The sequence below is a fragment of the Monodelphis domestica genome, chromosome 2 (assembly GCF_027887165.1).
Source record: "Monodelphis domestica isolate mMonDom1 chromosome 2, mMonDom1.pri, whole genome shotgun sequence".
In the NCBI taxonomy this organism is placed as follows: Eukaryota; Metazoa; Chordata; class Mammalia; order Didelphimorphia; family Didelphidae; genus Monodelphis; species Monodelphis domestica.
This window is the reverse complement of record NC_077228.1, coordinates 162,450,524-162,594,702: the sequence shown is the minus strand read 5'-3', so window position 1 is coordinate 162,594,702 and position 144,179 is coordinate 162,450,524. Positions and strand designations below refer to the sequence as shown.

Below are 144,179 nucleotides of genomic sequence, written 5' to 3'. Positions count from 1 at the left end.
TAGCCCAAACTTCATAAACACCTTCCCTCTGAATGTCAGTTATAAAAAATATCACATGGCAAATAGAAAATAAGCCAATTCATCCAAGCTAATAGCAAACAGAAAAGCAAACAAGTTATACAGATGGGAATATATGAGACAATACAGAGAGAGAGAGAGAGAGAGAGAGAGAGAGAGAGAGAGAGAGAGAGAGAGAGAGAGAGAGAGAGAAGAGCATGAGCTCTTCCACTGGAAGCTTCCATATTTCAGCTCTTATAAGAGTATCCTAGATCTCACTCAAGGAGAATTTCCTAGTCTTTAGTACATAAGCTGGGGATAGGGATATAACTGAGGTTTTAGCTCCTTTCTATATAGGCTTCTTTTCTGAGTATTTCTCTACTTTCAGGGACCTCTCTCTGAAGAGAATTTGGAATCATGTGTCTTCTTTTTAGAATTTGGAAGCCAAGAAACCAGGAGCTCTCTTCTCCCAAATCCTCACCAATTCCACCCCTTGTGCAGGAATAGAATATTGAAGAGTTAGTCTCCACTAATGAGAAGAGTCTTGTGCAAATGGAATGAGAGCCCCTGGTTCCCATAGCAATATTATGATCTCAATTTTATAGACTAAGAAATTAAAACTGAAAGAAGTGAAATCCCTTCATGGTTATGTAATTAACAATAAATTGTTCTAGAATCCATCTCTCCTGGTCTAGTACCATTTCCTCTTTACCAAGCTACCTTTCTTCATCCATCTCCTGGTAGCCTCCTGCATTCCACAAGGCTGTTGACTTAATTTGGAAGGCCCTCCACAGAGTAAAGATTTGCAATTTGGCCCAAACCTTTAAGGACTGTCAGCAGAGAACATGAATAAAAATGACCATAAAGAATTTTTCAAGCATGAGCTATGTTTATATATAACATTTTTCCTTCCAAATGTTCAATGTGTTTTAAATTTTTACCACATCATTTTTCATAACAACCCTGTCCACCCCACAAAGGTTATAACTTTTATTCCCTCTGTTTTCCATCTAAAGGCACTGAGGAACACAGAAGTTGATGGTCTTGTCCCAAGTGAGCCAGCTAGCTAGTGACCAAGCCAGGGACAACTTCCAGGTCACCCCACTAGGAGCTTGATGGGTTGGGGTATAGAGTGGAAATGGGAGAAGGGATGATAAGAAAAAAATGAGTAGCTCTACCTCATATAACCTATGGTGCAGAGGACATGAACTAGGTTGGATAAACAGATTTTCAAGATATCTCTTCAGAAATACTTTTCCATAGATGTGTTACTGACATTTCTTCTTCTGAGAGGGATTTGTCTTTTAAAAACAAATCCATTGTAAACTTACCCTACTCCTGAGAATAGTCAGATGGACTTTGTATCTAGGCAAAGGTAAGATTGCTGTTTAGTGTCTTTGTGTATTGGTTTCTAGGCTTTCTTTTAAACTCATCTTTCAATTGAATTTAATGAGAGTGTCACCCATGAGTGCATTTTAAATGTCCTTTCCAGGTTATAAATTGTTTTTTGTGGCATGTTAGATTCATGAGCCATGACAGACGCAGGCTCAGAACACCCATCAATTTAGTCCAATGTTCCCTGGGTTTTGTCTGTATACCAGAGAATCCTGTCCACTGTATTGTCATTGGCTGACAGGGCAAAAAGAGCAATAAATGAGTCATGTTTTTAAAAAAATACAATGAAAGGGAGCCAATTACAAATCAATGTTGATGGATGTAAGGGAGATAAATGAACTCAAAGGATAAGCTGTCCAGTATAATGGACTAAATGATTCCAAGATCTCTGTACATATTGAATTTTAGAATTGTATCTTTGAGATCTTGGGCAAGTTACATCACCTCTTGGTACCTGCCTTTCCTTTTATGCTGGAATAATGGCTGTCAACTCTTGCAGACATGTATCTATTTTTTCAGTACTGACCCTACAAGATAACAGATACCTCCTTCCTGCCTTTCTACTTAGTTCCTTCCCTTCTCCCCCCACCCCTTCTATCTTAAAAAAAAGAAGCTGGGACACAACAGAAAGGGATAAGCAAGAGATGGGAACTTCTTAAACTGACCCTAAAAATACCTGAGGTTCACATATGTCAAATCATCTCCTTCAAGCAAAAGTGGCTAGGATAGTCCCTCTCCTCTTTTGCATATACTCTTTCAGCCACATTTTGCCTTTTTGTTGCTTGTTTTCTCCTAAAGGCTGCCCTTCATGTTGCCAGACTTAGAACCTCAGAAGTCATCTAGTATATCCCCTACTTAAATGATCATTCCCAACAACTCCTTCTCTCTCATCTCTAACACCACCAGGAACCAGTAACTCCGGTAACCCTAAAGCAGTCCATTGCACTCTTACAAAGCTTTAATTGTTAGGAGGTTCTCCCTTGAGTGAAGTCTAAAATCTTCCTTGCTTCTTTCTTTTGGTCCTATTTCTGTACTCGAGTCAAGGAAATCTTTCAAATATTGGAAAGTAGCTACCATGTCCACCTCCTCCTGCAGTCTTCTCATCTTCAGGCTAACTGTCCTCATTTTTTTATTTGCTCTTTGAATGATATGGCCTTCAGGCCCTCTGCCCACCACTGTCTAGATCTTGGGAATATACTCTAGCATATTAATATCACAACTAATAAATGGTACTCAGAACTGAACACAGTGCTTTAAATGTAAACTAAGACTGAGGCCCTATGGACCCTTGCTCTACATATTATATTTTTATTTCATTTTAACTCAATTTCACCTGAACACAATGTTTGGGGTAGGAGAAGAAATACAGTATGATTTTCCTTGGCTCCTAGTTTATATGCCCCCAGAGGTGGCTCTGAGTCATTATAGAGTAGTAGATTGACAAGCTTGGCCTCTGGAAAAGAGATGAGAAAATGCACTTTCCTCCATTCATCAGAGAGATGGGGCATTATGGATGTGGAATGTTGAAGATGTTGTCAGACATCTTGGTTTGGTTTATCTGAACCATTAAAAAAAAATCTACTTACATGGGAAAGTGCTATGGAGCTTGGGGGGAGGTAGCAGGAAGGGAGAGAAGAGGAAGAGGAGGAAGAATAGGATGTTAAATTCGAAAGACAAATAATGCTAAAGACTAAAGTGCTTAGTTGATTAGCCTTATGAATATGGAAACATCAGAAACTTTAAAATAGGTTTTGCTCATCAGTTTTCTCGTTATCCCAGAATATGTTCCAATACTAAGCAGGACAGGAGAGTGGTTTGGTTCTTCAGTTGTGTTTAACTCTTCATGAATATCCCCACCAATGAGATAATAGATCTTTCAAAATATTCAAGGAATAATACCTCAACAAGGTTCTAGGTCAATAGCAGATAAAAGAGAATAAAGAATGTTGGTTGTGTATTCTTCCCAATTGGAGGAGAGGGTTCTTAGAGATTGAGAAGTCCTATTTGTTCCCAAGAGGCACAACTTGTATATTCCTTGTGTCTGATCCTTCACTGGATGGTAACCATCCACTAGGAAACAGACCATCCATAAGAGTCTACCACCTTAGCATCTGCCATATCACTACTATTCTTCTCCTCATTTGGAATAGCTGTCCTTCAGTCCTGATTTCCAGAGACCATGACTGACTCTTCCTCCATCTCTGGGGCAAAGAACTACACTTTGCAACCCTTCATTAAGACTGAATTTTTCTGTTTGGTAAATGAGTGAGTAAAAACTCACAACCCATCATACCTGGATGGCTCCAAATCAAGTTTTGAATCCCATTTGTTCATATATCAAGAAACCAGTGCATCTTCCCACCTTCCTAGCCTTGACTCCATGCTTCTGTCCCCTCAACCTTTATCTGCCTCTAGCTCTGGGAACAGTAATAAAATCAGTGCTATTATTATTTCTAAAAATTGCATGAGGGTAAACTACCCTTTTAAAAAACCTTACCTTCTGTCTTAGAATTAATACTAAATATCTGTTCCAAGGCAGAAGAGAAGTAAGAGTTAGACAATTAGGGTTAAGTGACTTGTCCAGGGTCATACAGCTAGGACCTCCAATGTGTAGACCTGGCTCTCTATCTACTGAGACATATAGTGTCCCTAGTCAATTGCTGTTTGACCCCACTTGCCAAGACTGAAGCTACCTTCCCTGGCCACTACCATCTTATATGCTTTTTAAAAGAAACTTACCTTCTGCCTTAGAATTAATATTCTGTATTGGTTCCAAGGCAGAAGAGTGGTAGGGGCTTAGTAGTTTGGGGTTAAGTGATTTTCTTAGGGTCACAGTGAGGTCAAATTTGAACCCAGGACCTTCCATCTCTGAGTCTGACTCTTAATCCGTTGAGCCAACTAGCTGCTCTGATCCTATATGCTTTTATCTCCATACAGTAGAATGTAAACTGGTTGGTGGTAGGAAGAGTTACTTTTATATTTATATTCCTAATGTTTATTACCTAGTAAGTGCTTAATAAAGGATTTTTTTCATTTTTTCATTCTTTTAAATTAAAAGAAACTTTAAAAGTCACTTAATTCTACCCCCCCCCACTTCTATTTTACAGATGAGGGAACCAAGGATCAGAGAAACTAAGTGATTTATTCGTTTGCATAGCTAGAAAGATTCAAACCAGGTACTTTGACTTCAAGTTTCTTCCATTGACTATGTCATGCTGACTTTTTCAATTAACCCTCTCACTCTAGAGCCTGGATCCATAATTGTTCCTTGGAATGCCTCTATTTCACTGTATTACTATTAAGTTTCTGAGTCTAGTTAGGAAACAAGTATAGCGAAAGAAGAGGGGAGTAGCTGAATTCTACTAAAGGATCTCATCTGCTTCTGTAAACCTTAAATAGATGAAAAAAGTGCTATTTAAATTTAAGGGATAAACCTGCCTAACACAATAGGATCAAATAGGATTTAGAGCTAGACAGGACATGACATTGCAATCTCAGAGGTACAGATCACTATCTTCCTGTGGCCAGTGGCAATCTCAGTGGCTTCCTGATCCTGCATTTTGGACCTCAAATTAGAGGAAGATGGAAAAGTAAAATAACTTTGTTCCTAACTTTATATTGGATAACCTTCTCTTACCTAGCTGGTATTTCCACTGCCTGCCTAAAGAGCAGTTGTAACTCATAATTTGCTCTAGGAAGGAAACTTAAAGTCCCTAATCAACACTCCCTTAGAAAACCACAGAGGACTTGTATTTACAAGAATAAGTCAAAGTCCCAGAAGTTTTATAGAATTCATAGCTTTCATAATTGTTCTTTGTTTAATTCTAGTGCACTCACAGTCAAACTTTCCTACGATCTGGCCTTGGATACTAGCTGGATGACTTTGGGCAAGTCACTTAGCTCTGTTTGCATTAGTTTCCTCATCTGTAAAATGAGCTGGAGAAGGAAATAGCAAGCCATTCCAGTATCTTTGCCAAGAAAACCCTAAATGGGGTCATGAAGAACTGGACATCAGTGAGCAACATCAATAACAGGTAACATTTAAGTAAGCTCAGTAAACCTATCCTTCCCCCAACAAGTAGCTAACATAAGCGTTCTTATTTCTATATTCTCGTGATTTAGCATTGACATGTGATTCTACTGCAGCAGTCTCCTGCCACTATAATGAGGGAACCATTCCATTGAGCCACATTTCTTTCATCTCCAACCTTCTTCTGGAAGAAGAGAAACCATTCCATAGAGCACCAGACTCCTCCTTTCCAGGCAAGAGGAGAAATGTCATTCCATTATGACCTCGTTAATCTTCCTCCTTAATAGAGATGTCAAGGGAGGGCTGAATAATGAGCTTCCAAAATTGTATTTAATGGCTCAAGATGCTGAATGTTTTTATCTTTGATTGCTGAAAGAATTCACTGACCAATTAATTCATTGGTTATTGAGAGTCTGATCAATAAATTGATTTTCTTCCCTGGAGCCCAGTCTCTTGGAATTTTTAATCATTAGAGCAGCCTGGTATACTACTCAGGGAAAGGTGAATTCCTTCCAACACTAAATGGAAGCAACCATTCATTCATTTTCAAGTATTTGATTCTTTACCTGAATTGCTTAAGGTTCTGAAAGGATTCTACTCTGAAATCAAAACCCTATGGACATTGAAAATCTATCAGATTTTCCCTTATTAATCAGAAAACTTCACTCTGGTCATACTGTCCCATCCCAATGATTCTGAATCTCTATTGGTCATTATTCAGACTCCATTCTCCATCTCCTACTTCCCACTTCATATTCCTAATTCCCTTCAATCCTCCTCCCTATAACTCCCCAAAGCTATGTACCTACCCCTTCTCTCTGGAATACCTGATCCATAGTAAAAAAAGGTGATTTCATCTTAAATCTATTCCTTCCCCATTCCTTACAACATCGGGATCTCACTGAGACTTGGTTCTTTCCTGATAATACAATCTCTTTGGCCATCTTTTCCAGTAATTATTACACTTTCATTCTTTCCCTGCCTCTCCTCCCATAGGCAAGTTAGAATACACTATGGTCCTCACTGCCATCTCCAGGATCTTCCTCTACCACTATCATGCAGTAACTGCTCCACCTTTGAAGTTCCCTCAATCCATATCAATCACTCAATCAAAATTCTAGTAGCTGATGTCCACCAACTTCTAAGTCACTCCCCTTCTTTTCTCAATGAGTTCAGCATTTTTCTCACAGTCTTTCTCTTCTCTCCCACTCCTGCCTTCCTATCAGAGTATTTCAACATATTTGTTTATGCTTCCTAAAACACTCTGCCTTAATAAGTCCTCAAATTTCTCATTTATATCACTTATTTCTCTACTTCACCACAGCCATACATCAAGCTGATCATACCCTTGATCTTACCATGATAAAAAAAAAACCACTTACATATTCATGAGATCTGAAATTCCCTTATTTGATCACAGTCTGTTGTTATTCCACCTTCCCCTCTATCTTGCAACTATTCTTTATCCACACAGTGACCTCTAGTTCACTCAATTTTCTTCCAGATCATCACCCCTGCACTAGCCACTCTTTCCTCCTTTCTTCATCTTGATCCCTTAGTGAACCAGTTTAATTCTACATTATTTTCTTCTTTAGAGTCTCTTGCCATCATGAGTCCCATGATCTCATCATGCCAGCCTTAACCTTGGATCACTCTCACGACCTACTACCTTTGCTTCCACACACTTAAAGCTGAAAAAAGGAAGGGAAAAAAAAGGTAGGGCATTTGTAGTCCATTACAAATTTATGTTACATAATCTCAGCTGGGCCTTCACTAAATTGCCCTAATTAACTCACTATCTTACTCATCACAGTGGCTTTTCCAAAACTTTTCATCTTTCCTTAAATTTCACATAACTCTCCTTTCCTTCCTTCTCAGCCAAGAACCTTATCTAATTTTTATTGAAAAGAAAAATATAGTCACTTTCTGAGAAGTCTCTCTTCTCTCTGTTTACTTATCTTATATCACCCAGATGCCTTTTGCCCCCATCTCTACCTCACCCTAGTCTCATATGAAAAGGTAACCTTTCTCTTTACCAAGGCTAACACCTGTTGTGGTGATCTAATTCCTTCTTGTTCCTCTAACAGATTATTCTATCAACTCCTCTTTGCCATTTGTCTTTTTTTTCTGGCAATTGGTTGTTACCTTGTTCTCTAAAAACATGTCCATATTTTTACCATCCTCAAAAAACCTCACTTCATCCATCCATCCCCACTAAATATTGTCTCATATCTCTTCCCTTTTGAGGCTAAACTTTGTGAGAAGTTCATATGCCAGAGATCATTTCAAAAGGCATTTCTACTTTCCTTCCTTTTACTCTCATATTAATTCAATACAGTTTGGCCTCTGACTTCATCATTCAGAGATAACTTCCTTCTAAAGTTACTAATGATCTCTTAGTTGCCAAATCTAATGCTCTTTTTCTTGATACTCATTTTTTTACCTCTCTATAGCCTTTGACCCCATTAATTACTTTTTCTCCTTGATACACACTTTTCTTTAGATTTAATGACACTCTTTTAGTTTTCTTCATACCTATCTGACTAATTCTCAGTCTCCTTTGCTGCATCTGTCTCCAGGTCATACATAACCCTGGATATCCTACATGATTCTGTCCTGGAACTTCTTCCCCACTTCTGTAATACTGTTGTCATGGGAATTTTGTTACATGCCCAGGATCACCCTACATGGAGAAACCCTGCCTCTGAAAGAAGATAACCTATGTCCCCTACCATGTGGCTGATAATAGCCTCTTTCCATTGGCTGCATAGCTGGAAGAGGCTGTATCTTTAAAATTATGAGTCTATGACAGGCTCTCTTTTCTCTTACAATGTACAGAAAGAGTAAAAGTCCTTATTTATCCACAATGAACAGGATACAGAAGGAAAATCTTTCCTCTTCAACTTTTAGGTTCTGGAGCTTTGAGAAATGGTCTTGTGGTTTGGGATTGTTTTGTTTTATTTGTTCTTTCCAGTTCTAGGGTCAGGTAGGGGGGTCTTTATGAGACCTGAGATGTCCAGAGATGGCAAAGTTAGAAGCAGAATCCAAGACTTGATTTTGTAGTCAGCCCAATCAGGGGAATTTAGGGTCCCTGGATCTCAAGCCTTAGGGGCACTTCGGCCTTGGATCTTGGTAGGATTGTACTATGAATTGTTATTTGATCATTTCAATGGTGTCCAACTCTTCATAATCCCATTTGGGAATTTCTTGGCAAAGATATTGGAGTGGTTTGTCATTTTTTTCCAGCTCATTTTACAGATGAAAAAACTGAGACAAACACGGTTTAGAGCCTTGCCTAGGATCTCTCAGCTAGAAAGACTCTGAGGTAAGATTTAAATTCAGGAAAATGATTTTCTTTACTCCAGGACCAGGGCTCTGTCCCCTATACCACCTAGCTGCCCTGCTGTAATATGTAGAAATTACATAAACTAAATTGTAAACCTAATTCTGTTTCCTTCCCTCCCCAGAGAATGAGATGATATGGGGAAGAATTATATTCCTAGATGGAGGAGGAATATATCTATCTTTATTCTTCTTATATCTTTGAAGCAAATATTCCTTTTGCAAAAGCTAAAAAAAATGTTAAGTGGCTAAATGGAACTAGACTTCAGGTAATCTACAATTGGGGGAGCATCTTTGGAGGGGTATAGAGCCAATGGAAGAGAACCTAACACTCCCAGTATCCTTAAGATTACCTGAAAATCTGGGGGGACCGGCAGGGAGGATGAAATGTAATGTCCTAGGCCTCAGGCAGTGGAGGTCAGGCTAGTTACTGTTATGTATTTTACTTGATGATCTCATCAGTTTTCATAGCCTTAATTATCATCTCTATGCTGATGATTCTTAAATCTACTTATCCAGCCCTACCTCTCTGCTGACCTCCAGTCTTACATCTCAATCTGCTTAGTAGATAACTTGAACCGGATCCCTGTAGACATTTTAAACCCCAATATCCACAGCTGAACTCATTCTCTTTCCTCCAAAATCCTTCCCACTTCCAAATTTCCATATTACTATCAAGGGTACCACCATGCTTCTAGTTGCCCAGGATTGCAACCTAGGTGTCATTCTTGATGCCTCATTTTCTTTTCTTCCTCCCAACCCACCACCACTCCAATCAATTTATTGTTTATCTTACCTTTGCAATATCTCTTGCATATGCCCTTATCTCTTCTCTGACATTGCAACCAGCCTGGTATAGATCCTTCTCACTTGAAACCTGGTATATTGCAACAGGCTGTTGCTTTGTTTCCTTGCAGCAAGTTTCTCCCTACTTTAGTCCCACTGAGTTGTCAAAAGGTGTGGATATGACCATGTAACCCCCTGCTCCAGCAACTCCCTATCATCTCCAGGATCAAATACAAAATCTTCATATGGTATTCAAAGCCCTACATAATCTGACTTCTTCATCCCTCTTTGGTCCAGTGATACTGACCTCCTGGATGTTCCTTAAACAAGATATCTTATCTTTTGACTGGGTGGTTGTCCTCATACCTGGAATGCTCTCCCTCCTGGCTGTCTTCAGATCTCAGCTAAAATCCTACCTTTTAGAAGTAGCTTTTCTCAACCTCTCATAAGTCTAGTGTCTTTTTCTGATTTATTATTTCCCATTTATCTTGTATAGCTTATTTGTATATAGCCACTTGCATGTTGTCTCCTCATTAGATTTTAAATTCCTAGAGGAAAGGGATTCTTTTCCACTTTTCTTTTTATTCCCAGCACTTAGCATAGTTCTTGGCCAATAGTAGGTGATTAATAAATGTTTATTGACTGATTGATTCAGATTCCAACATTATAGTCCTTGGTGTATAATGACATACTGTATGAGGAGCAGAAATAGTATTAAGAAAATTAAGGTAATTACAGTAGCCTGACCAGATCAAAAATGTACAGAAATGGTTCTTCTTGGAAGTAATATAATTTTAAGTGTGTCAAGAATTGCATCTGAAGATATCTGAAAGAATAGAACTTGACAAATACCTGGAAAAATTGTAGATATTAGGATGACTGAAAAAATCAATCAAGAAAATACCAGTAATTACTCACCTATATGACTATTTTCCCATCTCTATAAAATATTTATGAGATTAATTTATACACAGATTGGAGGTATTCTTGACAAAGTTATGAGAAAGGAACAAGAAAGCTTTTGCTAACAATATCTAGAGAGATTATCTTTACAGTTACACAATTGATTGAAAGGTACATGGGATACAAGGTCCCACTATGCTCAGATTTTGTTGATTTAAAACATTTTTTTGGTTGAGAAAAGGATTCTTTAAAATGTCTTTTCCAATAAAGTATCTTACATGTATATGGTAAAAACTTACAAGATTCTCTGAAAGACACAACATTATAATGTAATGGAAACAACACCATCTTTGAAGTAAAAAAGATCTGGATTCAAATTCTACTTCAAACTTACTAGCTATTGTGACCCTAGGCAAGTTACTTGATCTTCTTGTGCTTCAGTTTCTTCATGTATAAAACAAGAAGATTGCATTTGATGGCCTCTAAGGTCCCATCTAGCTCTAAATCCATGATCCTATAATGCCTTTCTGATCATTAAAAATAAGGCATATTAATTAAGGCATTAAAAACAGAGAAATGTATGCTTCCCAAAGGTGGTTTTCATTGTCATAGATGATGTCCAACATAGAAGTCTCTATAGATGCCAAAGTTTTCCAGATGCTTCTGTTAATGGACAACATTGTGCTCATTCCATTAAGCCCCCAAACAGTGCAGAACTCCAAAACAGGATCCATAATCAATCAAAGGAGTTTGGGCCAACCAGATATTCAAGAAAAATGCAAATGGATGAAGAATGTCTATTGTCTAATCTATGAAATTCAGATGAACAACTCCAAGAACTGGTCCATCAGTCCATATATCTGCCCATATATGGACAGACACTGATGAAAGACAATGAACTGAAGAGGGAGAAAAGTTTAGACTGGATTACATTTGGAAAATTAAGCTGCATTTTTAATGGCTTCAAGCTTCTTCCTGGGACAAATGCCCATTTTTAAAATACTAATATTCTTTTGCAGCTATGTAACTCATGGAATACCATAGTCTATCAACTTTATGGGTCATTCAAGGGGCAAATGAAGAGGCTCAGGGAAAGTTTGAATGAGTTATAGTCCATTACCAAGGAAGACTTACCAAAAACAGCATGAAGGAAATGAATGATCAGAAGCGTAGGTGGCCTAATCATATAGCCAGTTTGAAGGATAACAGATGGACAGACCGTGTGTTGCATTAGTATCCACAAAATATCAAGAGAATTAGAGGGAAGCTTCCAGTACATTGGGTGGATCTACTGTGAGAGATTTATGGGTATAGAAGTACTTATAATAAAGAATAGAATGTAATCTATCTGCCAAGACAAACACAGGAACTATATGAACACAACTACAAAACACTCTCCACAAAATTAAAACTAGATCTAAACAATTAGAAAAACATTGATTGCTCATGGGTGGGATGAGCTAACATAATAAAAAGGACCATCCTACCCAAATTAATTTACTTATTTAGTGCCATATCCATTGAACTACCAAAAAACTTTTTTACTGAATTAGAAAAAAAGCATAACAAAGTTCATTTGGAAGAACAAAAGATCAAGGATATCCAGGGAAATCATGCAAAAAAAAATGCAAAGGAAGGAGGACTTGCAGTCCCAGATCTCAAACTATACTATAAAGCATTGGTTATCAAAACAATTTGGTACTAGCTAAGAGACAGAAAGGAGGATCAGTGGAATAGACTTGGGGTAAATGACCTCAGCAAGACAGTCTATGATAAACCCAAAGATCCCAGCTTTGGGGATCAAAACCCACTATTTGATAAAAACTGCTGGGAAAATTGGAAGACAGTATGGGAGAGATTAGGTTTGGATCAACATCTCACACCCTACACCAAGATAAACTCAGAATGAGTGAATGACCTGGATATAAAGAAGGAAAGTATAAGCAAATTAGGCGAACACAGAATAGTATACTTGTCAGATCTTTGGGAAAGGAAAGACTTTAAAAACAAACAAGAGCTAGAAAAAAATCACAAAATGTAAAATCAATAATTTTGATTACATTAAATTAAAAAGCTTTTGTACAAACAAAACAAATGTAACTAAAATCAGAAGGGAAGCAACAAATTGGGAAACAATATTCATTACAAAAACCTCTGACAAAGGTCTAATTACTCAAATTTATAAAGAGCTAAACCAATTGTACAAAAAATCAAGTCATTCTCCAATTGATAAATGGGCAAGGGACATGAATAGGCAATTTTCAGATAAAGAAATCAAAACTATTAATAAGCACATGAAAAAGTGTTCTAAATCTCTTATAATCAGAGAAATGCAAATCAAAACAACTCTGAGGTATCACTTAACACCTAGCAGATTGGCTAACATGACAGCAATGGAGAGTAATGATTGCTGGAGGGGATGTGGCAAAGTTGGTATACTAATGCATTGCTGGTGGAGTTGTGAATTGATCCAACCATTCTGGAGGGCAATTTGGAACTATGTCCAAAGGGCACTAAAAGACTGTCTGCCCTTTGATCCAGCATAATAGCATTGCTGGGTTTGTACCCCAAAGAGATAATAAGGAAAAAAAGACTTCTACAAGAATATTCATAGCTGCGCTCTTTGTGGTGGCCAAAAATTGGAAAATGAGGGGATGCCCTTCAATTGGGGAATGGCTGAACAAATTGTGGTATATATTGGTGATGGAATACTATTGTGCAAAAAAGAATAATAAAGTGGAGGAATTCCATGGGGAGTGGAACAACCTCCAGGAAGTGATGCAGAGTGAAAGGAGTAGAACCAGGAGAACACTGTACACAGAGACTGATACACTGTGGTACAATGGAATGTAATGGACTTCTCCAATGGTGGTAATGCAGTGATCCTGAACAACCTGGAGAGACTTATGAGAAAGAACACTATCCACATTCAGAGGAAAAACTGTGGGAGGAAAAACACCAAAGAAAATAACTGCTTGAATACATGGGTCGAAGAGATATGGTTGAGGATGTAGACTCTAAGTGAACATCCTAGTGCAAGCAACATCATTGAAATAGGTTCTGATCAAGGACACAAGTAATACCCAATGAAATTGCGTATTGGCTGCAGGAAGGGTGGGTAGAGGGGAGGGAGGGAAATAATGTGATTATTGTAACCAAGGAATAATATTCTAAATTGACTAAATAAAGTAATTCAAATGGAAAAAAATAAAAATTTGCTGCAATCATAGATAAACAATAAAAACATTGTAAATAAAAAAAGAAAAGATTTCCTAGGGGGAAAATAAAGAATAGAATGTTTTAGGTATAAAGGAGAAGTCTAAAATTATCCCTTGAGCAAATTATATCACTTCTCTGGTGGTTAGTTTTATCACCTATAAAATTGAACTAGATGATCCCTGCATCCCAGCTCCAAATCCCATGATCCTAAGTTTTCTATGCTTTGTAACTTCTGGTTAGGCAATGGGGTGAACGTCAGGAAAGGCCTTACAGAAGTGATTTTTGAGTTGAGCCATGAGGGGTGTATAGAACTTCAGTAAGTTAAGATAAGAAGTGTGAAACAAGACAAAGGACAAGGAGTCATGAATTAGAGTTGGGCCTTAGAAATAAGAGACACATTCAGAAGACAGTGAACAAACCAGTTTTACTAGGGCAGCCAAGACCTCATATTTATGGCAAATCAAAACACTTACTATTTGTATTTTATGCCCTGCTTTTGAATCCCAGCTCACACTGTTTTATTTGTACTAATATAAAGCCTTATCCTATTTTCTGCTTCATTATTCTGGTATTTAATTATATATAAATACCCAAATAGTTACTGAATTGAGACCAAATCACTGAATCACTGAACATTTAAAAAAATATATTTTTTTAAACCCTTACCTTCCATCTTGGAGTCAATACTGTGTATTGGCTACAAGGCAGAAGAATGGTAAGGGCTAGACAATGGGGGTCAAGTGACTTGCCCAGGGTCACACAGCTAGGAAGTGTCAGGCCAGATTTGGACCCAGGACCTCCTGTCTCTAGGCCTGGCTCTCAATCCACTGAGCCACCCAGCTGCACCCTGAACATTTTTTTTTAAATAGTGGTAACTCACAAAGCTCTTGCCTTATTATGATCACTATTTTATGGATGGAGAAACTGAGGTTCAAGATAGGTGTAGTGGCTTATTTAAGATGACAAAGCTGGCAATTCAACATACATTTATTAAGCATATATTATGTACCAGGAACTACCCTAGGACTGAGGATACAAAGGCAGGAGTGAAACAGAGGAATTTACATTCTATTTCATTCATACCTAGGTTTTTAATTTCAATGTCCAATATTCTTTCCAATATATCCAACTACCTCTATCAACATGACATTCTCAATTCTGCATTTTTCAATATTATCATATCCTTTTCTTTTTTGCTTGAAAAGAACATTTTCAAATGATGGGCACCTGATAGTGGGAAGAGCCCTTCAGTGAAAAAGATCTGATTTCAAATATGGGATGTACCACAAACTAGCTATGTGACATTAAGAGAGTCACTTCCCATCATTGAGACTTAGTTTCATTATCTATAAAATAAGGGCCATGGATTAGACAATTTCCAAGGTCTCTAACATCTTTAACAATCTGAATTATGAAAATAAAAATCAAATTAAGAGTAATAACAAAATATTTCTGTAGTGCTTTGTAATTTGCAGAGTATTTTCTTCACAACTCTAGGAGGCAGGTAGCTTAAGGATTATTATTCTCATTAGGAAACTGAGGCAGAAATGCAACAGGATGCTGTAGGAAGAATAATCAATTTGCATTGAGAAGACTTGAATCTGAATACTGGTTCTATCCACTTGTTTGACCTTGGGCAAGTAATTTAACCACTTTGGAATCAGTTTCCTTATTTGTAAAATAGTTGGATAAGATGGTCTTCAATTTAATATTTAATAGACATTTATTAGGCACATACTAAGTACCAAATAAACACAGTCCTTGCCATCAAGGAGTTTATAATCTAACAGAAGAAGACAATATACAAATAGAAATTCCAAGTAGAGCTGCAGATAGAAAGTGGACAGAGCTGGAAATCCCAAGTCCTCAAAATTCTCAAGTGCATAGTAAATGGCAGAGTGGGGACCAGATGCTCTCCTTCCAGATCTAGTGCTCCCTTTCCACTGCATCATGCATAGATGCTTCCTCTTTAAGACTTCCTTTTCCTATTTAATCTGAAATAGCATCTCATATCTATCTTGAGACAAATGACTTGAGCCAAGTCATTTTACCTATTTGGGTAGCAGAGTTATTTTTTATTCAGTAAGAGATTTGATTTTTGTTGTTATTTAATCATTTTCTGTTTTGTCCAATTTCATTTTGGGATTTTCTTGACAAAGATACTAGAGTGGTTAAGTGACTTGCTCAGGGTCACAAATCTAGGAAATGCCTGAGATCAGACTTGAACTCAAGTCATCCTGACTCCAGATGGGGCTCTCTATACACTACACCACCTAGCTGTCCTAGAGATTTGATTAGATGATATCTAAGATCTCTTCCAGCTCTGTCATTTTTTTTTTCTCGATTATAGATCCATGATGTCCTAAATCATCTCAAGGAGGGCTGTGAGTTGGACTCAGAGGGTGGAATCATTAAAAGGATCTTTGGATCCTTTTGTGTAACATGGATATTTTAAATCCTTTGCCAGTCCCTGACATTTTGATATTGTACCATCCACCTTTCTGGACTGATGTGGAGAGAAGGTTAGACAGGGATGTGCAGACTTTAAAGGGGAAAAGATGCAGGGATCAAGAGGGATGTAGTCAGAACTGCAGTCTCTGTCCATGTAGCTCTGCCTATATAGCTCTGTCTCTACTGCTTTATTATAGTCAAGAGGTATTGTGGGATGTTTGCTTATGAAGTAGCACCTCATTTCAGTTTGAGCTGAACTGGGAAGGGAGCTGAATATTGCAAGACAAAGAGGTGAAGAGAACATGTGAGCAATCCAAGCAGTTGGAGGGACAGACAGGGTTTGAGAAGAATTGGGAATGGAGTTCCAGGACCATAAGCAGAGCAGAGTTCCTGCAGTCTTGGAGGGAGGACCCTGTTTGCCCGTATAGCTTTGAGCATGAGAATCACAGAAGCTTCTACAGGACTCTCAGAATAATCTAATCAAGAGCTAACTTCAGGACCTAGGTCCTTTCTTGGGGGGGGGGAGGGGGAGAATGAGGTTTTTAATTAAAAAAAAAAGCAGAAGAACTTTCAGTTAGTTCTCTCTCTGCCATTTTTGTTGTATTTGATTGCAATGAGAGGGATTTCAGTTGTGTCTGACTTTTCATGACACCATTTGGAGTTTTCTTAGCAAAGCTACTGGAGCGGTTTACCATTTCCTTCTCCAGCTCATTTTACAGATGAGGAAACTGAGGTAAACAGGGTTAAGTGACTTGCCCAGAGTCACACTAATAAGTGTCTGCTGCCAGATTTGAGTTCAGATATGAACCTCACTTCAGGTTTGGCACTTGAGATAAGCTGTAACCTAAAGAGAGGTTTTGCTTCTAAGAGGCTGAACCCAGTGAGCTTATAGGATATGTAGTTTCTATTTCAAGCAACTAATACTGCTTTTTATGATATATTTACTAAAGAAGTTACGTTGTGTGTTTAAATTTTGCCCTTGAATAAAAACAGATAAATAAACAAACAAGAAGGGACAGTAAATGAGGGGGCCTCCATAAGGAGGGGGGCTGAGCCAGAGGTTGCATGAGTCATTCTATTAGATGAGGCTGCAGGATGTTACGGTGACATGGCAGTGGGGACAGAGTGCTTGCTGGTTATTTGAAAGTCATATGCCCTGGGGTCCTGACTGTTGACAAGAACCAGACTGCTATCTTTATTACATTTGGATCCCTGGAGTCAGGAAGAGGTGATGCTCGACCAGTGGGAATATTTGCTGAGTAACCCCAATAACTTAATGAAAGCATTATGTACCAGAGAGGCCATCTAGCAAGGTTACTGTTTCTAGGGCTACAGCTGCCTCGATATCAGGCTGACAGGATGGTTTTCAGATTCTGGCAATTCTGGTCTCCAAAATGGCTCTTGCATGGTCTCCCCCCAATCTCTCAAATTATATGATAATCATCTTAATTCAGACTCTCACCTGATCTATAGTGAAAGATTCCTAACTGCTCTCCTAGCGTTCTTAACTGGCCTCCTCTGTTGTTTTCAGTTGATCCTTCTCCCAGCTACAAAGTAATATTCCTAAACCATAGTTCTGACCAGGTCACCCCTATCCTCATGGAGCCCCAGTGGCTCTCTGTTTTTTTCTAGGATAAAATGCAAATTTCCAGGTTTGTCATGAAGAGAAGATGAGCTAGTATTTGTGAAGTGCTTTACAAACTTCAAAGCACTATTATTCAGTTTATATATTATATATATATATATAATACATATATATTACATATACATATATATTATATATAATACATATATATAATACATATGCATATTATATATATTATACACTATTATACAAACACAAAAGGTATCAGTAAAAATAAGAAAAACAGTTTTAAGAGACTTGAATGGGTATATGAGTACCAGAGGTATCTGAAAAGGAAACATTGCTGTGAAAAATCAAAAGCTTGTTACTAAACTGATATACTTTGGTGCCATTGGCCCTCTCCATCTAATTCCAGCCCTGGCTGTACTGCCCTTTATAGTGATCTCTCTAGCACAAGTCCAAACTTTTGGGTGCCTTCGTATTGATGTAGCTGAGCCTGGCTAGCCTATCAAGATGGGGAGACATTTAAATATGTTTGTTTATGTTATGTGTATATGCTTGCACTCTTAAGGCAGGTGCTGGGGGAAAGTCTTTAGTGAGAACATTTCCCTGGACCCCCCAGTCCAGGCAGCTCTTTCCCATCTATTATCCAACACTATTTGGCTGAGTCCAGATCGAATTATTACAATTTTAGGAGGAGAGGCAAAGAGGTATTATGGATAGTGAGTTGGATTTGGAGTCAGGATAGACCTGGGTTCAAATTTTGCCACTAATAAATACCTACTAATTCTGTTACCATGGATAAATCACTTAATATCTCCATGGGCCAGGCAACTCTCCCAGAGAATGTTCCAGAGAAGGTGCCACTCTGCATTCATTGTCTAAGTGTGCTAGCTATATGACACAGCAGGAAGATGGTGAAGTCAGGTTAGACAAAGAGAGCTCTTACCCATCGTCATGACCCCATATTGAGGTGAAGATCCATTTGGGAAGGCTCAGGGATATGGCGGGAAGAGGCAGAATGTCTTCAGTCTTTCCCTCAACAGGCATTTTCTCAGTGAAGGAAGGGGCTTCATCACTGAAAGGTGTTTCTTAGAATCCAGTCCTCTCTTATTTGGTTAGAAAAGGGTGACCAGTTCGTGCTTAAGAGCAAATCACCTTTTCTTAGGATCTGTGTTTCTAACAAACACTCACCATATATCTTTTACCCCTGTTCTTTCTGCTTTTCCTAAACAGGCTGTGTCAAGTTAAGAATCCTTTTGGCAGAAGAAATAGGAAATTTTATCTTCCCCCTGGAGTGTCTCATCAGGCACCATGCTGGAATAGTTAATACCCAACCCGGGTGGTCTTATTAGCCAACAGTGAACACAGCTCTTATTGTAGACAGAGTCAATATTTTCACTGGACAAAACAACCAAAAGTACTTTTCCAGTGAAATCAGAGCCTCAGAGCACCATGCCTTAAAACTATTCCCTACCCCCCCCCCTTTCTCTTAGTGCCCCCTCTCTGATACTGGCATTTCTATTGGCCATTGCTTGGCTAAGAACCAGAAAACTGATGGAGGATAATCCTTTTTTTTTAAACCCTTACCTTCCGTCTTGGAGTCAATACTGTGTATTGGCTCCAAGACAGAAGAATGGTAAGGGCTAGGCAAGGGGGGTCAAGTGACTTGCCCAGGGTCACACAACTGGGAAATGTCCAAGGCCAGATTTGAACCCCCCATCTCTAGGCCTGGCTCTCAATCCACTGAGCTACCCAGCTGCTCCCGAGGATAATCCTTTTGAGGAAACAAGTAGAGTTAATCCTTCCTCATTGATTGTAATTGGATTAATCTTTATATGTTTCACTTCTTCCTCACAAGTTTTTGTACTTTTTTAATGTTGTGATTCTTGAAATTAGCTCAGAGAGAAATCTACTGGATATACTTTGATTTAACTTTGCTGACTAGCTTAATAAGCACATGGTGGGGAAGAAATGGTAGAAAGCAGTATGCGTGAAAAAGATTTGGTTGTTTTAGTGGACTGGGAGCTCTTTAGGAGTAAAAAAAATGTAATGTCAAAAGCTAACTCTATCCATACTACACTGGGCAGCGTGTCCAAAGTGTCCAGAATCAGGAAAGTTACCCTAAAACTTGCCTTGGTTGAACTAAATCTAGATTTTTTAAACCTTTAACCTTAGAATTGATACTAAGCATCTGTTCTGAAGCAGAAGAGCATTAACAGCTAGGCAATTGGAATTAAGTGACTTGCCAAACGTCACAAAGCCAGGAATATCTGGGACCATATTTAAACCCATGACCTCTTGACTTTAGGTCCGGTACTCTGTCCACTGAACCACCTAGCTCTCCCTTGATCACTACATTTTAGGAAAGAGAGATATAAACTGGAGTATATCCAGGAGAGGAAAACCAAAATAGTGAGAGGACTGGTTAAAGGAACTGAGGATGTTTAGTCTGATGATGAGAAGGCTTGGTTGGGGGGGGAGGGTGGGGATATGATAATTATATTCAAGCATTTGAAGGATTTGTATGTGGGGGAGATTAAACATGTTCTGATTGGCCTCAGAGTGCAGTATAAGGAACAATAGGTAGAAGTTACAGAGGCATATTTAGTTTGGAATCTATGGAAACCTTCCATATAATATTAGAGCTATCTATAAATTGAATGGGCCACATTGGAGATAGTGAGTACACTTTCATTGGTTGTCTTCAAGAAGATACTAGATAATTGCTTTTTGAAGATATTGCAGAAAGAATTCATTGTCAGATATAGGTTGGACTAGATGGTCTAGGGCCGTGTTGACAAGCCTATGGCATGTATGCTGGAGGGGGCTGCTCCCATCTCCCTTTCCATGTGTATCTTAAGGACATTTCTCACATGACCCACTCCTCTGCCTAGCATCCAATGGGAGCATTTCCTCCCTCTCCCATCTGGTGTAAGACCAGTGGTTCACATGTGGTGTGAGGGTTGCAGTTTGAGCACTTGGTCTTTAAAAGGATCATCATCACTGGTCTAGGGTATCAGGGGATGGGGCTCCATTCTAGTTCTGAGATTCTTATTCTGTGATTGCTATGAAGAGGTTGTGCAAAATAGTGAAAGGTCCCCTGAACTGGGAGTCAGTAGACTTGGGTTCTAGATCTAGTTCTGTTAATAAGTGGTTGTGTGTGATTTTTGGCAAAATCATTTAATGAGTTGGACTGGATGGCCTGATTCATCCATTCTATTTTCTCATTTTCAATCTAATAATCTCAGTCTTTGTTATCTTCTTTAGAATGTACTGTGTAAACATGAATTCTGGATTTAGATTTTCTCCTCCCTCCTCCTACTCTCTGATTACTTTGTTCCCGTTCTCTGGCTGTTGAATTCTACTGGAAAAAAATGAAGAACCACAAAGAGTTGACCCATTATAAATGAATGTGATCTTCAAATTAGCTTCTTCAATGCTCAACAATCCTTATATTTGCCTCTTATGTCCTTCCAGACTCACTCCCCAATAGCAACTACTTCACATTTTCTCCACTTCCAACTTTTCCAATGTTCTAATTCCATTGCATGCCCAGCCCCAACAGATGGTCCACTCATTGATCTGTATTATGCTTGGAAATTAAGACCAAGGACATCTTGTCTGATACTGCTTGCCAGTCGTCTTCACCTTAACATATTTCTCCTCTTCCCCATTTCCCTCCTCTATTCCTTCCCTGTAGTCTCAGAGAAATAGGTGTTCCACCTAAGCTAACTCCTCACTTATGGTCTCAAACTTTCCCTTTCCCATTTCCAAAGGTACCTTCCTGTCCACTTTAGCATATTCAATCACTCCCCCTCATCTAAATTCTTCCAATCTATCATTAGATATATTTACATCTTACCTATTTTTAAAAAAAGAAAGGCAAAACTTGTTCCAGCTGCCCCTTCTAACTCCTGTTTTTTAAAAAAATCAATTTCATCTTATTATTTCTACTGTTAAACAACTACCCGTGGCTCCTAATTCCCTTATTATCCATCTCTTACTTAACCTCTTCGAATCTGACTTTTGCTCTTCCTTTCACTATAATGATAACTTCAAAGTTTTTTAGTGTTCTCCTTCTGGCTAAACAGGTTCAAAAAACTGTCTGCAACTTTTTTGGCCTTTCAACAGCAAAGGACATTTTGATTCTTTACTAAATAGCTATGATAATGTACTACTTTGATTCTCCTTTTCTCCCTTTCATAAGTCTTTTGTCACTAATACTTCTTCCCTGTTTTCTCTTCTCTCTAGGAGTTTTGTGACCTTTCTGCTTGTCTCTCTACTTACTCCCAAAGAAAAATTCAGATTTTATTTATACTAATAACTACTGAATCTATCCCTCCAGGCACACATTTTCACCCAGTTTCAAGTTACAGATTTCTAACAGCATACAGTGACACAATGGAAAGAATTTTGACTATGCAAGCAGCACTAAAATTTAGGTTTAAAGCTTGCCTCTCCTACTTAGGGGAGCCATTTCTTATTTATCCTCCTAGGCCTCAGTTTCTTCATCTGCAAAATAAGGACTAGATGATGTCTGACGTCTCAGTCCCAAGTCTATTATATGAATGTAGATTTTCCATTGTCATTTAAAATTTAACATGATGCAAAATCATAATGAAGAAAAGAAGGTCTGGAATGGCTACCGATAGGGATGACCTTGCAAAGGAGACTGAGGAGTAGTCAGATAAGTAGGAGCAGAATCAAGAGAGAGCAGGGGAAGATGAGGGGGTGAACAATGTAAAAAGCTTCCAATATATCTAGAGGAATGAGGACTGAAAAAAGACTATTCAATTCACCATTCAATAGAATCTATTGAATAGATGATTGCTAATCTTGAAGGAAGCAGTTTTAGTTAAGTAGTGAGGTCAGAAGTTAGTTTGTGGTACCACCTCATACCTAGCAGATTGGCCAAAATGACAGTAAAGGAAAGTAATGAATGCTGGAGGGAATGTGGCAAAATTGGGATACTAATGCATTGCTGGTGGAGTTGTGAATTGATCCATCCAGTCTGGAGGGCAATTTGGAACTATGCCCAAAGGGCACTAAAAGACTGTCTGCCCTTTGATCCAGCCAAAGCACTGCTGGGTTTGTACCCCAAAGAGATAATAGGGAAAATATGTATACAAAAATATTTATAACCACGCTCTTTGTGGTCGCAAAAAAATTGGAAAAGGAGGGGATGCTCTTCAATTGGGGAATGGCTGAACAAATTGTGGTATATGTTGGTGATGGAATACTATTGAGCTCAAAGGAATAATAAATTGTAGGAATTCCATGTGAACTGAAAAAACCTGCAGGAATTGATACAGAGTGAAAGGAGCAGAACCAGGAAAACCTTATACACAGAGACAGATACACTGTGGCACAATCGAATGTAATGGACTTCTCTACTAGCAGCAATGCAATGATGCAGGACAATTCTGAAGGACTTATGAGAAGGGATGCTATCCAAATCCAGAAAAAGAACTGTGGAAATAGGTTTTGAATAGTGATACATGTAAAACCCAGTGGAATTGCTTGTTGGTTCCAGGAGGAGTGAGGGAAAGAACATGAATAATGTAATCATGGGAAAATATTCTAAATTAATTAATTAAATAAACAAAATAAAATAACTCTAGACAATAAACAAACAAACAAAAATAAGTTGGTTTGAGGAGGCAGCTGGGTGGCTCAGTGGCTTGAGAGCCAGGACCAGAGATAGGAGGTCCTGGGTTCAAATATGACCTCAGACACTTCTTAGCTATATGATCCCAGGCAAATCATTTATCCCCCATTGCCTAGTTCTTACCACTCTTCTGCCTTAGAACCAATTGGTTCTAAGAAAGAAGGTAAGAGTTAAAAAAAGTTAGTTTGAAAGAAACTAAGGAGTGGGAAGCAAGGAGATGGAGGGAGACATGGCATGTGACCAACCTCTCTCTCTTTTTCTTTCTCTCTATCCTTCTTTTCCTCTTCCTTTTTCTTCTCTTTTTCCTTTTACTCTTTCTTCCTCTTTTTCTCTCTCTCCCTTTCACTTCTCTTTCTCTCTCCTCCTTTTATTCTTGGTTTTTTGACATCACAAATCAGATCTACCTGATAAGCGGTGACCTATCTCTAACTTATGGTGTGAAACTCAGGTCTGACTTTTTGTCAGGCATGATCTCAGCAGTCCTTAATCTTCCCATAATCCCCAAATAGTTGTTTGTTTTAAAATGTCTTGACTATAGCCTTCCAATTTCTTAGAATAATCACATACAGATAATCAGATAGAGTGCAATGTCTTGTAGCCATTGGTATCTCAACTGCTCTGCACTGAAACAAATTCTCTCAGCACATTTCTCTGAGGATCAGTTTTCTCTCTGTGTTTCAGAACAGTCTGTGTTCTCACCATTTTATCTGATAAATTAGTTCTTCTCAAGTTGATCTTATAAGTTTTCCTTACATTAACTTTTTTCTGTCCTTTATAAAATGTCCTATATGAATGTCCACATATGAAAAAGGCACTAGTTTACAGGTAGCCAACTGTTTCTAGGAGTTTGGCTATTAATTGGAGAAGATAAATACCATTATTTTAGGATGGTGGTAGGGTCAAGAAAAGGATTTTTAAAGGTTGTGGCAATATGAGCATGTTTTTAGGTAACAGAGAAGAAAGCAGTGGAAAAAAATGAAGATGATCTAGATAGAAAATGAAATATCAAGGGATTGAGTTCCTCAGGGATATGGAAGGAGATGGATTTTAGGGCAGAAGCATTAGAGTTAACTTTGGAATAGTGTAGGACTATATCTTCCTTGAAGATATTGACAAAGAAATATTTTTATTATAAAAAAATAAGATGCCCCTGTGGCTTTTTGATAGTGAATATCATCCACTATCCTTGGAATTTACTTCAGACGGTACACCAAAACTCTGATGCATCTGTGATCTCATAATGTGAGCATTTCCTCTACATTTCCTCCAATGATGCAGAACTCAGTCCATCTATACCTGTTCCCCACTTGCAACTCTTATTCAGATCCTCCCATAAACTTGCAACAGGGAGTCTACTCAATATACTGGGGATTTTCCTTGAGATCTCTTGACATCATGGAGATACCAATAGAGAAGCAAGCTTTTCCCTTGTTCTTACAACAAGACCAATCCATCTTTTCTAAAAATCATATATTTCCTTGATAACATAATTTATACTATTTCTCCTGGGTAATTCATTGTTTAAAAAGTCTTGCAGGGAGCAATTAAGTGGCTCAGTGGATTGAAAGCCAGGTCTAAAGATGGGAGGCCCTGGGTTCAAATCTAGCTTCAGATACTTTCTAGTTGTATAATCCTGGGAAAAATCACTAAAGCCCCATTGTCTATAGAATATTGATTCTAAGATGGAAGGTGAAGGTTTAAAAAAAGTGTTATGGGGGGAAGCTAGGTCACTCAGTGGATTGAGAGCCAGGTCTAGAGATTGAAGTTTCTGGGTTCAAATCTGAACCCAGACACTGTAGTGATCCTAGGCAAGTCACTTAATCCTCATATCAATTCTAAGATAGAAGGTAAGGGTTTAACAAGTGTTGCAGATTGTTCACCTCACTATATCTTCTTGATTGCCATTTGAATCATCCTCAGCTTTAGTTCTTCAGAGACTGTGCTGTTCCTTTCATCATCATCTCCTCCTCCCTGTATGGATATACTCCTGGGCTCTACCTAGGGCTTTCTCTTTTTTTCCTTACACTTTCTTAGTGATCTCATCAGCACTATTTTGTTTCAGAATATACTTAGTCTCTTCTCTCTCAAGAGGTCCTGTCCCAAATCTCTAGTGATCTCCTAAACATCTCTACAGGAATATCTCCTAGGCATCTGGAAATTGATATATCCAAAACTAAGCTAAAACTAAACTTTCTCCCTTAATGGACTCCTCTTCCCAACTTTCCTATTTCCACAGAGGGCACCACCATTCTTCCAGTCATCCAGATTAGCCTTTTGTCCTCCTTCATTCCTCACATTCAAACAATTTCGATTTTGTGTATTTTGCCTTCTCAATATCTCCATCCCAAATATTCATATGAGTTATTTGTGTTCTACTTGTGGTAGAGCCTTCTGAACTCATATTGATCTGATCAGGCAGTCAGACACATTATATACTGACCCAATCCACAGTGATGTCATACTGGTCCTCTTTGAATATGAAAGACAGTAACCAACAGCCAACCAACATTCTCAACATGTGTTATGACCATTTTCTTTTCCTCACCCATTCTACAAACTACCTTAATTTTGGCCTACCTCTTTTCTTCTTCTCCTCCTCCTCCTCCTCCTCCTCTTCCTCCTCCTCCTCCTCCTCCTCCTCCTCCTCCTCCTCCTCCTCCTCCTCCTCCTCCTCCTCCTCCTCCTCCTCCTCCTCCTCCTCCTCCTCCTCCTCCTCCTCCTCCTCCTCCTCCTCCTCCTCCTCCTCCTCCTCCTCCTCCTCCTCCTCCTCCTCCTTCTTCTTCTTCTTCTTCTTCTTCTTCTTCTTCTTCTTCTTCTTCTTCTTCTTCTTCTTCTTCTTCTTCTTCTTCTTCTTCTTCTTCTTCTTCTTCTTCTTCTTCTTCTTCTTCTTCTTCTTCTTCTTCTTCTTCTTCTTCTTCTTCTTCTTCTTCTTCTTCTTCTTCTTCTTCTTCTTCTTCTTCTTCTTCTTCTTCTTCTTCTTCTTCTTCTTCTTCTTCTTCTTCTTCTTCTTCTTCCTTTCCTCCTATCTTAGTATCAATACTGTATATTGGTTCCAAGGCAGAACAGTGTTACCACTAATTAAGAGCTGATTAGGAACACAATCATTAATGTGTGACTATGAAAATATATGAGTTCTTCTATAATAGGGGACATGGCATCTTGGAAGCCTAATTGTATAGGTTAAGGTATATAAAATATATTGGTTTTAAACCTATGATTTAACCATGGCAAAGTTATTTGATGATTTTACTGATATGAGAAAGCCATAAAGGTTATGGGGTTGAATTGAAATCAGTCTTAGGTGGTTCAATTCTTCCCTTTCCTTAATTAAGATTGAATGAAAATTGATTTCAAAGGTGTGATAAGGTTGTGGACAACCATAGAGACATTCAATGTTGGTTATTGTTAATTCTACATTGAAAACTTCCCATTTGGATGCAAAGGCTTCTCAGATAATAAATACTATTAGAATTACAGCTGTTAGCAAAATAAATGAGCCAATTGGTGATAATATATTTCATATTGTGTAAATCCCTGGATAGTGAGTATTGTCCACACATGTCGATAGGCCTAGAAAATATTGGGGAAAGAATGTACCCCTATGGATATAATAAAAAAGTGGATTTTTGCTCATTATCATTAAGTAAATAACCTGCAAATAAGAGGAATCAGTGGACAAAGTCTCCTATAATTGTGAATAAGGCTCCCATTGATAATACGTAGTGAAAATGGGCCACTACATAGTATGTAATATAGGATATCTAATGATGAATACAATACCTGTTAGGGTTAGGCAATGGAGGCTAAGTGACTTGCCCATGGTCACATAGCTGGGAAGTGTCTGAATCCAGATTTGAACCTAGGACTTCCCATCTCTAGATCCGACTCTCAATTCACAAGCTTTAGTTGTTTGCCTTCCCACTCTTCTCACTACTTCTTGATTGGCAAAAACCTCTTCTTGGATCTATCTTCACCTCTCTTCAATCTATCTTCCACACAGCTCTCAAATTTATTTTCCTACAAGCACAATTTTGATCATGTCACCCCCTTGCTCAAGAAGTTCCAGTGATTTTCTCCTTCTAAGATAAAATACAAATTCCTATGATTGATATTTACAGCTTATCACAATTTGCCTCCAGCCTATTTTTCCAGGTAGATTATACATTAGTCCTCCTCACACACTCTACATTCTAGACAAACTGGTTTAATTTCTCCACCCTGTACATGACATTTCATCTCCTTCCTCCTTTGCACAGGATGTCCTCTTATGGCTGACATTCTCTCCCTCTTCACATCTCTCTCAGGGCCCCTAGCTCCTTCAAGGCTCAGTTCAAATGTCACCAACTGACCTTTCCTGATCTTCCAAATTATTATTTCTTTTTCTTCCCCACCCACCCCCCTAATTACTTTGCAATTCTTTTTATGTATATTTATATAAAGTTCACACACAAATGCACATATATAAAGTTTTTACTCATCTGTATAAGAAGACTAGAAAAGTAGGAAGGAGTTAGGTTATGGAAGGTTTTAAAAGCCAGACAGATGGGACAACTAGGTGGCTCAGTGGAGATGAGACTTCTTGGTTTCAATCTAGTCACAGACATTTTCTAGCTATGTGACCCTGGGAAAGTCATTTAATCCCAATTGCCTAGCCCTTATCTCTCTTCTGCCTTAGAATCAATACTAAGCATCCTTCTAAGACAGAAGTGAAGGGTTTAAAAAAAAAAAGCCAGACAGATAATCTTATATTTGATCCTCTGAGGAGTTTATTTTCTACTGGGGGAATACTTCCTGTACAAGAACAACAATAACAATGTACGTGTAATATTTCCTCAGTGAATATAAACTCCTTGAAGATCAAAAAATAAGATCATCTGTTTGGTTTTTAAAGTCCTTTATAACCCAACTCCTTGCTACTTTATCTGTCTTCTTACCCCTTCTTACCCAATTTTTCCCCTCTATGTACTCTCTGGTCCAGTGACCCTGACTTCTGGGTTATTCCTTGCACCTAATATTCACATTTTGTTTGTTGGTTTTATTTTATTTTAAAATATTTCCCCATGTTTACATGATTTATTTTCTTTCCCTCCTCTCTTCCTCCACCCTCCCAGAGCTGACAAGCAATTCCACTGGGTTGTTATCACTTGATACCTATGTCTGTTTGCTTTAAACTCTTACCTTCTGTCTTAGAATTGTTACTAAGTATTGGTTTCAAGGCAGAAGAATGGTAAGGGTTAGGCAACTGGGATTAAGTGACTTGCCCAGGGTCACAGAGTTGGAAAGTATCTTCAATTCAGATTTGAACCTCGAACCTCCCATCTCCAGGTCTGGCTCTCTATTCACTGAGCCAACTAGTTGTCCCTCAAATGTTTTCACTGGCTTTCCCTGAAACATTCTTTTTCCCTCCTCATCTCTACTTCTAGCTGCCTTAGATTTCTCCAAATCTCAGCTAAAATGTTTTTTATATCTCCCTTCCTAGTCTTCCTTAATCATAGTACCTTCTCTCTGAGACTGCTTCCAGTTTATCGTATGTATATGTTATTTGGATATAGCTGTTTATATGTCATCTCCCTCATTAGACTGTGGGAAGGACTGTTTGTTTTATATATATATATGTATATATACTTATTTATTTATTGCCATATCTTTAGTATTTGGTACAGTGCCTTGCACATAATAGACAATAAATGTTAGGTGACTAACTGGCTGACTAAAGGCAGAGTGCTTCTCACCTTCATCTAGCACTTAATAAATGCTTATTGAATTGAAGAGAACCTGAAGTTGTATGATAGTGCTAATCTAATACATTCCAGTTCAGCATCCTAAAAGACTAGATGGATGGACCAAATTTTATAAATCAACAATGAGACATGGTAGTCAGCAAGGCTGACGGGAACTTTGAATAAATGAATAGATGTCTCATATCCAGGACATGGGAGTGGATGACCTCACTGTGTTTTGCCCTTATCAAGTAAGTCATATCTGGAGTATTTTGTTCTGTTCTGGATGCCCCATTTTGGAAGGATATTGAGAAGTTGGAACAAGTAGAGAAAAAGATGACCAAAATGATAGAGGAAATAGAGACTATGTTGTGCCTGGTGTGATTGAAAGAATCTAAGGTATTAAGTCTGGAGAGGGAACTTAGTGGTGTGTGTTTGGGAAGGGGGTGGAGTAGAGCATGATAGTTGTTTTCAAGGATTTGAAAGGCTTTCATGAAGAAGAAGAAGAACAAGAATTATCCTGTTTGGTTCCAGAGTACAAAGGAGCATGGGATAGAACTTACAAAGAGTTGAATTTCATTTCTCTATAAGAGAAAACAAAAAAGTAAACTTCTTAACTTGAGCTGAACAAATGTAAAAATTGTCTTAGCGACAGCAAGTAACACTCATTAGAGATCATCAAACAGAAGCTAGGAGATTATTGTAGAGCATGGGTGATTAACCTTTTTTTGTGTGTCATGGATTTCTTGGGCAGATAAAATAATGTTTTAAAATGCATAAAATGAAATACTTGAGACTAGAAATGGGCAAGTAGGTGGCACAGTAGATCGAGTGCCAGATCTAAAGTCAGGATGGCCTGGGTTCAAATCTGACCTCAGACATTCCCTAGGGCAAGTCACTCAACCCTACTTGCTTTAATTTCCTCATCTGTAAAATGAGTTGAAGAAGGAAATGGCAACGTATTCTAATATCCTTGCCAAGAAAACTCATAAAACACAATCACTGAACAACAGGATTATAAAGGAAGTCAATTATATTAAAACACACATTAAAATATTTTTCAAAAAATTCATGGATCCCATCAGGGTTAAGAACTCTTATTGTAAAGAGCTCAGGTGGAGTTGGACTGGGTTAGACATAGAGCCCAAGGCAATCTTAGAAGTGATCTAGTCTAACCCCTTCATCTTAGCAATAAGAAACTGAGGCTGAGAGAGTTTTTTATCTGCCTAAGATCATACCATATTTGGTAAGTGACAGAGCCTGGATATGAACATAACTCCAATGTAGGGTGCTATCCACTCCCCATCAGGATCTACAAACTTGCTTTCAACTCTTATTCTTTGAAATTAAAAGTATGAAGTAAATGACATCTAAGATGTTTTCCTACTTGAAATTCTTTGATCATGAGTATGCCATCAAATATTATAGTTCAGAGGTATCTCTCACTTCAAGATCCAGCAACCTAATCCTTTCAGAAGAAATCTTGTTCTTTTGGCCTATTTGTGCCTGACCTGTGGTAGAGCCATTCAAGCTCATCTCGGTCTGATTAGCCAAAGGTCGGATATACTGTACACTGACTTCAATATAGTGATGTCATTTTGATCCTCTTTGAGCAGAAAGGACAACCAACTTTTTTTTAATTAAAAAAAATTAAATTTTATTTATTTTATTTTGTTTTTTATTTTTTTAACCCGATTGTTGGATAGATTTTATTTTATTTTTATTTAATTAATTAATTTAGAATATTTTTCCATGGTTACATGATTCATGTTCTTTCCCTCCCCTCCTCCTCCTCCTCCCCATAGTGGACGTGTAATTCAACTGGATTTTACAAATAGGACCTATTTCCATATTATTAATATTTACACTAGAGTGATCATTTAGAGTCTACATTTCCAATTGTATCCCCATCAACCCATGTGATCAAGGAAATGTCTTTCTTCTGTTTTTCTACTCCCACAGTTCTTTCTCTGAATGTGGATAGTGTTCTCTCTCATAAGTCCCTCAGAATTGTCCTGGATCATTGCATGTCTACCAGTAGAGAAGTCCATTACCTAGATTGTACCACAGTGTATCAGTCTCTGTGTACAATGTTCTCCTAGTTCTGCTCCTCTCGCTCTGCATCAATTATTGGAAGTCATTCCAGTTTCCATGGAATTCCTCTACTTTATTATTCCTTTGAGCACAATAGTATTCCATCACCAACAGATACCACAATTTGTTCAGCCATTCCCCCCAATCAAAGGGTATCCCCTCATTTTCCAGTTTTTTGCCACCACAAAGAATACAGCTAATCTTATAAGCATTTTTTTCGATATGACCTCTTTAGGGTACAAACCCAGCAGTGCTATGGCTGAATCAAAGGGCAAGCAGTCATTTAAAACCCTTTGGGCATAATTCCAAATTGCCTTCCAGAATGAACAACCAACTTTCTTTTCTTTTTCTTTTTTTTAAACATTATTTTATTTGGTCATTTCCGAGCATTATTCATTAGAGACAAAGATCATTTTCTCTCTCCCCACCCCATCCCATAGCCAACGCGCGATTTCACTGGGTATCACAAGTGTTCTTGAGTCGAACCCATTGCCATGTTGTTGGTGTTTGCCCCAGAGTGTTCATTTAGAGTCTCTCCTCAGTCATATCCCCTCCACCCCTGTAGTCAAGCAGTTGGTTTTTCTCAGTGTTTTTACTTCCACAGTTTGTCCTCTGCTTGTGGATAGTGTTTTTTTCTCCCAGATCCCTGCAGATTGTTCAGGGACATTGCATTGACACTAATGGAACCAACTTTCTTAAAAAATATTTTTTCTAAATCTTTTACCTTCTATCTTAGTATCCATTCTAAGAGATAAGAGCAGTCAGGGTTAGGCAATCAGGGTCAAGTGGCTTGCCTGGGGTCACATAGCTAGGATGTAGGTTCTGACACCAATTTTTAAACCTAGGACCTCCCTTCTCTAGGCCTGGCTCTCAATATACTGAGCCATCTAGCTACCCTGCTGCAACACTTTTTAAACAATGAATTACCCAGGAACAGTGTAAAGGATGTTATCAAGGGAAGGTATAATAAAAAAAAGATGGGTTGGTTTTGTGGTAAGAGCAATGGAAAAGCCTACTTCTCCAAAAATCAGACATTTCTTTTGGAAGTTGGATGTTGGAGTAGGGAGGACCTGGGTCCAAATTTGGCCTCAGACAGATTTGAGAGATTTCTAGAAAATTCCAATTGACACATATGATGACAATACTTTTGTGGGGATCTCAACAAGATTTTTGGCTTTTCAAGATCTCTTTGTTGCCTCAATGTTGCCTTGAAATTGTTATAATGTATGTGTATATATATAATATTTCTCTCTCTATATTTTTTTTTTTGCATTAGCTAAGTTCCACATGGGGCGTTCATGAATTGTACTGTAACTCTTTTGTTCAGAAGACCAGCCGTGCACCTGTTTTCTATCAAGGACTTTTACCACAGTGCTTATTGGCTCAATGAAGCCTTTTCTATATGCCTGAAATTTATTGTAGTAGAAAAGAATATCCTCTAGCAGAACTGACAAAGGGCCAAATGCTATCAAGCCTGCGTCCAGTGAGCGACCCATTGCCTATTCCCTCTCTGAGCCCACCCACAAACCAGAAGACTAATCTGGTTTTGGGCTATCCTGGGTTTTCAGTCTTGACCCCAGATTTTCCCTTTGGACACAGCATTCCCTAGAAACTAGTATCAGGTCCAGACATCACCCAGATGGAGCTCTAATCCTCCTGGTCCAATCCTAGAGAAATCTCGAGCTGAGCCAAGGAGTTCGCTGGTTTCCCAGGGGCCAGCTGGACCAGGTAGGGCAGCCACAAACGAATCCCCCAGGTTCAGGCTTTGAGCAGGCTGAGTGAGAACTCACTCTGGCCTGGGCTGAGTCAGGACTGGCCTCCTGCTGTGGAGGGTTAGACAAAAATGCATAGAATGCTGGAGCTGGAAGGGCTGCTAAGAGATATTATGTCCAGATGCCTCATTTTACCGAGGGGGTGACTGAGACCCTGAGAAATGAGGAGATGTGCTCCTGGTTACACAAACATGGTAGTGGTAGGACTAAAACTTACTTCTGGGCAGATCTCTCCCATTTTTCCTGGTTGGAGAGGGACTTTCCCTGGGCAGGTAAGTTCTTTCCACTGTATATGAACCATTTGGGTCACGAGTTCCGATGCACCATCACTGGAACACTTTTAGCCTATTCCATCATGCTATTAAGAGAACATTTTGGGTTTTGGAGTTTTTTTTTTTTTTTGATCCCTGTTTCATTTCAGAGAGGAATTCTAGAGCTGAGGAAAGGGTCCAGACAGATATCAGTAGCAAGCTTTCTCTGTTGGCTGTTTATTCACAACTCAGCCACAGCCGCCTAGAGAGTAAAGCTGCCAACAGCCTTCACACTCTCCTTTGCCAGGGGCTCTCAGCTCCAGCTCACAAAGATCAGCTCTCAGGCAGAAGGCAGCTTTGTTTTCTCTGGTGATCAAGCCCTCATTCCCCTTTTTGAGCTGACATGGGGCTTGGAACCACAGAAAGCCTCTGGGTCACATGGTGGAGTTAAGCCTTCCTCTGGCATCTGCCGCTCTGCCAGCCATGCCTCCCTACAGGACAAAGCCACGCAGACAGGGAAGCAGAACGAGAACTGGCAAACAACCTAGGCTGATGCTGTTTGAATCTTAGGAGATCGGAGGATTCTGAGGAAGAGGAATGGCTCCATGAATTAGGAGGGGCAGAATCTGGCCACCCATTGCTAAACCAGACCCTCCTTTGGGATTATCTCTGTCTGATGGGGAAATAATTTTTATATAGGCCATTGTGGTCAGAATTTCTTGAGACTGAGTAGGTTAATACTTGTAGTCACGTTAAAGAGGAATTATACTTGTTCTGTTTGGCTTCAGAACTATAAGCAAAGGATGGAACGTGTCAATAAGGTAGATTAGAGCTTACCGAAATTCAAAACTTCCAGATGAAGGGATTTAAGCCATCTAAAAGTGGAATGTGTGTGTGTGGGGAGGCAGCTGGGTATCTCCGTGGATTGAGAGCCAGGTCTAGAGATGGGAGGTTCTGGGATCAAATCTGGCCTCAGACACTTTCCCAGCTGGGTAACCCTGGGCAAGTCACTTGACCCTCTGCCTAGCCCTTACCACTCTTCTGCCTTGGAACCAATACACAGTATTGATTCCAAGATGGAAGGTAGGAGTTTAAAAAAAAATAAAAGTGGAATGGGCTTCCTTTGAAGTTAGTGGATTCTCCCTCACTAAACGTCATTTAGCAAAGGCTAGATGATCATTAGTTCATGGAGACTACTAGTTCTTGGCAGCTGAATGGTACAGTGAATAGTACATTAGTCCAGGCCTTTCCTGTGTGACCTTGGGCATGTCACATAACCATATCTGCCTCAGTTTCCTCAAATATAAGAATGAAGATAATAGCACTTACCTCCCAAGATTATTGTGAAGATAAAACGAGATAATATTTGTAAAATACTTTGCAAACCTTCAAGTGCTATTAGACAGGCTTCTTGTTCAGGTGTGTGTATGGCTAGCCAGGCTCTCATGTGCCTTCCCAACCTGAGATCCGAGGATTCCGTGATGCTCTCCAGCATGTTTCTATTTGTTTCAGTCAAATTAGACGTATTCCTTTCACATCAGCACTCTTTGCTCACTCCCATTTCTGTGCTTTGAAGCGTACCATTCTTCCCACCTCAAATGACCTGCCCTCCCCTCTTCATCAGTCTCTTTTCAGCGCCTCCATGAAAACCAGTGTCGGATCCTAAAACTCATCTCATCGAGGGCCCATGTGGTGTATGAACAGTATTTGACTGGGGATTTGGAAGCTCTGGTTTGAATTCTGCTTCAGATACTTCCTGGCCACATGGACAAATCACAACTTTTGGAATGACCATTTCTGACTCTCTCAAGAGGGAGGTCATGTTAATAGCACCTCCCCTTCAGGGTTGAGAGGATCACATTAGATAACATGTATAAAACAATCTGTCACCCTTAAAATATTTTCTAAATATAAGTATTTTTAAAAATCCTTAAAATCCTTTCCTTCTATCTTAGAATCAATACTAAGTATCCATTTCAAGGCAGAGGAGTGTTTGTAAAAGCTAGGCAAGAGGGAGGGAGGGGTTCAAGTGACTTGCCCAGAGTCACACAGCTAGGAAGTATCTAAGGTAAGATTTGAACCCAGGACCTCCTGTCTTCAGGCTTGGCTCTCAATCCATTAAGTCACCTGGCTGTCCCTTTAACAAATGCAGTTATGTCTTTCATTTCTGGGATATTAGTCATACTTATACTGCTGCCTAGGACTTTCTTCCCCAGTTGAAATGGTGGAAGGGAAAAGGACACATGCCATGCCTAAGACATTCCCCTCTGAAAAGTCCTTTGCTACACAATCCCTCTTAGACTTTGGAGGGTGGTTTAAATTAAATCATGCTGAAGCTCATCTATTGTTTTGTAATGGATCCTCAGTCATTTCATATGTGTGTTTCTACCAGACTGTTGTTCCCTTCTTCTACATATCCTCTTACACCATATTTCCTAGGGCTCTACACAAAGTGAATGCCCAATAAATTGTTATTGAGGAAGTGAAAGAATAAATGAAGAGCCTTTTTGCCCTTCTAAAGAGGACACTAGTGGGCTTACTTAGGCTGTATAGAATCGCCAAGAGATAAATTCTAGCCTTATAGGAGAATTCCCTCAGTTTTTTATTAATAGGGGCTCAGACATAGCTGTGGATGGAATATGTAAGGGTTATGTAAATTGAAGAATGCCCGCACTCAAGGAACTGATATGCTGTAGGGGAAGATACACACATAATTTAGGGCTAAATACATACACTCATATATGTGTATTTACATGTGTGTTTGTGTGTGGTATGATGATACATCATGTTCATATGATACAATGAAAAGTACTAGGGTAGGATGACATCTCACATATCATTTAAAAGTGGCAGAGCACACGTATCATTAAGTTTCACATACTAACAAATGATATGTTATACTGTGGCCAGTGAATATACTTCACCATTGACAGAGATGAAAAACCATGGTTGTCCTCTGGATGTCAGTATTGGGACAGAAAATTCAGGCTGAGAGTAAGCTCTGAGTTTGGTCTCCTAGGATAAAGGATATCCCTTGGCTCTGGCTTCATAGTCTAAATGGAACCAGTGCTCTGCCAGTGGTCATAGATTTAGAGTTGGAAATCTGTGTTGGTGAACCTATGGCATGTGTGCCGGAGGGGGCTGCTTCCCTCCCCCTCTCCAATCCACCTGAGGACATTTCTCATTTCCCCCACCCTTCTGACCAGCAGCCCAAAAGAAGTGCTTTCTCACTCCTCTGTCTGGGGTAAGGGGGCTGCTCACATGAGACATGAGGGTGAAGTTTGGGCATTCAGTCTCTAAAAGGTTCACCATCACTGACTTAGGGGATCATCTAAACCAATTACCTCCTCATTTTGCAGATGAGCAAATTGGGGTAAAGAGAGGCTAGATGACATCCAGGAGCTCAGTATATCTAAGGTAGGATTTGAGGTCCTTCTAATTCCAAACTTAGTGACTTTTCTACTACACAACATTGTCTCCTTCAGAGGGCATGAAATAGTTCTTTTAAATGTCTATCGCTTAAAGAACAAAGATATTAGAACAAAACACTTAATAGTTCTTTGAGAGGGGCTTCAGAAATCCCTTTTCTCCTAGTAAGGAAAAAAAAAGCCAAAACCTTATATGGTCCTAATTTTAGCATCATTTTTCTCAAATGCTCAGCACATTGGGTCTTGGTGAAAGATGAAGGATTGAGAACATTCAAGAGAAATTGTTTTGGGAGAAAGTGACTAAGTGGTTTGGATCCTTGTTCCCAGCTTTGCCTGGGAACCTCAGTCTTGAGCTGTACTTCCTAGACCTACTTATTCCCATCCTAATGAGGCTGCTAGTCTCAGTGGGTCACATAATATTTGACTAAGAGGTTAAGTAAGGAACCATATAGCTAGGTTAAAGAATTTCCTGAGAAAGAATTTATGCTCGTGTCTTTAGTTGCAGTCCAAACTTTTGGTTTGAGGTTTCATCCAAAATAGTACCTGCCCCTTCATGGGATCTAGGGTTCATGTGTATGAAGAATTTTGAGCAGGGGTTTCTAGGAGGAAGAGTCATACAAAATATAGACAGAGTGTCTGGATTAAGGTTTTGACAAAGGCAATAGTTACTTAATGAGTCCTAAATGAATTCCTGTAGCATGCTGGGAGTTGTAGGACTTGGGATGATTATACCAGGAGATAGTCCCTAAACTTGGACAACAGAAAATTGAGAGAGTGATTTGGAATTAGGATAGAATTAATAGAAACCAGAAAAATGAAGCACATACCCTAAGGAGAACAAGGGAAGCTGATTGTAGGAGGGCAACCTGGACAAGGTTCTTTAATAACAATGCACAGGCAGGGACTTGAGTAGTGGTTGCTGTGGGTGTAAAAGGACTGAGGAGAAAGGCAAAAGCATGAACTAGAAGAAAAACAAGTGCTTGATCACATGGTTTGATGGGGATATGATTGGAGATGTAGACTCTAAAGGATCACCCTAGTGCAAATACCAATAATATGGAAATAGGTCTTGATCAACGATACATGTAAAACCCAGAGGAATTGTTTGTCTGCTATGGGAGGGGAGTGGGAGGAGGAGAAGGAAAGAACATGAATCATGTAACTTTGGAAAAACATTCTAAATTAATTAATTAAATAAGTAAACTTAAAAAAAGCATGAACTAGGTACAAGTACCTTCTCTGTTTTGTATACCTTTGAGTAAACCTTTTGTATGTTTAAATGTTTATTAGCTTGATGCTTTAGGAGGAACTAAAGCTCTCTAGTGAGAAGCCAAATTCAGATGTTCCCAGGGATAGGGAGAAATTAAGTCAGAGAAATTAGTGAGTTATTGAGAAACACTGAAGACAGTACTGTGTAACTGGAAAATCTTGGACCTTTGGACTCCATTTCTCAGAATTCTTTTCTTGTCCCAAGAATCCTTTTCCCTTCATTCACATTAGTGATATTACCTTAGTTATTGTTTTTAAGCTGTGGGTAACGCCTCCCTCATTCTCTTTTTTTCAGGTGCATGGGGGGCATTACTCCAAAACTTACATACAAACATAACATGAACGAAGGGAAAAGAATTCTTGGGACAAGAAAAGCATTCTGGGAGATGGAGTCCAAAGGATACAAAATTTCTGCTTACACAGTACCCAATCTTTATGTTCCCAGAGCTGTGGTTCTAAGCTATTAGGTACAAATTTATACCATCTGATTTTGTGGAATAAGCAATGGACAATTATAAATGTCCTAATTTTTAACCCGGTGAAGGAAGTACATTTATAAGGGCACACCTAATTTTGGTCACACAATCATGTCTAGACACATTGTTGGATGATTTTATTTTTTAGTCATATTTTATTTTTTCCCCAATTACTTGGAAAAACAACTTTGAACATCCTTTTTTAAAAATTTTATGTTCTAAATTCTCCCTCTCCTTCCCAGTCTCCCTTCTCTCTTTTCTCCCTGAGTTGGTAAGCAATTTGATATAGATTTTACATGTGAAATCATGTAAAACTGTCAGATGACTTTCAATATCTTGCAGGCAATGCCAAAGTGGCAGGGTTGGCAGGGGTCAGGGCAATAATGAAGAATCTGGTGAAGCCAAAGTTTATCTGAGTTAAAACTCTGAGTCATCATTAACAAAGGGGATGTGATTTCTAGAGAAGGCTTACTTGGCAATCCATTACCTCCACCCTACTACCACATATTTCCATGTGGTAATACTTCATCTCTAAACAAGATGGATACCTGAACCTATGAACCTACGATAGCCATTTTTGATCAAGCTGAAGCGAGTCATCAGGTTGGGGAGTAGGATTTTTAAATAAGGAATCTTCATTCACATTCTTGGATACATGGGCACCACCTAGGAAAAGCTCCTTGGTTCATGGACCAAAGGGCATGCCATGGTGGGAGTTCACATTCAGATCAGAGACTGCTTCAAATATTCATCGCTAAACAGATGAACTGAGAATAAAAGGAGAGACACAGAATTAGAAAGGCTTGTGTTTTACTCCAACTTTTCTGCCAGTATTGGGACTGCCCCTGTTTTGTCTTAATCACTCACTAGGTCACTGAGATAGAAACTACACTTCCTTGGTTCCCTTTATGTTTTACTGAGTGATTTTGGACAGCTTGTTTTATGGGTCTCAGGCATGAGAGAATAAGCAACTGACGGAGTGAGAAATTATAATGGAGAGAGACAGCAGGGTTATAGATGACAGGAAGAAGTCCAATACAAGGTAAAGGAAAACGGGACAAGAAAACAGATTTCTGCATGGGTACTTTGGCTATAGTCATACCTCATTTATATTGAGATGAATACATTCTTTGTCCTTTGCTTTGAGAACCTGGAACACCCCTAAAGAGAGACATTAGGAAAGCTTGATTATGGAGAAGATTCCTAATCATTTTCAAGTACATAAATCAGCTATGACATATTGCAAGAAGACTCTGTGGAAACTATACCATCTAGTGACAGATGATCAAACCTTCCAAATAGACCAACAAATTTTGAAGGAGAGTGCAATGAGAAAAATGCTGAAGGATTCTTTTGAACCAATGCAATCCCATTGAACCTCAAAACTAGCACCATATGATGCAGCCTTATAAGGACATGAATCAAGTGGTCACCTAAGCGGTATGAGATGAGGCATGCTAGTCAGATTCAATTTTGCTCCAAGTATCAGGCAAGGCCTGAAATCCCACCATCTATGACTTATTCCTTTACTTCTTAAAGGTTTTCAGCCTTCAAGTTGTACCAGTGAAAAGACAAATACCATAGGGAGGGTTTTTGACCATGACAGAGTATTAAATGACATGAGAGTTTCTGAAAGCAATAATAATAGTCTGTTAATTATGTCCAGTTTATTCTCTTTATATCTTATTTGTACATAGTTATTTGCTTCTCCCATTAGACTGTGAGCTCCTTGAAGGCAGGGAATGTTCTCTCTCTCTCTCTCTCTCTCTCTCTCTCTCTCTCTGTCCTCCTCTTCCTCTTCCTCTTTCTCTTTCTCTCTCTCTGTATTACTCTGGCTTAGCACAGCTCCTGACACATAAGAAGTGTTCAGTAAATGTTTGTTGACTGAAATGGGAGACAAGAAAAGCACTTGAGGAGAGGATGAAGAAAAGAGCTACCAAAAAGATGGCAGACTGCCCAAGCCAAACTTTGCCAGTTTCACAATTTTTCTGTGGGTACATCTGGTCACATAATAAACAGAATGTGACATATTTATCTCTGCACTATGTGAATGGACAATTTTTCTTTTGTTTCCTTTGGAAAGAAATTGTGAGAACATGAGGGGACTGGGGGAGTGAGGGTGGGAAAACAGGGAGTGGGAACAGCTTTTCAAAACAACATTGACACCTAACATAGATTTGGCAACTTTTCAGGATAAATTTGATGCTTGGTAGACAATTGAATCTATAGTCTACTTTCTTTCCCCTGAAGGTTAAGCTCATTTAATTTATTAGTAGAGATGTCTAAACCTTAGCATGAATATAGGGAAAGATAAGTCTCATGAAGGGTAGAAAGAGGTCCCCATCTGTGTGGCCCATAAGAATATGCATGCTGTGAATGAACTTGGATGCAATTCAGACAGGGATCAGTTGACTACTGAGAATGTTTCCTAAGGCAAATGGGAACCAGGTCATTGGCATGATACAGGAAGGGAAACTACCCTGAGCTATAGTTATTGTAAAGGTCTTCCAATGACATAGAAATGTGGGAATCATTAAATCTGGGTCCACATGAAACCCAGCAAAAGGAGAATGTGTCCAATTCAGAATTTGTCACAGTGTCTCCATGAAAGTCCTCTAGTGATGGTGTGCTGAATTTAGATGGCCAACTTCAGCTATGAGGGCTGAAATAGATCTACTGAAATAGAGTGGAGAAGGGAAATACTACAGGTCTCTGGAAATATACTTTAAGAACATCCAGAAGTTCCTTTCTTTGATTTCATGCTCACCAAGCAATCCTCTGTTCAATAATTTGGTTTCTTGAAGGGGCCTACTCCTTGGTCCAGGCATGTCTCCCATTAGGAGATTACCTAACATTTTGCTTTAGAGATCCTATCTGTCTCCTGTGAGGTTGGTGGTCATGAAACCATTCACCAGAATCTGATCATCTCCAGATTAATGGATAAAGCTGAAATCAGAGACAACCACACCTTAGTGTCTTTGAAGATCTCTTAAAATAGCTCTTTTAACATCACTACACATCATCTTACTTGGGATGTAATTTTATTCTACAGATTTTAATAAATATTTTCAGATTTCATAGGGATCCATATTTTGGTCCAATTCTTGGAAAATCGCACCAGGCTAAGTTATGGAACTCCAGATCTTGGGTTTCTGAGAAACTTTTCATTTGAAATAACTGGGGATGAGAAGAGGACATCAAAAACAGTGACCCAGTTTCTTCTTACTTTCTTACATGAATGTTTATATTGTAAATTGGAGATGAGTTCATTTTGGTTTTGGAAGTTACCCAGATAGCAGCTAACATTCCAGAACAAGAGAACATGGAAAGCAAGAAAGTTTCATTAATAGGAAATGATGCTTTGATATGATGTTTTCTTGAAGAATCAAGGAGAAAATTATAGGTATGTCCTTGGACTTCCAAAGAGACCCCCGAGGAGTGGCAAGGGTATTTTTATTAGTCCTTATCAGAGATCACTAGATAACTAAGAAAAAAAATCAAACAAGTTTCCCCCATGAAAGTAGAATAATAATGTAAATACATGGCATAGTAGAAAGGATGTGCTGGATTTGGGCATACTTGAGCTCATATCCTGATCCTTCCCTTACTGGGTAGCTAGATGCCACAGTGAATAGAGTGTCTGGTCAAAAAGACTCACTTTTCTGAGTTCAACTCCAGCTTCAGACATTTACTAGCTCTGTGGTCCTAAGCAAGTCACTTAACTTTGCTTATCTTAGTTTCTTCATCTATAAAATGAGTTACAGAAGGAAATGGCAAATTGTTCCAGGATCTCTACCAAGAAAACCCCAAATGGGGTCATAAAGGATTACACTTTTAAAAAAGGACTGAAAAATTCCTTATTGTCTGTTAGCCTTGGTCAAGTGATTTAATATATCTTGGCCCCATTTCCTTATCTGCAAACTGAGATATTTGAATTAGATGGCCTCTGTGTCTTCTTCCAGCTTTAAATCTATGGTCCTATGAAACCACTTTACTGAGATGAAGTAGAGCTATAAAACTGTCAGGAATTTTATAGGCCATAGAAGAAAATGCTTAATGTAAATTCTGGGTAAAGTTAAAATATATGTGATATTGCTCTTTGGATTGACTCAGTAGCATTTACAAATCTGAAGTCACTTTAGTTAGGAATATAAAAATGCATTAAGACTTGGTTTGTTTGGGGAAATATATATTTGGTAAACTAGAGAATTATAATTTTTTTTAATTTGGAAAGTAACTCTAGAAAGTCACCAAGAGAAATTTTTTTCTTGAAATTTTATGCTTTACTATCCTTCCCCCAGTCATCATCTCAAAACTGAGGTCTTTTTAAGCCAGAAATCCAAATGGATCCCAAAGGAACATTTTGTTGGAGGGCAGGGTTGCCCCCCTTCATATCAATCTTAGAGGTCAGGAACATCATTGAACATTATTGTTTCTCCTAATAAGCCATTATGAATCTGTCATCTATGTATTTATTTAAAACTATAAAAACTTTTTTTTCTTTATCTGAAACTTAAATCTATTTCTTTTTATATCCTGCCTCAGTTCTTTAGACTGAAATAGATCTAGAGCAGAAAACAGCAATACTGTAGGCAGATGGAGATATACATGAAGAACAATCAATTTCCCTTCTCTACTTCTATGCTCACAAGGATGCTTCTCAGTAATTCACTTTCTTGAATAGGTTGGGAAAATGAGTTCTAGAAGATTAACCCTGGTTAGAGAAGATTCTATTTCTTCCTATTTGTCTTAAAACTCTCTCTGAAGCTTTAAGAGATATTCCTCCTATTCTCTTATTTGAGGAATTGGCAAAAAGAAGGTGTGTTCACTTTAACCCCATCCTCCATTATTTTGTAACTTCAGCTTTTATCATACCAGAATGGAGAATCCTTTCCTTACGGAAAAGACACTCCATTCCTTTATTAATTTTAGCTGTTGTTTTCTGAATCATTTCCTGCTCCATTGTGTCTTTCTTTGTGTGTGGTAATCAGAATGTTTTGCAGTATTCCATGTGCAGATGTTAATGGATTTTCACATGGGCAGGAAGACATCCTCTTCTTTGTTTTCAAGACCCTTCCTAATGATGGTCAGCATTTTTTTTTTTTGCTTTTTTGGGCTAAAGAAGTTCACTGGGTCGAGGTCTTTGGGGTACCATTTATGACTCCTAGATCCTTTTCCTGGGTTACATAGTATTAATTAGCCTCCCAGCACAGGCAGTGTTTTTTATTAAATAGCCCACATTCTCAAAATGGTGGAGAGCGTGTTGGAGTAGAAAGGAAAGTGGCTTTTTTAGTTCAAAAACTGTGGTTCATACTCTAGCTCTGCTACTTGTAGGTGTAAACTGGTAAATGTTAATTGGGTCAAGTGACTTCAGCTCTTTGGGCCTTGGTTTCCTTTTCTGTTAAATAAGGACATTGGACTAGATTACCTTTAAGGTTCCTTCCAACTCTATAATTCTAAGTCATAGTCATGAAAGCCATTATGAGAGATTCAATTCTAACCTTTGCTGGAAATCAATATTTAATTATTAGCAATAAATATTTGTCAAGAACATATTGTATATGTAGCATTCCAAGACAAGCAAGTCTTCAACTATGGCCTAGGAATCATTTTATAAAAATTAATTTTTGTCTTAATGGTATTAGTTGCAATGAACTTTGACCTAAAACATGACATTCTCTTAAGATTTGCACAGTTTACACAAATATAAAATCTTTCAAATCCAGTTGCATTAGTATAAATGAATCAGGTGAGGAGCCAGAGGCCCTGAAAGGTTGACATCCCCAAGGTCATTTAAGATATGAGTCAGAGGTGAGATTTGAACTCAGATCCCTAAATCCAGCACTGCTTCCCACTGTACCACGTAGCCTCCTACCAAACTATACCTTTAAAAAAAGAATCAGCTACCAGCTCTTACAATGGGGACATTATGACTACTTATTTGAAGAGTTTCTATCTCTTACTGGTTAATGCAGTATGTCTCAGCAGGTGAGAACGGGGTTGGATGCAGCCTGGATTAGATCATGCCTTATGTATTACTAAGGACATTGACCAAGGGGATACTCACGGGTTGCATTCTCTAACCGGATCATGCAGTTGAGGAAATCATCAAAATCAAGTTGGTATAGCTCATCAGCATATCTTAGGACAATTAACTGCAAAAGGTAATTGCCTAGCTGGAAGCCTGGAAAAAAAAAACAGAAGAAACTGTAAGTAAGATAGGGGTGATCTCTGATACAGGAATAAAGAAGAAAATTGGGGGTGTCTCAGAAGGTGCTGTCAGGGATGGTGCTATTTATTAATTGCCCTTGTAACAGGGTCTCATTTTCCCTTTAGCTTTAGACTGACCCAGCACATAAAATTTTCCCAGTTTTTCAATCATTTTTCAAGTGTGTCTGACTATTCATAACCCCATTTAGGGCTTTCATGGCAAAGATTCTGGAACTGGTTTGCCATTTCCTTCTCCTGCTCATTTAACAGATGAGGAAACTGAGGCAAAGAGGATAAGGTGACTTGCTCAGAGTCACACAGCTAGAAAGTGTCTGAGGTTAGATTTGAACTCAGGAAGATGAGTCTTTCAGACTTCAAGCCCAGTACTCTATCCATTGTGCCATCCATCTGCCCAGATTTCCCCAAGAATATGATAATTATAGGGACAGAGATTAAGTTGTCTGATTTCATTAAGATAGGGATTCTCTCTACACTTTCTCTACAACTTAGAGCAGTGGTGTCAAGCTCAAACAGAAGTGGGGACCACCAACTCCTACATAAAGATTCCTGCTGCCTCATATGAACTTGGAAAAATCACATTCTGTTCTGTTGTTCTGTTGTGTTCCATTGTATTTGGGGGCAGCTATGTGGCACATGGAGTAGAGACCTGCACCTGAAGACAGGAAGACTCATGTTTTTGAATTAAATCTGGCCTCATTCACTTCCCAGCTGTGTGACCCTGGGCAAGTCACTTATACCTATTTGTCTTAGTTTCCTCATTTATAAAATGAGCTGGAGAAGGAAAAGGGAAACCACTCCAGTATCTTTGCCAAGAAAACCCCAAATGAGGTCATGAATAGTCCAACATAACTGAAAAATGGCTGAACAACAGTAATCATTATGTTTGTATATATTTTGCTAAATACTTCCTAATTTTTTTTTGTCAGAGTCAGTACTGTGTATTGGCCCCAAGGCAGAAGAGTAGTAAAGGCTACGTAATGGGGGTCAAGTGACTTGCCCAGGGTCACACAGCTGGGAAGTGTCTGAGGCCAGATTTGAACCCAGGACCTCCCATCTCTAGGCCTGACTCTCAATCCACTGAGCCACCCAACTGCTCTTGGTAATTTCTTTTTTTTTTAATCTTTTACCTTCTGTCTTAGAATTGTGTGAATTTTAGATTTACTCCACCCTGCTTAGTCTTTAGAATTCTAGCAACCAGGAATGTATACACCCCCACTTAAGGATTAACTGTAGGGGAGGATGGCCTATGATCAACATGTGCCAACAAGTGACAAATCAGAAACAACTGACAGATCCCCCCTGGGCTGTCCTAAGCCAAGCTTAAGCTACCATTGGTACATGTGAGATGCAGGAAGTGATGTAAAGAACTGCCTATATATTTTGCATCACTTCCTCTTCTGTCTCTCTTTGGCGGTGTTGGTCTCTCGGTGGTGCTGGGAGCTCACTTGGTGATGTCGGAGCTCTGGGCAGCATTTCGGTGTGCTTGTGCGTTTTGGTTCTGTAGTGTGGTTTAGGTGAGGCGTCTTCCCTGAGTGACCTTGGTGAGTGCCTAGGCTGATTCCTCCTTTCCTTGACCTCCTAAAAAGCTCTATCTTCTGAAGAGGCCCCTCATCTTGGAGGAGACCTCATGGCTGGAAGCTGAGCTAGATTTAGTCTTCTGAGAAGACCCCTTGGCCAAGGCCTATGAACTTCCCTTGGCTTAGATTGGGGTGGAGAAAATCTTACACCCCTTTCCCTCTTCTTCTTAATTTCTTCCTACTATTGTAATTAAACCACTATAAAAATCCCAAACTGATTTGAGTATTTTATTGGGAATGAATTTAAATCCCTGGTGATCACTAATATAATATATTCAGTTAACAACCATAATTTTACCTTAACAGTTGATACCAAGTATGAGTTCCAAGGCAATAGAGCAGTAAGGATTAAAAAATTAGGGTTAAGTGACTTGTCCAGGGTCACACAGGTGGGAAGTGCCCATTTTTAAAAATCTGGTTCAGAAATACTTAGGAATGTTTGGTACGCATGATGAAGGGAGCTACCTAGACCTGAGAAGTTAGATGACTTTTCCAGGGTCATGCAGCTAGTATTTGTCAGAGATAGGACTAGAATTTAGTTTCTCTTGGTTTCAAGGCCAGCACTCTGCCCAGCTTACCATATTGCCTCTCATCTTAATATAACTGACATTTATATAGTGATTTAAGATTTGCAAAACATTTGATATATATTTTCTCATTTGGTCCTCACAATGACTGTGCAAGGTTGATGCAATTATTTCCATTTTTCAGATGAGAAAACTGAGGCTCAGATAGTAAACTACTTGTCCATGAATCCTCATCTAGTTAAGTGTCAGAGGTGTAATTCAAACTTAGACCTCTCCTAACTTCAGGTTCAGCGATCTTTCCATTACTCTTATGAATTCAGGGTTGTTATATTGAGGTTATGATGCCAGTATCCACCCTTAGAGACTTCTTGACTTTCCAGGAAGTATCATCCCAGGGCATTTCAGTGTGTCTGTGGCCATATCAAACTTGGCCCCATTCGTTACCAACGTCCTGACCCCTGACATCCAGGGCTGCAGCTCAGGTTAGCCATCCCTAGTTCTGTCCCTGCTCCTATTTCAGCATCCAGAATTAAGCAACATTCCTGGTATTCCAGCTGTGAACACCTGCAAAGTAAGCAGATGTTCCCAGGGACATTGGTGTCAGATGCTGTCAGAGGCTCCTGCAAGCTAGACATTTCCTAGGAGGATCTCTGCTGGGGCACATTTACCAGCCTTCACAAATGAGTAATGTGCATGAAACGTGCCCTGCAAGCTATGCATGCTAAAGCAGGTTGCTTGTCTCCTTCTGTCTCTGCCACTTTCTCAGCTTTCAACAAATTGTTGGAAAGGTCACAAATGGGTAAACAAGAATATTATATGCAAGTAATCACTGGGATCTTTTTGCCTGCTTGGTTACTGTTAAGGAGGAAGGAAGGAAGAGATGTATCTGTTTTTATAAAGTTCAAGTCTGAGAGGCTGGCCATGAGCAACATAGTTTACTCCTTCCTCTCTGTGGGATTCAAGATCCAGCAGCCCACTGCCCTTAGGAGGGAATCTCCAGAGATGAAAGGGTAATAGGACCTTGGGATAGATGAATATCTCCCTTACTAAGGGCAAGAACTGCTGACCACATTCTGGAGAGCTTCTACCTTCCTTTAGTTTCATCTTTAAGGTATCTGAGCAGCAAGCCAGCTCTTAAACTCTCTCTCTCTCTCTCTCTCTCTCTCTCTCTCTCTCTCTCTCTCTCTCTCTCTCTCTCTCTCTCTCTCTCTCTCTCTCTCTCTCTCCCTTCCTCTGTTTATATGTTTCTCTCCTTCTGTCTTAGAATTGATATTAAGTATAGGTTCCAAGGCAGAAGAGCAATAAAGGCTAGGCAATTTGGGATTTGGGGTTAAGTGACTTGCACAGGGTCACACAGCTAGGAAGTATCTAAGGCAAAATTTGAACCCATGATCTCCCATCTCTAGGTCTGGCTCTCTATCCACTGATGCCCCAGCTTTAGCTAAACACTCTACCCAGATGATGCTTGAGAAATCCTTTAGAATAGAGGATGCTTAATCACCACCTTCATTAATGGTAAAAATAACATATTATATTATTATAGTTATATAGTAATAACTTGTATGTAAAACAAAATTTTATACATTTAAAACCATTATTCTAAGAAAGGGACCACAGGCTCCTCTAGACTGCCATGGGGTTCAAAGGTACAGAACAAGATAAAGACTTCTGATTTAATGAAAGTTGACTTAAGGGAAGTTAAGAAGAACTAGCCTATTTGCCCTCTCCACCCCTAAAAAAAAAATTCCCACTTGCCTGCCATGGTATCTGAAATTTCACTAATAATATAATGTAAATATAGTTTCTACTGTATAGATGTGGTTCCTACTCTATGCTAGGCACTGTGATAAGAGCTTTACAAATATTATTTGACCATGCCTTAAGAGCAAAGATCTAGAATTGGAAGCGACTTTTGAAGACATCTAGTCAGGGGGCAGCTGAGTGACTCAGTGGTTCATTGGATAGAAAGCCAACCCTAGAGATGGGAGGTTCTGGGTTCAAATCTGGCCTCAGACACTCCTTAGCTATGTGACTCTGGACAAGTCACTCAACCCCCATTGCCTAGCCCTTACCACTCCTCTGCCTTGGAACCAATGCATGGTATGGATCCTAAGACAGAAGGTAAGGGTTTAAAAAACAAAGTCATCTAGTTGATTTCTTTCATTTTACAGGTAAGGAAAATTAGGCCTATAGAATTTGGGTGTCAGAAATAGGGTTTAAAGCCAGGTCTGCTGCTTCTAGAGCTCATTCTATTGCCGCTATGCCACCTGAGGAAAGTAAAACATGAAGGGGAAAAATGGCATCCTAAATTAAATTACCTGTTTAGTGGCAGGAGCCATAGACATCACAATCTTCTGATGTCAAAGATGGTGGGACAGCCTCAGTGACCACAGAGCCATGCAGTTGTGCTATCCCAGAACTACCTTTGTGATCACCATTAATGGAACCCAAAAGGCCACATGACCTTGGGGTGCGCTAAAGTTGATTAATGAATGTAAATATCTTAATATGAAAATTCGAGGCTTGGAGGAGCCACAAACTGCATTGCAGTCTCTTAAGTCCCATTCAGCATGAGAGCTACAGTCAGAAGTGTGTGTGGGTGACACTCCTTTGGTTCAGAGCAAGTTCATTCTTATTGCATCATTATTTTGTTCTGCATTTCCCCAACACAGGCCAGATTCCTGCCCACGTGCCATCTTCTTGGCGCCCTTTATTAAAAGCCAAAGTGTTTCTATTTACCTGCAGCTTTCAAGGCTAACCGCAGCTCGTAGGAGGACATAGTGCCAGATTTGTCAGCATCAAACTGAAGGAAGATATTCTAGGCAGGAAGGAATTGTAGACGGTGAGACGTGGAAGGGATCAGGGTTCTTAGGATCATGGTTCTAGAGCTAGAAGAGCCCTTGGAATGCATCTAGTCCAACACCTCCATTTTAAGGATGAGATTTTAAAGACCCCAAAGAGCTTTATGATTTGTCCAAGGTTCCCTCAGGTCAGAAGTTACAGAGCAGGAATTTGAGCTCAGCCTTTGCCTCCAAATTCTGGTTGCTTTTCTATTGTACCACATCTCCCCCCTTTACTTAAAGGCTAGTAAAGGAAAAGCCAATGCTTTCTGAGATCTCCCATTCCATTTTGAGATTGTTCTAATTGTTAGGAAATGCTGCTTTTGTTTATTTGTTTCAGTCATGTCTGATGCTTTGTGACTCCATTTGGGTTTTCTTGGCAAAGATACTGGAGTCGTTTGCCATTTCTTTTCCATTTCATTTGACAGATGAAGAAACTGAGGCAAACAGGGTTAAGTGATTTGCCTAGGGTCACTCAGCTAGAAAGTGTCAGACCAGATTTGAAATCAGGAAGGCAAGTCTTCCTGACTCCAGGCCTGGTGTTCTATCCAATGTTCCACCCACTTACCAAGAGTGCTTATATTGAATCAAAATCCTCCTGTCTACAACAGAAGCTAACCTCTTGTCTCTTTCAGAAGTGGAGCTAACAGGTACCATTTTTCATATCACCTACGTGACTGTCAGCTTTTCCTTTCACTTGATGTTCCCTAGATGTAGGCACCACTTTAGGTAGGGATCAGGAAGAGAAAATTTTCTGTTAAGGTGTGTTGGTACCCTCAGAGAATTAATGACAACAATTTTCTTTAAGAGACGATTCTCATGGCTCAGTGGATTGAGAGCCAGCCTAGAGACAAGAGGTCTTGGGTTCAAATCAGTTTCAGATTCTTCTTAGATCGATGACCATGGGCAAGTCACTTAACCCCCATTGCCAAGCCTTTACTGCTCTTCCACCATGGGAACAATCTATCTTGGACCCAATACAGACTATTAATTCTTTTTTCTTTAAACCCTTACCTTCCACCTTAGGATCAATACTATGTATCGGCTGCCCCGTCATTATTAATTCCAAGATAGAAGGTAAGGTTTTTTTTTTTAAGAGAGATTCTACACTCTGATAACTAGAATTTCTTCATAATAATTGAATTTTATTATAATTTCTTCTCTATAACAACCCAAATCTAGATAGGCACCAGGCTGCTGAGCTCTTTTAAATTTACTGTTTGCTTAAAGCACCTGCGCAAGCATAGCCAATGAGTTACTGTACAACCATACAGCAATGGGCATTACGTACTATCCACTGCTTCAGCCTGATCCAGAACATTTTGAATTCATTGAACTCCATTTTCCCACTGCCATTGGTCTGGGTGTAACATGTGTCAAAGAAAGAATACGAGTAGAGGTTAAGTAAGAGGGTTCTTGTGGGATTTCAGGTCTGGGGTCTGTTTAGAAAGAATGGCATCTTGGGAAGGAAGGACATTCCTCTATGCAAACCCAGGGAGAAGAAAATGAAGAGTCCTTGATTTTATCATTAAAGCTCCTGGTATCAGAAGAGAGAAAAGAGAAGAAGGGTTTTACACATTTTAAGAAATGAAAAAGAAAAGACCTTGGACCCTATTATGGGTAATATAAAAATAGTGTCATTAAATTTTTATTTTAAAATTTATTTTAAAATATCCCCCTATTCTCTGAACATGTCCATGATCTTTCTGTCTTCTTCCAAGTATTTTTTTTATTTTTAAGAACAGAGAAGGGGCAATTGGGTGGCTCAGTGGATTGAGAGCCAGGCCTGGAGACAGGAAGTCCTAAGTTCAAATCTGGCCTCAGATACTTCCTAGCTGTCTGGTCCTGGGCAAGTCACTTGACCCTCTGCCTAGTCCTTACCACTCTTCTGCCTTGGAACACATACAGAGTATTGATTCTAAGATGGAAGGTAAGGTTTTTTTTTTTTTTTTAAGAGAAATAGCCTTTACTGGCCCATGTATTTGACATGACCTTTTTTGAGGACATTCCCCAGCTGGAATCTTCTGTCAAACTTTTTTTTTTTCACTCCATAAGTATTTCTGTTTATCCAAGAATATGAAACTCTTATAAGTGGCCCTGGAATATGATCTTTGATGGATCATAGATGGGGTTTGCTTATGTTATCTTTTGCACAGAATTCAGAATAGGAGAAAAAAAGGTCTTCAGAGGATCTGGAGTTGAAATAGACTTTAGAGATCATTTAGTCACTTTACAGATAAGGAAACCATGTTGTAAAGAGGCCAACTAGGTTTCCTATGTTTATATGGATAGTAAGTCTGAGGCCCACAGTTCTGAACAAAAGGTCTTCTGGCTCCAAATGTTCTACTTTTCTCATTACTTAGCATTCTCCCTTATTCCTCTTTGCATCTGTAGAGCTAGGAAATGGCTTAAGGATAAAAACTCTGGTTTCTACCCATGCATTTAAAAGGATACATCCATTAGAGAAATGATGTTTTTGCAGGAAATGAGGCTTAGCTTCTTGAATTTAATATTCTTTTCTGCAAACACACAAAAGAAAAATGACAGCAAAATCCACCACTTAATTCTGAGATAACAAAAGAGCAAATAGGTATCAGGGCATCTCAAAAATCTGTGTAAAATATCAGTTCAGAGCTAAGAATATAGTAAGAGCAAAGATGAAATTTTTTAAAAGGCAGAGTAGAAAATGTGATACAGTAATAAATATTCCTCTGCTAATTGCATCCTACAATCAGAGAGACTGGTTTGGACATTTACCTTTTTGCAGCATGGTATTCAAAACATGCCTCAGTTCCTCTGCTGTCACTTCCATGTCCTGTGGAAAATAGAGACAATTAATTTTTCCAGGCCTCAACTTCTTTGTTTAAAGAGATCCAGATGTCTTTGGCCCAAGGATGTCAAATTACTGAGCCAACTTCTACTTACTCCTATGGAAGGATTAGGCCCTTTAGCACTTTGTACTTTCCTAGCCTCTTCATTCTGTGGAATATTAAATCTCTTTGAAAGAGGACCAGCCCAAGGCAAAATTGAATAATGTTTGTTAGAATTCATAGGAATACCAGAAGGTCATCTAATCCAACCCACTTATTTTTTTACTTTATTCCACTTTATTTTCACTTTATTTTTTTTATGTGGAAACTTAGCCTTAGAGAGCATATGACTAGATAAACTTTGGCCATGAAATAAAACTTTTTTAGTGACTGTATTTTCATTCTTAATTCTATGTATTTTATACCTTTTAAAATATTATTCTGTAGAGGGAACTGTAGGTTTCACTGGGTGGCCAATGTGTAATTGGAAATCTTGTGCCTTTGAACTACATTTCCCAAGAGCCCAATGACTTCCTGTTGTTACGTGCTGACATAGATGGGGGATAAATAGGTTGGTCTTCTGTGGCTAGCACTCTTTGCTTCTTGGGTTGAGACTTTGGTGGAGTGAGCTGTTTAAACAAGTAGATTAGCTATGGGCACATGGTTTTATTTTGTTACTTCTAATGATTATTAATAAATTTTATAAAATATAAAATTTTAAATTATTGTATATTAATTTTAATTTTTATACCAAGGGAATCAAAGATATAGAAGATGTTAAGAACTCCTGATTTAATGGAAATTGTTTTATCTTCTAAACCTGCAAAAATCCCAACTTGAAACATTCTCATCTGCCTTCCAGGGTATCTGAAATTCTACTATATGTGATTCTTCCCTTTGCATTATCCTTTCCAGGTAGATCTTCCATTTTTATTTATTTATTTAACTAGTTTTTAAGCTCTTAAAAATCAATACTAAGTATCGGTTCCAAGGCAGAAGCATGGTAAGGGCTAGGCAGTTGGGGGTTAAGTGACTTGTCCATTGTCACACAACTAAGAAGTTTGTGAAGGCAGATTTGAACCCAGGTCCCCCCAACCCCAGGTTTGGCACTCTATCTGTTGAACCACATAGCTGCCCCCTATCTTTCACTTTTAGAAGGCTCTACAGTTGTAAAAGTGCTTTTACATATTTATCTCATTTGGTTTGAAGGGATTATTTCCCCTGTTTTACAAATGGGGAGACAGATTAAGGTCTATTTGAAATCATAAAGATAAATGATGGAACTAGGACTAGAATCTGGGTCATTTGATTCTAATTTCATGGTTATTTCTGTTATACCATAGCTATATATACACCAATCTCCCTTAAGAGGTAATATTAAGTAGTTACTAGTCATTAACATCTGGCATAAATTGTTCAGCTGGTCATTAGCACTCTGACCATAGCTAATCTCAATGGAGAAACTGGGAGAGAAGACAATCATGATTTGGAGATCAGAGCACGGGACATTACACTTTGAGGAGTGGATTTCTCACAAAAGTAGCATATATGGACAAATAGGTAGGGTATGAGCAGCCAATGCCCATTCTGAGGGCATAAAGCAACTGGCAGGGGCAGTGGCAACAGAATGAGAAAAAGCAGAAAGGGAGACAAAAGGGCAAATAATAATTGCTCTTCATTCTGATGACGTTTTAGGCTTACAAGATTCTGAAGTGCTTACTGGGCTTTAAAAAAAAGGACTAAATTCTAAGTACATTTGAATAGTTTATGTTGTCATTGTTTTGTTAATTCTTATAAACTTGGCAATACCAAAGAGCTCTTTGTTTTGAAGCTAAGTGATTAATTCATACTGATGGAAATAGAATGAGTTATAACATTTTCGGGGTCTCCTGATGAAACAATGCCATAACCTAAAGGAATTATACTTAGGTTGGGAACTTCATCAGAAATTTTGGTATTAAATAATTGCAAGAAATAATTTTAGGTTGATGAGTCTAAAAGCAGAGGGATAAAATATGCAACTTATAGCCTATCTGCAGCCACCAACACTCCAGAATACAACCAAAACCACATTAAAATGTCATTAGGAAGAGCAGCAATGTGACTCAGTGGACTGAATCCATGTGGGCAGGAGGGGAGGTCCTGGGTTCAAATATGCCTGAAATCCTTCCTAGTTATACAACCTTGGGCAAGTAACTTAACCCTAATTGCCTGGTTCTTACCACTTTTCTGCCTTGGAACCCATACATAGTATCAATTCTAAGACAAAAGGTAAGGATTTCTAAAAATATAATTAGGAAATATTTAAAAAATAAATAAATATACAACAAAATGCAGATAACATTTCATTTTAAAACTAAGTCAACTAGTGACCACCATAGCAATTCTTATGTGCAAATTAGTGGCCCCCATTTCTATTTGATCTTAACACTACTGATTTAGGGTTTCTCAAATTATAGCACCATACAGATGGCTACTTGGTCATCTATTTCAGTGCCCACTTTTACAGATTCATTAAACTCCATAATCTTCTTGTTGAGGTGCAGGCTGACAAATTGCAACGTTGTCACTGAACTTCCTAAGACTGGGAAAGAAAGGCAAAATACTCTGCTCCTCAAAATTCTTCCACATTAAAGGCAAGGTAAGAAATAAGCATGACCTAATCCTATGATAGCTCTTCCCAGGTTAGAGATCTAAAGATGTTATTTTGCCTTCAATTAAAATATATTTGTTCTTTTTTACCTCTCCTGAAACCTGTTCAAACAGTGACCGCAATTCTTTATCTTCCTTGGTTTCTTGGCTGGGTGAAGTTGGTTTAGATGGCTAGAGAAAAAACAAAGATATACCCTGAGATTTAGGAAAAAATAAATTTGAAATATTTTGCAATGAAAGAGTTCATTTTGAGTTGCCCAATGTGAACTGCTGGTATATAGTGTTCTTACTGAATGAACCAGTTGACGTTCCAATATGTCCCAGTTGCTTTCAGATGTACCCATGGTAGGGGAGGGGGTGGTGGTGTTAGGGTGGAGGCCAAAAAAGTCAACTTGGAATAAGGTTTCAGGTGTATCACTAAGACAGTTAGAAAGTATTGGAGAAGTGGTATAATAGAACTTCTCTGAGAACCCAATGATCTCTCTTCTGAATCTGGTTACTAAATGTATTAGAGTCAGAAGAAAAGCACAAAACGTGAAGGCAGTGGAGGCCTGATATGTCCTCTCTTCAACTCCAGTAAGGAGCTTGAAAACATTAAAAACAAGCAAACAACTGGATAAAGGTAGAAAGGAAGAAGCAGACTGATGAAATGGGGGGAAAAGGCAGGCAGAGTGGGGTACAGATGCAGAAATGAAGCTCAGAATGAGTGTGTGATTTGCTAGTGGACACATAGCTAATAAACATCAGAGGGGAGATTGATATCCAAGTATTCCAGATATAGTTCACTATCCATGACACTATCTCAAATATTAAAATATTAGCCAGTCACATGATTACAAGTTACATGATTAATCTCCCATTCATCCCAATCATTAGATGATTTCTAGAACTCCTTAAAAACACATTACTTTAAAGATTTACCTCTGGCAGGGCAATATCCACTGTTTCATCCATATCCCTGTGGGGTTAGAAAACACTGATTCAATTATAACCCATTACAGCACTTGCCTCCACTCCATCACACTCCCTTCAGCTTTATGACCCATTGAGGAAATCCCTCTTCCTTTCAAACATTTGTCACATTATTCAGTGTCTTTGGATACTCCGATGGGGAAGAGACTGAGAGTTCTTCAGATTGTCTTTAGGACAGCCAACAAGCTCCTGCTCATATAAATGTCTTTCCTTTGTATAATCCTTTATAAAGCACTTTTACATCTCTGTTCTCATTTAATTTTTATGATTGCTGCTGCAAAGCTATCAAAACAGGTCTAATAAACCTCGTTTTTCTCATGAGGAAAGAGAACTGGAGAGATGAGGTAATTTGCCCAGTATAATATTTTAATTATTGAGGTTACTTTTACTTTTTACAACAGCTAGTTGAAATTGGACTAATCCCCGGGTCACTGAGTCCTTCAGTGATATTTCCACTATACCATGGTCATGGAACATGGCTATGGCCTAAATAATCTTTGGAAGATTTTGGATTCTAGGGACAAATGAACTAGCCAGAATAACATCTCCTTCCTATTTGAGATTTCTGCCACTTCAAGAAGGGAAACATTATATTAAACTGCTAAGGTTTCAGAAGAATTTCTATGTGGGATTGTGAAATGGGCTTTGAGCTTGGGTTGGAAGGCTTCAAGTTATGCTATGAGACTGTGTCCTTGTGACTATCAATATTTATCTGAGTCTCAATTTCCTCATCTGCCGAAATGGGTATACATATACTTCTACCATTGATGAGTCATGTTGAAGAAAGTTTCTTTGTAAAATATAAAGAGATATGTAAATATGCCAATAAAAAGGCTGAACAAGTAGTGGTATATGGTTGTAATAAAATACTTTGGTGTCATAAGAAATGACAAATAAGAAGATTTCAGAAAAACCTGGAAAGACTTATATGAACTGATGCAAAATATAAATATAGTGGAACCAGGAGAATATTGTACATAGTTAACTTCACTATTGTATGTTGACCAACTGTGAAGGATTAAACTATTATCAGAAATGGAAGGATCCTAGATAAAACCAAGAATCACAGGATGAAAAATGCTATCCACAGCCATAAAGGAACTCATGGAGTTTGAAGGTAAATCAAAGCATCCCATCTTTCACTTCCTTCATGAGTTTTTTCTTATATATGTAATATTTATCTTCTTTCATTGTATGAGAAATATGTAAATATGTATTGAATGCTAGCACTGGTATAACATATATCAGATTATTTGCCATCTCAGGGAGGGAGGAGGAATTGACAGGAAGGAGAGAATCTGGATTGAAAAATATCAGAAAACAATTATTAAAAATTGTTTCTATATATAATTGAAAAAGATTTTAAAGATATATAAATATGTCATAATTATTCACATCACAAGCAACACAGTACAGTAGAGAGCATTGATTCTGGAGTACAAATACATGGGTTCAAATTTTATCTCTGTCATTTACCACCAGGATGACCACTGGTAAGTCACTTCATCTGCTTCAGTTTCCTTACTTGTAAATAAAAAGTTTGGACTGCATGGTCTCTGAGATCTCTTCTGGCTAGAAACCTATGCTTTGCTTTACTTTAGCTTATTTATGGAGGACTAACTACCTATTTGCTTGCAGTCTACTTGAAGAAAGCATAAAAGGCAATGGATAACCAAGAGTTCAAGCAAAGGATACACAGATTCATATTTCCATGCATCCCTCTGTCTGTTCTCTGTCTCTGACTGAGTCTCTGTCTCTCTTTCTGACTCTGTTTCTCTGTTTCTCTGTCTCTGTCTCTCTCTAAACCATTTCATAGAGATAGAGATAAGTATTTGTCTCTCTACTGCTGGGGAAACAGGAGGACAGAAGACTAGAGATAAGTTTATTTTTCAATTTCAATTAATTAATTAAGAGGATCCTTTCCAAATTTTTGGCTTAGTACTCTCAAATTTCTAAATAAATCAGTAGAGGCAGATAGCAATACAGATCTCTTATCCACAGGCAATGGAACTGATTCTGAGGTTGGACCTTATAATAGGCTAAGCTGAATTAATTGACAACATGACTGAAGGTGGAATTGGCTTTGCCAAATCTAAACATCTCAAGAATTGGAGAACAGTGAGCAAAGGAACTTTTCTCTTTACATTCCTGAGCACTTGCTGACCTCACTCCAGACATAGGATTAAAGAAAGCTGTGAAGCTCTTGCATGAATTTAGTGTTTCCTTGTGAACATAGCCAGAAATTTTAATAATCACTAAGCATAATATAGGGGGAAAGAATAGAACATAATTCACTAGATATTTTGTAGCCATTTAAAAATGAGGTCATGTGTGCTCTCTTTTACCTTAAATATACAAGAGACCGTCCTGAGTGACAATTTCAAATATTCATAAGAGATTCAAGTGCTGACAGGTATTTTGTTGTACTCATGGATCTCCGGAATGTAGCCAACTAAGGCTGAGACTGACTCCTCTATACTAAGCTGTTTGTTTGCTTATAATATTGGAATGATGGCTTTTGCATAGGATCATAGAATTTAACACAGGAAATGGCCTTGCATATAATGAAAGATGAAATTCATAGAGCAATTAGCATACCTTACCCAATCTGATCCTTCAAACAACTCTGTAATGTAGCTACAAAAGACATCGTTATACCTACTTTACAGATGGAGAAATTGAGATTCAGAGAAGTTAAATAATCTGTCCATGGTTATTTAGTGAGTGAGAGGCAGATGGGGTAGTAGATAATGGAGTGAGAATGACCTGGGTTCAAGGTTTACCTCTTACACATGATGGCAGTGAGACTCTAGGCAGGTCAGCCAGTCTCTCATTCCTCTAGGCATTCTTCTAAAACTAAGTTTCAGATAAAGTGCTAACCTGCATTCCTAGAGGAAATTTTCATATCTTATAGTTTCCTATACCATTGAATCATAGATTCAGTTCTTATCTGCTGTTGCTCAGTCAGTATGTGTTAGAGGCAGGATTCAAAACCAGGTCTTCCTCTACTCTGAAGTCCAAACTTGTTTTTATCACACTACAATACAACTCAAGTTACTGAGGAGGCAACTGAGACCCAGACTTTCTCCAAGGTCACATGGGATTTAGAAGACCTAGTTTCAACTACTAATTCAAAAAATTTATTAGCTTTTGGGGCAAGTTATTTTCTTTCTCTGAACATCAGGTCCCACATCTATAAAATAGGGATAAGATTCATGCCTAATTTATCTCATAGGGCTGTTTGTGAGGTTCAAATGAGATAAAATATACTAAGTGCCTTGTATACTACAAATATCGGTTATTATCATTATCAGTGCAGGTCACAGTGGCAAGTGGTAAAAACATGAAGCTCCTCCATGACCAACAACTGATACAAAACAAACTTGCTAAGACCAGAACAATTGATGTCAGCAAGCATTATCTGTAATGGGGACAAGCTAGAAGCCTTCCCAATAAGATCAGGAGTAAAACAAGGATACCCATTATAACCACTATTTTTCATTATTGTACTAGAAATGCTAGTTATCACAATAAGAGAAGAAAAAAGTTAAAGAAAATGGAATGGGTGATTAAGAAACAAAATGATCACTAATCATAGATGATATGATATACTTGAAGAATCCTAGAGAATCTGCTAAAAATAGTTGAAATAATTAACAACTTTAGCAAAGTTTCAGGATATAAAATAAACCCATATAAATCATTAGCATTTCTATATGTTACCAACAAAGTCCTGCAGCAGGAAATAGAAAAAAATTCCATTTAAATGAATGGTAGGTAATATGAAATATTTTGGAGTATACGTACCAAACCAAACCCAGGAACTAAAAGAACTCAATTACAAAACACTTCACACAAATGAAGATAGATCTAAACAATTGGAAAAATATTAAGTGCTCTTGGGTAGGCTGAACAAATATAATAAAAAATGAAAATTTTACCTAAATTAATCTATTTATTCAGCACCATACCAATCAAACTGCTCCCAAATTATTTTATAGAGCTAGGAAAAAAAACAAAATGAAGAGATGATGATACAATATGGATGTGAAATATCAGATAGACTTTGGTAGTCTGAGGGTAATTGTAGGGAGAACCCACAGGAAAATTGCTCTGGGACCTCCTGACCCCATGATTATATACCATGAGTCATTCAAGGCATTCTTCCTCCTCAGGGCATGTGGTGAAGGTACTTCTTAATATATTTTAGAGAGACTCTTCCTGAAATTTGTTGGGATAAGATTCAGGTGGGAGGATTAAGAGGGAGGCACAATTTGAACTTTTATTTCTACATGTCACTGTTTCCACCTCTGGTGAATCACTACCAAGTGACAGTAACAGGATACCATTTGAAATGACTAAGGGTAAGTCTACATGCTAATCGTGAGAAAGAAATGATGGCTGCTCTTTATATCTGTGAAATTAAGATGATTTCCATAGAAATGAATCATAAAAAGTGGATTTAGAGTCAGAGGACTTAGTTTCTGAGGCTTACCCTGTCACCAACTAGCACAGAGTTGCTGTCAGGGCTAACCGAGCTAAAAGAGGGATTAGAAAACCTTAACAAGGTTTATAAATGCTATCTTTGCCCCAGCACCCTGAAATTTGGATTTTTTTCACCTTTTCATTCTGTTGCCAGGAACAACTGAATTTAGCATCTAATTGGATGATGATAACAATGATAATGATGTCCAAATCTGTGATTTCTTTGGTATAACTCCAATACAGTGGAAAGAGCATCGGTTCTATCCCCAAATGGCAATAAAACCGTGCATACTCTTTAATCTAGCAATACCACTACTAGGTCTGTATCCTAAAAAGATTTTTTAAAAAGTGGTGGGAGAAGACCTATTTGAACAGAAATATTATAGGTGCTCTTTTGGTGGTGGCAAAGAATTAGAAATTGAGGGAATGTCAATCAATTGGGAAATGGTTGACCAAATTGTGGTATATGATGGTAGTGGAGTAATACTGTTGTGAGAGTTTAGTTTTTGCATACTGTATTATTTCTTAGTTCAGGGCCCTAGAGTAAAAAGACCCTAATTCCTGTATATTAGGGAGAATTGCTATGTGTTCTTGGCTCTAGGGTCTGGGTCTAAGATTCCACCCAGTCTAGTGCTTTTTGCTTTTTCTTTGTCTTTTGGAATCCCCCCAAATGTCTTCTTTTAAATGAATCTGGGGACAAGGGTTCTTTTCCTGTGTACATTTTCTCTATGACATCTGGATGGGGAGGGATGGATAGTTGGACAGACTGCTTCTTAATTAGCCGGTTATCAGTTGGAGATATCTTGGGATGCCCAAGAGAAGGACTGAAATAATGAGCTCTTAAAACACTATTTATTGAGCTTCCTGACCAAATTTCAAGGTCTGGCCATTTGAGAGGGCCATTGACCTTTATTACTTTGTGAGTTATGATGCTGGCCTAACCAAGGAACTGATATAATCAATAAACGGATATTTCTTACTCCAAATCAGTCTCTTGAAATAATTTTAATTGTAATATCATGCTGTAAGAAATGATGAGCAGGATGATTTCAGAAAGATCTGGAAAGGCCTACATGCAGAGTGAAGTGAGTAGAAGCAGAAGATAGTTGTACATAGTAATAGAAATATTGTATGATGATCAATTGTGAGAGACTTTGTTATTCTCAGCAATACAATGATCCAAGGCAATTCTGCAAGATTTATGATGAAAAATGGTATCCACCTCCAGAGAAAGAACTAATGGAGTCTGAATGGGGATCGAAACATTCCATTTTTCACTTTATTATATTTGTATGTGCTTTTATGTTGGGGTTTTGGCTTTATGTAAGTATTCTTTCCCAACATGACCAATACGAGAATATGTTTTGCATGATCATACATAGAAATCCTATATTAAATTGCTTACCATCTCAGGAAAGGGGGAGAGAAGAGAGAGAAGGAGAGAGAATGTGGATCTTATCATTTCAGAAAATATAGTTAAAATTGTTATTATGCACCATTGGTAAAAATAAAAAATTATTAAAAAACAAAAGAATAAAGGATCTTATTCTTGCTAATTAAATAGTAATTAAAAAATGAGTGCTTATTATGAAGTCAATGGTCTTGGATTCAAATCTTGTTCTTTTATTTACTTTGGGCAAGTCACTTGGGTCTCAGTTTCCTTATATGTAAAATGAAGGGGTAATATAATAATTATATGGTACCTTAAGGTTTATAAAGCACTACACAAAGTAATAACTATCATTTACACAGTGCTTTAATTATGTTGTCTCATGTAATTCAGTATGTATTAGAGAAGGATTTGAACTTTGTCACTTCCTGACTCCAAGATCAGCTTTTTGTCCATTATAGAGGCTGACTTCCCAATAATTGTTTCAAATTGGGAGTTCTGAGAAAGTTATTAATCCATCTCTCAAATGGATCATCCTTAAAAGTTGATTCAAGTTTCTTTTTCATACCTGCTTGCCCCAGACATGTTTTGTACTTCTTGCTCTCAGGACATAAGCTGATAATTATGATTTGGATTTACTATTATTATCATTATCATTATTTTTGTCCAGTTGTTTCAGTCATGTCCACTTCTTCATGAATTGGGGTTTGGGAGTTTTCTTGGCAAAGATACTGTTGGGGTTTACCATTTCCCTTTCCAGCTCATTTTACAGATAAGGAAAATAAAGCAAGCAGGGTTAAGTGACTCACCTAGGGTCAAACAGCTAAGAAGTATCTGAATCTGGATTTGAACTCATGAAGATGAATCTTCCTGATTCCATCCCCAGCCTTCTATCCTTTTTACCCCTTAGCTGCCCTCTTATCATTATTACTCTAACAATGACTTGTAACTCACTGGTATTTAGTCTTCTTCTCTGAAAAGATTCGAAGGCAGAAATTGGCTTCCTCATGTGGTTCAAAAGTTGAAGGAATCAAGATATATTCTCCAGGGGGCAGCTTGAATCTGTTAGAGACTTCTCTTAGGTTAATGTATTCTTTGCTCCTGGCCTGAGAACTATGAAATTTAAAAAAATCCTTGTTGAGGTGTTCATTTTCGGCAGGGCTCTAAAATGGAAGCCAAAAAGAGAGTTTACTTAAAGGATAGCACTAGATTTCACTTGGAATATTCACACGATTTGGGGACCGGTTCTTCTGAATCTCTCCCACTCAAAACCTCCCCACAAAAATCTCTTTTTAAAGTGCTTTGGAACCCTATAAAGCATGATTCCCACTCATCTGTCCCCACATATCAGCTCCTTCTTGCTTAGGGCTATTTCCATATACAATTTGTGGTTTCTTAGCCTTTTTCATTATTTCCACTTTACTGGAGCAAAAGATACCTCAGGACTCTTACCTACCTTCTAAATCTTGTCTATCACTTAGTCAATAATCATCAATATTTCTTAAACTCTTGCTTTGTGCCAGACATTGTGCAAGGTTCAAAAAAGGGTAGTAAAATAAAAGGTCCCTGCTCAAGGAACTCACATTCTAATGGACTTGTCAGGTTTAATGAGAATGTGGGAGGGGGGGTTCTGCTTCTGATGAGAATAGACACCTCTGATGAGGTGTCTAGCTTTTGTGAAATAGCCCAGGTAAATCACTACTCTTCATCAGAAACCAAAACAAAGTCACTGAAAAATAAGAATCATGGCTACTCCAATGAATCTACAAGGAAGCCCTTGCAGAATAAGTGGGGATCTGACACTTATGTTTTGAGAATTACAGCTCCAAAAGTTGTTCCATCTCATTTATCTTCATCAAGGGACATATTTCTGTCATCTTACTTCATTACCTTGGTTAATTACTATATTGTCCCAAATATAGTCCACCACAAAATATAGGCTACCCCTTTAAAATGATTTTTAAATTCAGTTAAAATTCTTTAAATTAAATTTATTTTTATTATTTAAATTTAAATTATTTTTCAAAGGAAAAAGAATGCAGGTGTACTCTAGGAAAATGTGTTAAAACAATTAAACTTGTAGGTGAGAAAAAAGCAACTTATTTATCTTTTATGAGATGCTTTCTCCAATAATGAAATGCTAGGTGGTGATTCTTTGGAGTTGGCTATTAAGACATATATTAGGGGAAGACTAAGAAAAAGCTATAGTAAAAGACCCAAATTATTGGTCCCTTTCAAGAATTGTACAAATAAGATTTCAGAAAGCAGGATCCAAAAGAGTATGTAATGAATTAAATTCATGTCAAACTTTTCCTAAGGAATTTAAGGCAATTTTGTCAGGTCCTTTTCTGTCTACCCACTGCTCCGGTGACACATTTAGGTCATAGTGCTGTTTGTTGGACAACGTGTACTTAGGCAATGGACAGTCATTTGTAAAGGACAGTTTGGTTAAAATTTTAGTTTTTCAAACTAAATCAATTCAGATTGATTGTACCCTCAAAGCCCAAGAAGACAGTTTAATGGGTTGTCTTAACAACAGCAGCAAATCATTCCCATTGGTCAACCTTTGGAACCTGGATAGAACATGCCTGGTAAATAGCATATCCAATTGTCAGCAAATTGGCTCCAAATTTCTTGAGTTTCCTTCTGTCCTTTTGCATAAGGGCAACAATAAAAGTGCATTCTTCTTGGCCATCATCTTTCTCAGTCAGAGATAATTTGATCTGGGGGTTGGTCCAGAAGGTGTCTGCCATTTGAAAGATATAAAAATTGTTTTCTCCTTAATCAAAATAAAAGAACAAAAAATCCTAATGATATCATTTGATCTAGATCTGACTCCATCTCCACTCCATTTTATCTTGGTCTCACTATTTTCAGTACCTTCTGTTTTGTCCTCTAGTCTTACTTCCTATGCTTTCTCCCAACACTCCATTTTGTTGATTGTTTCATTTCCTTACCCTCCTGGGGACCACCTTCTAAGTGCTAGTCTATGTTCCAAATATTTTCTGTTTCTAGTGTATTAAATACTCTTTCCCCCTCTCTTCCTTTAGGTCTCTCTCCAAGGCAATCAACCAATGAATCAACAAGGTTTATTAATCACTTGCTATGTACCAAGCCCTGGTCCAAGTGCTAAGGATGCAGACAAAAATGAAAAGATCTCTATCCTTAAAGAGTTTACATTCTGTTTGGGGAAATAACAGCATACATATAAGTAAATATAAAATTAATGCAAAATATTTGGGAAGGGGTAGGGAGGGTATTAGTATTTAAGAGAGGATTTGGAAAAGTTTCATAAAGATAGGAGCAGTTAAGCTGGGCTTTAGAGGAAACCATGCTTTCTTAGGGACAGCCAGGTGGCAAAGCAGCTAGAGTGTCAGGTGTCAGGAAGACTCATTTTTGTGAGTTCAAAGCTGGCCTCAGAAGCTATTTTGTTGTGTAATCCTGGGCAACATTCTTAATTCTGTTTGCTTCAGTTTTCTCTTCTTTAAAATGAGCTGGAGAAGAAAAATGACAAACCACTCCAGCATATTTGCAAGAAAACCCCAAATAGGGTCACAAAGAATCAGACATAACTGAACAACAACAACAAAAATAAGGGTTTCTAAAAGAGTAAAGAGGGAATATGTTCCAACAATGACAGATGGCTGATCCAGACTTAAAGACAGGGGATAGAATGTCCTATGTGAAGAAGAATATTTAGGTCAGTTTGTCTGGAACCTAGTGCGCAAATGAAAATGATGGGTAACACTCCTACAAAGGCATGGTAGAATTAGATTATGAAGAACTTTAAATATTGAATAGAGGACTTTGCATTTCATTCTTTGAAGAAGCCCTAACAGAGTTGCTGCAATTGGTGGGGGGTGGGGGGGCAGGAAAGTAACATGGTCAGTCTTGTGCTTTGAGAATATCAATTTGGCAGGTGGACATTGGAAAAAGGAGATAGTAGAGGCATAAGACCAATTTGGCAGCCATTACAATAGTCCTAGTTAAAAGTGATTTAGTCAACTAAACTGGTCTTGGTGTTAAAAGGATAAGGGCAGCTAAGTGGCTCAGTGGATAGAGTCAGAACTAGAGATAGGAGGTCCTGGTTTCAAATTTGGCCTCAGTATGACCCTGGGCAAATCACTTGACCCCAAACTGCCCAGGTCTTACTACTTTTCTGCCTTGGAGCCAATATATAGTAGTGATTATAGGATAGAAGGTAAGGGTTAATAATTTTAAAAGAAAGGGGGAGGGGGAGAGAGGAAAGGAAGGAAGGAAGAAAGAAAGAAATAGAAAAGAGGAAGAAATAGAAGAGAGGAAGAAAAAGAGATAGAGAGAAAAAGAAAGAGAAAAAAGAAAGAAAAAAAGAAAAAAGAGAGAAAAAGAGAAAGGAAGAGAGAAAGAAAAAAGTAAAAGAAAGAAGGAAAGAAAGAAAGGAGTGAGTGAGTGAGTGAGGGAGGAAGGAAGGAAGGAAGGAAGGAAGGAAGGAAGGAAGGAAGGAAGGAAGAATGAAAGGGACTTTACTCTTGTCAGGAAGCTTCTATATACATGTACATCTCTTCCTAATTATTCACCCAGTCTCAGACTACTGCCATTTAATAATGGCCTCCTTCATGATACAGCCTTGGTCCTGCCTTGTAGATAATCCTTTATGGATCTCAGATGCCTTTGACTCTGACACTGTATTGAAGGACTGAATCCCCAAAGGTCAAGAAAGAAGAGCAGGCAAGCAGATCACTGACCAATATAATTACGGCATCCTCCTGCAGTGGATCCTCGGACCCAACTCCCTTGATAAATTGTTACTTCCCATTTGTGAAGGGTGTCTTCCTCCAGGGCATCAGGTGTGAGGTTGCAGATCTCTACTTTGTCAAAGTGGACTTTGAAATCCTTGAAAGTCATCCTGAAAAGAAAAGATTACCAGTGCCCAGATCTCTTGTCTTATCAGTGGCAGAACCCCTAGACAATAATAATTCATCTATGGGATGCAATATCCTATTTTTTGTCTTTCTGTATCATCTGGGACCTCTGCCACTCACTATGCTCACCAAGGGCAATGTGGAGTGCTCATCAGGCATCCTGGAGTGAGAACCTCAAACTGACCTTTCACAAGGAGTGACACCCAAAGGAGTGATGTGATGGGGGATTATATTGGACTTTTTGTAACCACTTAAATAGAAAGGAGACAAGAAAAAAGGAAGTGTTGCAACAACATAAAACCAGTGGAACTTGTTTTAAATACCTTAGACTCACATGTCACCATAGGGAAGGAAAGCCCTTGGTTAAAAAAAAAAAAGAGTCTCATTTTTCTTGATTGAGATGTCTTATTCTATTTGTTTTCTCATTGTTTTCAACTTTCTGAAATGTATACCTAGTATCCCAGTGACTTCTGGACACACAAGATTTTAATTAACTTTCTTGGATCTTTTTTGATTAGTGTTGCAAGAATAGTGCTGCCCTTAAAATATGAAAATTATACAGATCTGACACCTAGTGGCAAGACATAAATATTTGTGTGATAGTGGGGATGTATTTTTTTGATCAATCTCTCTCTCATCAAAGTGACCTACCTTTGCCAGAAGGTTGGGAAAGTTGGGGGCTGGGGGAAGGGCATACTTGTGGAATTAAATGTTTCTTTGTGAAATACTAATCAAACTGTATAGGGAATGGACCCAAATCCTTGATTCTAATAACTATGGAGTCTTTTAAAAAATGTTTTATTTTTTTAGTTACATGTAAAAACAGTTTTTGACAATTGTTTTCTGACATTTTAAAATTAAGATTTTCTCCCTCCCTACCCACCCTCTGTCCCTGAGGTGGTGAATAGTTATGATAAAGGTTATGCCCATACTTTCATGTAATATATTTTTCCATATTGCTCATGTCGTGATAGAAGATATATATCACATATACATTAGAAATCTCATGAAGGGGGCAGCTGGGTCGCTCAGTGGATTGAGAACCAGACCTAGAGATGGGAGGTCCTGGGTTCAAATTTGGCCTCAGACACTTCCCAGCTGTGTGATCCTGGGCAAGTCACTTAACCCCCATTGCCTAGCCCTTACCACTCTTCTGCCTTAGAATCAATACACAGTATTGATTCCAAGATGGAAGGTAAGGGCTAAAAAAAAAAAGAAAGAAATCTCATGACAAATATATAGTGAAAGATAGCATGTTTTGATCTGCACTCAGATTCCAATAACTCATACTTTGGATCAATAGCATTTGTTTTATGACTTTTTTGTGGTTATCTTGGTTTTTGCTGATAATGGTTTAGTCCTTCACAGTTTATCATTAGGTGTATGATCATATTGTCTGAAAAGAGTGATAATTTTCTTTCTTCATTGCTTCTAATTCCTTCAATTTCTTTTTCTCTTCTTATTGCTATAGTGAACATTTCTAGTAAAATGTGATTCTGATAATGAGCATTCTTCCTTTACCCCTGATCTTATTGGGAAGGGTCTTAGTTTGTCCCCATTACAGATAATGCTTGCTGATGGTTTTAGATAGATGCCATTTATTAAAAAAGGTTCCCTTTATTCCAATGCTTTTTTTTAAAATAAAGAATGGGTGTTGAATAGATACCTTTTCTTTATCTATTAAAATAATCATGTAATTTATGCTGGTTTTGTCATTGATATGGTCAAATATGCTGATGGTTTTCCTAATATTGAACCATCCCTGCATTTCTGGTATAAGCCCATCTGATTGTGGTATATTGTTGTCATAAAATGTAATTTCCCTGCTAGTATTTTTTTTTTATAATTTTTGCATCAATGCTCATTAGGGAGATTGGTCTATCATTCTTTCTCTGTATTCTCTTCCTGGTTTAGGTGTCACTATCATATTTGTTTCACAAAAAATTTGGAAGGATTTCCTCTTCTATTTTTCTAAATAGTTTATGTGGTATTGGAGTTAGTTATTGTTTAACTGTTTGGTAAAATTCATTTGTAGATCAATCTGGCCCTAAGGCCTTTTTCTTAGGGAGTTCTTTGATAGTTTGTTCAATTTCTTTTTTTCTGTGATGAGATTGTTTAAGTATTTCCTCTTTTGTTGATCTGGGTAGTTTATGTTTTGGTAAGAACTCACTTTTTTGCTTAGATTGTCAGATTTATTGACAGATAGTTGGGCAAAATAACTTTGAATAATTGCTTTACTTTCTTCTTCTTTAGTTGTGATTTCATCTTTTTCATTTTTGATACTAGAAAAGTGTTTTTTTTTTAATCAAATTAACTATTGGTTTATCTACCCCCTCCCATAAAACCAACTCCTTGTCTATTTATTAGTTCAATGTTTTTCTTACTTTCAATTTTATTGATCTCTCTCTTGATTTTTCAGGATTTCTAATTTGGTGTTTAATTAGGGGTTTTCAATTTATTATTTTTATAGTTTTTTTAGTTGTATGCAGGCTCCTTAGTCTGCTCTTTCTCTAATTTATTGATGTGAGCATTAAGAGATGTGAATTTCACCTTAAGTACTGCCTTTGCTGCATCTCATAAATATTGATATATTGCCTATTCATTGTCATTTTCTTTAATGACATTGTTGATTGTTTTATGCTTTGACTCACTCATTCTTTGGGATGAGAGTTTTTAGTTTTCAACTAATTTGAGCCTTTCTGCTGCCCTTTATTAATTCTAATTTTTATTGCATTATGATATGAAAATTATGTATTTACTATTTCCACTTTCCTATATTTGGATGTGAGGTTTTTATGCCCAATTATGTGTCCAGTTTTTATGAAGATGCCATGTACTGCTGAGAAAAGTGTATTCCTTTCTATTCCTATTCCATTTTCTCCAAAGTTCTAACATATCCAGCTTTTCTATTTATTCTATTTATCTCCTTAACTTCTTTCTTGTTTATTTTCTAGTTATGTTTATCTACTTTTAAGAGTGGAAAGTTGAGGTCCACTAGTAACATTTTACTATTTCTTCCTGTAATTCCTATAACTTTTCCTTTAGGAATCTGTAATCTATACCATTTGGTGCAGACATGTTTAATATCGTTATTTCATTGTCTATGATGCCTTTTATCATGATGTAATCTCCTTCCTTATCTCTTTTGAGTAGGTCAGTTTTTACTTTTGCAATTGTGATTGCTACCTATGCTTTCCTTGTTTGTTTGTTCATTTAGCTAAGTCATAGTAGATTCTTACTCTTATTGTTACTCTGTGCATGTCTCCTTGTTTTAAAAGTACTTCTTGTAGATAGCATATTGTGGGGTTCTGGTATTTAATTGACTTTGCTACCCTTTTCCATTTTATGAGTGAGTTCATCCCATTCCCATTCATAGTTAAGATTACTAATTGTGTGTTTTCCTTCATAATATTTTCCCTCTGTAAATTCTTCTCTCTCTTTCCTTTTAGCCTTTCCCTATTCACAGATGTTCTGTTTTTGATGACTGCCTCCCCCAATTCACTGTCCTTTTTTGTTCATCCCCCCCATCTCTTATTCCCCCTACCTTCCTACTTCCCTAAAGGGTAAGATAGATTTCTATAGCTGAGTGTGGGTGTTATTCCCACTTTGAGCTAGTTCTGATGAGAGTATGATTCAATCATGGCCAGTCCCCATCTTCTCCTTTACTGTATTTGCCATTTATGTGCTCTTAATTCTCGCTTTCCTTTTCTCTTCTCCCCATGTGTTCCTCTTTCCTATCCCTCTATTTAGTATCAGTCCATCTTATTTAGCTTCCTTTCTTCTTTCTATGTATATTCCTTTTCATTGCTTTAATAGTGATAAAGTTCTTAAGTATCTTAGGTATTCTATGTATCTTGCCTACTTTAAGAACCTTGCCTTTCTCAGGTATCATAGATATCTTAATTATTTCAATTATCACCTTCCCAGGTATGAATATACTCCATTCAACCTTATAAAACACCCTTAAGTTTTCATTTTATCTTTTTATGCTTCTCTTGAATGTTGAATTTACTTATCAATTTTTTTCAGATCTGTTTTTTTTTTTTGGTCAGGAAATTCTCGGATTCTGCTATTTCATTAAACCTCAATTCCCCCCCCCCCCCCTTGGAGGATTATTCTCAGTTTTGCTGATTATGTAATGGTAGATTGCAGTCCTAGATCCTTTGGCTTTTAGAATATCATATCTTTGCCTTTTGGTCATTTAATGTAGAAGCTGCTAGGTTCTGTAAAATCTATGCATGGCTCTTTGATATTTGAATTGTTTCCTTCTGGCAGCTTATAGCACTTCTTCCTTCACCTGGAAGTTCTAGAATTTGGCTATAACAGTTCTGGGATATTTTAATTTGTGATTTCTTTAAGGAGTTGACTGGTGAATTCTCTTTATTTTTATTTTCCCCCTTATTTGAAGACATCAGGGCAGTTTTCCCTGATGATTTCTTAAAATATGACATCCAGGTCCTTTTTTTGTTCATGACTTTCAGGTATTCTAACAATTGTTAGATTATCTCTTCTGGTTGTTTTCCAGGCTTTTTGCTTTTTCAGTGAGATATTTTTACATTTTCTATTTTTTCACTTTTTAAAATTGTGTTTTATTGCTTCCTGCTGGTTTATGGTTTCATAAGCTTCTATTTGTTCAATTCTAATTTCAAGGGTTTTTTTTTTTCTTTCTTGAGTTTTTGTGTATCCTTTTCCATTTGGCTAATCCTACTTTTCAAAGAGTTGTTTTTTCTCTTTTCTTTTTTGGCCTCCATTTTCATTTGGTCAATTTTATTCCATAGGGATTTGTTTTCTTCAGTGAATTTCACTCCCTCTCCCCAATTGTTGAGTTTTTCTGTCAATTCTCTTTTATTTGTTTTTTAAACTTTTTTTCAAGTTCTTCCAGGGATTCTTTTGAGGCCTGACATTCTTTCACATTTTCCTTTGAGGCTTCACATGTTTCTTTTTTGGCATTGTTATTCTCTTCTGAATTCATATTTTGGTCTTCCCTGTGACTAAAGTAACTTTATAAGATCAGGTTGTTGGTTTTCCCCCCCTTTTGTACATTTTCGATCTCCCCACTCCCCTCCTATTAGTTTATCTCTGTTGAGGTCCTTCTCTGTTCCTGGGGTAGAGGTACTTGGGTTAGGATTGGCTGCCCTTATACCTCATGGTGTGTGGCCCTGTTGGCTTTCTTTGAGGAGGTTTCTAGCTCTTTTGTCCATCTATACTCAGTACCCTGTGCTACCAGTTCTGCCAGCTGGTCCCCACTCCACTGCTTCCCTGCTTCTATCCAGTGGCCTGGGCTTTTGGCTCTGCCACCCCAGGTGTTCTGTTGTCATGTGGGATCAAGTAGATCTCTGTGGTTCCAGTTCCCCATCAATGCTTCCCTGTGGCTCCAGGACTCTGATGCCACGTGAGAGTTTATAGGTTTCCTGCCTTTTCAACCTCTGTGGATTAACTCCAGCTGGGCTCATTTCCATTTTGTAGCTTTGTTGCCTCTGGCAGAGTCACAGGCTGCTCCAAGATCTGCAAGTTCTTTCAGATGTGTTCTGCCTGGGCTGTTCTCTGCTCTCAGCCCAGTGAAACATGTTCCTCCAGCTTTGCTTCGTTTCAAGGTGATTTATTTTCTTTTTGTATGTGTGCTTGGAGGGGAGGGATCAGGAGAGTGGAGCATCCTTTACTTTGCTATCTTAGCTCCCAGCATGCAACTCCATTGCTATTGAGTCTTAAACCAAGGTGGTTTTCTTGTAGGTGACAAGACCCTACAAGTAATGAAATAATTAAAAACTCTCCTCCCAAGGAAGGGAATAGCCATTTCAATTTTTGGTTTCATTTTAAGGCAGTTATAAATCTCTCCTGATATTTGCCCCGAACTCCCCAGAATACAAAGCAGGATGACTTTCAAGTTTTTGCTCAGATGGTCAGCAGAACCATCTGCACCACCTGGCCCCCCACCCCACCCACCCCTGCCCCTGCAAAGAACCATAGGGAACGAAAGTGCTTTTTTTAGAAGAAAAACACAGCAGCAAATAAAATAATATAGCACTATAAGGGACATTAGAGATGATCTAGACTGACCTTAATTGCAATTAAAATAACAAATAATTAAGTGCTCAGTATATGCAAAGAAGAACATATTCACTTAAAGTATTACAAAGAATAGGCAGTGAGAAGAGACCAGGATTTGGAAGCAGAGGGCCTGAGTTTGAAACTCAACAGTGTCACTCATCCATGTGACCTCAGGGTAGTCACTGAAGGTTTTTTAAGCTTCAGTTTCCTCATTTGTAAAACGAGGGGAACTGGGTTAGAAGATCTATCCTCAAAGAGACTAGAGTTTAGTAATTTTAGGGGCAATTAGATGTGTTAGTGGCTAGAGTATTGGACCTAGAGTCAGGAAGGTCTGAGTTCAAATCCAGCCTCAGACACTTACTAACTGTATGATTCTGCAAAAGTCATGTATCATCTACCTACTACAGTTTTCTCAACTGTAAAACGGGGGCAATCAATGATAATGCCTGTTTCCCAGGGGTGTTGAGAATAAAATGAGATATTTGTAAACATTATTAACATAATGCCTGGTAAACACTTAATATTTGTTTCCTTCTCATCTAGAAAGACATGTACACAAGTAACTATTATAAGTAGCTAGTGAATGAATGTTACAAAAGAAATTATGATGCATTCAGGGGAGATATATAAGCAATAGCACCTTCCTTTATAATAGAAGGGATTATTTAATAGTTTATACACAGGTACTATACCAGAATTCTCCATCATCAAGAGCAGAATGGCAGAGGCGTTTTTGCTCAGATGAGTTGACAAAATTCCACTCAGGAGAACTGCAAGAAAATAAAGCCAGTCTTTAGGATAAAGCCAGACCTTTACCAAAAGCTAAAATAACATAGAATCATAAACACTAGAGTTGGACAGAGAGGATCATGTGGTCCACCTCCCCCATTTGACAGGTGAGGAAAGTGAGACCCACTGAGTCAATAACTCTTTCAAGGCAACAGAACTTAGGAACAGCCTACAAGCCTGAATCTACGGTGAGGAAAATCTCTTCCAGAAGTAGGTCGTTGTGATGATTATGCAGTTAATAGATTTCAAATCAGTGTTACTATAGGTTGATTTCAATGAACACTAAAAATGCACCACATTCTTTTCAGAGAGCACCCAGACACCCATCAGCCAACTGGTCAGAGAAAAGCTCCTCTAAGAAAGCCACAAGAAGTGGATGAAAGAAAATACTTGGGAACCATTTGAATTGCCTTCATCCAGTGCCAACAGACAAAAGCTAGACATTATGGCTATCCAGAGAAGTGGCCTGGTATATTGGTTAGAGTGGCAGCTTCAGGGACAGGAAGGCTTGAATACAAGTTTTTCCTTAGAAACCCAATAGTTACATCTTTAAAGTGGAAAAGGTTGGCTCAAATCAGGAAAAAAAAGTTCTTTCTTATCCTGAATTGAACATCCAAGAGCATCTGTGAGCTGGTCATTAATCTAAATGCCTCACTGCACTATTGACTATATGAGCCTGATTTTGAAAAATACCCAGTGGTCATTTGGTCTGATAATCTGAATGTGAGCCAGTCACACCACTTGGTTAAAATAGTGGACATTAAGTCACTTAGGTGGATAGAGTGCTGGTCCTAGAGGCAGGAAGACTCATCTTCCTGAGCTCAAATATGGCCTCAGACACTTAACTAGCTGTGTGACCCTGAGCAAGTCACTTTGCCCTGTTTGCCTCAATAGCCTCATCCATCAAATGAGCTATCAAAAGATACTCCAGTATCTTTGCTAAGAAAACCCCAAATGAGATCACAAAGGGTCAGACATGATACAACAACAACAAACCACAAATCTTTTTGCCAAATAAAAATGGAATTCAGTTTTTAAAGGATTTGTAGTGATCTAAGTTTATTTTCTTCTGAAACTTTTTGAATTTCACCCAACAAAGATGACTTCTCTCCTATTCTGAACTAAACCAGATCCCTGGTTTAGTATTTGGTTACTGAGGAGCCTATAGTCATGAAAAAGGTTAGATAAATAGAAAAATTGCCTAAAATATAGAGATGGCAAAGTGCTTGGGAAAGGGGGATTATATATGTCATTGCTTGTAATTATTTACTTTGCCTTAACAATTTTTTTTTCTGATCCTACATTTTTTAGCACCATAATGGCAGTGGATGGAGGGATGGGGTTGGCCATATTATAAAGAAATACCTTCCCACCACACATTGGCTAGAATGAATGGAATGAATATTCCCCTAATAAGTGGCTAGTGAAATAATTAATTCCTGTTATCCATCTCTCTAATGTAGTTATTTAGAATATTTGTTCCATTCCTCATTTTTTTTAAATGATGATTTCTGGGTGTTCTTTCCTCTTATCAAATCAGGTCAGGCTGTAGGAGGTTTTGTTACTATCTTTCTTTCTTTTTTTTTTTTAATGTCAGCCCAGTCATAAACTTTTGCCTTAACAAGAGTGAAGAAAAACCAAGGACGTTTGGAAAAGGACCTTGGTTCCAGTAATTATAATAATAGAGGAGGTCTTAGATGCAAATGCCTTTGGGAGGGGTTGTTGACTTAAGCTAATTCATGCTAAAGTATAAAAAAATTGTTATTAGATTCTTTCCTGGAATCAGTTTTGATAGTGGAAAGTAGAAAGGAAATCCTAAGTGGCAGTGGAGAGGAAATCACAAAAAAAAGAGAAGACATCAAACTGGTAGTCTACAAGCATTGCATGCATCATAATTTCATAAAGGGAAGATTTTGCTGCTATTCATTCTAGACCTACTGCTATTCACCCTGATATGTAACTGCTCTATTTTCTGTCTACTCAAATGTTATTTGAAGATGTAAATGAAAGAAAGGGTACTGACTTGTCACTCCAAGGACCATTCCATTCTACCTGGCCCCAAGGATTCCGGACTCTGATGAGCTCAACCTTTTGGCCTTTGTAATTCACCTAAAGGGAGACATAGTAAAGAGATGTCAAATTATAAAAGAATTTGAAAGCTTGGACATGTCACATTTATTCCCAAACCTCATCCCTTTCCCATTGCTCTAACTATTGGCAGTGATGACAAACCTATTAGAGATTGTGTGCTGTGCCCAGCCCCACCCTAAAAACCAAGTGCTGACCCCCACCCCCACCTCCACCTTACTCTAGACAGGAGAGAGGGTAAACACTCCCATTGGACTACTGGGCAGAGGGGCAGGTGAAGTAAGGAATGTCCTCAGGCTTGATGGAGAGGGGGAAGTGAGGAGCTCAGCCTAAGTGTCTCTGATTTTCTAGTAATGAATTCTGGCAGGTGATGGTGTGTATGCCCATAGAGAGGGCTCTGTATGCCCTCTTTGGCACATGTGCCATAGGTTTGCCACCATAGTTGTAGGAGGTCAGGAGGAAGGGATAGGTGCTCTCCTCCAATCACTGCCCTCTGAAAGTAATCCAGCATAGATAAAAAGAAATGACTCAAAGAGAGCTTGCAGATGGAAATGATATTGATGTCGTAATTAAAGGGGTGGTGGTGGTGGCAGCAAAGGATTTTCCAGAGAGAATAATCATAGGAGAATAGTAGAGTACAAAAGAGAATAGAAAAGATTAGTCATAATAGAGCCAGAGAGGAGAGTATCTGCTCTGACTTTGTGACTTTATGAGACCATTAGTCCCTTGAGCAAGGGCTGATTTATTAGGTATGGGGGGAAGCACCAGAAGTGAGAGGCCTATTCCAAGAAGAATAGGAGACAGGAGGAAAAGACGAGAGAAATTTCATTTGAAACCAGGACTTTTCCCAAGTTGCCTTCCCCATGCCATGAAGAGGACTTCATTTGCTCCAAATGAGATCCCCTAATGTACAATAGTCTTTCCTTAAGGTAGTGAGTAGAACAGCATTTGGTAACTCTAGTCTAGTGGGTGAAGCTCTTTGTTTTCTCTCAGAGTGTGTGTATGTGTGGGGAAGAAGGATTAAATAATGGAAATAGTCCTTTGCTAAAATTTCTGGGTGGTCAGAGTCTGGGAGAAGCTGTGGGTATAGCTGGACACCAATGGATGAATATATTTTCATATAATTTCTTTTGTTGATTTTATGTTTATAAGCATAGAAACTATTGAGTTGGAATTCTTCTCTGGTCCTTTGGGTGGTGGCCTCTGCTCACTTTTGGCTGAAATTACTAGACTTAGGGAGACTAAGGGAGAGTTTCCTTGTAGAAAAGGATTTGAGGGCTATTCAAATTGGTTTAAAAATATACTTTCCCACCTTTGAGACTAGCAAAATGAACAGCTTCATCCAGATAGGAGCTGAGTTAGGGGATAAAGGTCACCAGTTCCCTGGTAGAGATAGAATCTCCTTTGGCATTTGCTAAAAACTCATATTAGCATGGGTATGCACAACTGCTAGGGTGAACATAGGACTGCTCAGCACCTGGATCCTACTGTACATAGAATTAGGTTAGTGGCTAACAGTGGTCCCTAGTAGTTCAATGTACATAGGCATCAAGGCCATTCACCTCCATGAACAAGGCCTGGATAAAAAACTTGCTTTCTCATTAAGCTTGTGCAGTTTCCCATTTAACTACCAAAGAGAACAAAGAGCCACTCTTAAACCCTTTGGGTACCAAAGCTAAGTCACTGAAAAACTCATCAACTGCTAAATAGCCCTTGAAATCTTCTAACCCCTAGTTGAGGGATTGATTCACATTTTGAATAATATTGCTTAAATCATCCCAGAGTGGCAATTGGGAACTACAAAACAACCTCTATTAACTAAAATGCAACAAACTGAAACCCTCAATTTTTGCCCTTTTTTTTTCCTTCTTAGCAAAAGTGAAATTGCTCATAGGAGAATAATAGCAAATAGCAAATGAACAAGCTGTTATGGAGTATTCATTTGAAAAGCTAGCTTCTAGGAGATTCATTGATTCAATACAAATTCAGTCCAGTATCACATTCTTTCTAAAGCTACATCTCTATTACTAGAGCCATAACTACCGATTATTTAAAATGATAGCCCTGAAGCATTCTATGGTCCTGAATTATTAAAGAAATATCCAATTATATTCACCATCCTACAAAATAGAAATACAGACATTTTGAAACATTTTCAACAATGTTTAGAAAGAAAAAGGGTTTTATGTCATATCTTTGGGTAGATGATTCAATTGACCAAAATGTGCAATTCCCTAAATGGTCCAATTAGTTGAAACTCATAATAATACGTAGCATTTAGATAGTTTTAAAGTTTGTAGAGCATTTCATGTATGTTCTGATTTGGTCTCTGCAAGCATCCTGGGAAGTAGGTGCTATTATTATTTCCATTTTATAGATGAGGAAATTGAGGCTGAGAGAGGTTAAGAAATTTATCCAGCATCACAGAGCTAGTAAGTATTTAAAGGAGAATTTTAATTCACCTATTCTGGATTCCGAGTCCAGTACTCTATCCACTGTGCCACTAAGCACTCATGTTAACTGGATCTACTTAACTGGATATAGTCATTAGGTCTTTAGAATTATAAAGAATATAATCACTAGAGAGTTCAAACTAGGTCTATTAATTCATCATCACAGAATTTGATATAAACAGTTTAGGGAAACACAATCAGTGTTAGCTATGGAGCCCTGCTTAAGTATGACAAAAAACAAACAAACAAATAGAACTCAACAAAATGCCAACACATATTTTCTCTGCTGCTTCTTCCTCCTTAGGGACTCTCTCCTGAGTCTGCAATATCTCCATGTTTCTTGAAAAAGTGGTGGAAGACTATGGTTTTATCTTCCCCGGTCATAGCTTTCATGCACTCACTTCATTTTGAACAGAGAGAATTCCTGTGAAAGAACTTGCCTTGGACATGGATTGCTCACATGCTGTCTTGTGTCCCTCCTCTGTCCTTACCTTCTACCTCTTCTTTATGTCTCCTCTCATTGTTCTTAGGAGCTCCACTCAGACTCATGATACTTTCCTTTCCTTTCCATTCTTAAGGTGGAAGGGGTCATGACTAACATAGCAGTCAGCTTCTTGGGGTGGTGAGAAAGGACTTAGAAAGCAAACAGGACAGGAACAAGATAAGGGGAATGTGTCCATTGGAATGGCATTTTTAAAGCTCCAATATGGGAATCTAGGTAGATAGATAGATTTATATAGATAGATACTGACTTGGAAGCTGATTCTATCCATTAAACCATAACACTTTTGATTGATTGATATATTATTAAGATAAATAGATACATAGGAAGAGAGCTAGAGAAGTTGATAGACAGCCAGCTACTGACTTGGAAGCTGACTATCCATTAAGCCATTCCATCTCTGATTTTATATATATTATATATAACATTATATTATAATATAATACATATTTATATATTATTGAGATAAGTAGAAGGATAGACAGATAGGTTGCCTCTGATTATATATATATATAATATTATATATAATGTTATAATATATTATATATATATATTTGCATATACTATTGAGATAGGTAGGTAGATAGAAAGAGAGGTAGAGAGATAGAGACTGACTTGGAAGGTTATTCTATTAAGCAAGACCACTTCTGACTCTCTCTTTCTCTCTCTGTCTGTCTTTGTCTCTGTCTCTGTCTCTGTCTCTGTCTCTGTCTCTGTCTTTGTCTCTGTCTCTGTCTCTGTCTCTGTCTCTGTCTCTGTCTCTCTCTCTCTCTCTCTCTCTCTCTCTCTCTATATATATATATATATATATATATACACACACACACACACACACATATAATTAAGATAGGTGGGTAGATAGGTAGGTAGGTAGGATGGTCGGTAGGTAGAGAGATAGATTGATAGATAGATAGGCAGACTTAGAAGCTGACTATCTATTAAGCCATACTACCTCTGATTTTATATACAGTGATCCCTCAACTATCATTGGAATTATTTTTCAGAGACCGCCACGATAGGTGAAAATTCACGAAGTAGCAGCATTCACTGCCATGAGTCTTAGAAGGTGCACATAGGGCTTGAGATAAATTCAACCTTTTACTGAAACTTCACAAAAGTGCAACACCACAGAGCAATACTGCACACAGCAATCAGACATCGATGTGAAGTGGACAAGGAGAGGTGCTGAACGTCTACTTTTCACCCAGCTCTCACCTCCAAGAAGCTGTAGCATGTATAGCAACCACACCTGGTAAAACCATCTCAGCAGTTGAGTTAAACTAGTTTGAGGGTAACCGACAGACCTCAAAACCCATTGGTGAGTTGGTGGGATGTCTACCCCAAAGCATGTGTAGACTTCCCTCAGAAGAATAGGTAGATGAGAACTTTCTCTAGTACCAAGACTATATAGATGAGGAACTGAAAAGAATGGGGTAAATGAAGGACAAGTTTGAAGGAAGCTTTGGCTAGGACTCCTGCTCACCTCTACCCCCAATCATGTTTTAAAACATCTGATATCCATTCTTAGAGCTTGGAATATAATACCAAGTCTTTGGAATATGATAGCATGTTGGCTAGACATTAAGCATTCAAGACATTTTTGATCTGGTTTTAATACATGATGCTGCTTGGACCAAATTCACCTTTCTTTCCTCCTCCATGTCTTAAAAATAGATGTTTATTTCTATTACCTACCTGGTTAATTCCAGTCACTGTGTATGCGTGACCCTTAATGAGGCCAAAAGGTGTTTTTGCTTCTGTCTCTGAAGAATCTTTGACCTAAAGCAAAAGCAGAGAATGAAACCCGTACAGTAGAGCTTTACAATGAATAGAAGTGGTTCTTTCCTTTTTTGATCCTTATCAACATTAGACATATTGGCTAAATACAACTCATTCCTTCAAAGAAGACCAATTCATACACTGCTACCTTCTGCCATCCCTCCATATCTGCCAGCCTAAAGAGTGAATGTCTTTCTGTGTTTCAGAAAATCCTTCTCTTTTTGTTTTTCTGGGCTGTAAGGACTGCATGAGTGGAATTCATACTGTTTTCTATACTCCAAGTGCAACTTTAGTTTTCTCCTTTAAATACTAGAGCTTGGCCCATCTGGGAATCTTATAGATGAGAACTTCAACTCTTTTCACTGAGCCACCTTGCTTCCCCCTTTCTATGTGTTTTGTATGTACTTATATGGGTATATAGATATAGTGCCTGACACATAGGATGTATTTATTATGCATTTGTTTAATTGATTGATATCATAAAACCACAGTGATATGAGTTTGAAAAAACAGGCGCTCTTTGGGCATCAAAGGTAAACTATATAGGAAGTCCAGAAGAAGGCAATCAGAATGGTAAGTGACCTTGAATCCTTTACCCTATGATCTGTTGATGAAACTGGAGAAGATACATGGTACTAGAGGTATAGAGCTATTTTCAAGTTTTTGAAGGATGAACATGTAGAAAGGATTAGATTTTTTGTTTGGCACTAAAGGACAGATCCAGGAGCGAAATTAAGGCATACTATCAAATAGGAATCAGAAATAATGGAAATGTCTGAAGAACAACAAACTGGAAAAATTTCCTAATCATTAGAACTGTCCAAAACTCTAACAGGCCACCTTGTTAAGTAAATGATTGATCCTCATTAGAGGTCATTAAGCCAATACTAAATCAATAATGCTATAATGGAGATTTTTTTTCAATCATAAGCTGGACTAGATGGCCACTAAGGTCTCTTCCAACTCTGAAATCCTCTGATTCTGTGATATTTCTGAAGCATAACACTTTTACCAATCATTTATACCTTAATGTGAAAGAATTGACAAGATTGTTTTCCAGGTTTGGATAAGGAAGAATAGGAATACGAGGGTGGGGAGGGTCCATTATGAAAGAAAAGAGTAAGGAAAGGGAATATGAGGGGACAAGACTACTCCCTTTCATCATTTTGCCTAGATCTGTCTCTGAATAGAGAAATTAGGGCCCACTGATACTGAATGAGTTGTTTGGTGTCTCAGTGACAAAAAATATGCCCTGAATTCCACTCTCTGTTCATTCTTATAGTTCCCCTCTATGCCCCTTATGTATGTGACTTACTTCTATGAAGCAGCCCACCAGAGAGCCTCTCTTCACAGCCTTTTCTAGGATCTCATATAAGTTTTTTGGGGCTGCTTTAATGATAAAAGTCTCTGCTACTCCTCCAGTGAAGTCTTCCATAGCTTCAATTGTGCTTCCACCCTTCAGGGCTTCATAGCTTCCACTCAATCTGAAAAAAAAAAACAGGAGAAATACATCAAGGTTGCTATTAGAGAGTAGGAAAACAGTTCTATGTCAAAGGAAGGAGCACTCACTCCTAAGGGAAGAGGATGAATCAAGACTCAACAGAGCCTAGAGATATAAGGGATCCTAAAAATTATCTACTATAAATCTTAACTTTATTTTGAATTATCAGTTTGTTCTCAGTTTATTGTTTTCAAATTTTACTTGATATTTTTATTTCTAGACTATCAACTTGGCAGATGAATATTGGAAAAGGGAGATAGTAGAGGTGCAAGACTAATCTGGCAGCCATGAGACAGTCCTGGTGAGAAGTGATTTAGTCAACTAAAGTGGTCTTGGTGTTAATGGAAAGAAAAGGATAAGGGCAGCTAAGTGTCTCAGTGGATAGAGTCAGGACTAAAGAGATAGAAGGTCCTGGTTTCAAATTTGGCCTCAGTATGACCCTGGGCAAATCACTTAACCCCAAGCTGCCTAGCTCTTACCACTCTTCTGCCTTGGAGCCAATATATAGTATTGATTCTAAGATAGAAGATAAAGGTTTATAATTTTTAAAAAAAGAGGGGGAAGAGGAAAGAAGGAAAGAAAGAAAGAATGAAAGAAAGAAGGAAGGAAGGAAGAAAGGAAAGAAGGAAAGAAAGAAAGTGTAATAATTAAAAATAAATAATATTTCTTGCTACCCAGAGGTATATATTTTATAAAGTTTATTAGGATGGGTAGACAATCATTCCTAAGTAACCTGGCTGCATGCTAGCTTAGCTGGCCTGTCTCTTTCTACTCCCCCTCACCTCCTGGTCCTTTTAGTTCATCTCACTCTTTCTCTTGTTCAGCTTCCCCATTCTCTCGCTGCTTTCCCCCTTCCTTCCCCAGACATTAACTTTTATTGATGTACAGAATGTATCCCCCCAGGTACAGAACATATCCTGACACAAGCCGACACAAACCTGGTGCAACTGTTTTATGTCAGGAATGCTTGGTGGACAGGTAAAGTTACTCAGGAAGGGGAAGGGGAAGAGCTTCCTTGACACAAGAAAAAAGAAAGAAAGAAAGAAAGAAAGAAAGAAAGAAAGAAAGAAAGAAAGAAAGAAAGAAAGAAAGAAAGAAAGAAAGAAAGAAAGAAAGAAAGAAAGAAAGAAAGAAAGAAAGAAAGAAAGAAAGAAAGAAAGGAAGGAAGGAAGGAAGGAAGGAAGGAAGGAAGGAAGGAAGAAAGAAAGAAAGAAAGAAAGAAAGAAAGAAAGAAAGAAAGAAAGAAAGAAAGAAAGAAAGAAAGAAAGAAAGAAAGAAAGAAAGAAAGAAAGAAAGGAAGGAAGGAAGGAAGAAAGGAAGAAAAAGAAAGAAAGGAAGGAAGAAAGAAAGAAAGAAAGAAAGAAAGAGAAAAAGAAAGGAAGGAAGGAAGAAAGGAAAGAAGGAAGGAAGAAAGAAAGGAAGAAAGGAAGGAAGGAAGAAAGGAAGGAAGGAAGGAAGGAAGGAAGGAAGGAAGAAAAGCAGGGACAGAGAGGGGAAGAAGGTAGGGAGGGGGAAGAGATGGAGGGAAAGAGGGAAGGAAGAAAGAAAAAAAGGAGAGAGAAAGGAAGGGAAGAATAAGGAGGAAGGAAGGAGGAATCAAGGGAAAGAGGGGTAAAGGAAGGAAAGAGAAGAAGAGAATGGAGAAGGAAAGGAAGGAAGGGAGAAAGGAAAAGAACATTTCAGCAAAACTAACCAACACACTAAATGATGCTGACAGATTATGTAGTGTCACATACCTATCATGCCCTATCTGTGCAAATGAGGGAGGCATATTTTCTCATTTGTTATTAGGGATGAGAATGGCCATTATAGTTCCACAGTGTTGAAGTTTTTCCCTGATTATCTTCATTTTAACTGATAAGGAAACTGAGAGTTGAAGAGAGGAAGTAACTTTGCCACAGCTGCATAGCAAGTTGATGGGAGACTAGAAGTGCTCTTGAGAAAGCTTAGAAGAAAAGAAGGGTTTGTTTCCTAAAAGTGCCCTCCAGCCCAAGCAGAGAATACTCTGTTCCCAGCAGCAGCAGGACTCCCCATCTTTAGCCAGGACTGAAGGTATCCTTAACCCTTGAAGTGACTTTAGGTAGTAAGGAGACAGTTCTGGATTGGTTGAGGGAACCACAAAATATCAGAATTGAAGGGACCTCATAGTATATCTAGTCCAACCTGTATTTAAATATGAATCTAAACCATACCTGACTGCTGAGATAATTTAGCCATTACTTCTTATTTATTTATTTTTAATCAGTTACATGAAAAACAATTTTTGACAATTGTTTTTGACATTTTAGAATCTGTTTCCTCACTCCCCAAGGCGACGAATAGCATGATACAGGTTATCTCTGTCCTGATACACGTCTCTGTCTTTCAGCCGTTACTTCTCAAGGCATTCCATTCCACTTTGGGAATTGCTCTGTTAGGAAGGTTTTCTTTACATCAGTCCTTCCTCCCTCACATCCTACTGCTTCTAGCAGTTCTGCTGTCTTGGGGCAAGTAGAAGAAGTCGAATCTCACTTCCATAATACAGCTTTTGGCAGCTGGCCAGCAGGAAATGTCTCCTAAAGCATATGGCTAAATTGGTTCATAATCAAATAATCAGAAGTCAAGAGCCCTGAGCACTGTTATTTGTTAACTATTCAAACATCTTCATGCAACAAGCTTGAACCAGGAAATCACCAGTCTCTTTTTAAGCATTTACAAATAAAAAAAATAACCAAGCAAGGATGTGTACCAGCAGAAGCCTTCAATTCAATTTCAATTCAATTTAGTCCAATAAACATTTACTTAGCTCTTACTAGGCAGTGAGGTAGTACAGTGGAGAGAGCATTGGACTTGGAATCAAGAACTGAGTTCAAAATTTGGTCTTAGATACTTACTAGCTGTATGACCCCAAACAAGTCACTTATACCTCTTTGCCTCAGTTTTCTCATCTGTAAAATGATCTGGCAAAAGAAATGGCAAACTATTCCAGTATCTTTGTCAAGAGAACCCCAAATGGCATCACAAATAACTGAAATCACTATATAACAGTGGGAAATCATTTACTATGTATAGAAAACTCTTCTAGGCACTAGATAAGATAAAAAAATGTTGTTAAGATACAATCCTGAGGCAGCTAGGCAGTATAGTGGATAGAGAACCAGGCTTGGAGTCTGGAGAAACTAGGTTCAAATCTGGCCTCAGAAACTTCCTATAGCTGTGTGACCCTGGGCAAGTCACTTAACCAGGATTGCCTAGCTCTTGAAACTCTTATGTCTTTGAACTGATACTAAAAGGGAAAGTCAGGATTAAAAAAAGATACAGTTCTTATCCTCAAGGGGCTTACATTCCAATAAGGGATGTGGAATATACATGAATACATGTGAATTAGATATATGCAAAATATTTTCTGAGTTCTGTGGAGTGGGAATGGGCAAGAGAGGAGGTCATCATTGCAACAAAAGGGACAGTGGCTTTGGATTTTAAAGAATAAATAGGAAATTCCATAAGTAAAGAGAGGAGAGAAGGGCATTCCAGGTAGAGGGACCAGTTCTAAGCACTGGGTATACAAATAGAATAAAAATCAGAAAATATAGTCCTTAATTTCAAGGTGTATACATTTTTTCTTTAAATTTATTTATTTAATCAATTTAGAATATTTTCCCATGGTTACATGGATCATGTTCTTTCCCTCCCTTCCTCTTTCCCCTCTCCTGTAGCCAATGAGCAATTTCTCTGGGTTTTACATGTATCATTGATCAAAACCTATTTCCCTATTATTAACATTTGCACTAGGGTGATCATTTAGAGTCTACTTCTCCAATCATATCCCCATTGACCCATGTGATCAAGCAGTTGTTTTTCTTCTGTGTTTCTACTCCCACAGTTCTTCCTCTGGATATTGGTAGTGTTCTCTCTCATAAGTCTCTCAGAATTGTTCAAGGTGTACACATTTTAATGAGGGAAGGCAAGACATAAAGGAAAGCTGAAAGAAGAGGAGGAGGTGAAGGAGAAATTGGTGGAGGTACTCATGCAGATCCACAGTGGCCAAGTCGGGAGTCCTGGCTCCTATATTGGGGCAGGTACAATCCATATAATCTGAAGATCCAAAGAAATTCATAGAATTTCAGGTGTACTCCATCTCCCAAAGTGATTGCAACCTGGTTATAGATTCAAAAGCTGTCTTAAAGGCTCTGAGAACCTGGACAGGGTGATGCCACAGAGACCTAGAAGGCTTGAGAATCACTGATCAGCTTTATTAAAAAGTTCATTCTATTATTAACAGTACAACTTTGTGAATGGATTCAATATTGTATTTTGGCTGTGCATAATACAGATACTATAGAAGAGATGCTTGTAGAGTTAGCCTGGCAAAGAGGCTCGAAACCTGAACCCGGAATCAGGAAGAATGGGATTCAAATTCTGAATAAGATACATATTAGCAATGTGACCCAGGACATATCACTAACTTTCCTATATCTCAGTTTCCTTCTCTGTAGGATGAGAAAGATAACCTCTTAGATCCCTTCCACTTTCAAATCCATGCTCTTTATCTGAATATTTGGTCACTTAACTGCACTTGTAACCTTGCTCCTATGGGTACTCCCTGCTCTGCTGTTCTGCACCTTCCATTCTGGTGTGATTCTTGTCCAGATTCTGCCTCCTGTCCTCATTAGGAAATTCATCCAATGCAACATACGGTGTGCTCCAAGTACTTTTTTTTTAACCCTCACTTTCTGTCTTAGTACAACTCTAAGACAGAAGGGCAAGGGCTAGACAAACAGGGTCAATTGAATTAACCAGGGTCACACAGCTAGGAAGTGTCTAAGGGCAGATTTGAACTGAGGACTCCCCCCTCCCAGCTTCAGACCTGGTGCTCTAACCACTGAGTCATCTAGCTGTCAACCCCTTTTGTGAACCCTTACTTTCTATCTTCGCAACAACTGTCAAATAGAAGGGCAAGAGGCAACAGGGTTTTTTGATATTTTAAGGGTCAAAGAATGATACTGTCTTTCCATTGTTTGTCGCTCCTTTATACATGGCCAGCCTACTTCCTTTGGAAAGGAATTGGTGATTAGAATCATTTCTATTGAGAACATCAATATGCACATTGTTCTTTTCCTCCAGGAACATGCACTTTGTTGATCATTAAACAAAGGTCATGCTTGGAATACTAAAAGTTAAATCCATATTTGGTAAGGATTTTTAGCCCCCTCTGCTCCTATTTCCATAGCATACTGTCAGTGTAGAAAAGGAAGGGGGACCCAAGGGACCTTTCAGCTTTGTTTGTTTGGGGGGGTCACCATGACCTAGCATAATCCATCATAGAGTACTCACCTTGTCATGCTTAGTTATGTTGATCCTTGGTGAGAGGAAGGTAGTATCACAGAACAAATGTTGGATCAAATGAAATGGGTTCAAATCCTGTCTGTGCTACATTAGTCAATCGATCAATCAATAAGCTTTCATTGAGCACATATTCTATTGGTGGGACTATGCTCAGCTTCATATCTGTATGACCTTGGGCAATTCACTTACCCTCTCAAAGCCTCCATTTCCTCATTTGTAAAATGAGGTGTTTGAACTAGAAGACCTCTCAGGTTTTTTTTATGTCCAAGTAGCAAACATTCTCTTACCGGGTCTATCCTTGAAGCTCTTCTAGCCTGGGAGAGCCAGACCTTATTCTAAGCTGGTAAAGCCGACAAAAGTCCCAGGTTACCACCATGCCACAATTAAACATTAGAGCAATAATAGATCGTGTTCATTTAGTGCTATGTGCCAGCCACTGTGCTAAGTGCTTGATGCTTTTTTATTTTAGTTGATCCTCACAATAACCATGGGGTGGTGGGTGCTATGATTGTCCCCATTTTACAGATGAGAAAACTGAGGCAATTAGAAGTTTAGTGACTTGCCCTGTGTCACAGAGATAGTGTCCTAGGTCAGACTCATGTTGTCCGGACTTCAGGCCCAGAGCTCTATCCACTATATGACCAGCTCCTGGCTATAAAAAGAAAGACAACCTATGTCTTCAAGGAGCTTACTTTTTAATGGAGGAATCCAACATATAAAAGGAGGTAGAAAGAGTTGAGTAAGGATTGGGAGGGAAAGTAAAGGGGAAATGGGAGAAAGGGCTTGGAAGCAAAGTCTAGAAAGCTGGTTCCTCACTTTGGGACCCAGGATCCACTTAAAGATTCAGAGCTGACATTACGCATAGACACTGCTTAATAATACCCAAATACATTCACATTTGGGATTGCTAAAAACTACATACTGCTGATACACTATCAATGGCATAGAAGAACACAAATTTGCACTATAGTTGTCTCATGGGTCTGTGAACTCTGTGTCATTTCAACACTACCAGAGTGCCCTTCCTGCCTTCCCATGCTCCTGCCTTCCTCTCTCCCTCTCCAAACACAAACTGGTGAAAAAGGCAGTAGAAGGGGTATTGTTAGGTATAAGGATAAAAAAAAAAAGTCTGGACGGTTGTAGAGGAACCATCTGGTTCCTTTTCTGTCCACATCCAAATTGGATTAGGTCGTTTAGAGACAAGCTGCATGCTCTTCCACCTTGTGAATCCCCAGCTCTTCCTCATTTCCTCCTCTCCAACTTCCCCACTTCCCCTACCATCTGATTGATGACAAAGATAATAAAAGGTCATGGAACAACCTCTTACTGGCAATGTACGATTTTTTGGTGAGATAGTGAAATTCTCTTCAGTTCAGTGCAGGTGGACACTCACTTGGCATATGCCTTTTCCAGCAATGCACTCCAAAATTCATTGTGATCAGCAGAGTGAAGGAAAACCAAACGATCTCTGAAGGTCGGGAGCCGGTCGTCAATGACCACATCCAACCACTCGCCATGCTGCCAGATCTATTGCCAGAGACATGATGAAAGATGAGTGAGTAAATCACAGGTAAAGGGGAGGGATGTTTATTTAAATGGACCTACGACTCCACTAACGTCCTCCACTTATGGTTCATCTCTTGATCATGCCACTTGGAGAAGAGACTCTGCAGGTCCCATGAAGCTGGGAAGAATATGAGTCTCCAACAGCCAATGTATTTCATGCCTGACTTTCAAGGACCAGCCTGCTTAGATTTAGAGGGACTCATCACCAGAAGTTTGGACACCAGGCAAAGTCTTCAAATCACAGTAATTCATGAATAATTGTAGACAGATAACATATTAACAGTAGAAAGGTAAGGAAGCCACCTACCTACCTCTCACTCTAAAAAGTCATTTAATTTCTTTAAGCCTTAGTTTCCTTGTCTATAAAAGGAGAGGGTTGCACCAGATGACCTCTAGGACCCTCCCAATATTAAATCTTTAGTTTTGCAAATTATAGAATAGTGGTGGCTTTTTTAAAAAGGCCATCAGGGGGCCGTGGTGGGAAAGAGGAGGGAAAGATACTGAGCAACCTAACACAGCCAGGACCCATGCTGAAGAACCTTTGATTTAATTGAGTCTTGTTTCCATATATTTGTCTCTCATCAACGTATCCCATTCCCAACCAGATAAATATTAGTTAAGGTTGGGAAGCAGATGAAATGGGTATCAGTCTCTGAAGCCCTAAGTGGTTTCTTGTAGCAACTCCTATGGTATTCCCTTTGCTGCCCAGTTTCCTATCCCATCCCAACTGACCAATGAACAACCTTCTTACTCTGTCCCTATTATTGACTGATACCCCTAGCAAATAGGTGATGCTACCTGGCCTCGAATTACCCTGTCTTTCAATTTGTCTGTCTCTCTGTCTGACTGACTATCTGTTTGGTTTGGTCATTCACACAGGAAGTACTCTACCAAGATGGTGTTTCATTGCCAACTTATGTCCCAGGGAAAAGGAAATGGAGAGGGTCATTGTGCTTGCCACTGAGGAGAATGTCAGCACAGGGGCAGATGGGGACATGAGGTCATGCCACCATCTTAGAGCTTCTTTTAAAACTGAATCTTACTCCTTCTCCTTTCCTTCCTTCTTCTCCCATCTGAAGCTCCTTATTATGTTAGCATATTGAAAATCCTGAGACTGCAGTGAAGGGAGGGGAGGGAAATGGAACATGACAGTAAATATAGTGGCAGTGGCAGCTGTCTGTAGCTATGCTGTTGGACACTGACCATGTCTGCCTCAATTAGTTACTCTGGGTTGAGCCAGTGGTCTTCCCCCACCCCCATTTCTCCAGAGTTCTTGGTTATGGAATCCTAAATGGTAAATATGTCAGAGCACAGTTGAGCACCGTAGCAAGTTGTCTGCCATAGGATAAATTCAGGTTTGTGTTTTTGTGCAGGGAATCTCAAACCTCTTGACAGATGTGCCTGGAACTGCTTGTGATTGCTAAATTCATGGACATTCTTTCCTGTTGTTAGGAGTTTCACACTTGGGGTAGATGCGTTTGGACAGATGTCTAATGAGCAATCAGAGCCCTCTGTTCCCTGAAGTGGCGAGCAAGTGGGGATAATGTCCTCCCATCAATTTATTCTAATGGCAGGAATTCAGATGGGAGGAGCCGAAGTGACTCAGGATGACCTAAATGACCTAGTTGGCCATAGAGCACCCCAATACACCTGTCATCTCCATTTTTGCATTGTATTTACTTAAAAGAAAAAAAGCTTTGTACTTAGGATCATAAGTCTAAAGTTGGAAGGGGCTTTAAAGGCTAGTTAAAGCTTTAAAGGCTTCATTTTGCTAATGAGGAAATAAAGGCTTAGATAAGGCAAAGAATTGGCTCAGGTCACACAGCTAATTAAGAGTCACAAATATGATTTAAACCCAGGTCCTCTCGAATTAAAGGCCAGCATTCTATCCACAATGCTATATACTGTGTCTCTTGTTAGGTGATGAATGGGAGGAGCTAGAGCAAGGGTCGGGCTTGGGTGTCCATGGACTTAAAAAACAAAACAAAGCTCTTACTTTTCTGTCTTAGTGACAACTCTAAGACAGGAGGGCAAAGTCTAGGCAAAGGTGGTTAAGTGACTTGCCCAGGGTCACCCAGTTAGGAAGTGTCTGAGGCCAGATTTGAACCTAAGACCCCTTGTCTCTTGGCCTGATGTTCTATCCATTGTGATACCTAGCTGCCCTAGAATGGACTTAAAACACAAAACACCTTTATCTTCCATCTTAGAATCAATACAACACATTGGTTCCAAGATAGAAGAGCCATAAGGGCTAGACAATGGGGATAAAATGACTTGCCCAATGACACCAGAAAGGTAAAGAATCTCTGGTAGGGGGTAACAGAAGAGAGAAGAAGGAAATGAGGGGAAGCTTAACATTTTTGAGGGGAGCCATGACTTGTTATTTTATCAGGGTACAGAGCTTCCAGGAAAGAACTACCAATGCACTTTCTTTAAAACTTTTATTTTTACAAGATTCTTATATTTTAAAATCCTCTTAACCTCTCAAAGCCTGAGAAAACTGAGAGATTGAGTGTTTTTTTTTTTCAGGTCACACAGTAAATATGTGAGACAAGTAAGATTTGCCCTGAGCTCTTCCTGTGACTCTATTCGATCCACTATTTCCTATTGCTTCTCAGTATGAAATTCTCAAGTTTCATTTCATTGGGGCAATGGAAGAGCAGTGATGCCACATTCCCAGATAGATCCAACGCCCTTGCCATGGCAAGAATTTGACAAGTTTCCTGTGAGGATGCAGAACAAGCTCTTTATCTGAATAATGTGAGGGAGGATTAGGTGATATCTAGAAGGGGAGCTCAATGAAGTGGAGAAATCTTTTAGCACACAGGTCCCAGGCTATCCCACTAACTTCCCAAAGTTGTTAATGAGTTACTGAGTTAAGAAAGTGTTTGAGAGAAGATGCTGTTAGCTTCTGGCATGCCTACTAGTCTCTAGTATGATTCAGGTAAAAACTTTAACCAGGCCAGAGGAAACTTGAGAGTGAGGGGGTATAGCTATGCCAGGAAAAACTCAGGGAAGGGGTGCTATTCAGATAACAGAGGATGAAAAAACTCCAGCTTTAAGGGCAAGTAGAAGAGGCAACACCTCTTTGGCTCAGATAGTTTCTATGAATTGGGAAGGACATGTTGCTGGACTTGGAATCAGGAGTCCTGGGTTCAAATATGACCTCCAACATTTCTAAGCTTTAAAACCACTTAGTCTATCATTCTTTTAATTTCTCTGTGTAAAATGGGAAATTTTCCCCATTAAAATTAATTTCCCTGTGTAAAATTTACACTACATCATAGTTTGTTGTGAAGAATGTGCTTTGTAAAACCTTATCATTTGAGATACAGATAAATTCTTATTATTTCACAAGGGAGGTTTCTAGTTCTCTAATTTGATCTGGGGGCACCAGAAGACATTCCTTGGTCTTCAAATTTCTCCTTTACCTAGTTGCCATAGTACTGGAAAGGTTACCATTTACAGATATATTCCTTTAGATCAAAGATTGCATTTTTGATAAAAAAATTAGCTAATGGTTTGTCTGTTATTTTGTCTCATGATTTTCTTTCATAGAAATGTATCATTTCTATATGTGCTCTTTGACCCTTTTTCTTGGGATTACATTATTATATCTCTATTGAGGCTTTAATCTTTTATTTAAATTCCTCCTTATCAATTATAATTTTCATTGCATTGTGATCACTAAAATATGTTCATATTTCTGTTTTCTGTATTTGTTTGTTTGTTATGCTCTAGCATATGGTCAGGTTTTTCAAGTGTGCCATGCAAAGCCAAGAAATATGTTTACTCTTCATAATTCCCATTTAGTAATTGCCAGAGACCAATCCATTTATATTTTTTTCTGAAACATTATTCAGGTTATTAGCTTTTTTCTTGTTTTTCTTTTTGATAGATCTATCTAAAACTAAAAGGAGTGATGATGAAAGTCCCCAATAATTATGGTTTTACTTTCTGTTTATCCCTATAATTCAGTTAGCTTTTTAAGTTTTTAGATGCTGTGCCATTCAATGTATATGCAGTTAGTATTGATTTTGTTTCATTATAACCATTGTCCCTGTAAGCATAATATAGTTTTCCTGTTTGTTTCTTTTAACTGAGTCTGTTTTTACAATTGCTTTGTCTGAGATTATTGCCAGCCTTGCTTTTTTGAATTCATGTAAGGCATAAAAATGTTACTCTTAACCATTCATTTTAACTGTGTATGAAAAATTTATGTTTTAAATGTGTTTTCTGTAAACAACATATTGGTGAATCTTTTTTCTATACTCCATTTTATAGGAGAGTTCTCTCTATTAATACTCATGGTTATGAGTTAGTTATAGTTTTTCTCCTATCATATCCTGTTATAATGTTTTCTTCCTTTGTCCACCTTACCTACCCCCTTATTAAGAAAACTGAGATGAAAGAAGGGAACAGGATCAACATCACTAATATGTAATATTGAGTTCTGTTCTTACTCTTTTGCCTTCTCTCTCTTCATCCTCCCCAGACCTAAGTGAAACCTTGCCTTTTCCAAGAGGGCTCATCATTATCTTTCTAGTATGGAAAAACAAATGTACTGTTACCAGATTAAGACTGAGCTAAAAGACTAAAGTTTTTGTTTTTGTTTCTACCAGATCTGTAAATTCATAAGAATAAGAAGTTACTAGTAACAACTCTCCTCTGTACTTTCTCTGCAATTTATACTCTGTGAGAGTTGCTTGGGACCCTGAGAGGTAAGTAACTTCTCTAGATTGACACATCATGTGGCAAAGGTAAGACTTGAGTTTTTCTGACTCTGAGACCAGTTCTCTATCACCATACCATGCTGCCTAAGCTATCAATCACGAATACCTAAAGGTGAATTAATTTATCAAATCAAATATCTCATTTCCAGAAAAGTCTGAGAGAAGTATGAGACCTCTGGTGGGAGAAAAGGTAAGGGAAGTGCACCAAGAAGGGGAGGGGTGGAAGCAAGAAACATAAACTGTTGGTTTTCCTGTAAACTTGAGAGATGTTACTGTTTTGACATGGACCCATCAACAAAGGGCTTTGAGTCTCCTTGTTTGTTTTTCTCTCTTTCTTTGTCTCTCTCCTTTACAGTTTTCTCTCTTAATGACCTCATGTGATGATTTTTTTTTTCAGCACAGAGGATCCTTTTATTTACCAGGAATTATACAGTTTCCCAAACATGTAGGTATTTTAGGTATATCCACTGAAAATCTAGATTTACCCCAAGAATAATCTCAAGGTTGATTGATCACTTAAAAATGGTCTTCCATAGTTCATTTTCAAATGTCCTTCTAATCTTTTAAAAATATGACTCTACTTGCAGAAGATTTATTGGTATGCACAGTCGGACTATAATTATTCCATAAAGTAAGTTCCAACTGTATTACATCTGGAATTACTGAGAATATTAAGAATCCTTTTTTGGATACACAGGTCCCATAAGGAAAAAAACTCATTAGGTTCTTTCCACTTACCTGAAAGTGAAATATCCCAGCATAACCAGGGCCAAAATTTTGATCAGGGGGCACAACTCTAGCCAAAGTCTTTTCATTAAGTGTAAGAGAGGCAATGGCTGCTAAGAGCCAACAGTCTCCTGCAAATTATAGAACAAATGTCATTGTTTTCCTCATGAAGGTGCAGCAAATGCAACAAGATTACATGCAAGAAGAGGCTAGCAGGAAGTTCCAGATGCAGCCACATTTTTTTAATGGGGAGGATGTTGACGAAAATATTGGGGGGGGGAGGTTCTTCCATCTGTCTCCTTTTCTCCCTGGCCCAGTCTATCATAAAGAACTATCATTTTCTTGGCAACTTTGCGGAATGAACACCCCCATATTCTGAACACAGGGCTCCAGCACGTGGTGATTTGTAATACTATTTTTCTCCCAACCAAAAAGGCACAAAACTTTGTTAGTGAAGGCATGTCTATCATAAATAGAATAGTAGCTACCCCAGCAGCTTCTATTGGACTCATGCAAGAGTGGATGCATGGTTAAATAATGAAAAAACAATTTATTAAGTATGCACAATGTGCCCATTATTGTGTTAAATACTAAGGATAAAAATACAAATACTATCAAGATCCCTATATTTTTCTTTCTTTCTTCTCTCAATACTATGTATTGTTTACAAGGTTACAAGGGGTAAGCAATTGGACTTAAAGTGACTTATCCAGTCTCACACAGCTAGGACTTGTCTGAAGCTAGATTTGAACCCAGGTCCTCCTGACTCCAGACCCAGTGCTCTATCCATCATGCTACCTAGCTCTTCATAAGGTCCTTAAAATCTAATGAGGGTGACAAAAAGGGAAAGAAGGGATAAGAAGGGGGTACTTTAGTCTAGAAAGTTATAGGGGTGGTGAGTGGGGAGACTGGGGAGTAGATTGGCACACTCTATCCAAGAATAAATACAGAATAGATTTGATGACTGTTTAGGGCTCCAGAAAGAGTTAGGTATTGGGTAGGAAAGGTACTTGATTTTTGTACAGCAAGGTACCTGGTAAAGGGGAGGTGGCTGGAGCGTAGGGAGTGAAATGAGGCATTGGTGGTTAGGGCTTTTCTGAAAGAGTGGTCTGAGAGAGATCATCATCAGTTGGGGTAGAAGGCAGGCAAAGCAGCAGATTTTCCAGAGTGCCCAGGAGGTTGATGAAGAGAAAAACAAATAAGAATACAGATTAAAGCTTCAGAAAGAGGGTTTCTTAAATAAAAGGGAAGAGAGTTTGGGAATGGTAAGAGTGTTGGGCTGGGGGACAGGAAGAACTTTTTATCAGTTGGAATTTAAAACTCCTACCTTGTGGGAAGGGAAGGGAAGGGAAGGAGGGAGGGAGACAATTTGGATATCACAAGTTTAAAAAATACATGTTGAAAATCATTATTAAATGTGTTTGGGAAAATTAAAATATTAAAAAAAAATAAACTCCTTCCACCACTTGGGTTGTACTGTATTGACTTCCTAATCCTTTTTTCCATCCTAAGGGTGGATCAGAAGATGAAGTTATTTTCAATTATCTGAATTTTTAAAGATTTTTCCATTTTCTCTGTGCTTTTGTAACATGGCTAAACAATTAAGACAAATATGGAGATATTTTTCCAATACTACATCAGATACCTGTATTCAAACATGTTCATTCAATAGCTAATCATGAAGGCACCTACTATGTGCATAAACACTGTGGTATGTGTTGGGAGTAGGGAGAGATTATAAAATATTTGAATGTGGATATTTGGAAATATCAAAAAAAAATCAATGGAATGAATTCCTGGCTTAATTTTTTTATCCAGATGTTTGTTGTCTCCTAGTCACAAGAGAATCACTGGCATGCCAACAATCATCACTGGGGAGAAAAAAGAATCACACACATTTGACCCAGTGTGGATTTCTGAGAAAGCCCCATTTACCAGATGTTCGTATGCCCTGCAGGCTTCAGAAGAAAACTACCTCATCCCGGAACAGAAAGATTTACAAGCAAAAAATAAATAATGAGAACCAAAACCAGGAAACTCAATTCTTGGCTATTCCCATTCCTGGCTCCTGGGAAGTCATGTAATGTCTGTGATCTTGGCTATCAGGCGGGCTCCAACTGCTTTACCCAGTTGTTGTGCTCAATCACTGTGGGCTCGCTGGTGTTTTTGCTGGTTCTTTGGTCCAGTTCATGCCCATCCTATTTGGATTGGTCACCAGGAGGTGACAGCACAGAGGCTACTGTTTAGGTTTCCCCTACTTGAGTCGGGTGGCAGTCATGAGGAGATGACAACACGAGAGATTAGTGTTCATGCACACCCTATTTGGATTGGGTGATGGTCACAAGAAGGTGATGGCACAAACACTCACCCCTATTTGAGTTGGGTGGCACTTACAGGGAGGTGAGAATGCAGAAACTTCCATGTTCTTTCATCGCCAGCTTGAGAAAGGTGTGCTAAAGGCTAGACGGAGATTATGGTAAAATAACAACAGCCTATTGTCGATCTCCAAGCAAGAAAGACTTGCTCCTTTTAAGCCAAATAAAGAATTTGTTATTTCTTTGAGTTAGGGTGAAGCAACTTTTGCTTACTCAAGCTGAAACACCTGGACTAGTCAGCTGAGGGAGGTGAGGCAGACACACCCATGTGGCAGCCAGCAAGACTTGAAAAAAAGTTGCTTTTTAATTGGATTGGTCCAACCAAATGGATCAGATAAGCAACGCCTCACCCAGTGTTTCCAGAGCGTGGCACCAAAGGCGTCCAAGGGTAAATATAAGGTTTGTCATTTTAGAAATATGTGCTGCCCAGTGTTATAAAGCAGGAATTTAAAAAAAGTGTTTAATACACTGTTAGTGGAACTCTGAACTGATCCAACCATTTTGGAGAACAATCTAGAATTATGCCCAAAGAGTTCTAAAACTGTATACCTTTTGACCCAGCAATACCATTATTAGGTTTATTTCCTAAGGTGATCAGGGAAAAAGGAAAAGACAGGTTAAGTGATTTCCCAAGAACATGAAGTTAAATTGATACATTATTTATCTAAATATAAGTAGAAGTGCTTGAAAATAGTTTGTTTTCCTAATTGTCTAGATTGCACTATTAATTTTCTTAGGAAAGTCTCATTTTCCATAAACTATGAATTGATACATTTCAGTCCAGCTCCTATCTGAATTCTGAAATAATAAATATCATAGAGGATCACAAAGTCATAGATTTAGAGTTGGAAGGGTCTTAGTAATCACAAAGAAAGTGAGACCCAGCAAGGTGACTCAGCCAGTAAATAGAAGAATCAAAATTTAAATGTGGATGCTGTGTTCTTTCTAGTAGCCATAAGTTGCTCTCACTTAGGAGCTGTTAGGTGACTCAGTAGATAAGAGTACTGGGACTAAAGTAAGGTAGACATATCTCTTCCCTGAGTTCAACTGACTTCAGACATTTGCTAGCTGTGTTGCACTGGACAAGTCACTTAACCCTGTTGCCTCAATTGCCTAAAATGAGCTGGAAAAGGAAGTGGTAAACCACATTAGTGTTTTTGCCAAGAAAAACCCAAATGGGGTCATGAGGAGTTGGATATGACTAAAAAATAATGAACAACAAAGCTCTCCCTTTGGGTAATAAACCCCAGTGTGCTGTCTTTAATTTTGATTAAAGGAAGCTGGGGACTGAGAAAATAAAGATAATTTATTCTCAAATCTGTAGGTATTTTCCTTTTGCTCTGTCAGTGAATTGTCAGTCACCTTTGATATCTCAGCTAGCTCAGGGACCGGTCTAAGTAAAAAATTAGGAGAGTAAGGAACATAACTAGTTTTGGGTGTGCCAGTAGAGATATACCTGGCTTAAGTAGTAAATTCAAAATTTTGGAATGATGATGTCAAACTCAAGTAGAAAGATGGTGCACGTAAGTAGGTGTGAGCTGCATATTGCCTTAGAAAACCACATATGAACACCATTTATGTTTTATTGTATTTTTATTTATTTTGTTGAAGATTTCCCAAATATATCTTAATCTGGCTCACAGGGGAGTATTGTAGGCTCCATGTCAGGTTTCACAGTTAACACCTCTAAAATGGAATATCCAAGATCTTTGGAGACTGATTCAAGGTCAGATTGACTAATGAATTTGTAGAATGTCCATTTTTTTAAGGTAAGAGATTGCGTTTTCATAACATGGCACTATTCCAGGGGATAGCTTTGCAGGTTCAAAAATAGTTTTATTTCATCACATTGTCCAGTAGAATTTGTGACTTTATATGAATAAGGAAAAATGAGTATTAACCAAGGTAGTTTAGGTCAGGTGCTTATATGCCATATTTATCAGGATCAAACTCAGTTGGGTCCTAAGGAAATGAATGATTATTCATACTTAGGTTTAGAAGCTGCAACAGACATCAGAGAAACCTCTTCTTTTACAAAGAAAGAAATTGAGGCCCAGGGGGAAGAAGTGAGGTACTTGGTCAACCTCAGTAGTAAGGATCAGAGCTGGATTACAAATCCAGCTCTTCTGTCTTTATGTCCTTTCTCTCCCTTCTACAAGGCACTGTCTTCTCTTGCCACAGCTCCTGTTACTCAGTGGGCACCCATTTCTATCACTATTAGCTAAACATTTTTGAGAATGGCACAGCTGCCATATTGTTTAAGTTTATCTCTTTGGGTTACTGTCAGGAGAAAATCTACTCACCAAGATCCCCTTGACAAATATCAGTTCTTGTGGCTCCTCCAAGAATGAATTCTGGGTTTTTAACTATTTCCTAGAAAAAGAGAGAAGGTTATTAAAATGGGTCCCACCAAAATTGGTCACCTCTAGAGCTATTCTTTCCCATCGAGTTCCAAGAGGTCAGCATTTAGTGCCCAACATTGGAAAGGACCTATTCTCCCCCCACCCACCCCCACTTTTCTCTCCTTTTTGTCATGTTGGCCTGGGAGAGTTCAGCTGGGTCCCAGGCTTATATTCTCCTATCTTACTGCCCCTACTGCCTTTTCTGTTCATGGATCGTATAGGTCCCAGTGGTCTTCCTTTAAAGGTATAGTATATATATATATATATATATATATATATATATATATATATATATATATATATATATATATATACTTTGTATATAGTTTATATACCATAGTAGCCACCAAAAAGAAGATTTGCTCGGTACCTTCCATAAAAGGAAGGAGAGTTTTCCTAATGGTCACAGGGCTGGAAATGAGCCTGTTTTATCCATTTTGTTGAGTTAAACAAAACCTATTTGATATTCAATCTCTTATTTGAATGCTTTTGAGGCCATCAAGGGTCTTTTGAGGGGGAGCAAAGTGAGCCGAAACTGACATTCTTATGGTTTGTCTGAGGAAGAACATGAGCCAGAGAGTCTTTTTTGAGAGATTCCTCAGCCCTGTCCCCCAAAGGAAAAATTATACTTGAGGCTGTTGCGTCAGGGACCAAGATATAGATTACATATTGGCTATTGGGATAGAATATCCACATTATCCCCATTTTAGAAAGGAAGAAAGAGAGCCTCAGAAGGATCAGATGAATGAACAGATGAGCTGTTTATTTAGGAACTGCTTGAACCAGAACTTCAAGCAAGGTTTCTGACTTAAATCCTTGAGCTCTTTTCATTATAATACACTGACTTTTTTGCAGGAGTCCAAGCTGCAATTGAATATGCGTTGCAAAACACAAGAAGCAAAGCCTTTATGGGCCATTAGGTGATTTTCATGAATCATCCAACAGTTGAGAAACATGATATATTTGCTTTGAGGGACCATTAAGTTTACTTTGCATCTTTATGTAATTTTTTATATAATTTGTCTGAAGACTTGGTCTTTTTCCCTGTTAAGTGGTCATTTAAAAATGAGGAATGTTACAACATTTAGTGGGATTTTGAGATATTGATGTCATTAATCAATAGGTAGTTATAGAAAACCAGCTTAGTACTCAGAGCTATTCTAGACTTCATAGAGATTACAAGGAAACTCAAAGACTGCATTCTTGCCCAAGAGTCTACTTCTGGGGAGAAGGCGAAGACTGCTTCTTTGAGAAGGGGAGACAGATTGGCCTCTGAGAGATCCATGATAGGATTAGTTTAGATAGAGGGAAAGGAGAGAGAATTCCAGTTAGGGAGAACAGAGGTGTGGTGGTGGGAATAAACAAAAAGATTTGGAGAATATTAAAGAGCACCTTCAGATAAGAGTGGAAGGTAGGGGGCAGCTGGGTGGCTCAGTGGATTGAGAGCCAGGCCCCCGAGACTGGAAGTCCTAGGTTCATATTTGTCCTCTGACACATCCTAGCTGTGTGACCCTGGACAAGTCACTTAATCCTCATTGCCTAGGCCTTACTGCTCTTCTGCCTTGGAACCAATACAGTGTATTAATTCTAAGACAGAAGTTAAGGGTTTTAAAAAAAAAAGAATGAAAGGTAGACTTTGAGGGAGAATGGAAAAGAAGTTTAAATGAGTTGGGAACAGCCAGCATGGTATAGAAGAGAAAGTCAGAATGAGAATGAGTCTGACTTAGTCATATTCCTTGTATAGACTAACTTTGGCAAATCTCAAATTCTCAGTGTTACAGGCTACTCTTGAAGACTGGAATTTGTGGAACAGTTCCTGAGAATTGGTAGAGGGGGCTGCCTCATGGGAAGCTCTTTACACCAATGATGACACAGTTCTGGTTAAGAGCAAAACAACCAAAATATCACATGGGGAGACCCTTGTTTCATTTGCATGAAAACCAAAAATAAGCATCATCAGAAAAAAAAAAACAAAAACCCAGGATTCAATTCTTCTGTGTGATAAGAACCTTTGGTTAGAAAAAAGGGCAATTCTGGTATTTGGGGCTAGCCTAAAGATAATCTCTTTGGGCCCTCAGTTTTCTCATCTACAAAGTGGGGACATTAATTTCTCTTCTAGTTCCAAATCCTGGTGTTATATATATAATTTTTTCAGAGCAATTTAAATCAAAAGGTTTAATCTCCTTTCTTCTCTTTTCTCGGTATATATATATGTGTGTGTGTGTGTGTGTGTGTGTGTGTGTGTGTGTGTGTGTATGTACATATATATATATATGTGGACTGACCATTGATGAGACCCTGAGAACTGTGAGGACATTCTCTCTCTCTCTCTCTCTCTCTCTCTCTCTCTCTCTCTCTCTCTCTCTCTCTCTCTCTCTCTCTCTCTCTCTCTCTCTCTCGCTGTCTCTCTCTCTCTTGCTGTCTCTCTCTCTCTCTCTCTCTCTCTCTCTCTCTCTCTCTCTCTCTCTCTCTCTCTCTCTCTCTCTCTCTTAAACCCTCACCTTCCATCTTAGAATCAATCCTGTGTACTGGTTCCAAGGCATAAGAACAGGAAGAACTAGGCAATGAGGGTTCTTTCTCTTTTGAACCTGTTCCTCTATTGGGTCCTTTCTAGTTTACTACGTTTACATTGTGAGGAATGTCCCTTGGGATTGGATCTGGGGTTGGTGGGGTGGTACCAGCCTGTATCATGGCCTCGTTTCGTTCCCTGTTCCATCATGTCAGCCTCTCCACAGGGCTGTGCTCTGTTTAACAAAGAGGTGGCACTAGAAGGTGCAGCTGGCTCCTGCTAACCTGCTGTGTTTGTTCTTGGGGCATCTACCCAGGACTTTGTGTGTGTGAGCAGTCCCTCATGGAGGAGGAAGAGGAGATACTTTTCTTCTTAGTGATTATGAGAATATTGACTTGAATATGCATAGACCATTTATTTATTTTGGAGAAATTCCAATTGCTTTCCAGCTAATGGCCCCAAACCCTTTGGCCAACTATGAGGCAATCATACTTAGTGAAAACACCCGCATTTTCCAGGCTATAAGGTTTCCCACTGCCATTATATTTGGAGGTGCTTTCAATCAGACTTTGCATTGCTTTAGTCATTTTCAGACTGAGATGCTCTTTTCTCCAGTCACTCTAGAAGGCAGGTAAAACAAGCATCATGATCTCCATTTTACATGTCAAAAACCAAACAACTGAGGTTATTAAAGCCTTAGTATCAACTGTGAAAGCTTGGCTACTCTTAGCAGGGCAATGATCTGGGACAATCCTGAAAGACTTATGATGGAGAACGCTATCCACCTCTAGAGAAAGAACTGTTGGGATCAGATGGATGCCGATCAGAGCTTACTATCATTCACATCAAAGTGTATACACAGTTTTATTTGGGGGGCTTGGTTTTGTAGGAGTGTGCTCTTACAAAAATAACCAATATAGAAGTGTGCTTTTTTTTAAAGAAAATTTTATTTAGTCAATTTAGAACATTATTCCTTGGTTACAAGAATCATATTCTATTCCTCCCTCCCCTCCCCTTCCCATAGCTAGTGTGCAATTCCACTGGGTTTTACATGTGACCTTGATCACAACCTATTTCCATGTTGTTGTTTGCACTAGGATGTTCATTTAGAGTCTACATCCCCAGCCATGTCCCCTTGACCCATGTAATCAAGCAATTGTTTTTCTTCTGTGTTTCTACTCCCACAGTTCTTCCTCTGAATATGGATAGTGGTTTTTCTCATAGATCCCTCCAGATTATTCAGGATCACTGCATTGCCACTAATGGAGAAGTCCATTACATTCTATTGTACCACAGTGTATCTGAGTACATTGTTCTCCTGGTTCTGCTCCTTAGAAGTGTGTTTTGCATGACAATAAACTTAAAAAACATTTTTTAATAAAAAAGTTTAGTGACTTGCCCAGGGTCACACAGCTAGTAGACAATCTGGGGTGAGATTCACATTCACATCTACTGATTCCAAGACCCATGCCCTACTGTGTCAAGATACCTTTGCACCTGAGTGAGACCTGAAGATTAGAATCAATACGGTACATTGCTTCTGAGGCAGAAAGCAATAAAGGCTAAGCATTTGGGGTTAAGTGACTTGCCAAGAATCACACAGCTAGGAAGTAGCTGATGCCATCTTTGAACCCAGGATTTCCCATCTCTAGGCTTGGCTGAGCCACTGAGCCAGTTAGCTGCCCCCTATTTATAGTGCTATCATAGTATAGTATAGTATAGTATAGTATAGTATAGTATAGTATAGTATAGTATAGTATAGTATAGTATAGCATAGCATAGCATAGCATAGCATAGTATAGCATAGCATAGTATAGTATAATAATAACTCTGTTATTGCTGGGATAACCACATTCTTGTGAGGTGGGTAGGTGGTGTTTTACAGATGAAAAAACTGAGGCACAAAGCAGTCCAATGACTTCCCTGTGATTTCCTTTTATCATCAGAAAATAGAAGTGATTAGTACTTATCCTAAGTGACACAGGTAGGTTGTACAGTGGTTAGAGCATTGAGCCTAAAATCAAGAAAACCTGGGTTCAAATTCAGCTTCAGACACTTATTAGATGTGTGACCCTAGACAAGTCACTTAACATCTTTCTGTTTTCTCAACTGTGAAAGCTGGATCATAATAATAGCACCAGTTTCCTAGGGTTGAAATGGTATTTGTAAAGTGTTTAGCACAGTGCTTTGCACTTGGAAGGTACTTAATAAATGTTCATTCCTTTCCTTCCCCCAATTCTGAATTCCTAGAACAGCTTAATATCTGCTGTAGAATCTCACTTTCTGCTTCACCTTAGCTTTTTAATGTAAAAATATATTTAACAACAAAAACAAACCCCTTTCATCTTAGAATCAATACTGTATGTTGGTTCTAAGGTGAAAGAATGGTAAGGGCTAGATAATGGAGGTTGAGTGACTTTCCCAGGTCACACATGAAGTGAACTCAGTTCCTTCTGTTTCTAGGTTCATCTTCCAATCCACTGAGCCACCTACCTGCTCCCGTTCCTAGTTTTTTAATCCAGTCCTATTATGTAATGGACTCAAAGCCCTTCACCATCTCAGTTGCCTTCATCTGGCCACTCCAACTTGTTTATGTCCTTCATAAACCATGGTGCCCCAAACTGAGCACAATATTCCAGATGAGCTCAGAGAAGGACTGAGGATGGTAGGACGAGAGCCTCCCTTTTCTGGAACTCAGGTCTTTCTGACTCTAGGACCAACGCTATCCCCAAAGCCACTGAGGCACTTTTAAAGATCTTTCAACTATCTCCAACAATGGCTCAACAATCACATTTTTCCGTTTTAGTCAGGACCCAAGGATGTAGCTTACCAACTTGAATTCATCAAGGGCAATGAGGTTCTATCCTCTTAACTCCTTACTTGTCCTGGATATTGACTACTTAGAAGCCATGAGCCAACACTGTGAACCTATGGCACAGGTGCCCCAAAGGGCACACAGCCCTCTCTGTGGGCATCTCTGCAGTCACCTGCCGAAGTTCCTTACAAGAAAGCCAGAGAGACTCTGGGTAGAGCTGTTCCCCTCCCCTCTCCAGGCACCTGAGGACATTTCTCACTTCTCCCATCCCTCTGTCCAGCAGCCAATGGGAGTGCTTCCTCCCTCCACTGTCTGGGGTAAGAGGGGAGCTGGGGTGGGGCATGGCACTCTGTCTCTAAAAGTTTCACCATCACTGACTTAGAGCATCTAAGTGGAATGATGGCTAGAATGCTGGATGTGGAGTCAGGACGGCTCATTTTCCAGAGTTCAAATCTGGTCTCAGATGCTTACTAGCTATGTGACCCTGGGTAAGTCATTTAACCTTGTTTGCTTTAGTTTCTTCATCTGTAAAATGAGCTAGAAAAGGAAATGGCTAATACCAACCATATACACTCTGAGAATCAAAACTCAATTTTTAAAAGTGTCTTTAAATATTGCCAGAGGGAAGGGACCTTAGAAGCAAAGCTACTGGATTTTTATTCCTAGTTCTGTTAGTGTATTGAAAATCTTTATTGCTGTTCTCCCAGTTAAATAGCCATTTGTGTTTGTACAATGTTTTATGATCTGGCTTAAGTGAGTTCCCTGAATAAATTAATCTAGAATGCACATGTGCTTTCTGTATACATGCACACACCTGAACATACACACACTCACACACACATGCACACAGAGCCATAGAAATAATCATTTATGTTTGCTCTGGACCTTTCACTGAAGAAAGCAGAGTACATTTATAGACATCTGATTAACCATCCTAAAAGTTCTTGTGAGGGAAAGATGAAGTATAATGGAATGATTAGGGGCAGGTAGGTAGCAAAATAGACAGAGCACTGGGCTTGGGATCAGGAAGACTCATCTTCATGAGTTGAAACATGGCCATAGACACTAACTAAGCAAGTCAGATAACTCTGTTTACCTCAGTTTCCTCATCTATAAAATGATCTGGAAAAGGAAATGGCAAACTACTCTAGGATATTTGCCAAGAAAATTCCAAATAAGGTCTTGAAGAGTTGGATGCAACTGAAAATGACAGAACTGAACGTAGAGGAATGAGTGCTGAATTTGGAGACACAGGGCCAGGATTCAAATCCTAACTTTGAGGGACAGGTAGATAGCACAGTGGATAGAGCATGAGGTCCTGGATCTGAAGGATCTGGGTTCAGATCTGGTCTCAGATACTTCCTAGCTGTGTGACTCTGAGCCAGTCACTTAATCCCAATTGCCTAGCCCTTGCCATTCTTCTTTCTTAGAAATGATACTAAGACAGAAGCTAAAGATTTGATAAAAAATTAGGGGAAAAAGAGTAAGTTAGATAGCACAGTAGATAGATCTCTAGACTTGGTCTGGAGGACTTGGGTTCAAATTTGACCTTAGACATTTCCTAGCTGTGTGACCCAGGGCAAGTGATTTAACCCTAACTGCCTAGCTTACCTAGAATCTTAGAATCAAAGACAGAAAATAAGGTTTTTTTTAGAGGCTTCAATATTGCTTACTGTTACTTACAATATGGCCTCCATCAAGGCATCTTACATCCCTAAGTCTTAGTTTCCTCATCTATAAGAAGAGGGGATAGGACTAGGTGACCTTTAAGGTCTCTTCCTAATCCCAAATCTATGATCCTTCCAGGCAAGTTTTGTTTTTTTCCACATCACACATGAGAATATTGAAACTCTGAGAACATCAGCCACTTGGGCACCATCGCACTACTTAGCTTGGCAGGTTGTTTGGATCACTGGGGGCAGAGGGTGTGAAAGCAGCCATCACCACCATCACCAGCTCAAGTGATTAAGTCCTCTTGTTTTTGTTTGCTTGTTTTTACTGGACCCACCATTAAGGAAACTCCCTGTCCTAGCCAGATCAGCACTGGCTCAGCAATTTCTAGATTCCTGGAGCACTGAGAGTCCCTGGGATTTGCCAGGATATCACAGGGATTCATAATGTCAGGGGTGAGGCATGAACCTAAATCTTCTTGACTCAGAGGCCAACTCTCTCTTGATTCTACCATTCTCTTTCTTTCCTCATTGGTTCAAGTCTGGAATGGGAAATAACGCTGTCATCAGAGTCACAGGGTCACAAGAGTTTAGAACTGGTAAGTGCTATAGACATCAAATAGTCCAGTCCCTCCAAACTGAGGTCCAGAGAGGTCATTTTTAAGTTCGGAGGATAAGAACAAATTCTCATCTACAGGATAGCAAAGTGAATGAAATTTCTTTTTCTACTATAATGTTAATTCTCTCCTCCCTCCCTCCCTCTCTGTCTCTGTCTCTCTGTCAGTCTTTCTTTCTCTGTCTCTCTCTTTCTGTGTGTCTCTATCTCTCTCTGTCTTTATCTCTGTCTGTTTCTCTGTCTGTCTCTGTCAGTCTCTCTGTCTTCTTCTCTTTTTGTCTCTTTCTGTCTCTGTCTCTCTCTGTCTCTGTTTCTCTCTTAAAATAAAACCTTACTTTATATCTTAGTATTAATTCTAAGACAGAAGAGTGGCAAGGGCTAGGCAAATGAGATTAAGTGACTTGCCCAGTGTCACAGAGTTAGGAAGTGTCTGAGACCAGATTTGAACCCAGGACCACTAGACTCCAGTCCTAGTGCTCTGTTCTCTGTGCTGCCTAGTTGGCGTATCATGTGTTAACACACTCTCTCTTTTTAAAACCTTATCGTCCATCTTAGAATTAATACTAAGTATTGGTTCTAAGGCAGAAGAATGGTAAGGGCTAAGGAATTGGAGTCAAGTGATTTGCTCAGGATCACACACCTAAAAAGGGTCTGAGGTCAGATTTGAACCCAGGACCTCCCATCTTTAGGCCTGGCTCTCAATCCACTGAGCCACCCAGCTGCCCTTCATATTAATTCTTAAGGATGCTAAGTGAAACAATGGGTAGAATATTGACTTGGAGTAAGGAAGACCTGAGTTTAGGTTCCTGCCTCATATTAACTTCTTCTTCTTAAAATAATAACCTCATTAGATATGTGACCTTGGACAAGAAACTTCATTTCTCATTTTCAGTCTCTTCACCAATAAAATGGGGATAATAATAGCAACTACCTCCATGGGCATCATGATGATCAACCAAGCATAATACTACATAAATGCTAGTTATTAGGAGGAACAAGACCTGGGTATAATCACTCTGGTAAGGCCAGTGGCAGGGATGGGTTGTGCATCTGACTTCTCAAAGTGGGTGACCTAAGCCAGATATAGATAGGTATATATAGATAATCACTCTCAAAGCAATACACACCCAAGGGAAGTGAAAAAGAAAACCATAGCCTATCTGCTGATTATCTAGAGTAACAAATATTAACATTTTGCATCAAGCACCTTCTGTTAGGAGGAGAACTTAGGACTCATTTCTTCCTAAGCCCTGAATCAAAGCCCTCATCCTCTGGCTCAGGGATTGCTTTGGACCCAGGTTTGCTGCAAATTGAAGACAGCACAGCCTCCTCTGAGCCTCCCCAAGGCAGAGGGAGACAATAGTTCTGGGGGAAAAACTCTTTCAGATTCCCAACAGTAAATAGCAGCATTATAACTCTCTAACTCTTTTCTCAGCACTCACTGAAGCATCCTTTCTACATTTGATTACCACTAAATGGAAAAAAATTAACTCCCTGCTTTTATTTTTGCTGAGAGGTCAAAGCTTTATCTATTCACATTTTTTAAAGATGAATTTTAATTATTTTTGCTATGCATTTGTCCCTTTCCTCTCTAGACTACCACTGCTCTCTGCCACAAGATCCTTGGCCACCAAGGACCAAGATTACCTTGGTCCCCAATGGGATGGGCATCTGATGCCTGGCAATGATCATTTCAAAGGACCATGGGCTCCTCATCTGGCTGCCCTGCCCTGTAGCTTCTAATTGGTTGCTGTCTTCCTGTCTTTAGTGTGCAGAGTTTCAGCTGTGTTCTTCACTTCTCCCTCCCTCAGTGGTGCCCTCTTTGTGTTGTTCCAGAGCCTTTGTTTCTTCTCCCACCAAACCAGAGGTGTGGAAGACTTAGAAAAATCATAGCTATCAATGAGCATCATTTGCCCCATCTCCGTGCCACAGTCTCTCCAATTTTCTTATTTGGTTTTGGTAACTAAGAGAGATTACTGTGCCGTGGGTTACCTAGGCAACAGAACTGAACAACAGCAGCCAGTTATCCTTCATTCCTTCCCCATTCCCTCTGCACTTACCCCAGGACGTTTCCACACAAAAGGAATGGAGGGTCTGTCGCTGAAGAAGAGGGAGGAGTCATTGGCTGGAAAGTCCCTATCTTCAAACAGGATGCCCCTCTGTAGGCACTCCTGTCGCAGCTCCTCATAGGTCTTGCCAGAAGAATGGATGGTGCGGGAATCCTTGGGTACTGTATGTGCCCTGGGTCCTGGGCCCTGGTAGATGTAAGGCATGGCTTTCAGATACTGTCCCGATGTGCTCTGCTTCCACAGATAAGGTCTGAATGACAAAGGATATGAAGGAGGCAAAAGTTTTTGCTCCAAGTCAGAGATTAATTAGTGAGTCCAATAAAATGTACCTCAAAGCAATGAATGAGTATCATTCACTCCCTTCTTTCCTGAGAAATGGACACACCCTCAGAACAAACTGGAGAGAGAATATGTTTGACCTCTCTGGGGACTTCTGTAGTTCTCTGAATTCCTTCTGTAGATAGACTAACATAAAAGGCAGAGGCTGCACTTTTCTGCTTAATGTACTTAAGAGGCAGAGAAAGAAATATTTGCTTGATGGAAGGAGAACAAAAAGCCAAGTCCACACAGGAGCTGGTAAAGTAATAGTGATTTTCTCACAATGTTGATAAAGTGAGAGTGGTCTGTGATATGTCTCTTACTTGAGTGATACTGCCTTTTAGGTCATAGAATCTTATTTTGGGGATGTTCTTTGGGGGCATTGTATTCCCCATAACTCTATGTGATGCTTAGCAAGTGCATAGGCCAATAAAAACTCTGTTTGGAGAGAGACATTTAAAAAATTCATTTATAAAATTTTGAGTTCCAAATTCTTTACCTTCCTTAAGCCTCTCTCTCACCCATTGAGAAGGCAAACAATATGCTATACATATGAGGCCATGTAAAACATATTTCTATCTTAGCCATGTTGCAAAAAAACAAAAGCAAGAAATATAAAGTGAAAAACATGTTTCAGTCTGCTCTCAGAATTCATCAGTTCTCTCTCTGGATGGAGAGAGTATTTTTCACCATGGAATTGTCTTGGATTACTATATGATTTTTCACAGTTGATCATTGTTACAATACTTCACTTTGCATCAATTCATATGAGTCTGCCCAGGTTTTTCTGAAATCATTCTGCTGGCCATTTCTTATAGCACCTCACAATCATATACCACAACTTTTTCAGTTATTCCCCAATTGATGAACATCTCAATAGGAACATCGCTAGCATGACTTGTGGGGAAAAAAGAACAGACACTTGTGAGCAAGATGGAAAGCAGGATGTTTCAAGTGGCAGAAAATGAAGAGACTTGAAATAGGAGGAAGAAAGTAGAGGCTATAGGCTGCCCACATGGAATCTAACTCCTTTGATTACTAACAAGCATCACCTTAGAACCAGATCTAGGATAGTGTGACAATATTTGTCCCAGGGTACCTGAAATTTAGAGGGTGCTGATAGCACTTATAGTCCTCTTGAAATTAAGACAATTAATAAGTCAGGTTGGTATCTCACATATGTCGTATCTCACATGCTTTCTCTCAGAGCACCTTTTAAAAATTTCATTTCATTTTATATATATACAATTTATATATATGTATATATAATTGTTCAAAATAAATTTCTGTGTTATTCATATTTACAATAGAGTGATCCTTTAACATCAAAACCCTAATTGGATCCCTACTGCACTATGTGATTTAGTATATATTTTTCTAATGCATTTCCACAGTTTTTTACCTTGAATCTGTGTGTATCACCTTGTCTCACAAGTGTGTCTTGTAAAAAACATATAGTAAGATTCTCTTTTTTAATCCACTCTGCTATCTGCTTTCATTTAATGCGTCAGTTCATCCCATGCACATTAAGTGTTATGATTACTAACTGTGTATTGACCTACATTGTATTATTCCCTTTGGATCCTGCTCTATTCCCTTTCACTCTATTCTTTCTCACCAGTATTTTGCTTTTTGTCATCCCCCCTTTTCCCCTCCCTTCAATTACCCTCTTCACCCCCCTTTACCCCTTATCTCCCCCTCCTCCCGCTTCCCTTGTTTTGTTTCTCTTCTTCTTTGTAGGGTAAGATAGAATTCTATGCCCACTGAGAATACTCGTTTTTTTCTTCTCTAAGCCAGTTACAATGAGGGTAAAGTTTAAGCATTGGCTGTCACCACCCTTATCCTCCCTTCTCTGTATTGATTTTTCTCCCCTCATTATGTTATATAATTTATCTCATTCTTTCTCTCCCTTCCCTTTTCTTTTAGTGCAACTCTCTTTTTTAGCCCTTGATTGATTTTTTACATGTAATTCATATGCATACATATCATATATAGATATCATTCCATATATCATATTTACATATGCATCATATCATCATATATTAGCATATACATCATATCATAATCAGCTTACTTTTCCACCCTTTTTCTGAGTAAATTCCTTCTATCTTCTCGACTACTGAGAGTAATTTTTGAGAATTAGAGAAATCCTCTTTCCATGTCGACATATAGATATTTTTACCTTAATGATCCCCTTAAATTTTCTCTTTCTTATTTACCTTTTTGGGCTTCTCTTGGGTCTCATATTTGACCTTCAGATTTTTTTTTGCTTAGGTCTGATTTATTTCCCAGGAATGCTTGGAAATCTTCTATCTTATTCAATTACCATTTCCCCCCCTGAAAGAGTATACTCAGTTTTTCTGGATAGGTGACTCTGGGTTGTAAATCCAAATCTTTTGCCTTTCTGAATATCACATTCCATGCCTTTTGATCTTTTCATGTAGAAGCCTCTAGGTCCTGAATAATCCTGATTATAGCTCCATGATATTTGAATACTTTCTTTCTGGCTACTTGAAGTACTTTTTCCTTGGCTTGGTGGCTCCTGAATTTGACCATTATATTTCTGAAAGGTGTCAATTGTGAACTTCAAAACTACTCCACCCTACTCAGACTGTACTTTAGGAGAAGATAAAGTTGTAATCTCCTGAATGTAACAATGGAGACACTTGATCTAACAAAATCAGGAATGTCTTGTGAACTCTACATTGCTCCACCCTACTTAGTCTAACAAGGTCATGAATGTCTGCTCCCATACTCAAGGATTAAGTATTTAGGAGGATGGCCTTCAACAGACATGTGTAGAAACAGCTGACAGACCCCTGGGCTGTCCTAAGTCAAGCTAAGCTACCATTGGTACAGATGAGACGCAGGAAAGTGTCGTAAAACCATCTATATAGGCCACATCACTTCCTCTCTTCACTCTCTTTCCCCAGAGAGGTAGATCTGGCTGATCACTTCCTGTGAGCAGGCCTGGGCACCAGTTCAGTCCTGAAACTTCAGCCTGGAGGAGCTCTCTCAGACAGCTTCCTTGAGACTGTCTTGTGGTAAGTGACAAGACTGACTTTCCTTTCCCTTGTCTCTCAGAGGAGGCCCCCTTGGCCAAGGCCTTTAACTCCTGCCTGGCTCAGCCTGAGCCAGAGCAGTTTAAATTAACTCCTTCCTCTCCCTCTCTCTTCTCCTTAATTCCTTCTCTCTATATGAATTAAAATCACCATAATATCCAGCTGACTTGGGTATTTTATTATTTGGGATTTTCTCTGGCAACCAATTAATTTAGATTTTAAGTCACAATGCTAAAATTATCCTTTACAGTTTGATTTGACCACGTTGGTTGTGACGAAACACCCTCAATCTTCTTAACTTTCCTAAACTTTTTCTTTACTGTGACTATCCCTAAGTACAGCTTTTAATAGCTTATTTTGATCAGTTAGAGAGGTAAGTAAATTTGGATTTCTTCCCCCTCTCTCCTTAAATTATAAAGAACACAGCTGTTTTAAATCTTAGCAACAGGGCCCTAAGGCCCTGGCTGGGAGAGCTGTTTCCAAATCTCATTGCCCTTAGGGAACAACTGCCTAGATTAGGAGTGAGGGAAACCTGTAGAAAGTTTTGGCCTTGTCCTGCTCCCCAAGTGTTTTGTGAAACATGCTAGGGAAATTTACAACAAAATAAGACCCTTGGCAGTAGAGCCATTTACTGACAAAAGGCAAAATAACAGGCAACTTAATGTTTGATTTTAGGAAAATGTGGCTACAGCTAGTTCACAACTGGTTTTTCAGGCTTTTCAGTAAATACATTGTTCTTTTTACCGTACAAATATTGTTCTTTGTCTATTTCATAATCTCAGACTATGTATGCCAATGGCTATACTTCATACTGTTTCTAGTTGAGATTTTACTTGTTGGAGCTATAATGTATCTAATTTTTTCTAAGAGAGTCCTGAAAAATACCATGCATAAGATATGGAATCAAATAAGAGATTCAGACCAGTTGCCCCTTGAAAAACCCATTTCCCAGTTGATGCAACCGATTGTTCCTTCTATTATTTAGCAATATGCGGAACAAAATACCAGGCTTGAGCTTATAGAGGAAAGATTGGAGGAGATCATAGCTTCTATAAAAAGCATTAAAAGAAAGTTAAGAACATGCTGGAATAGGAGTGACTTATCTCTCCATACTTCCTCATTATCAGAATCTCTGTCCCACCCTGCTCTGGACAATATGTCTCCTAGTTCACAAAGGAACTCCTCCTATACCCAACTTACTACTACCCAACCCATTCCTCCCCCCACCCTTACTGACCACCCCAACCCCTCCACCCTAAGTTCACATCTAAGTTCACACCCTACTCATGCCTCCTACCCTAACCCCTCTGCATCCTTTCCCCAAGCTACTGACCCTTCTTCCTTTTGCCCTCCCAATTCAATTCCCATACCCTTCCTACCTCTGATCCTTCTGGGATTATGGGATGACAACAAACCCTCCCCTTCAGCATGCCCAACCCTTCCCTTTCTCACACCTACCCCCTTGAGAATGGAGCAAGAAGCCTAGAAACAGAAACAGGAGTACCAGAAAATTCAGACAGTTTATTTCCTTTAAAGGAAGTTTCAACTTTCAATAAAGATGGGAGCTTGATATCTATAGGACACCATGCACTTTTTAATCCTGAAGATTTAAATAAATTCAAGTAAGATCTTCTATCATTTGAGGAAGAACCAACATTAATTATAAAAAGACTGAAAAACATATTCAGAACTTTTGACCCCACTTGGATGGATGTTGAAAATTTATTAGAAAAATTTCTGACAAAGAGAGAGAAAAATAATGTCATCTCTCTGGCTAATCTGAAGTGAGGTAGAGGAGCAAATTATTGGCCAACTGAAGATCCACATTGGAACCCCAGTATTGAACTAGATCACACAAAACTAAACCAGGCCAGAGAAGCATTATTGACAGCTATGAGAGCTTGCTCTGATAGACCTGAAAAATGGTCAAATTTTGAAAGAACCCAACAAAAAATTGATGAGACCTCCTCCTAGATTATGGACAGACTTATTGATGTAGGCAATACATTTATGGACCTTGATTTATCCATAGAAAGGGATATTAGGCAAATACATAGGTAATTCAATGAGAATTCAGTGGTAAAAGACTACTTTAAAACTAGCTGTCCTAATTGGGACTCTATGGACCTTGAAGAATTGAGGAGATTAGCAGCCTATGTTTATAAGGGTTGTAAAAGACCAGAAGTACATAATACATCAGTCGAAGACTTAAAGAAAGAAAATGAAATGTTAAAGGGAGAATTGAAAAATAAGGGAGAGACCATAGCCCTTTTGCAGGAATCCACAGACAAATCATTAACATGGCTTTTCTGTGGGAAGAGAGGCCATGAAATGATGGTCTGTAGGAGCTGGTTATGGAAAAAAAGGAAAAATAACAGCTTTAGAAATAATAACTATAGAAATGACTATGATAATGATTATAGAAATCACAACTTTAGAACTGATAGAAATAACTATAATAACTATAGGAATTGTAATGCCAATCAAAATAATTACAGTTCTCCAAATGAGGAAAATTATAATACCCAATACAATGCCCAACAACAATACATAAAAAAATGGAGCTTGTCCATGCTATACTCTGTAAAAGTTAAAATTTAGGGGAGACGGGGAGACTGAGGCAGGTAGAAATTAGTTTCTCTCTGCAAGGAGTATTATATTTTTTAGAGGTTTATTGAAGATTAAGGATTAAAGAAAATACAGGGTAAGAAACACGTGTCCAGGCCATAGAGTGGCCTAGACACAACCTCACCTACATTATGAAAAAAAGCCAGGCCTGCCCCAAAACGGAAGTCCAAGAGCAAGAAACAAAAAAGCCTTCAAAAGCCTTTGAATCAACTTAAATACCTTCTCGATTTCGACCCAGGAGAGATTACAAGGCATTCTGGGGAAGTGGAGCAAAGGCTCATGGGGATTGTAGTCCTGTATTCAAGTCTATTTTTTACATTTCTCCATTTGATCATTTGAAAAAAATTAATTTTTTTCCAAAGGATCATGAAAACATAATCAATTTAAAGATTACAATAATTTGAGGATAAGAGAAACAAAAGAATAAAACCAATAATTGCTGAACACATTGACAAAAAGCCAGTTAGGGGGCAGTCCCCTTTGGCATGAAAGTAAAGATACAAATAAATGTTCAATCAACCACACCCAAATTTCAATTTTGTGCAACTTGTGGTCTGGAGGCTTCTTCATGGTGGCTTCTCCAACAGTTCAGTTCTGGATTCAGAGAGGTAGCATCTTCTTTACCTAAAATTCTTCTCAAAAGGAATTTAAACTTTGCAATTTAAATAATGATATCTTTTTATATTCCCCCCGTTAAGAGGGTGATTAAAAAACCAGGATCACTTAGGGATGCATGGCTGAGGTATATGAATAAATTGGCAAGAGATATTAAAAAGACATCAGAAAAATAAAAAAGAAAAGAAAAATCTCTGGATGAAAATATAGACTATCAAAGTCTTATGTGTAAAAATTCCAAGTAAAAGAAAAATAAATGTATAACAGGTCCTTGAATCAGGGCCCAATCAAAATGATCTAAGCAATGAGGCATTTACCCAGTCAGTAGCCAGGACTACAGAAAGGTACCACACTATGAGAGGCAGAAAAGAAAGGGACCAGATTATAGAAGCCAAGTAGGAGCCAAGGTTTAGGGATACCCATCTGTGAGTATCTTCAGGGTGAGTGTGGGCACAAGGAAAGCCTATGTCTTAACACATGTTAAACATAGTAACCTCGAGTCTTCACACTAGGTTCAAGACCTTTGTATTGGCCTAGAAGTGCATCAATCCATCCTGGATTGGCCTTTTTTTGGCTCTGTGCAATGGTTCTTGTGTGTATATCTTGTCCTGGAATCAGACAGAATCATTAAGCAAAGTCCCATAATTTATTTAAATAATTAGTGGCATCATTTTTATAGTCACAAGCTTTTTGGGCATGCTCTGACAAATGTATTTCAAACTTGTAGCACTGAAAAGTCAAAAAGTTAAAGAAAATCTTAATACTGGTGACATGTGCTTCAAATATAAAAAGGAGAGAAAAAATAATAAAAAAAAACTGAAAAAGTATATTGCACATGCAAGAAAATATAATAATAAAAGAGCTTTAAAAATTCAAAATTATAGCTTATAATCATTGACACTCTGTGTCAGCTAAGAAAATATAAAATGCAAGGCTTTCTCACCAAAAATGAGATCCATTTCCTCTTAATATCTGGCCATGATCACTGTGAGTAGAAGGCAAATGAATTGAACAAGGTTGACAATTTTTCATTTTTAAAAATACAGTAGTACAACTATGTAGTTACCAAAATTCCCAAAATTCTCAATAGCCCAATTAATTACAATAGCAAACAAACACACTTTCATATTTCACATAAGTTGCTGTATGACATTTTTAAAACCTATGAATTGATGCACATTTGTCACAATTTTTACAAACATAGCAATCCTTCAACCTTGGTATTTAAACATTTTTTTAAACAAAGTAAAACTCATCTTGGGTTAAGAACATAATCAAGAAATCTATATATCATTCTGGTGCAAGTAAAGTAGTGAGCTGAAGAGTATAAATAAAGGGGTGCTCCTTTTGGAGGCTTTTTAAGGGTACAAATGCCCTGAAATTAACTGCCCAGCTTCCATTCACATGTGGGAAGGTTGGGGTTTATAAAATGTATTTCACTTCAGCTAATGGGCCTTACCTTGTGGTAGGGGCAGGCAAAAATAACCAGATTGTTAAAAAAAATTCCAAAAATCATATTTTAAAAACCCTTAAAATCAAATCATTTGAGGTATTTAGCACATTAAAATTCCAAAGGTTGTTAATACAATTATAAGCAGTTCTGAAGTCCATCTATCCTCAGCAAAATAGAAAAAAGCTGTTTTTTCATATATGGGCTTATTCACAATAATATTTGTTCAACACAGTTATAGGGGAAAAACAACAGAATTTCAAAACTCAGTACATTCAAAATAAATTCAATCAACCTTCAGTTCAAGCAGAATAATATTGAATCCAGTAATATATGAACTTAAAATCACAAAGTTAAACCTTAAACAAAAAATGTAATAGAATACAGAGATTTTTTATAAACCATTGGAGTCTGAAATGCCTTAGAATATAGCCTTTAGTCTCTTCAAAGTTCCTTGGGTTCTTATCCATTTAAATGTCTATTGTCTGAAGGCAGAGTAGTAAGGGCTAGGCAATGGGTTTCAAGGGACCCGTCCAGGGCCCCATAGCTGGGAAGTATCTGAGGCCAGATTTTAACCCAGGACCGAATGTCTTTATGTCTGGCTATCAGGTCGCTGGGCCACCCATTTTCCTCCCCAAAGTTAAAGTTGAATCTTTGGGCTGAGTCTGCTCCCTGACAGGCAGGTAAAATCAATGAAATTACCAGAACAGTCAAAAATCCTTTTAAACAGCCCATTGCTTTTTAAGTTTCTGTTTGAAAAATCTGTTTCTTCTCCTCTCCCTTTTCTCTCTTTCCCCTCTCCCCTGATATGATCCCTCCTCCTGCTCCAATCCACCCACGTGGAGCCAATACACCCCCGTTTGCTTGGAGGCTTAGCTTAAGGGAAAATATCGGTCTCCTTTCCCTCTCTTCTCTCCCCTCCACCCACGTGGCCAATACTGTTACCAGCTGGTCTCAATGAGTCCTGAGCGATCTGCTCCAAGGATCTGGGTGATGAGCCAACTGGGGTTGTGCTTGAGGGTCTGGGGCGCAGAAATAGGCAGGCAGCAGGCCGGTGAGAGGCCAGGAGCAGGAGCAGGAGCGGCTGCGGGGGTGGGCAAGGCCGGAACCAGGTACCAGGTGAGGACAATCAGGGCTGCAGGCTGCAGGCAGGAAGCGGTGGGGCTGAGCCAGGTGGGGTGGGCAGCAGGTCCGGAGCCTGTAGCAGCTTTGCGAGGGTAGACAACCTTGGCCAGAGAGATATGGCTCAAAAAATTTTTTTCTAGGTACTAGATATTAAAAGTTGAACTAAAGATCAGAAACGAAATCAGAAGATTGAGATATTTCGTTTTCCCGAAGTGGTTATATACAACTCCGAGTGAAAATCCCCATCAGCGTGGGGGATCCCAGAAAACTGCCCAAGCAACTTTGTGAAAGTGTGAAGGGGGATGAGGGCCTTGGAATCAAAGAGTTAAACCTTTGATTTTCCAGACCCTGATATTTTAATGCCAGTAATCCCTATACATGCCCCCCACATAGTAAGGAACCTCATGTCACTTTAAAGGTGGGAAATTCATACTATGATTGTCTTTTGGATACTGGGGCATCTAGGTCAGTTTTGGTAAACAAACCAGATGCAAAATGTGACTCTATTGGCTCTATAGTAGGTGTATCAGGAAAACCTTTAAAGGTCTCAAAACTTTCTCCTTGCATGGTATGTGTAGGATCCCTAACTGTTGAACATTCTTTTCTTTTAATGCCTGGATCCCCCACAAACTTGCTGGGGAGGGATTTACTATGCAAACTACAAGCCACAATAATTTGTGCCCCAGATGGCTCCTTATCATTGGAAGTACCTGAGGCATCTTTAAAATTACTCCCTATACTTCTCTCAGAGAGCCAGGAGGCAAAAGAGCCTCCCACCTCTATAATACCTATGGATATACTGGAGTCTCTTTGGGTCACATCTTTTTCTGATGTAGGCATACTTAAATCAGCTATTCCTGTGCAGATTAAAACTAAATCTAGCCTACCTCCTTCCATTCTTCAGTATCCCCTCTCAAAAGAGGCAATAGAGGGTATTATCCCAGTAATAAACTCATTAATTGACCAGGGAATAATAATCCCTTGTAAATCTGAATACAACATGCCCATCCTGCCCATTAAAAAACCAAAAAAGGGGGCCTGATGGCAAGCACCTCTATAGATTCATACAGAACCTGAGGGCTATGAACAACCATGTTATAAAGAGACACTCCATAGTTTCCAACATAAACACTATTATTTCCTCTATTCCTAGCACAGCTACATACTTTACAGTAGTATTCTTGTGCTCAGCTTTCTTTTCCATACCCATACATGAGAACTCCCGGCATATTTTTGCTTTAACTTGGAAGGGCTTAAATATACATGGAGTCGTCTGCCACAGAGTTACGTGGAAAGACCAAGTTTATTTGCACAAATTTTGAGCCAAGACACAAATAATATAACATTTAAAATAGCAAATTAATCAAATATGTAGATAATCTATTCTTGACTTCAACAGATGCAGAAGCATGTCAAGAACATAGTAAACACCTTCTTTTGGAATTGCACAAAAGAGGGCAAAAATCTTGAAGGATAAGTTTCAGTGGTATCTCCCTAAAGTAGAATATTTGGGGTTCATCCTGACTGTGGGTGCCCATTCTATTTTTCCAAAAGGAATAGAAAATATTCAAAATTTAAGTGCTCCTACCACTAAGAAACAGTTGAGACCAATTTTAGGAGCAACAGGGATTTGTAGACATGGATTCCTTGCTATGGGGAAATTACTAATACCCTTATAGCACTAACAAGGGATTCGGTCCCTGAACCCCTCAAATTAGAGCCAGAACAGTTGTCAGCTCTATCAGATCTAAAACAGGCTATCCTCTCTGCCCCTGCTCTAGGCATCCCAGATTACAACAAGCCATTTACTTTGTATATACATGAGTGAAGAGGGGTAGCTTCAGGTGTTTTAACTCAGACTTCTCAGCACCCAATTGCTTATTATTCTGCCCAACTGGATCCAGTAGCACCAGGAGCACCACCATGTCTTAGAAGAAGCTGCTACAGCCTTACTAGTGACAAAAACTTTTGATCTAGTATTAGTATGCCCATTAACAATTATGTGCCCACATGAGGTAGAAGTATTGTTGCTGAGGCATAGAACCCAGGCATCTCAGATCAGTGAATTACAAGGTATGAAATAACCTTGTTAAATAGTGAAAACATTAACTTGAAACGCTGTGCAACCCTTAACCCTGCCACCTTGCTTCCAGATTTACCAACTTCAGGAGACCTGTTACACAATTGTGAAACACTAGTGTCCATGGCAGAAAAAGTCTCAACATAATCTCTTGGACACTCCTTTAGGCAATCCAATCTGGTCTTATTTACTGATGGTTCCTCTTTTATGAGAGATGGCATATGCTACACTGGAGCTGCTGTAGTCACAGAATTATCCACTGAGTGGTCAGCTTCACTGCCCTCTAATATTAATGACCAGGGGGCAGAACTCATAGCTCTGAAGCATGCTTATATAATTGCCAAGGATAAAAAGGCAACAATTTATATGGATTCTAGATATGCTTTTGCCATTTGTCACTCAGTTGGGATGCTATGGCTCCAGAAAGGATTTTTAACCTCAGCTGGAAAATCTATAGCTAATGCAGAAATTATTCATGAAGTTCTTTCTGTTCTCCAGCTGCCTGAAAACCTAACTGTAGCTCTGCCCATACAGGTAGCACTGAACTTGTCTCTAGGGGAAATGAAAGAGTAGGTGCCACTGCAAAGCTAGCAGCCATAGAAGGGCCTGAATTAATTTTAACATTAACAACCACTGATGACTTAAATTTATCACTTTCCTATAATGAAAAGGAATTGGAAAAATGGAAGCAAAAATTCAAAGCAAAACAGATTAATGGAGTATGGGTGTCATCTGAAGGAAAGCCCCTGCTCCTTAGAAATTTCTATCATCAAATTTGCCAATCGATTCATAAAAATGGTCACTTTGGTACCCAGGACCTCATGGATTCTGTTAAGAGAGTATGGATAGCCCCCAGTATAACTACCATAGCCTCTAAAGTGTGTTTAGCCTGCTCTACCTGCCAAGCATATAACCAACATGCCTTTCATGGCAAAGCCTTTGTTGGACATCTTCTGGCTTACACACCTTTTGAGCACCTACAGATAGATTTCATAACAATGCCAAAGGCCGGACATTATATATTTTGCCTAGTCATAGTAGATCTACTGACCAGATGACCAGAAGCATTTCCTGGGACCTGAGCCACAGTAGCTTTTGTTGCTAAGGTGCTTTTAAAAGAAATTATTCCTCTCTTTGGCCTGCTAGCACATATTGATTTAGATAGAGGAAGTCATTTTACTGATTCTGTCCTAAATCAAATATATTCTTGCTTGGGGATAACCTCTAAATTCCATGTTCCATATAATCCCCAGAGCTCAGGCCAAGTTGAAAGAATGAACAGAGAATTTAAAACTATGATTGGCAAATTATGCACTGAGACACATTTAAAATGGCCTGAAATTCTCCCTCTGGCCCTATTTTATCTTAGTAGCAGGCCTAGAGGAGACCTACACATTTTACCACTTGAGATGCTTTTTAGACATCCACCTATAGTAAGGCTAAGCCTTTCTCCCCTGCATATCCATCACTATTAGGGGGAGATACTACTATTGCTTCCTATATACAGGAATTACAGCACAAACTTTGTGAACTCCATGAATCTGGAGCTGCAGTACAAGCCGGACCACTAGACTTTTCACTTCATGACCTGAACCCAAGAGATAAGGTGTATATTAAGAATTTGCAGCATACTAGAGCAACTCAGCCTTCCTGGGAAGGGCCATTCCAAATATTGTTGACTACTCCAACATCTATAAATATTGGAGTGAAGGACTCTTGGATTCATTGCTCACATGTAAAGAGAGCATCTTCTGTTGAGACTGAGTGACTGTATCCTATCACATGCATTGGAGATAATAATCCATAGACAAGTGGATACTGTTTCAGGAACACATTGAATTCCTGATCCCCCCCCCCCTTATTTTTATTATTGCTTTCCTTTTAGAATTAGAATATTTGATTTTCCCCCCTTTATTTTTCTCATTTCTTGTACTAAAGGTACATACAATTAATATTATTTTTTCTTCAGTAATATAAGTTTAGTATACATATATATGTATATATATATATGTGTATATATATATATATATATATATATATATATATATATATATATATATATATATATATATATATATATATATATACACACACACACACACACACACACACACACCCATAAAGCATACCCATAAAGCTTTAAACTGAGGGAACCTGCCATTTATTGATAAAATGTTATGGGACTGTGATTAATTTTTTTGGCTGATTCTAGGAAATGGGATAAAAACAATGAGCACAGACATAACCTGAATAGTGCCAAAAAGAGCACACAGGTAAAAAAAAAACTAGTGTGAGACTCGAGGTTGTGATGCTTGAATTATGTTAAGTCGTAAGACTTACTTTTATCTACACTCTTTGTGAAGTACTCAGACAAGTACCAAAGTTTGACTATCATCCTGGCTTCCCATATCTCTGAGAATGACAAAAAATCAGACCAGGGAATGACACTTCTCTCTCAAAAAATTCTACTTCCTTTTCTTCTTATAGTATGGCAACTTCCTGTAGTCTTGGCGGCAAATGGGTAAGTGAAATATTACTGCATTCTGTCCTACAGACTTGTGGGTTAGAAACTACTTTAAATTGAACCTATACAAGGGCCTGTTAGAAATTTATTAAACCCAAATAAGGGCATATTTTGAATTATTATTTTTTTCCTCCCCCTCCCCCATTCCTTATGTTTTTGGTTGTTTTTCTCTTCTTTTGATAATTGACTCATACACCCCCATAACTCAACATTGCATCCTGAACTGAACTGGATGTTTTTTAACACCCACTTCAGGGGGGGATTGTATTTTAATAAAAATGCAAGATTTTGAAATTTTGTTTGAGAAAGATCTTCAAGGAAGAAGCTTGATAATTCCTAAATCCAGAGAATGAACTGTTGCAGAAAGATGCCAGAAAACCTATACTACATCAAGAAGATCCAGAACAAACTTTAGGTATGTTTGATTGAATTGAAGTTTGATTGAACATATATTGTAAATGTAGACTTTTATGTCAAAAGGGACTGCCCTTTAATTTGGCTTTTTGCCAATGTGCCTAGCAAAACATTGGTTTTTCTTTCTCTCTTTTCTATTCCTCCCTAACTATTGTAATTTCCTCTTAGAAATTGAATATTTTATACATCTGTAGCTAGAAGTGCTTTAGGACTATAAGATGATTATGTTAAATGATCAAAGGGGAGACTAGTCTCCCAATGATCATGGAGGGAGAGATTGTGAACTTCAAAACAACTTCACCCTACTCAGACTGTACTTTAGGGGAAGATAAAGTTGTAATCTCCTGAATGTAACAATGGAGACACTTGATCTAACAAAATCAGGAATGTCTTGTGAACTCTACATTGCTCCACCCTACTTAGTCTAACAAAGTCAGGAATGTCTGCACCCATACTCAAGGATTAAGTATTTAGGAGGATGGCCTTCAACAACATGTGTAGAAACAGCTGACAGACCCCTGGGCTGTCCTAAGTCAAGCTAAGCTACCATTGGTACAGATGAGATGCAGGAAAGTGTCGTAAAACCGTCTATATAGGCCACATCACTTCCTCTTCACTCTCTTTCCCCAGAGAGGTAGATCTGGCTGATCACTTCCTGTGAGCAGGCCTGGGCACCAATTCAGTCCTGAAACTTCAGGCTGGAGGAGCTCTCTCAGACAGCTTCCTTGAGACTGTCTTGTGGTAAATGATAAGACTGACTTTCCTTTCCCTTGTCTCTCAGGGGAGGCCCCCTTGGCCAAGGCCTTTAACTCCTGCCTGGCTCAGCCTGAGCCAGAGCAGTTTAAATTAACTCCTTTCTCTCTCTCTCTTCTCCTTAATTCCTTCTCTCTATATGAATTAAAATCACCATAATATCCAGCTCACTTGGGTATTTTATTATTTGGGATTTTCCCTGGCAACCAATTAACTTAGATTTTAAGTGACAATGTTAAAATTATCCTTTACACAATTGAGTATTTCTTTCTGGAGGCAATCTGTGAATTCTTTCAATTTCAATTTTATTTTCTTTTTCAAGAATCTCTGAGCAGTTATCTTTGATAATTTCTTTTAATATGATACCCAAGGTTTTTTCTTCATCATAGCATTCAGGTAATCCAATAATTCTCATTTTTCTCTCCTAGATCTATTTTCTTGGTCTGTTGTTTTTTCAATAAGATATTTCATGTTTTTCTCTGTTTATCTTTTCATTCCTTTGATTCTGCTTTATTGTTTCTTGATTTCTCATGAAATCATTGGTTTATAGATGGTTGATTCTGATTTTTAAGGCCTGGTTTTCCTCTGTCAGTTTTTGGTTCTTCTTTCTCAATTAGCCCATTTCTTCTTGCATCACTTCCATTTCTCTTTCCTACTTTTCCTCTACCGCTAATATTTGGGTTTTGAAATCTTTTTTTTTTAATTTTATAATATTTTGTTTGATCATTTCCAAGCATTATTCATTAAAGACAAAGATCATTTTCTTTTCCTCCCCCCCCCCCATAGCCGACGCGTGATTCCACTGGGTATCACATGTGTTCTTGATTCAAACCCATTGCCATATTTGCATTAGAGTGTTCATTTAGAGTCTCTCCTCTGTCATGTCCCCTCAACAGCTGTAGTCAGGCAGTTGCTTTTCCTCGGTGTTTCTACTCCTACAGTTTATCCTCTGCTTATGAATAGTGTTTTTTCTCCTAGATCCCTGCAGATTGTTCAGGGACATTACACCGCCACTAATGGAGAAATCCATTGTGTTTGATTATACCACAGTGTATTAGTCTTTGTGTACAATGTTCTCCTGGTTCTGCTCCTCTTGCTCTGCATCACTTCCTGGAGGTCATTCTAGTCTCCATGGAATTCCTCCACTTTATTATTCCTTTTAGAACAATAGTATTCCATCACCAACATATACCACAATTTGTTCAGCCATTTCCCAATTGATGGGCATCCCCTCGTTTTCCAATTTTTGGCCACCACAAAGAGCACAGCTATGAATATTCTTGTACAAGTCTTTTTCTCCATTATCTCTTTGGGGTATATTCCCAACAGTGCTATGGCTGGATCAAAGGGTAGACATTCTTTTGTCACCCTTTGGGCATAGTTCCAAATTGCCCTCCGGAATGGTTGGATCAGTTCACAACTCCACCAGCAATGAATTAATGTCCCAACTTTGCCACATCCCCTCCAGCAGCATTCATTACTTTCCTTTGCTATCATGTTAGCCAATCTGCTAGGTGTTGAAATCTTTTTTGAGCTCTTCCAGAATCCGTGTCCAATCCATATTTTTCTTTTGGACTTTGGGTGTGTTTCCTTTGTGTTTGCTGTCCCTTTCTGTGTCTGTACCTTGCTCTTTGTCTTCATAAAATGTCTTTAGAGTTAGGACTTTTTTGATTGTTTGGCTGTTTCCCCTATCTAATTATTGGTAGGTTCTGTTTTCTGGGAAGTTGGTGTTCTCTCTTAAACTTCCGTCTTTCCTTGATATCATTTTTTGACATATTTTCTGGGTTGTTACTAGTTTACCAGATGGTCTGAGGGCTGAGAGCTCTGAGAGTCCCCTCCTCCTGATGATTCAATTGACCCTTGAGATTCTGATAGTTTAAAGACTTTCCTCAGGCTTGGGTATAAGTTTCTGATATCAGTCTGAACTTGATCAAGTCAGGTGCTAATCAGATTCTAGCCCCAGCATTAGGCTTGTGGGTTTTTGTTGGTTTGTTTGTTTTGTCTCAAGGTATTCTTGATTCAATCAGGCACACCCTTGATTGCCCTGTCCTAGAGTTCCACCCTTAGTTTTGGGCAAAAAGATGCTGATGAGTCTCTTTCTACGTCCTCACCCCAAGTCCAGACTGGGATTCCTCACTTTGTTCTTGGTCCATGTGGATCAGCCCCCTTCATCCACATTGCCTTGGGCTGGGACTCTGGACTTCTCCACAGGTTTGCAATTTCAAGGGGTGTTAGTTGGCTTGGACTTCTTTTTGCCCAGCAGGATCTCAGGGTCTGACTTAACTTTAGCTTAAGTTCAGAGCCTGTGAGAGCAGATGTGTGGGGTGGTGGTGGGGGTGTTTTGCTCTTGGCTTACTCTTCACTCAATGGTATGCCCCATTATAGCTCTACTCCCCTCTCATTTCAGTTCCCCAGATGATCTCTGCCTACCTTTTGGGATCTTTTTTGAAGGTTGTTTCCCTCTATCACTTTGTTGGTTCTTTCACTCCTGTATTTGTTGGTTATACTCTTGGTCAGAGAGGATTTTCTTGTTGAAACAGCAAGCTGCTCCTCCAACTTGGCTTTACCCCCTGGAAATCTCTGGTTCCTTTTAAAAAACAATTCTTACCTTCCATCATAGAATCAATATTGTATATTGGTTCCAAGGCAGAAGCAGCAATAAGGGCTAGATTTGCCCAGGGCCACAAAGCTAGAAAGTATCTGAGGTGAGATTTGAACCTAGGATCTCCCATATGTAGGCCTGGCTCTCAATCCACTGAGCCACCTAGCTGCTCTACCTTTGGCTCACTTTAATGTTATGTTATAGTGATCTGTCATCTCTATGTCACAACCCTCATCTGTAGTGTAAGCTCTCCCACTCCCTGGTCTAGAACTTGGGTTACCTCCTTTAATAATCCCATTGTCTCTGCTCAAGCCCATCAATGACACATTTTTATCACATCTCAGGGTCAAATGATATAACCACTGCCCTACCTTCCTCAATAGCTTCACTACTAATTTGATTCCTCCCTCAACTTCTTCCTGAGGACTGTGAGATCAAGGGATCCTTGAAGCATGAAGGTATGATCTAGACCAAGGGCCCCCAAACTATGGCCCATGGGTCACATGCAGCCCCCTGAGGCCATTTATCCGGCCCTCACCTCATTTCCAGAAGGGGCACTTCTTTCATTGGTGGTCAGTGAGAAGAGCACTGTATGTGGTGGTGCTGCAAAGTGTGACATCGCTCACGTATGGTACTATTTCTGGTGACATAATCCTTTGCATGGCACCTTGTTATGAAAGTAAGTGAACGAGAATGAGACGCTGCACAAAGGATTATGTGGCTGCACAATGGAAGCATGCTGAGCAGTGATCTGGGGGAGGGGATTCCACACTGTGTATACTGCTGCCAGTTATAGTGGTGGCGGTGATGGACCTGTGCAAGGTGTGCAGGCCCATCACAGCCAGTGCTTCAGTCTCCGCTATCCCAGACAGTGGTATATAGATTTGTTCATAGTTGTTGTTGTTTTTTTTATAGTCTGGCCCTCCAACGGTCTGAGGGACAGTGAACTGGGCCCCTGTGTAAAAAGGTTGGGGACCCCTGATCTAGACCCATGATGGTGAACCTATGGCATATGTGTGGGAGGGGGGCTACTCCCCTCTTCCTCTCCATACAAATCTGAGGGCATTTCTCTCATTGCCTGCTCCTCTACTCAGTAGCCCAATGGGAGCACTTTTTCCCTCCCCTGTCCGGGGGAAGATGGGGGGCTCACATGGGATGTGAGGGTTGCAGTTTGGGCACTCCATCTACCAAAGGCCAGGAGACAGATAAGAAAAACATTTATTAAGAGGAGCCCTTTGATTATGGCTTCTTAACTATTTTGAGATTAAATTTATTATTGAAATGTACCAAAAATTGTGCTTTCAATGATTTTTTAAAAGCTGAGATCATCATAATGAACTTTGGGCTAATTGTTTTTACAAGATTACCAACAGGTTCTCTTATCACTCTCTGCCTGAAAGAGGCAATATTGTTTTACAGGCAGGAAAGTGGGGTCAATTTACTGGTAAGAGAAAGGAGAGATTTGAGTTCACCTACTTCATATGAAAGAGAAAAGCATGAAGGTTTTAGATAAGTAAGTTTTATAAGCAATCTAATTGAATACATGGAAGTTTTATGAATTAAAGTGAAGTAGAAATCAGTTTAGAGATAACTGTTGAATATATTTTGAACCTGGAAGTTTTGCTGTGAAATATCTGAGACTCCTTCCCATTTTATAAGAAGTCGCGTTTTTGAATCTTAAGAGTTGTTTTTCTTCCAGCTCATACTAGAGAAGCTTACTTAAGATGTGATAGGATGAATGATTATCTCTGCAATATAATTTAGAAATATATTTGACAAAATTAATATCATCTGATTAATATTAGATCTCATTTAAGTTACTTCTCTTTAATTTGGATGTTGATTATGATTGTGAACTAAATTTTTAAAAGAAGGGGAAGGACAGTCAAACATAATGGACTTCTTTACTAGCAGCAATGCAATGAACCAGGAAAATTCTGAGGGACTTATGAGAAAGAACACTATCCATGTTCAGAGGAAGAACTGTGGGAGCAGAAACACAGAAGAAAAGCATTTCCTTGATCACATGGTTCCATGGGGATATGATTAGGGATGTAGACTCTAAATGATCACCCTAGTGCAAATATTAATAATATGAAAATAGGTCTGGATCAATGACACATGTAAAACCCAATGGAATTACTCATTGGCTCCAAGAGGAGGCAGGTGAGGGAAGGGAAAGAACATGAATCTTGTAACCATGGGAAAAAATTCAAATTAATTAATTAATTAATTAAATACATTTTAAAAAATAAAAGAAGGTGACGGAGCAGTCAGGTGGCTTAGTGTTAGTCCTGGAGACAAGAGGTCCTGGGTTCAAATCTGTCCTTAAATACTTCCCAGCTGTGCTAACCCAGGCCAAGTCACTTAATCTCAGCTGCCTAAACCTTACAGATCTACTGCCTTGGAATCATTACTTCCAAGACATATGGTAAGGATTAAAAAAAATAATAAAAGGTGAAAAAATGTATTTGAAAATTAACAGCACTGTTGATCTTGTGTTGTAATATTTCTGATGCACTATAGTTCAGTTTCATGTGAAATGATTGTCTATTACTTGTGAAAATCTTGGTTGTTATTATGGGCTGTTGTGATAATATTAAAACCTATTAACTAATTTAATTGGGTATGTTTTTAAAAGGGAGAATGAAAAGACCTTGTAAAATTTCCTCCTTTTCTTGAGAACTATAAAACTCTTATCCATAGGTCAAATTCCTGTTTCTTCCTCTAGCATAACTATTGCTTAAAAGAGGGGGAATAATTACCAGAGTGAGGAGCAATTAGAAATTTGTTTATCCTTTAGAACTGCTTTATTGTGAATTATATATTCTATATACAAATATGTATATATTTGTATGCATATATATCTGGAGTGGAGTTATGATCTGGAATTATATTAAAGGTACATTTTTTTTAAACCCTTACCTTCCATCTTGGAATCAATACTGTGTATTGGCTCCAAGGCAGAAGAGTGGTAAGGGCTACACAATGGGGGCCAAGTGACTTGCTCAGGGTCACACAGCTGCGAAGTGTCTGAGGTCAGATTTGAACCCAGGACCTCCCATCTCTAGGCCTGACTCTCAATCTTCTGAGCCATCCAGTTACCCCCTAAAGGTACTTAAAAAAAAAAAACACAAAAACTCCAGTCTTAAAGATTTGTTTTTGCTTTAAGGAAAATAATAGATGGAGACATTTACAGCAATCATATATATTCACTATTCATGTGGAATTTCAGAGTGTAATTATTTTCTAGTTTTCTAATGGTAGATGCTCACACCAGAATGAGCTTAGACTCTAGGAGGGAACGGATCTTGAATAACATTTTAAATTGCTGGTAAACTTTTTGAAACACCAGGAGAGAAATAATAATTTAGCCCGAAGTGATGGTCAGTGAGATTTGCCATTTAATTAATCCATGCTCACAATGCAGTTCTTGTCCTGAGACAGAGTCTTGCAGACACTAAGATTCCAGTGACTGTCTGATCTTGAGGTTCCTGTTTGTTCAGTGGACAATTCAATGTACCTGCTTCCTAGCTCCTAATATTGTGAGTTGGAATGATGAACTTGTCCCCTCTTGGGTCCTGAGGTTCAAGAGCAGATAGCTTTTTTTTTTTTTAATTTAAACCCTTACCTTCTGTCTTAGAATCAGTACTGTGTATTGGTTCCAAGGCAGAAGAGCAGTAAGGGGGAGTCAATGGGAGTCTAAGTGACTTGCTCGGGGTCACACAGCTAGGAAGTGGCGGAGGCCAGATTTGAACCCAGGACATCCCATCTCTAGGTGTGGCTCTCCATCCATGGAGCCACTCAGCTGCCCCCAAGAGGAGGTGGTTTTGAGAAATGAGTGATGGAAATGTTTGTGTAATTCACCTCCTTGAGAGACAGCTAGATAGCTTAGTGGATATGGCAAAAACCCAAAGGAAGATATGTTCTAGCCTCTGTCAATAGCTATGTGACCTAGGGCAAGTCATTTAACCTTTGTCTGCCTCAGTTTCCTCAGCTGTAAAACAGAGAAAGTGATAGCACCTTCCTCCCAGGGAATGCTGTGAGGACCAAATAAGATAATATTTGTGAAACACAGTGTCTAGCCCATAATAAGTACTTAATATGTAAACTTCTATCCCTTTTGCCTTATTGTGATATCACGTGCTGTAAGTTGGTAGGTCAGGTAAAGATGCTGCTGAAAGTACAGGCTCATGCAAAGAATGCTATCCAGCCCCAGAGAAAGAACTGCTGCAGGTGGAATGCAGATGAAAGCATATGATTTTTCAATTGTTGATTTGGGCTTGTGTTTTGGAGTTTTGGTTTAATAAGATCATTCACTTTTAAGAATGAATGCTATATTTTTCATAATAATACACATATAACCTAGATGGAATTACCTGGCAACTCCGGCAGGAGGAAGGGATGGGAGGGAGAGAAGTTCGATCATATAACTTAGGAAAACTTATGTGGAAATTTGTAGTTATGTATAAGTGGTAAAAATATCTATAAAATGTTTTTTTTAATTATAAAAAATGAACAGGCTCATGCCCAGGCATTTTGAACAAATGGTAGACTGAGGTAGGTCCTAAGGTCCTGAAAATGACAGTGGGTGATGCACTCAGAAGCTGGAATATTAAAGTTGGAACTAAATTAAAAGGCCATCTAGTACAATTTCCCTCCCAAAGCCAGGATCCCATCTACAAGATAAATCCTAGTAAGACATTTTCAGGAATAAGCCCCATTTCAGAATGACACTTTCTGTACCAGAAAAAGTCTCCAAAACATGATCTAACTGAACATCACGTTCCCTCTACAACTTTTTTTCAATTTGACAATGATTCTCCCAGTTTTATAGCTGAGAAAAATGAATCCCCCAAGAAGGAGAGAGATTTTTCTAAGGTCACACAGTCAATCAAATTTGTGATTTGGAAGGAGGTGGTTTAACTGTTTCTGTGAAACAAAACAAAATAAATATTTTACATGATTACACGTGTAAAGTCTATATCAGATTGCTCACCATCATCTCCAGAAGGGTGGAAGGATATGCGGGAGGAAGTATGGGAGAAAAGAATTTGGAATTCAAAGTTGAAAAAAACAAACTAATATTAAAAACAAGACAAATAGGTCACCATTATGCCGCAATGAGATTCCTGAATAGAAATTGAGCATTTATGCAACTTCAAAAAACCACAAGAGCTTCCCATCAGGCTTGGGGACTTTCTGGAAAGGACCCTGTTATACTCACACCCACCAAACAATAGCTGCCTCACTCAGTCACTTTCCTCAGCCTTCCCCTGTCCTTGTCCCATCTTTCCTTGGGGAGGCTTCCTTCTTGCTCTATTTCTCTCCTCCTTTCATAGCTGCATGTTGCAACCACAGGACCCAGAGCCACGTTTCACTTGTGACAGCAGTCAAATGAGTCTCTGCTCGAAAGGATTCAGCTGCCAGCATCTTGGCTCCCCCCGAGCCCAGTGAGGCAATGCTGCTTGGAGCTGATTAAGGGCACCATGCAGGAGAGCAGGTGTGGTGGCACAAAGACCATTTATTTCTGGTGACATTTGTATCTGGGGGAAAAGAACATCCGCATTTATTGCACTCCCCTTCCAAAGCCCCAGCTGCTTGGAGAAGGGACCCCAAAGCTAAATCCAATGCTGTCAGAAAGTTATATGGGTTGTTGCCATTATTTAATGCTTTACAGCCCCTAAGTGCTTTATTTTTCCATTAATCACTCCTCTCAGTAGCTCCAAGGTCCATAGGAGTACCATTCTTATGAGCTTAGTCTGTCCTTGAGGACCAGAGCCACGGAGCCTTTGGTTTCCTAAGGCTTTGTTATTGTTCTAGACATGTGTCAGCTACGTGATCCTTTCTGGGGAAAGTTAGAAGATTCCAAAAAGAGAGAGCGGAGCAAGAGGACTGACTCGGGAAATTGGAATGGAATTTGAATCCGAAGAACTGAATTCAAATCCTGTTTCTGTTACTGTAAAGATTAAAATTTAGGTATATGGGGAGACTGAGGCAGGTAGAAATTAGTTTCTCTCTGCAAGGAGTATTATATTTTTTAGAGGTTTATTGAAGATTAAGGATTAAAAAAATACAGGATAAGAAACACGTGTCCAGGCCATAGAGTGGCCTAGACACAACCTCACCTACATTATGAAAAAAAGCCACGCCTGCCCCAAAATGGAAGTCCAAGAGTGAGAGCCCTCAAAAGCCTTTGAATCAGCTTAAATACCTTCTCGATCTCGGCCCAGGTGAGATTACCAGGCATTCTGGGGAAGTGGAGCAAAGGCTCATGGGGATTGTAGTCCTGTATTGGAGTCTATTTTTTACATTACTTCCTAGCTTCCTGGGCTTGAGCAAGATGTGGACTTTAGTATCCTCTTTTGGAAAACGAGGAAATTGGACAAGTTAATTTCTAAGGACCTTCTAAGTTTACTAGCCTCTGAATAATATATGTCCCTCTCTCCCAAGCTACTGGTACCTTCCTCTCTCTGAAATTACCTTATATTTACTTTGTATATATTTTGCATATGCTGGTCAATGGTTTTTCTTCCAAATGAAGGGGAGCCCCTTGAGGACAAGACTCTTTAGTTTTTCATTTTTGTGTACTCAGCACTGTAGTAAGTGCTTAATGTGGCAGCTAGGAAGCACAGTGTATAGAGAGCCGGACTTAAAATTCATGCTTATATACTTACTTGCTATGTCAAGTCACTTAACCCTGTTTCTCTCATTTTCCTCATCTGTCAAATGAGCTGAAGAAGGAAGCAGCAAACCACTCCAATATCTTTGCCAAGAAAATTCCAAGGGTCAGACATGTCTGAACAACAATAATATACTAAATAAATGTTTGTTCATTTTTAAATTTAATGATATGAATTGTTTATGTATTACTCACCGACTCCTGTAAACCCCTCAGCATTCCTCTTTCATCTTTTTTTTCCTCTGCTGTGACAGAAAGTGGGGAGAACACTTTCAACTGCTTTATTTTAAGGATTGCTAGACCTAAGTCAGCATCTGAATCCAATCCCCATAATATGCTGAGGGGGTGCGACGTAGGAGATATTTTCTGTTTTTTAGAGAAAAACGTTGCATGAGATCTGGATGAATGACCTCTCAAATGTTGTCAGAATCAAAGTTGATAGTGTTATCATCAGAGAGGGCTGCATTTTAAAATCAATTTGACTCTGTTGTCAGTTGTAAGAGCAAAGTCTAGAGATAAGACTGTTGTCCCACCTTGCAGTTCTCTCAGGGACCAGTTAACATTTTAGGTGTCCTTTTGCTTTGAGAAGCTGACATTTTCCTCAATAATCTGCTAATATTGTTTTCAGCTTCTGCCTCAACTTACTTAAGGCCTGGAGTGGGTTCTCTTGTGCACCGGAGTGGTCTTGACCTGAAACTAACTCTCTATTCTCTCTACAAGAAAAGTTATTTCTAAAGATGTTATGCGTGTTTGGAGTTTTACGGTATAGTGATGAAGTGTTAAGTGTGTGGTCCATATAGCAAAAAGAACATGGTATTGGGACTCCATCAATTGACTAACTCATCATTCAAGAAGCATTTAAACTTTTTTTGTGCTGGTTGGTAGAGATTCAAAGAAAAAACAAAGGAGTCTCTGCCCTCAAGGAGCTTCTCTTCCATTGGGGAAAGTAACATACACATGTAAATAGGTACACAAATACAAGATATATACAATATAAAATCAATGTCGGTGGGGTAGAGTAAGGGGAAACACTTGGGGAGGTGGTGCTCAAGCTGAATGGCAAAGGTAATCAGGAATTGTTTTGAGGAAGAGATAAATTTAGTAGGAAAATGAAAGTTTGCAGGGGCAGAAGCATGAGACCTGCAGAGAAAGACTCTAGAATGCTGGAAGGAAGGGTGAAGCTGGAACTGAGGGGAGAGGTTGGCTGTCTTTCTCTGGATGCAACCTGGCGAGAGTGGCTGCCTGTCCTGAGGGTGCTGATTCTATCCTGCTTTCCTATCCTGCTTGCTGTCCTTGGTGTTTTCCTGTTGCTGTGCTTCCTTGAGAGAAGAACCCTGTGATACTGAACCAGTTATCTACACTGTCAGTAAGCAGAGATCTGGGTCCATTTGGACCTGGGACCAACCCTGGGTCCTGCCAGATCTGTCACAGGCCATCAAGTCTAGTAATAACCAAGAAAGGGTTTAGTGCAGGTTATCTAGAACAGGGACTGGGTTTATAGATAAGAGAGAAGAGGGTGATAAGTGTAGATCATTAAATCTTTGAAGACCTTCTGTGAGGAGGTTTAGACCTGGATTTTGTAGCTAGTGAATTAGTGGCAACTCTCTCTCTGTGGAAATAAATTACACCTTCCATGTACTGTGACTGAGTAAATCTGTGTGCTGGTCCCAGGTCAGGCTCTAATCTGGTCAGGGCTAACTGTTAGGCCCTTCAACCCACAGTTGGAAACCCTGATACTGACCCAAAGTAACCCATTGATCTCCATCTGATCTTACCTCCCCCAAACCCCATTACAGAATACTTAGGGGGCATCCTAGGCTATGTCATAGCTTTTTTAAAAGCAGAGATGAGAGATTGAATGCCATATGGGAGAAAGAGCAAGAAGGTCAGTATGTTTGAAACCGAGTGGGTGAAGAAGAGTAAATTGTGGTAGACCTGGAGAGGTAGACAAGTCCCAGGTTGTGAAAGGCTCTAAAAGCCAAACAGAGGAGCTGATATTATCCTGAAAATAACCAGAGGAAATTTGAGACAACTTCCTGTAACAATCCCTGGCATTTAACTCAAAGGAACCCCCTACAATAATTTTGATTGATCATTGATTCTCAGTCTCTCAGAGTTCTTAAGAATGCTGGTTTTGCAAACTCTCTCTGCAGACTACTTGGAAACAAACAAGCCAAATAAATAAATAAAAACATGAAGATGATTGATAATCTATTTCAAAATAAAATGACACTTTTGCTCTTTGATAAAGAGATGAGCAGAACACTTAATTGCCCTATATAAGTTAAAGGCATGAGATCTGGATGAATGACCTCTCAAAAGCCATCTCAGAAAAAAAAAATCTAAAGGATGTGATTTCTGAGCTACTTTCAGTATTCTTTAAAGGATTATGGCAAATGAGAGAGCTGTCCTAATTTCTAAAAAGAGAGGAAAAGTAGAGTCTACAAATTCAAGGCCAAAGAGTTTGACATTCATTTTTGGCAAAATTAAAGATTATATTTATAACATTAATACCCACATGTCCTTGGTCATTCTACCTCCTCTTCTCCTTGTTGTGAGAAGCAGTAGTGCTTTGGAATGGGGAGCAAGAAAGGAGACATGACACAGTAGAAGCAGAGAAAAAGTGGCCCTTTGTCCAAGAGGAACAGGTTCATGGGAAAAGAATACAAGGATAATGATATTCTTCCTTGCCAAGGCTGGCTGGGGATGCTCCTTAATGAATTAGGAATGACCACATGAAATCAAAAGTATCCTCCAGTAATATTTCTTATCAGAAAAACTACCAAATCTCCAAAATTTTAGTTTATATGGGACACAAAATTCCATCTCCCACATCGTGTGAACTAAGACCAAAGTTTTCATGTCTGTACTTGAGGATAATGGAAAGTTGGAATTAAGAATCATGAAGGAACTGAGTTTATACTCTATAGGCTACAACACTCAGACTATGTATGTCCTAGAACTTCTATATTGATTCTATATCTTTGGGGGCTTATAGAGGTCTAGGAGTTTATCGAGCTCACAGATGTTTGGTAGATATTTCTGTTTTATTATGGACTTTGTTCTCAAATTTTTATGTGCTATTTATTCAGTTATTAATTCTGTGCTAATAGGAAAAGCTCTACATTTAAAATTCTGACATGTTAGTCTTCTTCATGAGGAGCTCCAATTCTATTATACTTTGACCACATTCCTAATGTTTGCTCTAATACTATAGCTCAAAAGGGATTGGGTTAGCTAGTGAGTAGGGGAGGAGAACAACCAGGAAGGTTTATATCTATGGAAATTGAGGGATCCTGGATTCAAATCTGTACTCAGAAACTTCCTAGATATGTGAACTTGGGCGAGTCACTTAACCCCCATTCCCTAGCCTTTATTGCTCTTTTGTCTTGGAACTGATACTTAGTATAGATCCCAAGACAGAGGCTAAGGGTTTTATATATCTCTATCTCTATCTCTATCTCTATCTCTATCTCTATCTCTATCTCTATCTCTATCTCTATCTCTATCTCTATCTCTATCTCTATCTCTATCTCTATCTCTATCTCTATCTCTATCTCTATCTCTATCTCTATCTCTATCTCTCATCACTGCCATATGATTGACTGAAGAAACTAGTTTCGTTTATGCTGAAGATCAAAGTTAAATAAAGTATTCGTTGTACTTCATTATAGAGGCTATGAGATTTTCTGAATGGTACTATAACTATACAGAGTTATAAGTACAGTGTGGCAATTGGAGATGTTCCAAGGTGCCAATATTACTGCCCCCTGGTGATTCTCTGGCTCAGAATTGCTGTTCCCTGAGGTCATCTCTTTACCAATTACCTTACAGGACCATGAAGATCTTGCCCTTTTCCTAGGGTTTATCTTGTACCATGAGAGTCCAGCCTCTTTCCCATCCCATCGCAACTCTGACTTAATACTAATTCTCCCTTTTCTTTCTGGAGGTCACCTGGTAATTGTCCCCAAAGTGGCAGAATATCATCTATGACCCCCTTCTTCGCCACCAGTGAAATAGTCCTCTGATTTGCCAGAATTCCTAGTTTAATCTGTGCAAGTGAAAATGCAAAGGAAAAAAATTCCTTTTGTGTGAAATATCTTCTAGTGCTGTGATCTATATTTGCTTATTTAGTGCATAGTATGTATCTATGCATCTTCTTTTTAAAAAATCAGTATTTTCAGCCTGTGATGATTTATCCGTCGCCACCTCTTCTGGTATTGCATCCATCGCTGATTTCCATTTCCTTACTTTGACACACTCTATTCAATTCCTCATAAATGATATATTCTTCCACTTTGGGAAGGCTGCATTAAGCAGCAAACACAATATGTTTGCCTGGATGAATGGCTCAAGAAGATATCTATTTGTCTCTTGTAAGCTAATGGCTTTCATAAAGTTTCATTGCAATCTTTATGACATGACTTCTGAAGAAAATTTATTAGCTTGAATTTCTATGAAAAGACAATTTGTAAAATCATAGATTTTCAGTCATATCCCATCCCTCAATGAGATGTCATAATGCAACAATGATAGGAACTTGCATTTGGATAGCCCGTGGTGAATTTCCAAGTGGTTAACTTTGTATTCTTTACTCAGTGCCATTAATTAGTCTTGTTTATAAAATACAATTTCTTCTTTAATTTTGGTCATTAATATATTGTGTGTATTGTGTCTCATTCTGCCTGCTCTGGTGAATTCCATTCCCTTCCTATGGGTTACAGTACACAGAAATAATATTATCTCAATGTGACTCCTTATTTGTATGTTATTAATGATTCTTATTAAATAATGATAATTATAATAATGCCACATTGATCCAATAATATCTGGAAGTATTATGAGCTTAGCCTTAGTAATTGAATTCAATAATAATTCAATTCAACAAGTATTTATTAACTATTTATTAGGCACCTATCATGTAAAATGCTCCAAGTCCTAAGGATGCTAAAACTACACACACACACACACACACACATACACACATACACACAGAGTTATGCCTATTTTGTATCATGTACAATAATCTCAATGTGACAAATTATATATAATATAATATGTTATGTTATTAACCACTTATTAAGCACCTATCGCATATAGCTCCAGGTGCCAGGGATACAAAGGTTGGACATATAGATAGACAGACAGATGGACAGAGACAGATAGATAGGCAGGCAGGTAGACAGATGGACAGAGGGACAGATGGACAGACAGACAGACAGATATGTGGTGATATACATATATTATATAAAAGTCTATACATATATGCTATGAATATTATAGAAAATCATATATTATATATATCATATGTATACCCACAAGATCTTTTCAAGTCATTTATGATGTCAAAATTATTTTCAGGGGCATTTGGGTAGCACAGTGGATAATAGAGTGCTAGGCCTGGAGTTTGGAGGACCTGGGATCAGATCTGGCCTCAGATACTTCCTTGCTAGGTGACCCTGGGCAAGTCACTTAATCCCAATTGCCTAGCCTTTGCTGCTCTTCTGTCTTAGAATTGATATTAAGAGAGAAGGCAAGGGTTTAAAAAAACAAATTATTTTCATAATAATATTAAGATATTTAAACTTTGAATATAGTAAGTATCAATAGATATAAGAAGTAGCATGTTAGTAAATGTTTTACAACTGGCTCTCCAAAATATATCTATATCTATATCTATATATGCTTGATATTTTAAAGTATAATCTGCCTTATTAACATTTCTCTATCATTTTTTGAATTCTGGAAAATCATTAAAACAATAATTCATGCTCTTATTTGTAGCATTTGCTGTTTTCTAAGCTTGAAAATGCTCATACTGAAAATTTAACAATCAGCTCTTGAAAATGGTTAAGAGCTGACTCCAATACACCAATGAGTATAACTCACAGAAACAAAAGCTCTATTGAAAAATCTTCAATTGTTTTGCAAAGCAAATAGGAGTTCTGAGACCAAAAATTTTGAGAACTGATGCACTAGGGGATGGAACATATAAACAGATCAATGAAGACAAGATAATTTGAGGAAGGAAAGAGTATAAATAACTAATTCCTCTTCTAAATCTCAGATCCTATGAACTAAAGGTACCAGGAAAAGCTTCTGCATAAACTGGCAGTTGAATTAAACTTGAGGTTGCATAGCTGAACTGAATGAGCTCATCGTTTGGGGATGCAAACTCCCAGGAAAACTATTTTGCATGTTTGATTGAGCCTAGTACTAGCTGAACCCTCATCTACAAGGAAATCCAACACCACTTATGAGGGTCCTTAGTTTAAAATATGATATGCACAGCTTGGTAAGGATTTCTATACTGCTTTTCTTTTTTCTTTTCTTTTCTTTTCTTTTCTTTTCTTTTCTTTTCTTTTCTTTTTCTTTTCTTTTCTTTTCTTTCATTTTATTTCTTTTCTCTCTCTTTTTTTTTAACCCCGATCTTCCATCTCAGAATCAATACTATATATATTGGTTTCAAGTCAGAAGAATAGTAAGACTAGATGATGGGAATTAACTTGAGTGACTTGCCCAGGGTCATACAGCTAGGAAGTGTTTGAAGCCAAATTGGAACCGAAAACCTCTCATCTCTAGACCAAGCTCTCAAACCACTGTCTAATCTAGCTGTCCCTACTACATTGTTTTTTGGAAGGAAAAGCTAGCCTTTCAGCTAAATGACCACCTATCTAAGTTTTAACTTAAAGCAAAATTATGGGCTGGAGAATAGCTTGACACGGTCCTTGAAGATTCCTTCAGGGTCAATCAATTTACTTCCAGGACACTGAGTCTTCCCATTTTTATTTCATTTTATTTTATTTTTATTTATATATTTAATTAATTTAGAATATGTCTCCATGGTTACATGATTCATGTTCTTTTCCTCCCCTCCTCCTTCCTCCCTCCCAGAGCTAACAAGCAATTCCACTGGGTTTTACATGTATTATTGTTCACAAACCCATTTCCATATTATTACTATTTGTGATAGAGTGATCATTTAAAGTCAACTTCCCCAATCATATCCCCATCAACCCATGTGATCAATTATATGTTTTTCTTCTGAGTTTCTACTCCCACAGTTCTTTCTCTGAATGTGGATAATTTTCTTTCTAATAAGTCCCTCAGAATTGTCCTGGATCATTGCACTGCTGCTAGTAGAGAAGTCTATTACATTTGATTGTGCCACAGTGTATCAATCTCTGTGTACAACATTCCAGTTCACATGGAATTCCTCCACTTTGTTATTCCTTTGAGCATAATAGTATCCCATCACCAACATCTACCACAATTTGTTCAGCCATTCCCCAATTGAAGGGCATCCCCTCATTTTCCAAGTTTTTGCCACCACAAAGAGTGTAGCTATGAATATTCTTGTACAAGTCTTTTTCCTTATTTTCTCTTTGGGGTACAAACCCAGCATCCACACCTTTATTTTAAAAAAATCAAGGAAAATGTTCATATTACTTCTATAGATAAGATTAATAATGTTTAATCTTTACAGTTTAAATTTCCAACAGGCCATGAATGTGTTAGAAATTAGATATTTATTCCTAAGAATTGAACTAGCCTGGGGTGATCTTGCTTAACAATTTTTATACCAAGCCCTAACATAGGAAGCATTGAATAGTTGTATTAACAAGCTTAATAAGGAAATTCATATATATATGGCAGAAGGGCAGGGGCAGAGGAAGCTTAATTAAATGGACAGAGAACAGACATTAAAGTAAAACAAAAAACAGGTACATTAAAAAAAAAGGTACTATATTTGATACTTTCTAGCTGTGTGACCCTGGGCAAGACACTTAATCCCAGTTGTCTAGCCCTTGCCACTCTAATTTTATACTAAGACAGAATAATTGATATTTACTGATACCAAAAAAGAAGACAAGTTGTTTTTTAAAAAAAGCTATTTGGAAATTGTTTAGCAACATAAATAAAAATACAATAGAACACAGATAATGTTAATATGAATTTTTCTAAGTCAAGATGCAGTCTGTAGGGATCCTTATGTACAAATGAGTGTCTCTCCCTCCCCCCCCCCCATTTGAGTTTGATATCACTGCTCTAGAACAATGAAAACCCCATTCCAGATTATATAGTGCTGTCCTCAAAGTGAGAAAGATCTGGGTTCCAATCTTGCCTGTAATATCCATTGGTTGGGCATTGTAGGTAAATCACTTAATATCTCAGTGACCCCAGACACACCTCTCTCTATAGTTAGTTATCCTTTGTAGTAGAAGAGAACCAAAAGGATATGACTGATGATGTCTTTGGACACTAGCATCAACTGGATTTAAGTGAGGCAGAGTTGCACAAAGTTCTCTTCCAGAGACATTGAAGTCCAGGGACAAGACCAAAGACAGGACAGCTGCTGATGGCCTGTGGTGTAGTGAGTGACCTTTATTTCTTTGCTATTTAATGAATCCTAGGCTTTCCACAGCAGCCGTCTCTGACACCTTTATGGATTTGGAACAAATTGCCTTCATCTGCCCCTTCCTGAGGGGGAAGTCTTTACATGGTTGGGGTAAGATATCTCCCTAACTCACTCATAGGTATGGGGTCTATCGGTTACTCTTATCCTGCTTTCACCCATGGGCGGTGAGGGCTTTCCAGGATGTAGCTGATTCACATTCTGTAGCTTCTTGGAGCCACAGGTGAAAACTTGGTTGCAGATGGACACCAAAAGAGGAAAACAGCCTTGAAATGGGCTTGGCAAGCCCTCCCACCTGAAGTGCAAGACCTCCTTGAACACCCCACCCCACTCTCCACATAAGGCTATAAATTGCAGAGGTATTGATATGCATTATTAGAAGTTTCTCATTGCATATCAGTACCTTCTGTTTGGAACCAAGAAGACCTGGGATCAAGTCCTTCATCTGCCATCTATTAGCTGTGTGACCAGAGTCAAGTCTCTTCACCTTTCAATGACCTGGGTAACTTTGAAATCACCGAGAAAAATGCTCATTTATGGCAAAGGGAGAGACTTTCCATGCTGGGAGTTCATAACACCAATGAATTCACAATATAGAGCCAAGAAAAGATAAATAATACAACAACGGTCCCATTCACATGTAGAACTTGATGGTTTCAAAGTACCTTATATACCCTGAATAGCTTCTTTAATTTGTTCGCCAAGCAGTGGTCTCGTCCTTTGCAATGTTATGAGACTAAAATTCAGCTTGGGGTCCTCTTTTGTAGGAGGTCTTTCCTGATGCTCTGGTTCATACTTTTATAAAGGGAAATCTGGAGATTATTGTTTTCACTCTCTCCACCTCAAATCATCTGGTACTTATTTGTCTGATTACATGCTACATGCCACTAGTGAAATGGGAGCTTCTTGAGGGCAGAGACTGTGTTTTTGTCTTTATATCCTTAGCACCTAATGCAGATACATGCATTTGGTAGAATCAATGAATTGGTGAACATTTGTTAATGATCCATTATGTGTCAGCCACTGTGCTAAGCAACTGGGGATAGAAAGAGACAAAAGACAGTCCCTACTGTCCAGAAGTTTACAATCAAATGAACTAGGAGCTTAAGAAATGGTGGTTGAATTAAATAATTGTTGGATTCAATTGTTAAAACCCACCAGTTCATAATATTTGGAATTCTTGGATCATGATGGTGCAAAGATGCCTAACATCCAATTGATATATAGGCTGGGTGATTCAGTGGATAGAGTACTGGACCTGGATTCAGCAAGATTCATCTTCCTGAGTTCAAATCTGGCATCAGACACATTTATTAGCTCTGTAACTCTGGCCAAATCACTTAACCCTGTTTGCCTCAATTTTTCCTTCTGTAAAATGAGCTGCAGAAGAAAATGGCAAATCACCCCCATGTGGGGTCATGGAGAATCAGATAGGACTGAAAATGACTGAACAACAACAAAATGTTGGCATTATTTTTTTTTACTATTTATCTGCAATAGCTTTAGCTTTAATCAGTGCTGGGTGAGTACCTCTACAGCATAACCTCTCTATCAGTGTTTGTTTGATTTATTGATATTTTCTCCCAGCTCCATCTATCCTTCTAAGTCGCTGTTTGACATATATAGCATGTCCCCAAAGTCTTGTTTTAAGCTATTAAAGCTTAGAAAGGCACAAGGACTTTGGCGATAACTTGTATTTATTTTCTAATAAAAATGACTTAGATTTGATTTGAGGAAAATTTATGGGGATTTCAAAAATACTCTGGGAGAATTGGCATCAGAGATGTAAACCGAAGGGGATCTTATAGATCTTTCTAGTGCTAGTCCCTCTTTTTATAGCCAAGGAAATGAGAAATTAAGTGATTGGTCCAAGATCACACAGACAGCAAGTGACTAAGCTGGAAATTCAATCTTAGATTCTTTGATTCTAGATCCAGAGGTCTATAACTGGTTAAATGCCTGGGTTCAAGACCAAGATGCAAAGTCCTTACTTCTTGTGTTGTTAAAATGCATAGCAGGCAACAAGGACCAGAGCATCAGTCACTTTCAAGGTGCTGTGACTTTAATGACTCCAGAGCAATCTGCTTCACCAAAGGAGTAAATTTCCTTCTCAGAGGAAGGATTGTCTCATACCAAGAATCATACATACCAGTTGGATGTAGTTGCTAAGTTGATATGACCATAGCAATAATTTCCCACCAGAGGGCAGAATCCTCAAAAGAATACACCATCCTGAGCTCCTTCAGACTCCTGCTGACCAAAGCGAACAAGTGGACTGTCCATTCTCAGCCTCACTTGCTATCATCTTCAGCACTCTGTTTCCTCCTTTCTCAAGACTCAGCCTTTTTGTTGTTGTTGCTGTTAAAGAGTCAAAATTATATACAACTGCATTCAGATCCACTGGGCAAAATTCAGCCCTGAAAAATCTTAAAACATTTGGGGGGCGCTATATAGGAAGGAGAGGCTAGGGAAGGGAGCAAGCCAGGGTTTCATTTGCCCTTCCTTGATACCACAAAGTTTCCTTTCGTGGTGTAGGAATTTGCCTGAAATAAAGAAAACGAAACTAATTTTTTTTTAAACCCTTACCTTCCGTCTTGGAGTCAATACTGTGTATTGGCTCCAAGGCAGAAGAGTGGTAAGGGTTAGGCAATGGGGGTCAAGTGACTTGCCCAGGGTCACACAGCTAGGAAGTGGCTGAGGCCAGATTTGAACCTAGGACCTCCCGTCTCTAGGACTGGCTCTTAATCCACTGAGCTACCCAGCTGCCCCC

The 144,179-nt window shown here is 38.7% G+C and overlaps 1 protein-coding gene across 1 annotated transcript; it reads right to left on the bottom strand.

The window, feature by feature from the left end:
- Positions 1-38,528: 38,528 nt before the first annotated feature.
- Positions 38,529-108,980, bottom strand: CAPN9 (calpain 9). Its single transcript, XM_001369321.5, has 20 exons — positions 108,732-108,980; positions 98,963-99,032; positions 94,297-94,415; positions 88,653-88,786; positions 81,749-81,917; positions 80,350-80,433; positions 75,635-75,720; positions 73,515-73,592; positions 66,598-66,758; positions 64,462-64,619; positions 62,828-63,036; positions 55,948-55,984; positions 55,117-55,197; positions 52,322-52,379; positions 52,019-52,083; positions 50,856-50,924; positions 49,464-49,542; positions 44,457-44,573; positions 39,492-39,550; positions 38,529-39,156 (listed from the first exon to the last, which is right to left on the bottom strand). Exons 1-20 carry the CDS (start codon positions 108,942-108,944, stop codon positions 39,130-39,132), a joined length of 2,073 nt encoding a protein of 690 aa, XP_001369358.3. The 5' UTR covers positions 108,945-108,980; the 3' UTR covers positions 38,529-39,129.
- Between the last annotated feature and the right edge of the window lie 35,199 nt (positions 108,981-144,179).

Excerpts from the sequence above, each read along its gene's own strand:
- CAPN9 (XM_001369321.5), bottom strand. The coding sequence starts at position 108,944 with ATGCCTTACATCTACCAGGGCCCAGGACCCAGGGCACATACAGTACCC. Across the intron at positions 99,033-108,731 it reads TTGTGTGGAAACGTCCTGGG|GAAATAGTTAAAAACCCAGA; the intron begins GTAAGTGCAGAG and ends CTCTTTTTCTAG. Across the intron at positions 44,574-49,463 it reads GTTAGCCTTGAAAGCTGCAG|GCTTCCAGCTAGGCAATTAC; the intron begins GTAAATAGAAAC and ends TTTTTTTTCCAG.